Source organism: Falco punctatus (genome assembly GCF_963210335.1).
Source record: "Falco punctatus genome assembly, chromosome: 4".
In the NCBI taxonomy this organism is placed as follows: Eukaryota; Metazoa; Chordata; class Aves; order Falconiformes; family Falconidae; genus Falco; species Falco punctatus.
The window spans coordinates 64,590,280-64,714,508 of NC_137583.1; the positions used below are offsets into that span (position 1 = coordinate 64,590,280).

The window sequence follows — 124,229 nt, forward strand, 5'->3', positions numbered from 1 at the left end:
GGAAAACAAAAGTCATCACACACCCCCCCCCCACATCTTTCAAATGTGTTTCAAATTCACAATAAAACAGACTACCTCGTTGAAAAACAAGATAGGGAAAAAATCAAAATGGATTGTAATGGAGTAAGAGGGAAATATAAAATCCTTATTATAACAACAGATTATTTACTTATATTTATGGACAGGCTACATTTAACTAACTGCTCTTAGAAGAATTGCCTGAGTTAATAGCCCATTGACAGCCTTAAAAATATCTTCAGTATTTAGTTAATAGCAGACTATGGAGTATTTATTATTTATTTTCCTTTAAACTTATTTTCTAATGTACATTAAAAGTAGTCTTGCATTTAAACATTATCACTTTATCTGATAACATGATCAGTACAATGAAAGTCTTAAAACCTAATCTATTTTCAATGACATAATATATTGTTGACATACTGAAATTGCATTCTCTCCAAGAAAACAATGATCTCAACAGAGTTTCAATGGAAATTTCACACTCTGCAGCAGGTGCAATTGCATTTCATGTTAAGGGGTATTAACTGTGTCACTTCATCATTTGTTTTAAATACCCTGTACTAGGTGTTAAGATACATATGCTGGAACATGGTTTATGAAAGATAGAAGAAGATAGGAAAGAGAAGATAGATAATTTTATAGCTTTTAGTTACTCTTTTATTTGAATAAAAAAGATTGTCAAGTGTACTTTTTGCTTTTCTGGAGTAATTAGACACATGTCTTAACTCATTTCTGCTTTATTTCTGACCCATTTGTTTCAGTGTATTACTCAGCCCAGCATTTTTTATTTTTTTGCCCCGTCATTAACAATCTATGCATTGGTCAATAGTTTATTTATAGGAAGTTTTCAGCTTACATATCTGAACTAGCTGGGGGGATGGGGTGGGAGGGTGGGGAGGAGGGGTGGTGGCAGGGGTGGGTGAAAAAATAAAGAAAATAAAAGTTCGCAGATTTCAGAAAATGACTTCACAGACCAACCCCCAAAATTTTACAGACAAGAAGTGAAACTTCCCCTATATCTTTAGTTGTATGTTAATGTTGCCATTCTGGAAAATTTCGCTGCTGGTAAAGAGCAACCAGCACTTGTTAAGGCTCTCAGCTGTATCCCCCTCCTCAGTTCTGGCAAAAACATGCCAAAACTGAGACGCTTTACACAACACGTTTTAGACTTCATAGATCCATTTTGTCAGTAGGTTTCTGGTAACAGCTACTACAGCCCCAAATCAGAGCCCAGTGATAACTGAAAATGTCATCAAGCCCAGATATTTTTTGGAGGGAATAAAAAGAAACTTATTTAACTATTGAAAATGTCTATGGGGTTATTGCATGAAAGCAAGAAATTCATTATATATAGCTGCAGATATATCAACTGAGCATGACTACACGACAAAATTATAACAGATCTGGGTATGGAAAATGGAAGTAAATGAGAATTTGCACTTGCAGCCTTCCCAATGGAAACTGAATATGCCTACACCACCATAGGTACACTTTAAAGAGCTCTGAGATAATGCAAAGTTCCTATCAGTTCTGCGTTTGTGGTTTCTTACAGAACAAGAACCATTTAGTGCAGAAACAGGTTCTTGTGTGTCACATGAAGCCCTTCAAGACTTTTCTGACTGCTATTTCCTTAGACCATGAGATCATCTTTCTCTTTTAAAGTTGAGCTACTATGTCTTAGTTGAGTCCACTCATTGTGATCCAAACACTGAAACTGTTGAAGAGTACGTGGAAAACAAATATAGTGACAAAGTAGCAAATTTTGAATATGGCTGGCACTGATCACTATTTTTACACATTAATATTATTCAAACTTAGAAAGAAATGACATTTTAAGGCTGATATTAAAGTTTTATTTAAAATAATAAAAATGTGGAGTAATTTGTTATGAATTTGAAACAAATACAAAACCAGAGCTTCTTTAATTAAGTTAATTATAGATTCTTGTAACATCTAAAAGATGATATACTGAATTTAAAAGTCAATAATAAAAACTGAAAAAAACCCAACCCTTGCTCTTACAGAGAACATGGTAATAAGGAAAGCAAGTAAACTCATGTTTGAATGTAGCAATAAGTTAATGGAATATTGGACTGGTTTCCATTGGAAATTCATCTCAGATGAAAATGACTGTAGTCCTGCAATGGCAATGAAATCATGGCTGGTAATGACCAGTGGAAATTTGTTCCTGCTGGCTCGGATCCCAAAGCTCAACAGAAAAATGAAACAAGCAAGTCCAGCATTTGGGATTACATTGGAGCAGGGGATCTATTTGAAAACTCTCTGGAGTCTGACCTGCTAATTAACTCCTGTTTTGAGAGTTTAAAAGGAAGATGGGGCTTCCGTGGCTGTGCAGTCTGCTATTCTATACTATTAATGTTCAACATCAAAAAATGAAAATGCCGTACTATAGTAAGCCAGAATATGATACTTACTGATTTCCTTCTGCCTTCACCATAGAAATGAAACTTATCTGAGTGAAACAGCTTATGAAAAAATCCCACACACTCAGATGATTTTGTATATAGCTTTTACTTGAGATCTCATCAAAGAGAAGAAAAGCCTATTTTATATTCAGCTACCTCTTCATAAAATGTTTTCGCATCAGTAAAGCAGAATGCATTTGGAGGTGGTCACACTTCACTTCTTAATGGACTTGATCTGGCATACCAGGGAGAACACTTGGGACCATTCCAGAATAAATTATTTAGGGCAGTTTTATCAGACATAATCTTTGAGTCCTTTAGCAGATAACCAAAATGAAACAAAAAAAGCACAAACAAAAATCTGCCTTTTTATCTTAATTGGAGATAGGAGATTTTTTGTTTTCTTTTGTTTTAAACTTGATTTCCTGAAGTACTCTGTGAAATCTGGTAATTTTAAAATCCTCTTATAGTACGTTACATTCTGATTTAAATTCTGTTGATTCAGGTTTTTTCTTTTAAGACCTTAATCCTGTTTCAGTGGACACAGAGCTCACCTACATGATGGGTTAATTTCCAATATATTCCTTGTTAAATTCTGGATAATATTTATTTAATTAACTAAGATTAAGCATGCAAGTGAGTTGGAACCTGTAAAAAAATCCTCACTGGCTTCCAGTGTAGCAAAGTTTCATTTATTATTTTTTTCCTTCCAAAAGAATTATACTAGTGCAGCCATCTTCAACTGGATTATCTGAACCTGAGTAATGATATACTCTTCATATATATAAAGTCCTAGACATCTACTGCAATTTATCACAATGCCCCTTTAACACTAAAAAGAGCTGAGTATTTAGAGTAGCAATGTGTCACTATATGATTGTCAAGATATTATGTACTGTGTATAACACCCAAGAACAGCAAATCCTGATTCACTTATTTTCTGTTTTGCCTTGGCTCCTGAAGAATCATTTGGTTCCTAAATCCTCCCTGTGACTTTCAAAAGTAGTCTCAAAGCTGGATGAATTTATAGATGTTTTATGCCAAATGAGTTCCTAACATGCATGGCTGCTAGAATTACAGAGACCGAGAAAATGATCCACTCTGTATATTGTCACAACCTAATATTCACGGGGAACTGAACATGTTCAAATCCTCAAACAGCAAATTCTAAAATAAAACATTTGCTCTGCAAATAACAGCATTTTGGAGGGTATGGAAAGGACATTCCAGCTTGTAACTTGGGTACGTTTTGGTTGGTTCATATTAACTGCCTCATTGAAAAGATGAAAGGGTATCACTGGTGTAAACAAAACCTGTGTGAAACAAACAACAGATTCATATTAAGGGAGCTATAAGTAATAGAATGTGCAATGGAACATGCTGTGAAAATTATAAGATTTGCATACTTTTCTGAGAACTTCAGAATTTAACCACAACAGCTCTCCTGATTACATTATAACACTTCAGTAGTAACGTTGGAAATATTATCTTTTTACTGCAAAGGAGGCTTCAGAACCTGTCATTACTCGTGTAATAACTAATCTGAAAGGCAGCCCTTTCAACAGCTGGATCTAAAAGACTTTAGAGGAAGCTGATGTCTGCTGGAGAATACTACAAAACACGAACTCAGAAACCCTGTATCAACAGTTATTTGAGGTCGCAATACTTATTTCCAGTATAAGTTTGTGTATGTATGCCTGCTACATACACGTTTACATACACGTTCATGCTGTGTACTCATGTCTAACGTGAAAGGATTTAAAAGGATAAAAGCTGAGCTATAAAATACCTTCATTACAGCATAAAATTAATTAAATACATTACAGTGCATGCAATGATATGCAACAGGTACCATTTAATGCAACATTTCTTGTTCTTTTGGGGGATTTTACTCTTTCTGAGCAAGATTAAGTAATGGGAACTGTGGCACAATATTCTTAATAATGATAAAAGTAAAAAATACAAAGACTGACCAATGTGATGAATGATGTCTGACTGAAAAAGTAAGGGATTCTGTGGAAAAAGTACACAGCTGAACCTGATGGCAGGGTTACAAAAGCCTCTGGCTGAGTGATGAGCACCATGTATAGAGACTTGTGTTTCCCAATCTGAGCCACTTTTGAACAATACAAGTGATGAATGCACATAGGAGTTAAGGAGGAAAGGAACTGAAGTTGTAGGAGCAACTCCAACGTTTACATGCTGTAATTTTGTTTATTTCTTGGCTTTGTCCAGCTGAGACTTTCCAGTTAGAGGTGGATTTGCTTTTTTTCTTGGTTTTGCCTTTTAAGCTCAAGGTTAGAATGTTTGAGAAATGGCTAAGACAAAAGGAACTTCTGTCATGCAAGCCAAGCATGTGACGTGGTGCTGTTCCTTTACTCATAGGTTCAATCTTAGCTCAAAACTGGAATTTTCCTTTCTTAACTTCTATTGTAAGATATTAAAATCACAGGTTTTTGGAGTAATTTAGTTTGGGAAGGACATCTGCTGGTCATCTGGTCTAACCACCTCCCAGGGCAAAGGTCCAGGTACAGTTCTGCTCAGAGCAGGTGCAGGTTGCTCAGAGCCTTGTGTTCAGTTTTGGATATCTCTAAGAATGAAGACTCAACAACCTCTGTGGGAAACCCTTTTGAACATAGTCTTGGTGAAACAAAATTTTTAAATATCCAGTCAGAATTTCCGTTGTTCCAGCTTGTGCCTATTGTGTCTTATGCTGTTTCTATACATTTCTGCGGTGAGTCTGACAGCCTGCCCTACCCTTACCCAGTAAGCATTTACAAGCAGAAATATGGTCTGCTCCTTCTCTTCAGGCTGAATGGTCCCAGCTCTCCCAGCCTCTCCTCATCTGAGACATGCTCCAAGACTTTCAAGACCTTTGTGGCCCCTCACTGAACTCATTCCAGTATGTCCGTGTCTCTCTTGTGCCAGGGAAGGATCACTTCACTCGATGCTCTGCATAATGCAGCCCAGGAAGCTGCTGGCTTTTGCTGCAAGAGTGCTTTGCTGGCTTATATTTAACTTTGTGTCCACCAGGAACTCCAGGTGCTTTTATTCGCAGGAGCATGAAGCTTTGCCTAATACTCTTTCACAACAGTTGGGGAAAGGAGGTAATTTTATATATGTCAGATGCAACAATAGAAGTGATACTCTTGGGTTATCAAAACCATTTCAATGTGCAACAAGGAAACTCTAAGAAAGATTTCAGTTTGTTAAACTTATATTTCCAGCTTGCTGAGGAACAAACAGTGCAGCTCTTTTTATTTTTATTTTCAGTTGTACAAAATTAATTTCAAATATATAATAGTGAATTTGCAGATTTTAGCATTTTTTCCCTGTTGGGCAATGCAATACCAAATGTTATAAAATTAATTAAGATATATTTATAGCGTAGAAACATCACAGAGATTCATTACAAGGGGAAAATTTTACATTGCAGAATGTCTTAGGTTTTGAGCTATGCACTGTACATAATGTTTGATTTTCTGTGTAGCAATATAGAAGTAGGGAAGAAGAGTGTGTTTCCAAGGGAGTTAAAGGAAGTGTTTCACACTGATGTAGGCTGTTAATAAAAGACCAGTGTGCCTTCCCCCCTTCCCCCAAACAATTATCAAAGTTGGGAGCACAGAGGAAACAGTGTACATGTAATGTCTTCATGTAGAAGAAATAGATGTGGATAACTTTCAGATATTAACAATATAGATATACTTCTAAAATGTCACACCACAACTACATTGAAAAGCTATATTCCTATAATAGTCCACTGGGAAATAGTTTTATAATCCCTCAAAAAGCTTCCAAGTCCCTTGTTGTTATTTTCAAATTAGGCTATCTCTGTCAGTAATATGCTAATACATTAAATAAGACAAATCCAATAAATGTTTCATAAAACTATGCAAATTAATAACTAGGCTAAATCCACCAGGGTCTATGAAATTTTATATAGTAGCTACAGTTACAATTAACAGTACAGGGCCAGCTCTGCAGAAGAACAGGTGAAACTTTCATGAACTGTATTAGAAACATAACATTTAGACTGGTTACAGATAGAATGATAGCATTGTGAGGTATGAAAAACTAATAAATTAAGGTTATACCATCCTCACATTGTTATAGAGTTTTAGGAAGAGTACTTTATGGTGCAGAGGTCTTGAATATCTCCTATACTGGTAGAAAAAATCATGACTTTACTGAAAACAGCCAGTCAAGCACCTACCATAACCCTGAAAATATTTGGAAGGAAAAAGGAAATCTATGCTATGTTTTCTCAAAAAGAAGCATTCTCAAATTACTTGTTGAGATTTGGTTCCACATTCTCCAATGCCAACAATACATTTTTGGAACAGGCACCGATGAAAACAGTTTCACCCACTTAATAATAAAAGAACAGAAAAATATTTGGAGAAGTAGTTAGGAACACCATGTCCTTTGGTCCATGCATTTGGGCTGACTTCCCAAAACAGAGTCTTTTTGATCCTTCTTACTGTAATTACAAGAGTAAAACTGTGATCTCAGTCTCACAGGTATGTCTGTCATGAGCTGTCCTGGAATAAGTTGGGCTTATACGTATTTTGAGATTTGGCTCTTTCTTTATCCAGGACTCTGTGTTCTTTGTTGCAGAAACACAAAGCACTGCAGATCCTGTTTGTTCTCTGGGTCTTTCCTTTTCTTGCAGACACATGGACAAACAAACATTCTCTGTATGCACACAAAAACATAGAACCCTTCAGAGGATTAGTTACACACATTAAAAAGGCAACCAGAGCACACTCTCAGAAAGACATGCAATGCAGACTAGGTGGAAAACTTTACTTACAGGCCAGAAATTAAGCTTTCAGTAGAACAGAACACACACTGACTTCAAAGATAGTTTTTACATAAGGAGAAATTAAAAGCTGGGCCAAAATAAAATATAAATTTATACCCTGATAAAAATTTATTTTAGATGTTGATCTTTGTTGGTAGGGTATTAAAATGCATAATAACGGAAATGGATTTTCTCAGTCATGCTGACAGCATGATGCATCAATTCCTTTACAACATGACATCATTCAGTTATTATGCTTCCTATGTCTATCTGGTACTGACAGAATTTTAGTCTAAAATCAAAGTAGCTTTGATTCTTAACTGCAGTAAATGTAACTAAATGTTTGTATAGAATTAATTATTTTTCTGAAAAAGAACAGGGAACTCCAGCAAATACACCGAGTGTGAGGATTCCTTAGGTAGTTTTCCATGAATGAACCATGTTGTCAGATGACTTAGCTCCTGAGCTTCTTCAGGCTCTGATCTCACAAGCGCACTGCAGAGAATCAGTATGGCAAGTCTGCCTCTGTCTATGCAGAACACCTCCAACATGCCCTACTATGTTCTGTCTTTTTTATGTCTGCACATGCTCTCACACCAAGCCCAGCATTCTCTTACTATTTTGAGCAGGAAAAAAAAGTATGTATGTGCATGTGTCTGTGCATGTTTAGTGTCTCAAGGACACAATAAGTTCACAGAGAAGGTATGAAGTGTATCTGTTGCCCACGTCTAGTCTTTTAAAGAGGGGTGGGCATGAGTCCTCTGGCTTCAAACTAGTGGAAAAGCCAAATACTAAGTCGTGAGGTCACTGCCTTTCAGCATTGTTGTTGATTGAGCAATAATATTTAGCAGCATTTACATGGAACATCATACAAATTCCTTGGAATCAATTTTCAAAGTCTTTTGACCTCAGTAGAGCCAGGTTTTTATTATAGAGGGAATTACATGGAAGACTTGAACAGTCTTCTGTTTAAGAAGTTGCAAAATAGCATTCATGAACAGCTATTAAGACCCTGACTTCTGATGTATACAATCATGTTATCTGATATTATATTCATTCCCACAAAGAGGGATTTCTACATGTGAAAAAGTATTTCCTGCACATCACTCATTACCTCTTTTAAGTTTTTTTTTTTTTAAAAAAAAGGTTAACTACAGAATATTTGTCTATAGTACTGGTATTTGGTGAAAAGTTTCAAACATCTAAGCATAGAAATTGTGAAACTAAAACATAGCCACGCAATATAGGTGGTTATGCACACAGACAATTGGTCAAATCTTTAGAAAAAGACCTATATAAAAAATAAATCTAACAAGTTTGCACTGCTCCACATTCATGATTATAATATTACACAAGTGAAAATAGCCCTTAAAAAAGATCCACCCTGGATGTCAATACACTTTATAGATCTTCACTAGGAGGTTGTTTGGGTTTTTTGTTTTGGTTTTTTTTTTTAAACAACAACAAATGAACAAAAGCACAGGCTCATTTCTGAAGTCAGAATTCATCTTCTAAACACTCAAAGGGACTGGGATCCTAGACTGTAGGTTTTTGACCCCCTATTAATAGCAGTCACAAAGTACTCCAATGTTATAGAATGGGTCACTGTTCTAACCTACACTTACATATCTTAACTGAGTCCTACAGGACACAAAAGTCTTTCCCATTGAATAATTCAGCTCATTGTCTTGACTGTCCGTGAATTTCTCAGATAGGCAATTCGTATTGCTGATCACAAGTGACATTAATACGCTAGCTGTCATGTAATGCATTTAAACTTGCCTTTTACTGTACAATGCAAATGCGTTTTCTCTGAGAATTCTGAGTGCAGCTTAATAGCCAGGCAGGAAATGGGATAATTGGTTAAAGAGATTCACAGTGCATTATTAGTATTTTTATTACTGCTGTAATTTTATAGTGTCTTTGATTTATGAGACAGAGGAAAAATGAAAAGGCATTCTGTATCTTTCCAGTTGCACTAAACTGCTTTGTATCCAGAAATTAAAGTGCTGACTAAGATGCTGTAATGAACCTTAGGAATAATGATTATTTTCCTGATTTAGCATTTGTATTAGTCTCAGCATCTCTACGGTCATATCACTGCTGCTGCAAATGAAAGTAGTCACTAAACAATGGGAAAAATACCGCAGTAGCATGCTTTCCCCAGCACTTCTAGCTATGTTAGGAGTTGACAACATTTGTAGATGTTGCAGTCATTAAAGCCATACTTGGGTAAGGAAGAAGTAAATATTAGAGAACTAAAAAAGAATAATAACTGAAGAAACAACTCTGAATATAGGAATTTTCTATGGCAAATCGCCTTGTTGAACCTGTAAATTGCATTCTCTTTTGCTACTATTTTTATAGCACCTTTCCTCAGTTTCTTTTACTGTGGCAATCTGTGTGGCATATTCTACGTTCTAAGGGATAACTGTTAGTCAGTTCCAAGTGTTTTTTTACCCAGACACCATACCCACAGAAAACAATTAGTTCTGCTGGAGCAAATGGAAAATGGAGGATCAGACATGCTGAGAAAAACATCAAAGGAATGCAAGCAGTGATGAAGAATTGAACATCGAGAAGATGTAAATTAATGATTTTTCACTTATGCGTGTTTTTGTGTTTTCTTCTGACCTTTTTCAGCTGCTTTATACAAATACACAAAATAGCTAACTGACACAAGCTATTTCCATCTCCTTCCCAGCCCTCTGACAGAGTTAAAAGACTTCATTTTACTGGCAATCTAAATGGAGGAAAACTGAAATTAAGTACTGTATGGAAACACACTAATCAGATAAAGAAATAGGCATAAGCAATCTAATGTCACTAGAAAAATATCAAAATTGATTACTATGTGGGTGTAACTTTTTGTGTGAGTCAACAACAGTCTGAATCAGTCATGTGCCCATATTCCTGTGCAGTTACAGGGTGTCCTGCTGTGAAAGGCGATGTTGTCACTGGACAGTCAGATCTGAGACTGCACAGATGTAAGCTAATAAATCTCAGGGTGACAACTGGAATTGAAAATGCGCTTGTGCTCGTTTTGGCTGGGGTAGAGTTAATTTTCTTCATATTAGCTACTATAGGGCTATGTTTTGGATTTGTGCTGGAAACTGTTGATAATACACCGATGTTTTGCTTTTGCTGAGCAGTGCTGAGTCAGGGCCTTTTCTGCCTCTCACCCCTCCCCACCAGCAAGTGGGTTGGGGACGGACGGACAAGGAATTGGGAATGGACACAGCTGGGACAGCTGACCCCAAAAGACCAAAGGGATATTCCATACCATATGGCATCATGCTCAGCATATAAAGTTGAGGGAAGAAGAAGGACAGGAGGGATGTTCAGAGTTATGGCATTTGCCTTCTTCCCAAGTAACTGTTACACATGAAGGAGCCCTGCTCTCCTGGAGATGGCCAAGCACTTGCTTGCCGATGGGAAGGAGTGAATGAATTCCTTATTTTGTTTTGCTTATATGCATGGCTTTTACATTACCTATTAAACTCTCTTTATTTCAACCCACGGGTTTTCTCACTTTTATTTTTCTGATTCTCTCCCCCATCCCAATGCGGAGAGCGAGCGAGCGGCTGCATGGGGCTTAGCTGCCAGCTGGGGTTAAAACACAACAGCACTTTCAGTGGCAGGGAGAAAGATCAAAAATAGCTCTGTTCAAATGACCAGCTTGTGACAGCAGACTGCAAGCCCCACATGACTTTAAAGGGCTAGCAAGAAAGAGTCAGTACTACTCATTTCCAAATCTGAAAAGGGATGCAATGGAGAACTGAAAGGACATTTGCAGTCAGTAAAAATCAGCCAAGTGTTTTCTATTGATATTTTGGGTTTGTTGATTTTTCCATTAAATTCATTCTTTTAATGAAAAAAAAAAAAAATGTCTTCTGAATTGTACATTTTGGACAATGTTGATCTCTAGCAGTCTTTTATCTCTGAGACTTTAGAAAGAAGGAAGTTAGATTATTGCTTTCAGCCTGGGAAAAACTTGCTGGAAAATCACTGATGCTTTAGAAACTAGCAGAAATGATCAGGGAATCAGAAATTTAACTCTCTGTGTTACTTACTATTGTGGCTTACTCACTTCCAAACAGAAGTCACAGATCAAGCCTGAGCCTATCCTACACCAAGAAGTAGCTTTGATTTTCTTTTCCTTAACGTGCTTAGCAAACCTAATGGTTAACTGTGAAGTTATTTTCAAGTTCTAGTTTACAAATGTCAATCTGTCTACCTAAAATACATTCTACAGTGTTAATTGGATATATTATTCTTCTTGTCTTCCTGCCAAAAACTGTTACGCATTTTTGCTTTGTGATTTTTAGTAATAATTAGATTTCAAACCAAAACTAGTGATTCAGAGTCTGGTGAACTAGCTTATGTATTAAGTTTGTAAATTGCTTGATAAAAAAAAGGCTTTACATAAATGCATGTTACTGTTCTCAGTAAGAGTTACCTGGCATGTACATAGGCACAGCTGAATTATTGGTGACCTCATTACATTTTCTTTGTCTTAGATCCTCATGCCAGTCTTTGCTTCTCTTTTCTATAAAAAGAGTTCTAACAGGCTGCTCACAGTTGCTAATTGTCATAATTTGTATTTCATATTAAAATGCTTTCACTTAGTAATGTGGTATTAAATATTTTTTCCTGAGGTAGGGGGTTGAGCATTCTGACACAGACATCCAACTTCTGATTTTGGTTACAAGTCTGTATCACCCTCTTAGCTCCACTTAATTGAAAACAGAGCTTGCCTGTAAAACATCATGATTTAGAGCTGATCATATAAATACCCAACCTTCTGTTCTGCGCCTTTGTGAAAAGTACTGTTTGTACATTCACATTTTCAAGCTATGATGAAGTGTGCCCCTTTCCCTCGCTACATTTCCAGGCATCTGCAAAGCCCATATTTAAATGGTTGAGTGAAAAGATTGTAAAACATATTTTGAAATGTAAAAGTTTCCAATAAAGTGCACTTGCCTGTCTTGTGAACTTTGAATTGAAGGCTATCTCTAAGTGTATTGCATTTGCTGCTTGCTTTTATTATCCCAAACCTGTGGTGACAATTGCTTTCCCTTTCGCTCTGTACTTACTTGTTTTTGTCATTCCTCTCAAGGGTATCATGCCCTGGGTAATAATAAAATAAAAGGTTCATTCTTCGTGCAGTGTTCTGCACACTGACTGAATTGTTCTAGACTCCAGAGGCTGAGAAAGGCAAACCAATGTGAATGATGATAGGTGAAAAGGTCATCGTTTCATTCTTGTATAAAATAATTTTTGGTACCCATTTCACTTCTCCACTTTTTTTTTTTCTTCCTTTCCTGGAGGCCTTTGTTTTAAGTCTCTTTTTAACTCTCTTTAAATGATTTATGATCTGTTTCACACTTTGTTACCTTTCTCTGCATTGTAAATGTCAGTGTGCCACATCTGAGAGATGGGAAGTTAACATGCCGTGGGGTTTTATTGACGAGTCTGTGTCAGTGCAAAAAGAAAATGTTTTTAGTTGGTAAAGCACTGCATTTATTATCCAAAATCTCCTGACAGTAGTAATGATAACACATGAATGAGATGAAATACTGTCAAGACCTTTTCAGTGTGCTGGAGCAGAGGATGAGTGAGACAGGGAGAAAATTCCAAGATTTCAGAAAGTAGTTTCTAAAAAAAATAAATTACACATCACATACTCAGCATATGTGAGTACATGTGTGTACCTGGCAAACATACAGAGTCACGTTTGCATATAGATGAAACAGTAGACATCAGAAGACAGTATTCTTTTATTCTCCCAGCTGAAAGGCAGCATTCCCAGATGCTTGTTGAAACCAACCGGGATCTCAGACCTGCACTCTGCCTCTCTAACAGCCACCAGCATCCAGTTGACCTTGAAAAATTCACTTCAGCTCTCCCAGTCTCTTGATATGTAAAATGAAATTATTGATCTGCCTCTTTTTTTGCAAAATGCATTTGAGATGCACTAATAAGCCATGAAATAGGTAGAAAAAGCTGTGAAACCTCATACACTCATATTTATAACCCCAAAAGATGCATTATGGAAATGAGAGCTGGAAAAACTTTCTAGATCATCTTTCATGGGTATATTCCTTGAGCTAGGAAGCTTGATAATTCTGTGTACTTGAAAGTCAATGAAAGAGCTTCTCCCAAATTCACAGAAGAAGCTAAAGAAAGTTTTCAGAAAGTCTTCATACAACAGTGACAGAAAAAAATTATGAATGAGGAAATTAAATATGGGTTACCAGCAAAAGGTTTCAATCCCATATTCAAATTAGGCATGCAGCCACTGTATGCAGAGTCTTAGGATAGACATAAAATACAGTAATAATTTTAATTGCTCTGTGGTGGCTACATAGTTAGCAAAGCATGCATGCAGCTTTGTATAGGCCCTGGAATTTCTCCAAACAGAAGGAAACATTAAGTACATCCTTTCAGTTTGCATTTTTGTACCATTAATATACCCCATGTCTACTGCTCTACTAGCTGCTGGGTTCAGCAGAACTTAGGTTTTCTTTCTTAGATATATGTAATTTCTATTAGCTTCTTTGTAGCAACTTCAGTTTATCTAATTTCTATTGTGGCCTGTGAGATTTCTAAAAATCATTAACATCTCTTTTGCATCATAAACCTGATTAAGTTCTAAAACCCCAGCTGTTAGAACAATTCTTTTATTATAACACTAAAAAGTTCCCGTGCACACACCCTCCTTTTTTTTCTTTTCTTTTTTTTTTCTTCTTTAGGGAAAATGCCACAGACAAGGCTGGTACAAAAATTGACTTTGAAACATTTTGTAATAGGAAAATGGGGCTTTAGGTGAGCTTTCCTCTAGAATAGAAGTTATCCCTTGTTTAGGTTAATTAACCTGTGTTACAGGTGAGAAAATTTTGTAAGAGCACAGAAATATATAGAGACCTAGTATAGATTTAGGCATACAAAAGAAAGACAAAATTTGGTCCAAGATACTCTGAATGATTGATTTGTGTCTATGGTTGCAGTTAGAGGCAGGTCAAGTAGTTTATAAGATGGAGGCTGATATCTCCCTTGGTCTTAAAACAAATTCATACATGTTGGTGACCTAGGTTTGCAGATGGGACTTTTGAATATTTCCTAAAGTAAACATCTGATGGATTAAGGGTAAGTAATCAGAAGACCCACATACTGAAGAAAATACAGTCAACTGCAGTTTCCTAGTTGATCAAAGTGGTGATAAAAAGGTTATAAGTGTCCTAGAGTACACAATATAATAAAAATATAAGTATGTAGGGAAATGTACTTTAAATAGAAATTTCTGAGACATTGATCTTTAGCTTTTTTATTTATGTCTTCTGTGTTTCACTAAAAAAAAAAAATACAAACAAACAAAAAACACCCATGTAAAATACTGTAAGGAAAGACAAATACCTCTTCTATGGCTAGGAAGCTATCAACATTTGACTCAATCTGACTATATTTCTATCATACTGATGGGAAGCCAGCAACTCTTAGCAGTCTTGCAGTGCTAGCTCTTTTATAACCAGATGTACAAGAATCAAGGCTAGGTTTAAAACAGGCCGTTGACACTGAAACAGCTTTTTGGCTCCTGTATCCTGACACTGAACCCTGTGCTTGTTCTCAGCTTGGCTCTCCTTGTATTGTGCATAGAGACTTGCAGGTCTCTGGAGTGGAGCTTAAATGTTCAGTAAGGCAAGCAGGGCATGGTCTACATGGGTTAAGTGTTTGGTTTCCAGACTTAGGCAGCCTCCTACCATTGGGCACTGAAGTAACTCTTAAACATCTAGCAAGAAAACTGGCTGTACACATTCATGAGTTTTACACCAGAGAGTCACTGGATAAGAAGAGAAGGAAGAGAAGGCAGAGGTAACCGGATAATCAGAGAATACAAAGGTTCAGAGGAATACCAGGGCTGTATCACATGACCAGAGAAATAACTTAGATATTTGTGCAAAGAAATACAAGCACCAAGGTATGTCTGAAGAAAACAGACAAAGAAAACATATTTTGAAGTGTGTAAAAGACACAGAATGTCCTTTGGCACGTTAGGGGATGTACAGAGCGACTCAGTCTAACCAAGGGAGAACAGGTGACAGATTTCTTAGAAGTAAATATTTTAGCAGAAGATTTGAGAAAGCCAGAGATCCTGGGAAACCATGGAGCTTGATCAACTCAGTAGCTCTCCAAGGATATTTAAAAATACCAGCAAGCACTGGGGTAGGCATGCATGCAGAAGCTACAGCAGAGTTAACATTAAATGTGAGAGGTAAAGTATTAATTAAGATGTTTCAGGAATAAATTAAGATATCCATGAGATTAGGTCTAGTGAAGGAGCAGACCAGGTTTAGATCCACACAGCTGCTCAGCTGTTTGTGACAAGACAGATCCTCAGCAAGTTTGCAGAACAGAAATGAACATACAGGCTTTAAATAGACTTTTGATAGTATATGAAAGAAGACAGGTTTTCAAAAAGTATATTATCCTGAGAAATAGATCAGGCTGGTAGATTGCATCTCCAGCAAGCTGAGGAGTACAGCAAGAGCAGACAAGAGATTGACTGTGATGAGATGCATTCAATTTACTGCTAGAAGAAATCATAGTTTTAGTTTTCAGACTTGAAATAGAAATCATGCTGTATAAGGGAGTAGTGAGGAACTGTAGATTCACTGGTGGCATTGAATTCATAGTCCTGAGGAGGCTGATCTATGAAGATTAACTTATGATGGAGACTGAGAAAGCACAAAATACAGAGTGAAGTTTGTTAGGAAAAAAAATAATAAATATGAGGCAGTTGGAAGATATGAGGGAAATACAATATAAAAATTAAGAGACCAAGAACTGCAACAGACAGGAAAAAAACACATTGTGTTTTGAAAGATTATGTATTACTGAAGGGATATAATGGAAGAAGTCTAGTTACTGTTGAATATTTTTGTAAAAATTGAGAAAGTTTGAAAGAAAAATATTTTTTAGAAAGGTAAAACTAACTGAATAAAAGTCATGATTGCGTCATATAAAGCTACTGGCTTACAGGTTGGAATTCACAAAGCAGGACAACAAACAAAAGATAGTGACTTTACGTATGAGTTCCCTGAGGGGAATGCTGCAAAAAACAAAAGTGAAGTGATAATTAAAGGGTTCAAATAGGAAATAATAACTTTACAGATGATCTAAGACAGTTAACTGTGGCTGCTTAGGTTTGTGTTAATTGTAATCCCATAACAAATGTCAGACTTGAAACAAAGTTCAAGCAATGCAACACAGATGATCAATCACTGGCTGAGTTAGATTAATTAGAAAAAAATTTATCAAAGAGAAAGAGGTTTTAAATAATCAGTAAGGGACAGGGGGAGAACCTGTTAAGAGTATTAAACTGAAGGAGAGAAATTATACACATGAATACAAGTCTTGAGATAGTACATAGCAATAAACCTGGGGGACAAAACACATTTCAGTGCTACACTTGCACAGATAAACTCCTTTTTGTGGCTTCTATTTTAATGTAAAGAATTTCAAATTCTTTTGCAAGTAGAAACCCTGCTTCAATAGAAGGTTGCCACCACTCAGTACATGTTTTAGACTGAACATTAGGAATGTGCTTGAACTTACTTACAGCCGAGAATGACTGCATACAAGGTTGGCATTCTATCACTTGAGTTTAATTTGGTTTCTTGGTGTAAGCCAGTGGAGATCCAGCTGATACATAGGTCTAGAGGGCTGTTTGGCTGGTTGAACAATTAAGTGTTTGCAGTAAACTGAAAAGATCTCTACTTCTGTTGTTTCTGTTTGTCTGCATTCACTAGATGTCTGTACTAGATTTCTAGCTTACATTCAGGAGTTGTTGTTTGAGTTAATTTCTATGAGCTAAACCTCACCTCAAAGATCAGGGCAGTCGCAACCTAGTTCAATTGCTCACAGATGCGTACTTAATGCAGTATCTAATGACAGTATCTGAGGCATTATATTGTGATGGCACTTAGGACCTGTGGGAGATCTGTGCCATGTGGCACATGATGCCTCTGGATGGCAGATAGGAGCATCTGAAACACCACTAGCCACCAGCAGGTGGGCAACTGAATCAAGCCTTCAGGATATATTACATTTATCATATGCAGTATAAATGAATAATAGACTGGAGGCCAATTTGATCTTAACATTTCAGTGGCTTTGAAGAGGGTACAGGAAAAAAAAAACCAAACTTCAGAATAGTCTAATAGTTGAAATTGCTTTATGTAATACTTTCCATCATGTGTTCTCTATCACTTGCTTTCTAAAGTGCTTTTTACTCTGTCCAGTTTGAGATAGAGTAAATAATATATACGTTCTTTCTCTTTATTATTCTTAAAGCACAAAGCAGTAAAATGTCCTTCATAGAACATGTGCCCTTAAGTTGACAACGTTGCTTACATTTTAGTGAAAACATGACACTTCTTGACATTTGTAGAAATAGCAATTACCCATGGTCAGAACAAAAAACCTCAACAAATAGAAAGCCATGACATATTTTAAATATGTTCAAAATGTGATTAAAATTGTTTCAGCAAATACAGTTAGTGAAGTGAATATCTGTTAAAGAAATCGACCTGGTCAAAATATCCATCACCTGTGAACTGAACCAAAGCAGAAGCCCTGTGCTAGACCCGTGCTGAACAAGTACAGTAGCTATTAACTCCTTTTCACCAACTTCAGCTTCACTTGTCTTTCACATCTCTATCCAGTTTTTTGCCTACTGAAGTCAAAGGCAAATTTTATAGCAAGCAAACTATAAAACTCAGCTACTGCGTAAATTTTTACTATGTACTTGTATTCTGTTATCGTCAGCACAGAAAAGAAATCAAGTTAAATATGGCGCTTTTTAAATTAGTGGCATTTTTTTCTGGCAATTCCTTTCAGGAGGCTTTGTGGGGGTGTAAACTGATAGTAAAGAAACAAAGCCATTAAAATTCTAGGATTGCCATACATAATAACAGGTTAACCAAAATACTGAGAATACATCAGAGGTTGGAACAGGAAAATACGTTTAAAGTTTTTGCAAGGATTAAATGCTGTATAATGTTTAATTGTGGGAAATCACGTCTGTTACTCAACATTTATAAATTAAGTACAATTAGCTCCCTAGCCTTAAACTATTTCTTTAAATGTTGCTAATGATTGTAAATGTTAATTGATCTTCTAATTAATGGTATTAGAATAAGCACTGGAATTGTTACAAACAGAAACAAATGAAAAGGTGACCTAACTTCACAAAAAGACAGCCAAACATACAAAAGATGCCTTCCAGCAGCAGATGAACATTTAGATGATTCCAAAAGCAACAAAGATGAAAATAACATAAAAAATGTTCAAGAATATTTTGTGGATAGTTTTGTTAATATTAACTCCTCCAAATCATTTTTATGTCTATGCCATTGCAGAGCAAGGACACTGCACTAGTTTTGGGAATAGCCCAAAAAGCTGTTAATGTTTCTGTATTCCCTGTTAATTGTCTTACAAAGTAAATATAAATTATTTTAAATTTAAGACTGCCATGTTAATATGCCATACTGAGTTCCAGTCATGTTCACAACGGAGAAATAGGAAAAAAAATGTCACTATCCACTGTGTCATAATTCTACATGCTCATTTGTTTCTTGTTATTGTTAGCAAATGTTTCTTTTGAATTTTGTGTGCATGGAAGGCAGTCAGTTGCAGTGATCTCAGTTTACCTTTGACTTACAAACCAGCACTGTTTTTCATGGAACAGTTTTGTCAGTTCAAAAGTGCAGGCGCTGAATTGTCATACTTCGGAGATGAAGAGTGGAAAAAATCTTACTTCCCACACAGCAAGAAAATTGACTAACAATAGGCTAAAGGGAACTTGTGTAGAAAACCAATACAAGTGAGTCTCCTTGTAACCAGTTCCCCCTCTTGCAACACTTCATATGGGATCAAGGATGCAAACAAAAAACTTTGGTACTAAGCTGCAACTTTTGAGCGTCAACAATCTAGTATTTTCTTTACAAAGTCCTTGTTTTTCTGTGTTGTACATTGCTTCAAAACATTGGTCTTAAACCAACAACAAAAAAATTCTGTTCTCAGTCAGGAAAAAATGAGGTATAACTCATCACCAGTGTGGTGCCACTCAAAGCTGTTACACTATATAAATGTATGTACCAGTAAAAACAATAAAATTTACTCATGACTATTATTACACCCTACAGCTGCATGTTACTTCCCATGCTCTTGGCTAGTAGAAGTTACCAGAGGAAATGCATGCTTGGTAAGATGCCAGTCTCACAGAGATTTTGAAATATTTAAAGACTCTGACTGATTGTCATCTGTTTGGTTTTCCCATTGATTTGGTCTCCCTCGTGCAGACAGAATGCTGAGCAAAATATGCAAGTGGTATCTGGATTTCAGCTTCCTGTCAGATAGGCTTGCAGCTCGCTTGTCTGTTAACAGCTTTCCATGTCTTCTCAGGACATTTTTTATGAATGTTTTCTTTTTAGCATCCTTATGTTAGGAGTTTTTTCATCTGGATGTGGGTTTGTCTATCTAATCTATCCCTGAGATCTGCTTTGCCTATTATATGGGTCAGCTACTACAGCATTCAAGTGATTTACAGCCGTGAATGAAATTTATCCTCACTTTGCCCCCAAGAGGAGGGGAGGAAAGTACAAGAAGCCAGCTCAGCCCTGCCATGCCAATGTTGGATTCCAGAGAGCATCTGAAACCATGCCATGCACTGCACAGCTGGGCAACAACCTCCAAAAGACTATATTTATTCCCATCATATCACAACAAAATATGGCAGATACCTGAACAGTGAATTAATTTCTTGTACTTTTCATTACTGTTTTGAAAGGTGTCTCCAAGGGGAAAAAAAGTCTCTTTCCATTAATAAATAAATCCTAGATGTCCATTTTAATTGTTACCTTCTTGGTTTTTGCTGGTGACTGCCAGATTTGATCTTACTTGATTTTACTAAGCATGCAAAGGGAATGAAAAAGCATGTTTAGTATGTAAGCACTAGAAGACCAAAGTGTTGAACTCTGCTCTACTCGTATACAGAGCTGTTACTAGGAAGTGTAGTACTTATTAGTTCACTTACAAGCATTTATGCTTATCTAATGTTTTATCTCTAGGGTCCAGTTCGGCTTCCAAAGACACTCTGAAAACATTAATCCTTGTCTGTCTGTGTGTTTGCTGTGAATTTACTAGGAAACAATGTTAGCAAACATGGCAGGAAATTCACTTCAATACAAGGGGTCAGAAAATATAATGACTTCAATGATATGACATCAATGCAAGAGAGTCTCGTTCAAGTATATACCCATAAATGGTGACTATACACATACACACTTGAGTGTACATACGAATGCGTATGGGTGCACATGTGTATTTTGTTAGTAACAGCATGAACATGAGTTTTGATGGTGTCAGAGGAAGGTGCCAGAATGTGACACAGATAAATTGTAGATAAATGTGTCACATACATTTCCAGCATGATGTTTGAAGCTATTTCATTAAGAAACTTGTCCAGTGTAAAGATAGTCAAATTCATGTATGTACAGTACATTTGCATATATGTATATATATTCATGCATACATTCAAAGAATATGCATCCTTTCATTTGGTGTTGGAATTACTTATCACAGAAACCAAGTGAATTATGTGATGTTAACTAATCTTAATAAAAACATATTCCTTCATTGCCTTGTTTGTGATGTTATCATTCTTGTCACTCCAGGCAGAAGACAACAAAAATTGATAAGAAATAAAACATCTAAACCACACTGTATATGGCTCTGCTGCTTACATGATCTCTTGGTAGGTGCAAGTGCTGCTGTTTGGTGGTTTTTACAGCTGCTTGGTAGCAGTGGTGTGGTCCAGAGGAGTCAGATACTTTGCTCTCTCATTTCTTACTTTTTTTCTTCAGTTTCCTTTTTTATATCATGGTCAAGTAAAATCTGTATTTTTAGTAGGAAAGTGAAATAATTCCAAGGAGTTATTCCAAGCTTTGCAATGAAGAAAACAAAAATATTTCTTGATACAGAAAAATGTAAGCTGAGCTGTCAAACAAAAGAAGGGCAAATGGAAGGAAGGAGACAGACACAGCTAATATTTATTCCACTGTCTGCTGTATGAAACAGGTTAGATCATGGAATTTTCTTTTTACCTAATTTCTTCATAGAGAATAGTGCAACTATTTTGATGATGCTTTGGAGACTAGATTTTAAGACTGGGAACACACATCTTTTGCTGTAGCTGTGCCTCATCCACCTCTGAGCTGCTGCTGCTGTGATTTCTCCTCTAACCCTTTTCAGTCAGAATAAATCAGGTGACTGCTAACAGCTTAAATAATAGGCGATACCCCTTAATGTAAAGACCTTTTGTTAGAGACCTTTTGTCAGAGACCTTTTGTTCCTCTGCAAAAAAAAGCCGGTGGCAACAGCATGCCTCCTGCACCCCACCAGCACAGAGAATGAATCTCCCCCTTTTTTTCACTGTCTGGCCAGTAAGCTTGTTTGCCCCTAAAGTGAGACATAAAGGCACCTCCTCCTGTACAAAGCTTATGACAGAACCAGAGTGTGACCTTAAACAGGATGATTTTACATCTTCAGTGAGTCTTTTATTAGAATTTCTTTACCTATTGTGAGCTCCTCTGACGTTTTTTTAGTGACTAAGGTAGAAGACAGCTTCAGATGTTTTCCCATAAATTAATAATTCCTGAATTACAGTATGAGGTATTCCTAAAATTACACTAGATAGAAAAACCTTAGAAATCAGTCATTTTACTTATCTTTTTTGCTAGATGCTGTAATTCAGCTTAATCCAAGTATATAAGATCCATTCTGTTATTTAAAAACACATTTTTCCTACCTTAACTTCATGACCATAGCAACAGTTGGTGCTTGAGTAAAATGACATCCCATTTTCATATTAAACCAAAATTCTGAAAGCATGAATCCTCTTTTGTTAAATGTCCATTAAATTGGAGTGTTTGATGTATAGTTGTTGAAAAAGAGCAATGGCCAAGACTCATTGTATGTAATACTTTTTTGTGTAGATAGTCAAAACAAAACAAAAATAAACAAGGCAAAACAAAATGTAAAGCTCTACAAAATCCTAAAGTGCAAACAGATTCTTTTTGATCAGATCAGTGAACAGATAAAGGGCTTCACTGATTATTTTGTTATTTCACACACACGAACTTGTATACACAAGAAGGGATGTTTTCACAGTAACATACTATGTTTTGTGATTCCTGTAAAATGAATTCAGACTAACTACAGTAATTGTCCATGTGAGTCAGAAGGATTTTCTGAGTCATGCATATTGATCTTTCATTTCATAACAAAAGCCGGCTGCTGCAGGAAAAGGTTCATTTTCTTATTTTGAAAGGTCTGATGCTCTGCCTCCACAATTGTTGTGATCTGAAATTCAGTATAAAATGTAGAAGAAATCTCTTTTTAATTATTACTCTCACAGAAATGAGAAAGGTCATTTGGTCTGATCACTGAGAAAAATTTCTCTCCTCTAGCATTTTTCATAATGAAGAGACATTAGATTAATGTTCACTTAAATAACATGATTAATGGTATGATCAGAAAGTAGCTATGTTGGAACAGTGTGAGTGTAAACCGTCTAATCAAACAAAATGATTAGGTTTTTTTAATTGTTTATAGCAGTATAAGGTCATATGAAGTCCCTTCTACTAACTCATCTTTCTCTTCCTGTATTTTAGTTCTCCCTTTCTGTCTCCAGAATGATCATTAATTATAATTAAAGGAAAGGAAAGCAGTTAGCTTGACAAGCTCAGGATTTGGGAATTATTACAGTCATTAAAGGACCTTCTGATAACCATATTAAACTTCATCATCCACATACCATCAGGCTTCTCTCTGTCATACACAAAGCAAAGTACATCAAGTACAGCAGTGTCTCAAGAAAGGAGCAAATATATCACCTAATTTAACTTCACTGAAGTAAGCGGAGATAAACTCCAGATTAATTTTCTCGTGTGACTTCCCAACATAAAGAAAGTTAAGAATGAAACCAAACTGCCTGATGTACAGGGCTTCTTAGAGTTCTTGCCATTATTAGCATGTGGTAGCATCATATGAGAACCTCAAACGCATCTTTAGATTTGATTCATTGTTCAGTCGCATGTGCTGCTTGGAGTTCCTGAGCAAAAGTAAACAGGGATCAAATCACAAGATCCTGTTTTAATGGTGTCAAAATCCCTGGACTTAATTCCTATTTCTCACACCATTTTAAGGTCACTTCTTAGCCATGATGAAACATAAATAACTTTCTGAAAATTAAACAAACATATTCTTGCATCCATATTCATATGTATTCATATCATATTCATATGATTATATTTGTAACATTTCATATTTTTTTCTCTTAAGATGTGTCCAATGAAAAGGAACCATGGCTAAGGCACAAGAGGTAAGTGACCTACAAAGGAAAGCATCTTAACCTTACAAACATGGGGAGAGACAAAAATTGCCCTTCCTAGTACAGTTCTGAACCTCTGACAGAACAGCATAATGCACTATTTTAGCAGATCAGTCACACATCGCGGTGCAACTTCACACAGAGCACAGTGGTGGGCTTCAGAATTTGCTTACCTGCAAGCCACTCACGGCAGTGGTCAAAGGTTACTGGCAAGCTGATTAAAAATGTGCCTGCTAGACATCTTTCAATATGTCACAACATGTCATTTTGTGCTATGCATTTCAGAATGAAGTAGCTTTCTCCTTTTAAGATGTTGTCATTTGCTCTGTCAGTTTGCTTTAGACTGGAAAAGTACCAGACTCCTTTTGATAGCAGCTACCCAAAACACAGCAATTCTAGAAACACAGAAAAAAATATCTCAATTTTTTGTTTACATGTAAATAATGAAAAGTTATCATTCTGTGAGACTAAAAAAATATTTCTCCCCTTTAAAAAAGATTGTTTAATCAAATGTTAGTGAAAGTGAAGAACAAACATAAACGATAGAATATTTTATTTTTCATACTACACAGTAGTATACTGCACACTTTCTAAGTACATAACAGAAGGAAAATAAGAGAAGGTGATTGCGGCAGTTCAGTCTCAGCTGGAGATGTCAAGCTAAATTTTGCGTCACTTGTTCATTTTATATAAAGCACTTCTTCCAGATCTACTTTATGAGTGTGAATTTTGCAGTGTTATGGAGGAAGTTCTGATTTTTTGGAACTGGATTCCTTTCCTTACAACTTACTTTCAAAACATTTTTTTTTTCCTTGCAATATAGAATATAATTTTTTTCTATTCTTGCATCCCCTTTTTCAAAGACCTGTTGTTAGGAAAACTTTCTAGATAGCATTAAAGATCAAGGTCTTCTCCTGGAGCTAGTTACATCATCTCATGAATGTGCCATGCTTTGATTGCGTAAAAGAATTCCCATCAAATTCAGTAGGACCTGAAGCCCTCAGAAAGAGAATTAGTCTGTAAAAGCCTACTGAAAGGACTTGAAACAAAATGAATACTTCTCTCCACAGAGAAATAGGAGGAAGACAGCCATAGAATCATTAACCCACTGAGGCCTGACATGAAAATTTATATTAGGTGGTGTAATTTACTTTCTTTATACTATGCTGGCAAACAGTAGTTTTCAGGGCTAGGTTTCTGTTTTGTTTGTGTTTGGATGGTTTTTTTAATGACTTGGACCCCTAACTTTTCACAGATGCAATAGCTGTACATATCTACATTAAAAGACCACTGAGGGATACCTGTGTAAATCACATATTGGGGCTACATTCAGGAAGGCACTTAACAGCCATAACAACAAAGGGGCTCTGGTACTCACTGTCTGACTTTCAAAATCCAGCTCAGATGCCATCTAACCTTCATAGCAGAGGTTTCCTATTTCACAGAGGACGTGTTTTGGATGAAGTGGTCAGAGCCAACAGCTTTGATGTAACCATTCATTCCAAATACAAATGAGCACAATGGAATTATTCCTGTAATGGGGTGCAATTCACCAGTACAATTTAGCCAGAAATTAGTTTTGTGTCATTGACATTGGTGTGAAATGGCAGATGACTAATGAAACAAATGACACAAAACTAATGAAAGAGCATGGTAATTAATATGCAGTCCTTTCTATTTCTATAAGCAGCTAAAAAATATCTCTAATGGCTTTCGTTTGTGATTACCTACTGTCAGTATTTTTGATAGAATCATTGATCATATTCAAGGAACTAGGAACTGAACCCCACTACTGCCTACAAAAGTCTGCTGTGCCTCCTACCACTTTGACAAATTGAACATGCCAGCTGCCAATTATGCTAATTTTCAGTGTTGATCTACTGTGCTGTTTATTACTGAACTGTCCAATTTCTTTTATTAATATTCTAACTTCATTCTAGAATGGTAATATTTTCATGTTCTTTGTCTTTGGCCTTATTTATGTCACATGAAATACATTGAAGTTAAACCCTCTATTTTTTTTTTTGTTTCATCTCTTTTCCACTAGTGTATAATGGATGTGTGATATTACTTAATGAAACACCAGTATGATCTTTCTTTCCCTGTATTACTCTTGTATTCAGAAGGGTTGGAGGAATAAAATGGCCTGCACAGGGAATTTTGTTGCGCTCAACCTGACAGCAAATTACTGAACACATATAACAGTGTCAGTAATACAAGACATAACACTAAAAAAAATCTTCATAGAATATAATTTTTACTATCATTTAGAAAATATAATTATCTTATAATGTGTCATCTCTTCATACATTATCCTGTATTTTTTCAGGCAGCTTTTCCACATTTCCTTGAAAACCTTAGTAGATGTCCTTGGAATCCTAGATTTTAGACTATATTAAACTGTCTGACTTGCACTAAATATATTTCACTGAAACATTTGTGACCTTGAAATGATGAGCTTTCTGAAACCTTTCTTATGCTGACTTTATGCAAAAAATGTTAATGGGAAATGGAGAAACAAAGAGAAATTAATCATGAAGGAAACCTTTTGTTTTCAGAGATTTGCAACAAGTACTTTTACATAGACCCTATCCTTAGGCAGAAGGGTAGTTTCTCCTAGAAAGCCCACCTGGAAAGTTCTGTCTTTTTTTCCTTGAATACTGCACAAGTTATTGCATTTGCTGCTGTTTTTGTGGTATTTCAATATTTCCAAATCCAGGCTGCACCAAAAGAAAGAATTAGAGAGAGTTGCAAAATCAAAACAGAATGTCAGATGTATACTTTTTGACATTAAAATGGTAAGGTCTGTGCCTTGGTCAAAGGTTTTGGTGGAAGAATTCAAGAGAGTTTCTTCTTTCAGTTAGCATGGCTAAAACTTCCTGAGACACAATCCTGACATAAGCCTGAAAATAATAATAATATCTTCAGTTCTCTCTTGCCTCTGCTTGCAGCACCATGAGATCCACCAAATGTGCCACTACCAGCTCATTGGACTCTGTTACCTTTTCATAAATCCCTCTGTTTCAGAGTTGTCACTGCTAATCCAGATACTCAGTAATCTAGTTCATGAGATATCTCTAGTAAGATTAGCAGCGTTTAATACTTGGAGGAATGACTATACAGTGAAATGCTGACATCTGCCTACATAATTCAGACAGCCTTATAACAATGTGTAGTGCAGTTAATAGTCAAATGCTGTGAACAAAAGTTGGAATGCATTATATAGTAGTTTCTAAGTGACACAAGAGCAATATCCTTGGAATGAGTTTAAATCTTGTCCAAGTATGTTTCATGAAAATACCCGGGTGAAAATTTCCAAGGTTTCCAGAAAATGATATTCAACAAAATAACTGAGCTTAATTGAAACACTCTGGACCAGAAGTATTTACATGAGCTAAATACAACATGGTAACTTCTCAGCAACCATTGATGTGGGTACCACAAAGCAAAACAATTCATGACATAATTGACAGCAGAGATTTTTCTGATTATTTTTCCCCATTTTTCTGAAAACTTTTTTCTATATTTCTTCTTCTCTTGAGTAATAAAGGTACCCAAAAAGTGAACACTGATTCTTCCTCAGTATATAACCCAGTTTGTACAAACAACTTAATCTTTTTCAATTTATGACAGTGGAAGGGCTGATCTTATGCATACAAGTAAGGTTTCACAGACAAGGGAGAGTACTAAAGATCTGAAAATAGCAAGCCTTGCTTGTGAACCACATTTTTGGACAAAAATCCCATGGAAAAGGCCGGCAAGATGAGCCAGAAAGCACTATGAGCTGTAGTACATGTTGAATAGTTACCAGCAGTAAACACTCGACTTCCTTTAGCTGACCATGAGCTGATAAAAGCAAAGAATAGAGATCCACTGTCCGTGAAGAAACAGAAAACGTCTACCAGGTGAGCTCTGACTTCAGGTTTTCTCTGCAGTACCAAGGACCAGGAATGGAACCGCACAGCTTGTAACTGTGCTCTTACTGAAGGTTTACTGTGGATAACAGTTATGATAATGGTGACAAATGGTTTATTACCTAAAGATCCCTATAAGCCTCTTAATGTAAGAGTGACTGAGAAGATATTCACTTCATTTTTTACGTTCTTTGCACCTTAAGGCTTTGTTCTCTTCCAGGCACCTGGAATTTCACATTTCTTAATAATTTTCCAAAATGTTGGCAGTTCAATATTTCAGTGCTCTGGGCTTTCTTTTCTGTTCTGTTTGTCTCTAACAGACACAACTGTCTCAAGAAGAAATAGCAAAGCTGCATCTCAAATCAAAAGCTAACTTACTCATGTCGGCACAGTGCTCCTTACAAGTTAATTCGTATTCAGGTGTGGATCTTGTTTATGCATTTGTAAATTTGTGGTTCCTTTTGTACTGAAATAATAATAAAATAAAAGCAGCCTGGGAATTTTATGCAGTGTTCTGTCTCTGATTATAAATGAAGTTATTCTATGTCCTCTGCTATCCCTCAAACCAGCAGTAAATCTGTATAATTTTCAGAAATGAAGTGGAATTTCTCAGAAACCATACCAGCTAGACCCCTGTTTCTAAAGATACGGACAAATGATACAGACTTCCAATCACATGTTTAGCAATAAGAGTGGTAGTGATGCTTAAGATTCTATCATCTTCAAAGTTAGATCAGGGCCAGACATGTTTAGACACCCACTTGTTTGAGAGTGTCCCGTGAACTTTTAAAAAAGGGTTAAAGCACATCATATGAGGAAGGGACCTGAATCCTATTAAAGAGAATTTAGGGCAGACCTTACAAATGACTGCAGAAGGATGTAGCTACTATAAAGTTCAGCCTAAACCTTAGATGTTTAGAACCATTAATAATTCCTACTTTATACCTGCAATTCCAATTTTTGACCTAACTTCAAAGCATGCCTTATTTGTGGAAAGGTGTAAACAGTAGCTAGGGACTACCTAGACTGATGTTGGTGGACACTGATATAAAAGAACTGAAGTGACTAATCTAGAAAAGAGATATCATCTTGATCTCTAAATTATTTGGTTTAAATGTGTTTAATTTTGCACTAAAAATAACAATTCTATTTGAACATATACTGTCCTGTCCTGAAACTTACAGGATGAGCTTGAGTATTATTCTAAAACATATTTCCATGAAAAGTAATATCTAACCAGCATATTGCTTGGTTTCCTCTCTGTTGTCACTTACAAACTCTGAAAAGATTTTTTTTTTCTTAATATTAGGTACAACAACAGTGATAACAGAGCCAGGGCTCTGAAAAATTCATGTAAATATATGCACTCACACATGAAAAGCTTCACATTATATTTTAATGGAAATTGGACCAAATATCACATTCTTGGGTAACTGCATAATTTGTCTGAAGGGGAGTAATATAACTGATCGCTATATGTGATCTATAGCAGACCTTGCAGTAGATATATAGATGGTTGAATAGCATTTCACTGGGTTTGGGGGTTTTTTTTGTTCATTTATTTTCTTAAGGGAACTAGTTCAAGTCTGAACAGATCAACACTTTCCTAATCAAAACTAAGCCTTCTACCCTATGGGATTGTGTTCAGAATGATTATAGTTTATGGAGAGGTACTCTTCACTCAGCAAAGAATAGATGGAAGAAAGATAGGCTGGTAAAAAAAACCCAAAACAATAACAACAACTAAATCACATACCCTACGCTGACTGCCAAAAGTTATTTTGTGTGACTTGAATGTATCTGAGAATAGGATGAAGAAGTAAAAATCACTAATTCTATCAGTAATATTTTTAATTTCCTCAGCATCTATCAGAAAAACTGTAAAAATTTGAAAAAATGCTCAAGAGCAGACAAGACAAGAGCTGAGATAACCCTTTAAAAAGCCAGCCTGCAACTGCCCTTCCCCCAGGAACCAAACTGAATCTCAAGAGTAATGCCTTCCAAATGTAATACAGAATCTCACCTGGAAGGATGCCATGTATATACTCTGGCATATTTCAGGGCAAAACACATTTTAAAAGGAGATGCTCAGTGCAATCAGAAAAGGAGAGGTTCTGGCAAAGCAATGTAAATGTACAAATGGATATTCTGGAAAAGATGCTCTATCGAGAGCTCACAGAGGGAATACAGTATCGGTGCCTGATATTTAGCAAGCAGAACAAGTTATCAGCAAGTCAGGAGTTTTGGGTACTGTTGCACTATTACTGAGTGGCTGAGCTAAACACTCATGTTGAACTTCTTTTGTGTAACCATTTCTGTAAGGTGCTTAAGTTTCTGTCAAGGCTAGCTTCAGATAACTTCTATCTAGTTTTCACAAGGGAACATTTGCATGTCTCTTGTCTTTTGATCAGGGCTTTCAGTACTTCTGGACAAAGAAATCTACAATTAGAAATTCCCTCCCATCTATGAAAAACAGGCATAAAGAACATTTTCGTATCTGCGAGGCTGATTAAAGACTTCCTTAATGCTGTAGAGCATTTTGAAATGCCGAATTGAATGGTAGCACAGAAGGGCTGAGTACAGTTAAAGTCAGTGCAAACATCCCTCATGCTGATGTAACGAGTGACAAAAACTAAAACAATGGTCAATAACAGCAGTTTCATTGTGGTAAGATGGGGGGTTTTTCATGATGTAAAACTGACTCATCTTGTACCTTGCCACAATAGCTGTTTCCTGGAAGGAGTACAGATAGCAAAGGTGTTTTTTTACATGCTTTGCCCCAGAGACTTCTTCTAGAAGGAAATAATCATTCACTATACAGTTCTCATCCAGACTCACCATCCTGGCTGTAACACACAACCATTAGATCATCTGAAGTACCATGAGATACAACAGGTCCTTAAAGGCACTCTAAGAAACTTGTCATTTCTACCTGGCAACTAGTCAGCCTTGGAGCAATCTTTTGGGAACTGCCATTTCAGAGTCTGCCTTACACTCAAAGTTTGCCTGCTCTGAATTCCCCTGAAAAAAGAGCATTCAAGTCCTGTAGAGCAGGATGCCAATTTAGTAGCAACATATGGCAATACTATCTAACAGTGACATTTTCAAGGTACAGATACAATATTCCTAACTTGATTGATTTCAGTAATTGTGATATATGCAAATGAGGACAAAAATCAGTATTGGAGTGAACATTTTTATATGAAACACCTAATACAATGTATGTAGAGCTCAGCAAGAGGAGAAATCATGCATTCTTATTCTAGTACTACACCATTAAATGCAACTGTATTTTCTGTTACCAGAGGAAATGTCATTTTGCATTTCATTGCAGAAACAGAATACAGCCAAGGGGGTCACTGTATTCCCACCTTCTAACAGAAATTTCAGATTTGTTCTGTCTTACCTCATTGTTGTTTCTTATTCTGAAATAAGCACTCTTGCTCTTCATGTAATAGATGCATACTATTCAGAGTGTGCTAGTCAAAATGTTGTCACTGGGTAGTGGAAAATTTTTAATGGTACTAGGAGAGCTCTGTGGAAGGGATATAGATGCCTCTATATACACATATGTGGGTAATGTAAGGTGATGTAAGCAAAGCTGGCTGAGAAGCTATGTTTGCAGTGTTCACAACTCAGTAAACTACATAAAATTGTTCTTACACTTACACTTCAAGTCCTTTCTGAGCTTTTAACACTGTAATCTCCATTCAAACAGAAAGCACCACTAGATAACTGTAATGAGGTTAAATAACTGAGATTATTACGGGGAAAAAAACCACCAAACCAACACTAAATGGTATAGTTCCTAAGTATTTTAAGCAGAGACTATTTTGCTAAACTATTAATGTGTACATTCTCTTTGTACAATGGCAATGTCCTCTTTTTCCTTTAAGTAGCAAATATTCCCTTGAAATAGTATGTGTTTTGTAATTGTCTTGTCTGTATCTTGTTGACTTAATTCTTTTTGTCTTACGGCATTTATGTGTAGAAAGTACACATTGGTCTTTGTTACTGGTCAGCCTCTTCATGCATAAACTAGTGAATATATGATACTTATTTCTGCCAGAAATTTTACAGTGTGATTTTACATATTTTGGCTGACCTCCAAAATACCTAAATGCATTAAGACCTGGCAAAGTCCACACGATGTTATTCAAATTCGTGTTGCTCTAAGGATGGGCTAAGGCTACTTGCACCTTCCGGGATAGCAAGTTCTTCTGTTTTAAAGCATCAATAAGAATGCAATCTGATCGATGCCATGAGTAATGATGTGGCCTTTGGTTTGGTTTTTTGTATCAGAAATTGAGGAATCTATGTTTCACTATTTCATTTTAAATGAAAATGAATTTTTAATTAGTAATAAAAGGGAAAATTCCCTATATCACGAAGAAAGACCTCACATTTATGACATTTGACATTACACTAGGAGAAAAAATAACTAGTTATTATAGCATTCCTGGCTTGTGAATGTGTTTGAATTAGTGTACATGTGACTGTGGCACATAACCAGCGAAATAGGGCATATTAGGAATGTCACAGCAAGGAGGAGCCTTGATGATATTTACAGTTAAACAAAGCCAGCCGTATTTTCCACATACAGAAAACAAAAAAGATTTTCAAGTTCGCTTATGTTTCTTAAAAGCTTGCCAAATGTCAAAGGCTTTAGAACAAGTGCTGAAAATTTCAGTGATCCTTAAATAAAAGCTATTTAAGTGGTACTTAAGCAAGGCTGCTGTTTTTTCTGCTCTTTTTTATAAAAATATGGGAAGGGGACACTTCCAGGAGACCAGAAATTGTGCAGCAGATGAATGTTACATCCAAAGTTTTCATTTATCCTAAACATGAAGGGTTTATCTCTGGCTATGTTATAAACCCTCATGGGAAATCTGGAGATGAACCATAATACCAAAATATATGCTTTAGATCCTGGCTTCTTTGTTGCAACAAAAAAAAAGTTAATATTTAAGCAATTCTACAGATTTTCCCCAGCTTGCTGAAAGCTCTCCCTAGACTATGGTGAAAGAAAGAAGGGAAAGAGATTTTTTTTTAGTCCATGGAATCTGATACGTTTTCACAATAGAGGGTCTGGTGGGCAATCAAAGGCAATTTTCTGTTAGTTTATTTAGATTTCCAATCTTTGCAATATTTGAAGCATTTAAAATCACAGCTCTGTAATTTGGCTTCAGAGAAGTGTATTGATCTTGTTTTGATGGTATGAAACTGAGGCACAGAAGAGCTCAGAACCAGGTTTTCAAAGACATTGGGGTTCCCAAAATGCACTGAAGACCTTTGAGATTTTGAAAAGAGTATTCAGACATAAATATTTTTAGGTTTGTGCTGCTTTGGACTCTTGATGCCTATATGCCTTTAACAATCTCACACTGTACCAGATAGTGATTTTGCATTGCGTTCATCATTTCAAGGATTTATTAAGTGCATGGATACAATAGTATCACAGACATGTTAGTTTCCAATGTAGATGTATTTTATCTACTGTGGAAATTTAAGCATAACTTAGTTTAGCTGCTTTTAAGTATTCAGGTTTGTGTATATCCTGCTCAGGTATATATAATTCCATTGACTGGTATATTTCTTGGGTTTTCCTGGTATTTCAATATGTTCCATTTTCCTGAAAGAACATTGAAAATTGTGTAGTTCCTGTAAGACTGTTTATAGTCCCAGGATCAATGAGTATACAAGGTTTTTGTTGTTTTTCTTTTATTTTTTTTTTCCTAAGTGACTGCAAATGAAGATTTATCAGAAGCTGTTTGTTTTTACCAGAATTTTATATAATCCATTTGCAACTTGGGAAATAAAATATTTTCTCACATCTCTAATAATAATTAGCTTGGCACTCAAGACAATAAAACAAAATCATTTAGATAATTGGAAGCAGCTAAGTAACCAATTATTTGAAGATCTCTTTGTGGCTTAAGGAGAACAAATAAGAAAGTACTCCCAAAGTGAATATCCAGTGCACAGTTTCTGCAAATGTTTCACATGCAGACACTGTTCTGGATGCGTCACTTGCAGTTACTTGCAGTACATTAAGTCATTTCACATCTGATGATGATGTGGTGAAATACATCTGTGTGAGTTTTCGATTCTCAAAGTAAGGAGGAGGGTCAGAAGAATCACTACCTTGGACTTTAGGAGGGCCAGCTTTGGCCTGTTCAAGAGCCTGGTCAACAGAGTCCCTTAGGAGATAGTTCTGAAGGGCCAAGGGGTCCAGGAGGGCTGGACACTCTTCAAGAAGGTAGTCTTAAAGGCACAGGAGCAGGCTGTCCCCATGTGCCGAAAGATGAGCTGATGGGGGAGAAGACCAGCCTGGCTGAACAGAGAGCTTTGGCTGGAGCTCAGGGGAAAAAAAAAGAGAGTTTGTCACCTTTGGAAGAAGGGGAAGGCAACTCTGGACAACTATAAGGATGTCATGAGGTTTTACAGGCTGAAGATTGAAGAGGTGAAAGCCCAGGTAGAACTCAGGCTGGTCACTGCCATAAAAGATAACAAAAAATGTTTTTACAGCTGCATTAGAAACAAAAGGAGGGCCAAGGATAATCTTCATCCTTTATTGGAAGCAGGGGGTGGGTGGGGGACAGTCATTGCCATAAAGGATGAGGATAAGGCTGAGGCACTTGAAGTTTTTGTTGCCTCGGTCTTTAGCAGTAAGACCAGTTACCCTCTGGGTACTCAGCCCCCAAAGCTGGAAGACAAGGATGAGAAGGAGAAGAATAAAGTCCCCACAGGCTGGGAAGAGATGGTCAGTGACCTGCTGCTCCACTTAGACGCCAAAAGTCTATGGGGCCAGATGGGACACACCTGAGGGTACTGAGGGAGCTGGTGGAGGAGCTCACCAAGCCACCATCCATCATTTACAAACAGTCCTGGCAAACTGGGGACATCCCAGAAGACTGGAGGTTGGCCAGTGTGACACCCATCTACAAGAAGGGCAGGAAGGAGGATCTGGGAAACTACAGGCCCGTCAGTCTGACCTCAGTGCCAGGGAACATTATGGACCAGATCATCCTGAGCACCATCACGCATCACATGCAGGACAACAGGGGGATGAGGCCCAGCCAGCCTGGGGTTATGAAAGTCAAGTGCTGCTTGACAAACCTGATCTCCTTCTATGACGAGATGACCCACCTAGTGGTTACAACCCCAGGTAACGCTACAGGCTTGGGGAAGGGTGGTTGGAAAGCTGCCTGGAGGAAAAGGACCTGGGAGTGCTGGGTGACAGCTGGCTAAGCATGAGCCAGCAGTGTGCCCAGGTGGTCAAGAAGTCCAACAGCATCGTGGCCTGTATTCAAAACAGCATTCCAAGCAGGACAAAGGAAGTAATCTTCCCCCTGTACTGGGCACTGCTGAGGCCGCACCTTGTGTTCAGTTCTGGGCCCCTCACTGCAGGAGGGACGCAGAGGGGCTGGAGCGTGTCCAGAGACGGGCAGCGGAGCTGGTGATGGGTCTGGGGCACAAGTCTGATGAGGAGCGGCTGAGGGAACTGGGGTTGTTTAGTCTGGAGGAGACTCAGGGGGACCTTATTGCTCTCTATGACTCCCTGACAGGAGGCTGTAGGCAGGTGGGGTCGGTCTCTTCTCCCAGGTAACAAGTGACAGGACAAGAGGCAATGGCCTCAAGTTATGCCATGGGAAGTTTAGATTGGATATTAGGAAAAATTTCTGCACGAAAAGGGTGGCGAAGCATTGGGATAGGCTGCACAGAGAGATGGTGGAATCACCATCCCTGGAAGTGTTTAAAAAACATGTAGATGTGGCACTAAGGGACATGGTTTAGTGATGTAGTTGGCAGTCCTGGGTTAATGGCTGAACTTGATGCTCTCAAAGGTTTTTTCTAGCCTAAACGATTCTATGATTTTATGAAGCATGGTGTGCTCCTGTGCTCCTGTAATGCCATAAGAAGAATACAGAGCAATTACCTGAAACAACTCTGAATGTCTCTTACAGATTTTGATACCTATCTGCTGAATCCTGAATTGCACCACCCCCCAAAATCATAAGGTGATGCAAGACTCCTCCAAATCCCCTGCTTTACTGGCCTCTACTAGCATAACAAAGGTAAACTGTCATTTTTTCTGTGATGCCTTTGTTCAGGTTGACTCAATTTCACTGAATAAGGTTTAAACAGGTAGAAAAACTTGCAGTGACCCTTTACCAAATGGTGTTTGGTAAGGGAGTAATAGGGGTTGTTAACCACTTACACTTACCATGACTTGTAGACTGTGCCTCAACGAAGCCTGTAAATTGTACTTTTCTGAGAACATCCAGTCATAAATTGCACAAATAGTTACTCTTACATGTTCTGCCAACAGTCTAGCACACCGGTCAGTAAAATACTGGAATTTATTTTGTGTAGCTTGGCACTCTTCACAGTGATCAATCTTTATTTCTTCCTTGGCAAAGCTCTCTTCTTGGAATAACAATATTCCAAACCAGCAACAATACCAACAATAACAGCAACAACAACAAAAAAAGGCATTAAAATCTTACTGCAAAGGTAGGGTGTTAGCTCTCTACTGCAGGGTAGTGTCAATTGTCAGCATCTTGTTTGGTTTGTTTAGCTGGCTTTTATTCTTCTCTGACATTTAAAGATTATGTGTTTTCCTTTTCCTCCTCCTCATTGCTGGAGCCATCTGTGGGCCTTTACACAGACACATCCATTAGGAATATTAGATAGACAAAGCTAATGTGCACTGGAGTAAAATGACAAACTCTTTTTCCTAATTAATGCCATCATTGCTGCTCAAGCAAGGATTGCAAGCTTCTGAAGTAGCTTGGAAATTTATTTGTTCTTACATTTCCATGACACATTTTCTAACACATTTAGAATGTTTATTAACTCAAAACGGTGCTCTAGGATCCTGGTGCCCTGAAACTGCATCTCCACTTGTACATTAAGCACTGGCTGGGACCAGTCCTGGGTGTTGGACCTCAGCCTTCTGCATTGTTTGACTTTTAAGAAGCATCCTGCTGTGCTGTCAGTCTGCCCAGTTAGTGCTCTGCCAAACAATCCTGAGATCTTCCCTGCTCAGGGATTTGCACAGGCACCCCATGCGATGAATAAACAGTTTAAATGAGATTCCTCAGTTCTGGAGGCTAAGACAACTTAGTAGTATAACTCTGATCATCCAGTTGAGGGACATGTTAGAGCAACCATTGCTTTACTCACATTATATCTTGGGCTTTCTGTCTGTGCAAGTTATAACCCAAGAGGATTTCAATCCAGACACTGAAAACTGACCCCAATATAAACTCAAGACTCAGCTGGGACATATACCATAGCTGTGACCTGGGAATACTTCACAGCTACAAATGATACAGATGTGACTGAAAGCAGGAGTATGAACTTTGAACACATGGACCGCACACATCATATTGGCACCAAAACCAAAATGTTAAAAAACATTTATGTGAATAGCAGAGATGGGAAAGTGGTTAAACTCTGACCTTATTCCACTTTTATATAGCTGTATTGCCAGCCTGAAGGAACGGAATCACCTAAATCATCTGGCTGCTGCATCTTATAACTTTTACTAACAACTACTGTTTGCATCAGAGAAACTGAGAATATTTTTTTCACATTCAATATTTCTGGAACATTTTCCTTACTCTCACCTGCCACTTCATTACCATTCCAGCCAAGCTAAGTCTTAAAATCTTGTCCTTGTATTGGAAGATTTTGCTTTCTTTGTTTCCTGCATAGGAAGTCTGCTTTTCTCATGTGTATATTATTTTGTCAGATCTTAAAAAAAAAGTTTGGAATGTACGTATGATCAGTGCTCTAGATCACCACTCAGGATCTCTATGTTTACCCTTGTCATAATTTCATTGGCTGTAGACTTTTTCCCTCTTAACTTTTTTCCACATTGGGCTATAAATACTTATGCTGTATTTGTGCTAAATATTTAAAATTATTTTAGAAACCTGAACTCAGGGAGTTCAACCTTCATAGGGTCTGAAAATTTTACTTTAGACAGACATAGCTTTCTGAATCTCTGTTCCCTTGCACAGACTTTCGTAATTTGAATATATACAAATATCAAACTTTAAAGTAATTTGGTCATTGAATTTCACTTTACACTGTGAAGATCTTCTATGCTGTCTTATACTGCATGAGCACATTCATTTATAATATTTAGTTTTAAAATCTCTCTCAAGTCTACTTCTTGCTTATTAGATAAAATTAGAATTAGGTAGTATCTGGGCAAATCTAGAAAAACACATTAAATCAGAACTGGGAAACTATAGTTTGGGTTGCATTTGCTCCTTGAAATTTCAGCCATAAATCAACAATTTTTTTCTAGGCACACAGAATAATGGTACGAAGATAGTAGGATTGTTTTTTATTAGTGGAAGGTATAAATTGTAATGATCTGTTTAGAGCCTGTAAAAAAAGAAAAAAATAATTAAATTTTTGTAGTTGTAATTATATCAAACTTATAACGTGGGTCAGTTCAATATTAATCCCAACCACCTTAAAAATGGCATTAAGGTGTCATATACCCTTAGTAATACCTCTCTGCTGAGATCCCTCACTAACCAGTGTCCTCCATAGCATGTTGTGATCCCTGTCTTGGGTTCAAGTGCTGAAGTGCGCAGTGATTAAAGTGCAGCAGGAAATCCTGGTCCTCATTAAAGACATTAGTGCAAATCATCCAAACTACAAGGCTTTGTAGTGGTTCAGAAGACATAACAGCTATGTCCATGCTAGCAAACTACTGTAGAAAGAAGCTATATGATTGAGAAAACTATCCAATTTGGAATCGCCGTCTGATTGCCATGGAGAGAAAATCAATTACTATGCTCTGAAAGGGGTTTTAAACATTTTCTTAAAAAATAAATATGCACACACACACACACACACACGCCTTTGTGTCATTTAAATCTTTCTAGTTTCAGCTTCCACTATTTGTATCACTACCCACTTGTTCATCAACTGAACAACACTCTGCTGTCAACACTTTGCTCCATAAATATATCTATATATATTCAGAGCTTGTAAACAAAGCACTCAACCTTCTTTTACTAAAATAAAATAAATTAACTTCCTCACATACTTCTATATTGTTTTTAAGACCTTTTATCATCACTGTGGATTTTCTCTGAAGCGCTTCCTATTCATCAACACCTTTCTTAAAGCATGTATAGCAATACTAGGCATGGTATTCCTGAATCACTAATGTTGCCGTCAGTCATAAAGTGCTGCTACTATTAGTACTCTCTCATTTTCATGTGTAAGAAACTCAGTCCTTTTAACCATCACACTGAGTCTGGCAGTCTTAGCAGATGATTGATCACTCATTTCCATCAGACACCTCTCTGTATATTTTTGATATATTCAAATTGGACCACTTCCAAACAATTTTCAGGCACAGTTCAGGTGCTGAGTACGGGCAAGAGGCCATTTTAAATAAGTTTTTCTCATCTGGAAAACATATTTTGAAGACTAGGAGGTTTTCATTATATGGATGAAGACAATTTTCTATTCTGACACTTGAGTCCTTTTCAGAGTAGCTGCTTCTTCAGGACTCTTCCATCATATATTATCTTGTTTCTAGAGGCATGATTTTGTCAACATTAAAACTCATTTTTTTTTTATCTTTGGTGATGGTGTGTATCTATCTAGATTGCCTAGCATCATTAGATGGGTGAGTTGTCTTAATGTTCACTTAACACTCTTCCAGCTTTCTACCACTTGCGAAATTTACTAGAGATCATTTTATGCTTTCCAGATCATTGACAAAATGGGATGAAGAATCAAATTCTGTGATTTTTTTTTCAGAAACATCCACTCACTGATGAATAGTAATTTGCAATTTTATATAAAGATCTCTTAATTAACAGGTTTTAATCCATTTAGTGCGTTGATAGCATATTGTTCAAGTTATTTAATCAAAAGGGCATGTGATGTGAAATCAGAAATCTAATCATATTACATGAACACTATTATCTTTATCAGCCAAATATTTAATCTCATAAAAACAGATATTAAGTTACTTTGACGTGATTCATTTTCCTGAACCCATGTTGATTGGCATCAATTATATTTTCTTTCTTTAATTCTTTGTTAATTAAGTTCCATAAATCAAGTTCTATCTCAGCCATTCTCCTAGCACTGACTAAAAGACTGTTTCTACCCCTTTTAGATGACTGAAACATGAAAGAATGAAGCATAATCAAAGGTAGCAAATGATGTAAGAAATCATAAGAAAACAGTACATGCTTGCTTCTCCACAAATACTGTAACTATGAGCACTCACCTCATTTCCACAGATTTAGATGGCAAAATAATAGCCCCATCATTACCAGAAATAATAACTAAGAATGAATTTGATCAAAATGAAGGGCTTTTTAAACTGTAAGTCAACACCACAAATTGTGGCAATGAGGACAATTCCTACTCAAAGAAACCTCATTCTATTTATATTATTATTCAAGTGACCTTATAATTTATTATCAACCAAGTAGGAAACCACTGATATTTAAGTACAATTTCGGCCAAATATATTTTTATTTTTAGAATAAAATTGCATAGTCTTATTTTTTTCTGAACATCATTAGATGTTTCATATTTAATCACCAAATATTGTTTGTATTAAAATTCAAAAATTGTTTTCTTAATTTTACATTCAGGGAGGCAGATATGCCAATTTAGAAAGAAAATATATTTGCTGGAATTTACCAGCAAATAAGATCTTTTGCAGCAATTCTGTTATTTCAATAGAGACCAGCTGTTTCGTGTCATAATTAAGCTTAGTTTAATTTCACTTTCTTTTTGTGAAAGACTGGAAAAAGGTAAAATTCCATTCCTTTGGGCAAAGAAGTGGATAAAACAAGTATGGATTTCCAAGTCAACTACAACTGCAACTTTACAGATGATCAAATTTTAATGTGGCATGACAAAGTACCATAGAATCGTAGAACAGTTTGGATTGGAAGGGACCGTATAAATCATCCAGTTCCAACCCTGCTGCCATGGGCAGTGACACCTTCTATTAGACCAGGTTGCTCCAAGCTCCATCCAGCCTGGCCTTGAGCACTTCCAGGGATGTCCCTCTCCAGTTTTCTTGCAGGCCCCTCTAGGTAATGGAAGACTGCTGTGAGGTCTCCCTGGAGCCTTCTCTTCTCCAGGCTGAACAACCCCAACTCTCTCAGTCTGTCTTCATAGGAGAAGTGCTCCAGCCCTATGATCATCTTCCTGGCCCTCGGGTCTCACTCCAACAGGTCCATGTCCTTATACTGGTGGCCCCACAGCTGGACAAAGTACTCCAGGTGGGGTCTCATGAGAGCAGAGTAGAGGGGCAGAATCACCTCCCTCAGCTAGCTTGTCACACTTCTTTTGATGAGGCCAAGCATACGGTTGGCTGTCTGGGCCGCAGACACACTCTGCTGGGTCATGTTGAGCTTCTCATCACCCAACACCCCTAAGTCCTTCTCCTCAGAGCTGCTCTCCATCTATTCTCTGCCTAGCCCATATTTTGTTTGAGACTTGGACTTGTTGAACTTCATAAAGTTTGCATGGCTCCACCTCTCAAGCTTGTCAAGGTCCCTCTGGATGGCATCTCTCCCCTCCAGCATATTGACCGCACTACACAGCTTGGTGTCATTGGAAAACTTGCTGAGGGCTCACTCAATCCCACCATCCATGTCACCAAAAAAGGTGTTAAACAGCACTGGTCCCAATGCTGACCCCTGAGGAATGCCACTCATCACCGGTCTCCACTTGGATATTGAGCCATTGACCACAACTCTTTGAGTGCAACCATCCAGCCAATTCCTTATCAGCTGAGTTGTCCATCTGTCAAATCCATGTCACTCCAGTTTGGAGACAAGGATGTCATGTGGGACACTGTCCAATGCTTTACACAAGTCCAGGTAGATGACATCTGTTGCTCTTCCCTGATCCATCAACGCTGTAATCTCTCATAGAAGGCCACCAAATTTGTCAGGTACAATTTGCCCTTAGTAAACCCATGTTGGCTGTCACCAATCACTTCCTTCTTTTCCATGTACCTTAACATAGTTTCCAGGAGGATCTGCTCCATGATCTTGCTGGGCACTGAGGTGAGATGGGCCTATAGTCTCCAAGGTCATTCTTTTTCCCTTTTTAAAAAATGGGAGTTAAAAAATGGAAAAAAAAAATGATAGAAAAATGCTAATTAATGATGGAGAAAATATTAGGGCTGGTAGAAACAACACTGTCAAATGATAAATTCCTTATTTTAAACACTGTGTTCTCATTTATTACTTTTATGAAAAGTATATTTTGATTAATGACAGCCATCTTCCCTTTAAATTTTGACATGTCATTATGCTTCAGGACTTCACATTTGAACTGTAAAATGAGATTCTTTAGACCTGATTCACCAATCGCCCAAGTACGTTAAAACAATAGATATCCTTTCCAAAGACATTCTAGCTTTAAGTAGAAGTTTAGGTTTTGTGTATTAAATAAGACAAAAGAGACATACCTGATTTTTTTTTATTTACTTTTTTTTTTTTTCCTGTTTACATTGTTTCCTAGAAACCCTGCTTCCAAAAATGAAAACAGGACTATATCCTGCTGAAGAATCCAGATATGTACAGTGTCAGTACTGGAATCATGGTGATTCCACTCTCAAAGTTTTATGTTTAAACCCCTTCAAAATATCCACACCTTTAAGTATCGAAGGATTAGAATTTAGTGCATTCAGCTTTGAAAATTCAGAGCAGTAGCTGCCTAATAAAAATCCTCTGCTGTTGCAAATCCTTCCATGCACTTCAAAGGATTTTGGAGTAAGTCCTAACATTACAGATGGTGGATAATTCTTAGTAAATGGCACATCAGACACAAGTGGACACTTTCTCCCTGCAGGAAACAGAAATAAGGCCATTCAAATCTAAAACTGTTAATGCTGTAATGATTTCTGAATACCTGATTGTGATTTTTTTATAACATCAAAAGGAAATCTTGTCAAAATATATTAACTATGGGCTTACTCCTTTTCAAATATATTTGGTAAGAGACACATGCCCCTATTATCCATAGGATAATAGGAAAGGGCTCTATTAGCCCTTTAAATAATATAGGATAGACAATTGGTACCACCTTCCCCTGGTGATCTGGAATAATCACATAAAAGCCATGATGTCACCTTTGAGAATTACTGAACCCCACCAGCAAGCCCTGAACCTGTAAATGATCACTTTCCAGTGACCATCCCCACTTGCATACTCTGAGTAGCCAGTTAATTGATTAGTGATAATCATCTCTTGATTTTGTGAGAAAGCTGTGAATCACTTGACTTCAGCAATATTAATCAGTGAGTTTGATTGTCTGGGGAGATGAAAAAGGGGTGTAACCAAAATTAAAGCAACGTGGAGGTTTTAATATAACAGAGGCAATGTTTTCTAATTTAAGCTTCCCTGAACTTATTTAGTTATCTGTCTCAAAAATAGAGGATGGAGTGTGAGGGAAATGACAAAAGAGCTGATTAACAGTGTTTCTATTAATATATACACTTGAGTCCTTTAATGGGGCTCCTCTGAAAGGGCTCTGAAAAAGAAAGACAAGAATATAACCTACTGTAATTCATTTAAGGTGTTTAGAGACATATTTCCCATGTAGACTGTGAAGATAGAGCTGTCTAGAGACTTACTGCGTGGCCTGAATTTGGACAAAGTGAATTTCCTTGAAAATTATAGGCTGTTATTGATTGACACGTAGTCTGATCTGAAAATCTGAGATTTGATAGTGCTTTTTTTTTTTTTCTTTCTCTTCTAACAGCAGAAATGTGAAAATTAACCAGCTTCAATACATTCCTGCCAAAAAGTACTGGAAGTATACCATAGTTATCACATTAATCTTTTCCAAACAGTTGTATTGCAGAAAGAAAGCAGAATTCTAAAACATGTTTGATCTTTCCAAGTTAGTAAATACTGTTTTAGAACTGCTTTCATTACTCTTTACCCTAAAATGGTATTTTGAAACTTAAAGAGTCTTGCAGACAGAAGATTGCCAGGTTGAGTGCAGAAAGGTATGAAAATGCAGTGTATTTTGCAATCATTCCCAGAAGTAGTTGAAACCTGCTCCATCTTCCCTTCAGTGTCAGGGATCAAAGAACCAGCATTTCAAATGCAATGAACTCTGAGCCATTTCTTCAGGCACGTGACCGATACTTGAATGTGTACTAAATGTTAACATATTCCATTGCTAAGAATAGTGCCAGGAACATAACTTTATTAGGGGTTCTCCAGACTCACACTACATTTAGAAATAGAAAACAATCCTAAAGTGAGATTTATCTCTTTTTAAGTATAACAGAAACTGTAACAGGTGGAGAAATAAACAACTAATTCTCAGGAAAGGTAGTATCCTCAGTCCTGTCTATCAAGTGATGTGCTGTCATATGGCACATTTAAGAGAAAGGAACTGTATGTAAAAGCAACTAGATATCAATTTCTTAGAAGTGATCAGAGATAGGGACAGTATTAAACCAGATATTCACTTACAGAGTGAAAGTTTAGGGCTTTACTTTAAAGATTAATATATTATTAATGTTCTTTACAGGCAGGAACATACATTTAAATTCTTACGAAAGAGTTTTAGGAACGGAATTTTGTAAGTAAAGAGATTTTGGCCTCAGCAACTCTGGAAAAGTTTTTATACAAAAGCTATTAAATAAGCTAGTTCCATTTGTGATACTACACGCTTACGTGCATACTCACTAGTCTTTTTCTATGATTTTTCGTAATAAAAATAATTTAAATGTTTATGAAAAACAAACTGTCACCTAGTGCCAAATCCAATAATCATTTTTTTTCCCCAGTGTTTTCTAGAAAGCAATGGAATTTTTGGTATCTGATGTGTGTTTTTGTCCTGTTTTTACAGAAGGCAGTAGACTGCTTGACAGATTTCTGTGTCATCAAAATTCCTGCTTGGTATGTACTTGATCTAACTAAAACTAACCATGACAGCCATATAAGATATAAATTCTTGATTAGTACTAGAAAATGTATTGAAACACTTTAGTGGATAAATTTCTTATTCTACAGGAATTATTTGAACTTGGATTCCATATCTGAACTTGTAAATGTACACAGAGCTATTATAAATTGTTCAAAACCCTAAAAATATTTAGTAAAGCTTTGCATGGGAGATTACATTAATCTTTGGCTAAGTCAAATTAGCTCCTTTTCATCACTCAACACTTATTTTCCTAGGTTTGAGTCATAGCCTAATGTTGGTGTAAGACCTATTGTCTAATATCTGAGTTTTAAAAGGTTGCATTAATAATTCATTTTGTTTATTTTAATTTTGGAAGGAAAATAATTCACTTTGCCTACTGTAATTTACTGATACAGGATCTATCTTCCATACAACTCACCCTCCTTCTCCTTCTTCTTTACAGTTTCTCTCGTACTGTAACTGATACTGGAGGCCTTTTTTGCCAAAAGTGCATTGGGGGGATTGAATGGCAGTTGATATGCCAGAAAGATGCTGGCATATTCAGCAATGAAAGTCAGAACAGTGGTAACATGTTTTAATTCTTATTGTATTATTCTTTCTTTCCAGAATTTGTATTTCTCATGGTTGTGATGGAAATGATCGCACATACCATATAGCACCGACTGAATTTGCATGGTAAAAAGAATCATTATAGAAAAATTCTGAATGGAAAGAAATTTTTTGCTGATATGCTAAATCTTTAGGTAAACCAATAAATGAGACATCAGCATTGACATTTTTTACAACAGCCTTCATTGTCCTTCAGTCTTGGCTCATATTTTGGAAATCCAGGAAGAGATTCTACTGATACAGTGGACTAACAAACACCTGTGAAAAGTAAACTTAGATCGTGCAAACCACACCTGAAAGTCCACCAAACAACTATACAGTATTTTCCTCTTATTTTAAATTACATTGTTCTGAGTTGTTTAGATTCATGAAAATGTCTGTTATCTTTACATTGAAGCATTGTGTAAAACTAACATACAAGACGAAAGCTCTTTAGTACATTTGTCAGTCAAAAATGAAAAAAAAAATACAGCTCAGATTGCACAGTAAATTGAAATGTATTACCAAATATTAATGTACAAAACAGTGTGGTTATTCTACTGCTTCTTATCTTTTATGATGATCACTGATATGCATTTTCATGTGAGCTGATCCAGTTGCTAAATTCAGAGAAATGAGATAAAATGTAGCTTTGAATAATAGTAATAGACTACTTTACTTTGAGATTCTAACCCAGCATTTGAAAAATGAACAGTGTTCATTTTCTGTAAAAGCAGAGGAAAAGAGCAGCATACTATATTAAAAACTATTGACATCTGTAAGGTAATCAGTTCTCTGACATGCAAATAACATAGCTTCTTACCATAGCATCTGTTTCCATCTCATGAATAACCTTGTTGGCTAAGAAATGTGCCACATGTCAGCAAGATTAAAAAGGAAAAGGTAGTGGGACAAATAAAAGTGCATTAAAAATAAATTTTTAGAAGCTGCACAGGTTTTTAATTTACCTTAACATTTGCTCCTAATTTTCTATTGTAACATTATCCACTTGCATTTATCTTGAGAATGTTTTGCCCAGCCTGTGAGCTGCAAGCCTAATTCATACAAAATAGACTCAAAAAACACTCTAGGCTCAAAATACCCATTTAACTGAAGCCACTCTAGTCATCATCACCATTCTCTAAATCACCATCATCATCATCTTCTAATTCCCTCTAGCTGTATGGATTTCTCCATTAAGAAAGTCTGGTTTGGATGTCATTTGTAATTCTCTCAGTGCTGTTGTAGTCACATTGCAAGCAATCTCCAGCTTGCTCAAAGTCACCTGCTCCAGCTGACTTCTTTTGCCACAGGATCTGGAAGAAAGGTGAGATATTAGCTGTTCCAAGAGAAAAATGTTTTCTTGACGAGTGAGTTTTCTGCAAACCAAGGCATCAGAAAGCTTGTGCAACGACATTTACAATTTGTGTAGGCTGTGCTGCATGGAGAATCCTTTAGATGATGTAATATGGAAAAATGTGAATTTGTAGTGAACTCAAGCCAGAGCCACTGTGACCTAACACTGTGCTGAATAAAGCTGGAAAAAAATATTCTCTTGTCTCTGTTCACACAGTTCTATCTCAAATAACCATCTCCTGCATGTTATCCAGCAAGCTGTTTTCTAGGAACTTGTTCCAGATGTAATAAACCACATGTCTTGCTATTGGGAATTGAAGGAAATTCAAAAGGACAAAGAAGGGGAAAAAAACTCAGAAACTTAGAATTCAAAACTCTTTGCATCTCAGATTTGTGAAGCATAGCCTACTTCAGTTTTTACTCTGTAGTCAAGGCAGCTCTTGCTTCGCTGGACTCTAATTCATTTTCTCCAATGTTTTTCATAGCAGGAACAGTTATTGTAACTTAATGTAAACACAGAAAGTAAAACTCTTCACTCAAAAGGGAAGTTTCCCTCATGCCCAATGCAATAACAATTTGATGTCAATAAAATTACTTAGCTACACCTCCATGTGTGATTTGTTGGAACCTTCCATGCGCCATTTAACTTCCTTTGAGATTAAAATACTGAATGACAAGGGATGAAAAATGCACAGAGACATATCCTTCATTGAATCTGCTTGTTCAAGGCTATGCTAGATTAAAAGTCAATGAATTGTAAGTTTATATTTCTATTCCTAGTAATATAATTTATGTTACTTATATATATTTTTTTAACTTTAATAGCTAAATTCTGCTACTCGGCCCCATCAGGATAAAATCCATCTGGCTTCTATGTACAGCATATGTTTGATTTTGGCTGATGAATATCACACACAGCTGAGAAGATCCACCTAACCAACTGTCTTGTCTCTGGTAGTGGCCATTAGCAGACACTTGAGGAAGGAGAGCAGAATGCTCCTAAAGCATTTTCCATTCTGCATCTTTGAGACCTTATGAGTCAGAGATGGTGCAATTGCACCTAATATGCTCCGCCCCCTATTTTATCTGAATTTTTTTGATTGGTTTTCCAACCTAGAAAAATTTTTGGCATCAAAAAAATCACCTGGAAATAAAGTACACAGTTTAATCACTTGTGTAAAAACTACTGCCTTTTGCTTATTTTAAACCTAATATGTTTGATGCCTTGGTTCTTTCACTGGAAGCACATAAAAATCACCCTGCTCACTTGTAGCTGTCTGTGCACACAGTGAAAAAATCAGTTACCTCATATTAATATCATGTCAGTACCATTACTCCATACTGCTTCAGTATTTTTTTGATTTACTCTAAACCCACATGGTTTTCTTAAATAATACATATTGAATTACTGTGAAGAATTTCTGGGTTTTGTTATCTTCCACTGCACTCCAAACCAAGTCTATGCCAATATTCCAGATTCCTTATTAAATGTATTTTTACATTACACAGGATAAGAAGGGCCCTTAGAGTTTCACATATTGAGCAGGTGGCCTTAATTGACACAGCATGTTGTCTTCTTATTCTACACAGTAAGCTGAATATCTCATGCAGTGTTTTAGAGTTTGCTCTTTTCAGCTATAATGTGTGAAATGTACATTCAGTTAGAGGATGGAAAGCTAACATGTGGAGATGCAAAGGGTAAGGTGCTCCTACAAATGTCTAACTTGGCAAAAGTGCCCTTTCTGCTGTTTTTGCAAGCCCTCTGCCCAACGGCATTCCACATCCCAATCTGTATGAACAGAAGATCCAGCTTTTCCTGTAGAATTAAAACATTCATTCAGAGTTAATTGGAGGGAGTTTGTCTTCTTTGTTTGACAGGTGATTTGGATAAGTAAGCTGCAGGGATTTGAAATAACAACCCAGTCCCTCACACCGCAGCGATTAGGAAGAGTGGCAGCATCGCTGGGGCTCGCAGGTGCTACCGAGTTTGCTCTCACAAATGTTTTTGATATTTGCTCTCTTCTCAGAGTACATTGCAGCCATTTTCTGCTCACTGCAGCCTTCTGAAACAGAAGTGATTTCCTTCCAAGTCTTGAATCCAGTTAGATTTGAATCAAACCTGAAATGTTTACATTAACTCCCTCAAGACCTGCAATACCACAAGTAATTGCTCTGGTTTGACAGCAGCCTGTGCTCACCTCTTCAGCCCTCTTCCTTGGTTCACCTCTCCTGTGAAACAAACAGGCAGTGGAGGTGGTCTACTTGAACAGACATGGCTAGCTTAGCATTTGTCTTCAAATGGACATCCTCATATGAGCACCTTAATCAACAAGTAGCTACAAGGGGAGCTGAGTCAATCCTGCTCATCACTTCACAGTTTTCCTTAGGCCCATGCATGTTCTTAACATGTACCCTTACTCTATAGGCTTATAGTAATCAGAAATACATCTTTTGCAGTGCTCAGTCTAATCCTTTTCTGAAAACTACTGCTGTCTTTGAAGTGCCACCGTTTAAGGCTGTGATGTACACTACACCTTTTCTAATTTAAAGAAAACTGGACAACAGGAGGGAGCCTTTTGCTCACAGCCCTAGCAAATTACCAGGTTTCAAATAAAATAAAAAATAAATTAGTTATTTACTTAACAGAATATACTGTCCCTGAGGTACGTCTAAAAGACATGTTGATTTCATCCTTTTCTTTAGCTATGCCACTTCCTTAGCACTATTGTTGCAGAAACAGCAGGCAAAAACTATAATGACTGGGTCAAACGCTGAAGAGACAGCTTATAGCCTTTTTACTGAAATCTTATGGTGTGCAGGCTCAGCAGGATCAAAACCATTGAATTTTCTCTATGACTAGCTGGCGTTTTCATTACTATACTGCACTTCTATAACAATGCTCTCCATCTTTACCTTCATACATACCAAAATGGGAATACATCCCATTTTCAGGTAGACAATTCTCATTTTGCTTATCTGTTTTTGGCTGTCACATACTTTATCTGTCTTGTCCGTTCTGTTTGCCTGTGCACATTAATGCAGCTGAGGCAGAGGCAGTGAATGGCAATACTTCTTCCACAGGGATGCGACAGGCCTGTGTTAGTGGCGTATGCTACATCTGTAGCAGGCTGAGAGTTAAACTGAGCACTGTTTTAATCTGCTTAATTTGAAGGTGCAGGGTGTGGCTGGCTGTTGAATCTTCTGGCTGTTAGCGCTGCACTAAAGATAGCTTCAAAGCAAAGTAAAACCTCATGTGCACAGCCTTTGTGTAATATAAGCTGAAAAGAGCTATTTATGTATTCATACAATGGTACTTCCTTGTTGGATAAAACATCAGAACCCTTTTTAATATATGCCATTCTGATGCATAAGTCTCAAGCAAATAAATCCCTTAAAGCACAAATGAGTACAATCATTTCAGGTGCCCCTTCTTTCACAAATAAATGCTATATTAAATAGATTTCAGGAACAAAAATAAACGAGATAAGAGGCCTGAAGTACTGATCTCATGAGATACCTCTCAGCTCCATTCTTGATGCCAGCTTTTCAAGCGGCTAAACTAGAGTTCAGTACTTTTATGATCATTGCCTGTTAAACAAATGGCACACTAAGAGAGCTAGGTAATTGCCTCTTTTTGAGCGAGACAGACAAGTCCGGGTTTGGTGGCACAAATAATCTCATTGAGTTTGGTGGCATAAGGTTGTGACCCCCAACACAATGAGATGAGGATTTCTGATCTTGCTTTCTATGTTGTATTTCCTGCCAAGTGGAGAGATCTGACATTGATAACTAGCCTCAAACTGTCCATGTGAATTTCTTGTATGGAATAATAACAACAGTAATAGCAACAAAATAATAATAACACCACCAACAATAATAATACAGAGGACTCTGGTAACAAATAATCTGATAGGGCTTTCAGTGGCAGGCATCATAGCCAGAAGATGATTCACATAGCACACATGAGCGCTTGTCATCCTCAGGGGCAAACTACAGCAAGTCCTATTAATGATTCATAGGGTGGAGTTTTCTGGTGGAGCTGCATGTTCCAGCTAAGCACACTGACATTAACATCATCAGTAGATCAACAGTATTCAAATAAACGCCAAGCTCACCCAGTCCCAGGCAAAAATGCCAGAGAGATACCAGTTAGATACATGGCATAAATGAAAGGAAAGAAGGAATTAAAGCTACTGGAAGCAAAAAGGAGAGACCTAGACTAGTGCATTGGTCATAAGCAGTGTAAACTGGTGGCATATTTGACACGTTATTATAGTTCTAGCCAGTCATGAATATCAGGAATGTACCAGGGCACAATATATTAGGGATATATACATACGTCCAGCAACACAGATATTAGAGCAAAATGGGGCCAACATCACGTTTTATTTTGCACCAATGGTTTTGATGGTTTCCCACCAAAACGCCAGGTGGTTTCCAGTATAACTCTGCCTGCTACCACTGCAGCTTGCTACCCTAGCCTAGCCCTAGCAGGCTGCAGGGACACCATGAACTTAACATTTCCAAATCAGGTCTGCCAAGCAGATTTTCTTAAGGCAAGGAGCCCCTCCTGTCCAAGGGCCTGAGTTACTGGAATAAGCCACAGAACTGATTTCTGGGGGCTGGGGACTGTCTTCTTCCCAGGTTTCTCTCCTGGAGCAGGGAGCCTGGAGGGTAAGGTTGTACCAGGGCACCCCTGTGGGGTCTGGGCAGGACTGATGACACAGCAGCAGTTCGCTCCAGATCTCACCACAAAGCTCCCAGGGCTGCTGCTCACCTGGTCCCCATTAGATTTGAGCTCCAGGAGGCTCTCAGGGCTGTTTCTGGCCACCAGTTTCTCAGACCACTTCTTCCATCTTCTTAGGGAGGTTTACTTTCTGAAGGAGTGAAAGGTGGAATAGGAAAGAGAAACAAACAAATCAAACTGTTCTCAAACAATTTTTTTTTTTTCTCAAACAAAAACTACTTTTCTGTAGAAAATGTCAGGATTTTACCGTTTACATGCCAGCTCAGACTAAAAGTTTTAAGAATATCAAAATATGCCACATATCCCTGAATCCAGTATTTGACCTGCTCTAGTTATAGTCACATGAAATCATCTTAATAAAAAAGGTCTGTTGCAGGGGAATCTATTATTAGTATCTCTTCCATCTGGCTATATTTATTCATAATAGAACATTCATTCATGTTCACATTTTTTTAGTAATAAAACATATCAGCATTCTGTGAATTGGTGGCATTATAGTGAGGGATATTTTTCTTTTAAAAGATTGATAGCTCAGAACACCAGTAGATTAACAGACAGAAGTGCAGAATGCTCCCTGCTCTGAAGTTTACAGAAAAGCATGTAGCTCTACTTGTCTACTTTGAAGCCAAACTTCAAAGTAGTCATGTGTTAAAATGTGCACAATATGACTATTTACCATATTAATGAGAGAATATGGCAATATTCCCTTATTACAAAAAATATTTGTGTCACTTCTTTTCTTTTGAAGTCAGCTGTTGATTTTAAATCAAGCAGTTAACTTAATTTTTGTCTGTCCCATTCTGAATGTATGTGGGTCACTGTGTTTGCATTAAGTGTCAGGATGCGAAAAATGCCTTCATGAAAATTACGCTTTCATGTAGTCATTTTGAAAGATATTCATTCCTCCATTACTCATGTTTCCGCATTCCTTTGGAGAACCACGACATTTGAAAGCAGGTAACCAGACTGACATACAAAGGGAAGCACTTGGAGCCCATCTCTCTTGCTTGGAGAAAAATCGGAGGATTAATTCATTACAGTTCTTTGAAATCCTAAGATGAAGACACCACAGAATTGCAAAGTGTTTTCATTATTAAGGGAGCAGGGAGAAATTTCACCTTTCTTAATTCAAAATAAAACAGTGAAATTCTTCCCCCAGGAAACTGCACTAGTTTAATCTGCTTCATTCATCATCATTTTTAACCCAAATATAAACCTTAACCTCCACTTCCCCTGCCTGTTGCTTTTTCCCTTTCTTCATGTGAAGTTTCTCTGTAGAGTCTTTAGTTTGTCACTCCTTTTCCTCAATGCAGTCACAGAAGAGTGGAAAAACTTCTCTGGAAGATGTTTGTCTAAACCTGCTCTGACAAAATTCCTGAGAAGAGGAATCTGCAGCGTCTCCAGCCAGTTTGTTCGAACAATGTTCATAATAAAAAGCAGAAACAGAGTGTTTTTTCTTATGCCTAACCTGAGCCCCTTTTACTACAAAGAAATTCACTTCCTTATTATTTTTAAATGTATTCAAGAAGAGCAATTTAAAAATTACCTGATCACTGCTTTCTAACTATATCTTTTATCTATTGTCAGAATTGTATAACATCTTCTTCTTCATTTCTTTCTTCCTATGTGAACCATTCCACGAGTTAAGGTTTTGAAAAAACATTTGCTTTTTATTGCTGTATTCTAGACTCTCTCTGGGTTATGTGTCTTGTAAAGCTCCATTTTAATGGGATTACAGGAACTGGACACCATTCCTCAACTGAGATTCACTAGCACGAAGTAGAGTGAAATAGTTTTCCTGACTCCATCCCAAGCTGAAATTTACTTTCTTCACAACAGCAGCTTTTTAATTCATTTTTAGTATAAGAACTACTATGTTCTGTTACTTAGAGCTGTCTGAAAGGTGGATTTAATTCTGCCTTGGAGCTTGATGAACAAGATGACCTATCACAGAAAAAAATACGGTGTAAGGGATGTCTGGAGGTCACCTGGTTTAAAGTGTAACCAGCTTCGGTCATGTTTTCCAGGCATTTCTTACCCAAGTTTCAAATATCTCCAAAGATGGTGAAATTCCCAGCCTTTTTTGGGACCATTCTCCAAAGGGCTACCTTCACTGCAGACTTTTTTCCCAAATATCTAACTGGAGTTTATGTGGTTGTAACTTGTATGCATTGCTTCTTTTTGCACAGTCTTTGCTTGACCTTGGTTCTACCTTACTACTACAAATTTGTCTGGCAACAGCTGTCCTCTCTTTACCATGGGACCCTTGTTGGTGAAGACACTGACAGGCCTGCCTTGATTTTACCCTTGGTTCTATGGTCCCCTTTCCTTACAAAGATGACATTCTGGGACAGGCGTATAAATGGGTCTTGAATTGTTCTGGTTTAGGAGGAAATAGTAATAATGTGATTTTTTGAGCCATTGCTCATCTGGCTTACACTTATTACTTCAGCCTGCTTATGAAAAAAATCACATGGAACTTATTAAAAACTGGATGATAACATTAAGTAATAACACATTATATATATATATATATATATTATATAAATACTATACAGTATGTGCAATATATAGAATGAACCTTCAGTTTTACTGAAGTTTCTTCCTTTTTGACTACAGAAGTCAGAAGTGTTATTCCTGAAAGTACTTGTAACAGATTATATCTAAGGGACAACCACTATAATGTGTAAACATTCTTCAAAAAGATGCTTTTTGTTGCAAAGAAAATATCGTTTCAGACTTGCTTCAGAAATACTTTTTTAGCATATACTTGAAGTCAAGTCCATAATTAAGAACCTGTTGGAATATCACTTATGGAAAGTATAATACTTTCATTCCCTTGGTAATCTAATCTACCCTTTATTTACATTATACATAAGAATGACTGGCTATTGAATTAATTGTGAACACAAGAACTATGCTCAGTATTGATACAGATGTTATAAGAAGAAAACTAATGGTTTTCCACAAGCTGCTTCTTGAAAATAAGATGAGATTTATATGTATACTATCAGTTCCGGAGAGGTGCAAAGAAAAGTTGGAAAGATACTGGACCATAAGAAGAGGAAAGACTTGGGGCTTAAGAGCTAGAGCTTAACAAAATCTTGACCTATCTTAGGTGACTTCTTGGACTATAACAGGAAAGAGATTTGTCCAGGAATGATAGCCTGATACTGCAAATCTTTGTCTTTTGTTAAATAGAATATAATCCATCAAAATTTGTCAGAAAGCCATTGAAAGACTAAAATTTGCACCACATGCAGAACACAAATGCAACCCTCTTCACACGCACTGTGACAAATCACATGTAAATAGATCTTTTGTTTTGTCCGTGTAGCTCAAGCATGCAAATATCTACAGATCCCAAAAACATCACTCTTCAGAAATAACGTCTCCCTGTACTGGGCATAATGCTGTGCCTGTGAAGTCAATGGGAGCTTTGTCAAAGGCCTCAAAGGAAGTAGGATCGGACTCATCCTGCAATGTCAGGTCTAGGTGTCAGCGTCCTTGTTCTGTTCAAAAGCACATTCAAAGACTGTAACCACATATCTGGAAAAATAGCTGTCACTTCAGGTTTAATCTAAATAGCTGAATGCATCCGAGACTTTTGGAATTTCATGTCCTGTCAGTGCCATTCCAGAGAGGGGTTATTATGTTTTTAATTTTCATTTCCCACCACATCACATAGAAGCATTAAATGATCCAATTTAAAATCAGGCCTTATAATTTGCTGCATCTGTTCTGTGCCACTTCAAATAAGTAACAGAAATCACAACCAGCCAACAACAACCTGTGTCTACTCACACAAGTCCAGTTGGCTGAATGTTTGTTTCAGCAATTCTGTTTGCATCCCTTCCTTCACAGTACGGCTACTGGAAAATGGCTGTGATTTGCTGGTGTTGCTGACTTATACTATACATCACAGACATCCAGCTCTTTTATATTGCCTCATGCTGGGCCTCTGTGGGCAAAGCCAGCACATATTTTATTTCCTCCCACTTGAACACACTGTTGTAATTAGGTGCAAGTCACAGGAAACTGTTGCTTTAGTTCCTTATCCTTAAAATCACAGATCAGAGCATGAGCTGCAGAGTAGAGAACTAATTTATTATGTCAATCTTGTTTCTTTTCTCACTATTCTTATTTCTGAAAAGAATAAATAAAGGAATTAAAAATGTTGAAATACTACCAAAAGGATACCCTAAATAAGCACAGTTTTGTTTTGTTTTGGGTTTTTTTGACTCTAACACTGGTTTAGTTGAACAAGAAGACCCAGAAGACCAGGTAGGGAATCTGAAAACTCACTTATGAAAGACAATGCTTCCATTGCTGAGACCAAGGCAGGCAGTTGGAGACTGGCCTTTCCCAATCAGACCATTTTCTGCCATGCCCAGAGACAGGGACACAGGAGAGCATGGCAGGCAGGCATGTAGCCTGCAGCTCTGCACGGACTCCAGTGAGAGCTATTGCACTTTAGAAGCTTTTAAATGCTGTGAAAATGTAGTTGATCCTTAGAAAAGCACAGAGTTTAAAAGGATGCTAAAGCATCCTATGGCCATGTGCATTGCATTTGGAAGTTTGCATTCTGCTTCTTATGTTCCACCCTATTAACAAGTCTAATCATAAATGTTTTGTGCTACCTACCATATCCAGATATTAAATTGGCTGATACCTCCCACACCTTGTATTCCTTTCTGAAGCCCGGCCAGGCTTTCCCGAGCATTCCTAGATAGTCAGTTAACACCAGCTCCCTTGGAGAAAAGAAAGGAAGCTGATGTAAATTATGTATATCTGAAAAAAATTCTTTATGAGTAGCCAGCTAGAGTTTAGTGTTCAAAGAGCTTCAGATCTGACTAAATATCTAATGTGACAGAATAGTAAACTTCAGAAGTTGTAATCCAGCTACTGTCACTGCCCTAGAATTTTTTGAGATTTTTAATCCTTCAAACATAAAATTATTCTTGCAGACCTCACAGTAGAGGATTGCAGAGAAATTCTCCATAGTATTTACTTTTTTAATGCATATTTTTCCATGCAGCATTAACAAAAAAGATGGTGAAAGCACAGCAACAAACCAGCACAGGCTTGATTTTATTTCTTTAGCTAAAGTATCTGGAGTTACGTGATCTGATATCCCATTCAAATGTAACTCTTCCATCACATATCTACAGCTGCAACCTACTAGAGAAAAAGATTAAGTGGAAGGAAATTTAAGCCACAGTAGGCCTAGCCAGTCACCTGCTAAAGACTCTGGATGAGAGTCAAGGGGCTAGCTGAATTCCCAGTTAAGCCATTCTGTATTCTTTTTCTGAAAACATCTGTGCTGAGGAATGGGATGGCAATGCATACATATGGACTTTTTAAATTTCTTGTGCTTAGCTAAACAGATCTGCAGTATGGTGATGTGTTGCAGATTGTACAGACTTGTTTACCTCTTTCTGAGAAGCCTGAGTGTAATTTTTTATCTTTGAGATGCTATCTTATTTACACCACTTACATGTAGTTCTTTGAACATGACCACATCAGGTAAATGAATAATAATGAAAATGCAAAATTCAGCTGTGCTACTACGCAGTCCTATCTTCACTCTGTTTCCTTGATCTGGCACCAAGTTAGACCCTTTCAATCTGTAATGGAACAACTAAGAAAAAGAAAAATCTGTGAAGATGTTGTTTTTTCTTGCATGTCACGTATTGAATTTTTCTCAGCTAATTTACAATTGAAGGCAGAAAGAAAATGAAAATTGCTCTGAAAAGAAAATAATGTATTTTACTAGTTATTAGCGTACTCCATGGAATGAGTGGGCCAGATACTGGCCAGAAACTGGCAAGCATAATAGATTTTAGCCAAATATATGCCTTTTCTAAGAGATAAATTACCAGACCACAGAAGCCCATGTCTGCAAATCATGGCACACAGAATCTACCAATGGCTGTCACTTGTCCTTTGTCTGCCTGTATATTTGGTACCATTTGGATGCTTGACTAAAGCCAACTAGATGTGTTTAGGCAAGCAGAAATCCCACTAAAATATTATGTTGGTTTTAAGTCTTCTTTGTATTAGCAAAGGAGCTATGAGAAGGCTTTAGAAGTTCAATAAACATTACTAATTTTAAGATAAGACTGCAGTGTTCTTTTTTACTTTCCCTTTGCTATGTCCCTGTTAGTGGTCTGAAAATTTTAATCTTTTGGTTTGATTTTTTTCTTCTTCCACAGTGAATCCAGAAGTTATTTTACAGTAAGAATATACGACTGGAAAAGACCATGAGGACCTTTATATTAATTCCCTTGAAATCCCAGGAAATAACATGCTCAATGACTAATTTCAGGGGTTCCAAATAAATTCTGCAGTACATGTCCCTGTACACTATAAGCTAAAAAAAAAATCCTTTCCAGCATCCATTTTAAAATGTAAGACCTGTAATGAAAGATCAAAAAGAAGAAATAGAATTTCCCATGGAAACAGAGCCGGAAAGAATAGTAAGTTAGCTCCCAGGAGCAGCAAAGCTTGGTAAGTAGAAATGATTACCAGTCCAAGCAAAACTGTTAGGATCACTTGTGCTCTAACGGAATGAAAGAAATACCCTCAGTTCCCTGCAATGTGGCCTAGTCTTGTGCTTGGTTTAATTTTGAGTGTGTGAGGAATATGTTACCTGGGTTCTGAGAAATTGAAATTCTCCTAGTTATCTCTGAACACCTGGCCTCATGGCCATGTTAGCTGTGGCACATCTCTTTGCCTTACAGGAAAGCACAGAAGCACAAAAGGAAAGCATAAAAATAAGAGTCACCTCTTCCCTTCCTCCCCCCTTAGTCATTAGAGGCCACTGGAAGCCCCAGAGCATGGGATTAGTGGCATTTAAGTATAGAGCAAACAAACAGTGATCCTGTTACAGCCAGCCACATCCCCTTTCCTTAGGACAGGGGGATCATAGCAAAGCTACAAATATGACTGCCTTTTTTATAACAGACAATGGCAAAAATAAAATACAGAGAGTCATTCCCTCCTTGGGAATGGGACAGTTATAACATCTGTGCGTTTAGAAGCTGCCTCCTATGGAATGACAGCACAAAAGCAAATACAGAGGGAGTCGCTTGTTCCTCCTATCAGAAGTCAGGGCTGAACACACGGTAACCTACTCATTTTAAAAAGAAATGTAGATACCAATTCCACATATCTTCTGCATAACATTCAATTCACCAAAACCTGTTTTCAGCACAAAAAATATACTTTTTCCCATTCTACATATGGTACCCACTGTTCCTGAAGCTGGGATTTCCACTAGAATAGAGTATAAACCACAGTTAGATGGTTAGTGATGGTTAAGATAATCAGAAATTTTTACAAGCAAGACAGGAAGAAATAGTGCTACAATGAGCCTTTCACAGGGAGATGTAAGGGAAGACAATCATCTTTGATTTCACCTTTATACCCATTATTTGTCTTGAATCTACTTTTGTCCAAAGGCCAAATAATCACCAGCTGTAAAATAAAGTAGCTCTACTGAACTCAGCAGAGCTGCATCGAAGGAAGACTGATAAGCATGCCCCTATCATTTAAATACAATCAGATCAGAGGTTAATTGGATAGGTCTTAACACCAGAAGAATTTAATCTTTGAATGCCACGGCATATACATGTTTAGTAATTACTTTATTGATATTATTATTGGGAAAGAAATACTAAGATATACTTCAAAGCATGACATAGCCAATACCAGAATGGCTAAAACAGATCAGGAGGTCCATGCAAAAGTTGCTTTTGTCAGAGTGAAAGGTGTTTATATATACCCCTTTAGCATAGCTTTGGATCACTGAAGAAGGCAAAAACGCAAGGCTGTACTGTAAATATTTGGTCTGCATATATCTTATGAACTGTGATGAAAATAGCTGCTTTGCAAGCTGTTCCATAACGTCTTTATGAAGATGTTAAAGTGCTCTGGTGAAAACGCAGCAAATATCATCAATTTCTGTTCAACTAAAAAGATGCTATTAATTCAAATGCTGACATATATCACTGTAGAGGAAAGGAAGGTTGAAAAGCAGACCAGAAGTGTCACAACAGGGTCAAGTGCTTATGATCTGATAAACATGCAAAGTTCACATCAATTTGATTGAATTGCCTCAACACAGTTGGTACGTTTCTGGTTGTACACAATGTTGGGACAGTAATGCCACCAGTTACTCAGTTACAAAGAAGGCAACTTAACTGTTTCCTGTCTCTTAAACAGGAAGACAGAATCCCTGTGGAACAGATGCAGCGATGCGCTCGTATGTGCAAGTACTATAAAATAACTGGAAATAAAAAAGGGCCAAAAAGTGAAAGCTTCTTAATCTATTTGGAACAAGGTTACAGCAAAACGCTGTTACCAGTTAGGTGAAAATCTGATGTATTAGGATAAAACATCTCTTCAGAACCTGTTCTAAGCAATTAGCCCAAAGTTAGGATGACTCTGTCATGCGCACAGGTAGAGATCCAACAGGCCATAGTATAGGCTACCAAACACAAAAAGATCTTGCCACCTCAGCGAAAGACCTGAATAAGAATCAGAAAATGCTACCCAGCCTAATTATGAACTAATAATTTGTTCTCAGCAAGTAGGAAAAGATAATACAAATTCCTCTTTGTCAACAAGGTACTCAGTACAAGACCAGCAGAAGCAGATGAAGGAAAATTAAAACCCTCAGCAACAGAACCCTCTCGAGGGATCTCAGTGGTTTAAGACTAGGTCTCCTAGTAACATTTCCTTCTTGTCATCGAATAGCACAGAAAGCCCCAGCCAGAAAGTATTCTGGAAAAGAGAAATACCCAGACAGAACCTAGGTCTCCTAAAAGTTCCTCATTGTCTTTTGAGTAGGGCTGGTTTGGACAGTAAATTTATTCTTTAAAAAAAAATATGTTTTGATACATCATGGCAGAAAAAGAGATTAGAAAGAAATGTTACATCATGGTTGCTTTGTAGATAAAAGAATTATTTTCTTTCTAGCATAATCAGTTTGTTCATATGGGGTTTTTTGTTTTGTTTTTCTTTTTCTTCGTTCTGGGACAGAAATAATTTCTCCTTTCTCAGGAGAATGGGGTCCAGTAGCAAGTTTGGTCTTTCGTTGCATTGCTCTAGAAGACTAATTCTCAGGAATATCAAAAGCTCCAATTTATTTTCTCATTTAAACAAGAGAAATAATCAGAAACTATTAGCATGAAATAGAGTTCTTAGATTATTTGTAGCTATGTAATGGAATTGATCAAATAGACTGAAGTGTTTATTTAATTAATTGTTATTTATTAGATCACAATGTTTTCCATTCACATAAAAACATTAATTTCCATAAAGCTGTAAAATCTCTAAATCCTACTGAGTAAAATTCTGTTAATATAATATATTTCTTAAAAGAACAATCTATTAACTTTATTTTCTGATAGTTTTAGCAGTGTAGCAGATTTCCAGTGTTCCTCTAACCCCTTAGGGCATCTAAGGAGCTCCAGGAAACAAAGGTATCTTTCAGTACCTTCTGTTGTTTCTACAAGCATTTAATATTTGATGTGATATACATGCCCCCATAGCACATGAAACACCATAGTCTAGTGTGATCATGGCATATACCACATACATAGTGCACCCTCTTATTTTTTTCCCTATTTTGTTTTGCTGTTTGGTATGCAAATCCGCTCTGTGGTAACCTTATCCATGTGCAGCCTGTTCTGCTCATGCAAATCTTTGTAGATATCCTGGATTCTGATGCCATCTGCATCTGCTTACATTCCTTGCCTTTAACAAAGAATCAGGAGTCAGCTAGACAGATGGTGAAGCAAAACTATTATCAGAGATTATCGGGAAAATATGCTATTTTAAAGACTTTTAAAAATGTAATCACCCTTATTCAGGGTAGCATTAATACAGTAACATATTGTGCAATTACTGTTAGAGTTACATTGCTTCAGTACAGGCAGCACTACAGCAGGGTGGAGGGAAGAGATATTTTACTTTTTATAACACTCTCAATGACCCTATTTTCTAGCAGTCTTCCTGCTGAAGGATTGCAGTGATAGCCCTCTGATTTTGTTTAGTAATAATTCCACCATCTACTTAAAATCTTTTTGAGAGAGAGCAAAATGGTGCTCAGTTGAGAGTTGCTGAGCATTACTTATTGGGTTTTACTTCTGTTAAGAATCAGGCATTGCTGGAAGGGGAGGGCTCGTCCTTGCAAATGCACGAAGCAGTTGACCTGCGGTTAAATGCACTGAATGACCTGAGCAGGTGAACAGGTGAACGGGTACAGCTTACATTTACAGCTGTGAGGCAGCCTTGCAAGACATACAGCAGCATTTCTCTTTCTTAACCTTTGATATCTAAAAGGGTTATTTCAAAGTCTGAGTTAGTCAGCCTTGGACGTCTGAACATTCATTGAAAAGAAATAAGTATTTGAGATTAATGCATCTGATCTATCTCAGATAACTATATTAAAATGAATCTACATGTGGAAGAGTACTCCATCGCTCTCCACTGATAATAAAAGGAACCTCTGTAGACTTAACCTCTAACATTGGACACTTTGGTAAAGATATATTAATGTGCCACCTGAAATATCTAACATCTCACCATCAAGATGCATATTCTTTCTACATTTTATAGAACTCCATGTTGTGAAAGCCAAGAAATATATATTATTTGCTGGGGAAGCTGGAAGGGCTAGCATGAGGTTCCTCACACCTCATAAACTACTGCATGACTTCAGTTTTCATCTCTTTCCTCTCATAGATGACTCAGTTGATGCCTTGGTGCATACACCAGGATAAAGGTGTGCAGCCTTTGCAGTTTGCCTTGTCTTGCAATTATAATTCTGAATATGGAAGATGTAAGGCACATTATTTTACAGCGTTTTCATTTTTAGGCAAAAGGATACTGCAAATTTTGTCAGGAAGTGCTGTGTATCAGGAACTAACTAAATATCTAAACTAATAAAAGTGAAAGAAAAAACACACAGCAATGTCCATTCTCCTGAAGTTTCTAAACCTCAAAGTTGCAACAACAAAATCAAAGATCATTTTTCTTATTGGACTTTCATCTTTTAAAGGATCTTCATCCATTTAACTGTTGGAGTTACATGAAATGCTTAGATGGATAGGATAAATTTAGTTCAGATAAGTACAAGTATTCCCCAAACCTGGTACAGGAGTGAGAAGAGTCAGAACTGCTGTAATGACAGCTGTAGCCAGCTTTCTTTACACAATTACAGAACAAGTCAGATCCTGAAAGTAGACAAGGAAATCACAGAAAGACATATCAAATAATAAGCATTTTATTAAAGTTAGGATATTCAGATAGCTATGTGCAAGTTACCAAGCCCTCAGCTGATGGATATCGGTGTAGTTTTATTGAAGTCAAGGACGTCACACTAATTTATCCTAATTAATAACAACCTAAAGTAAATCTAAATTCAGTAATAAAAATTATTTAAATAGTATATAAAATTGTCCTGATCTCTGTTTCTTTATTATGCTCCTGGTATAGACAAATTAACAGAAAAAAACCCCAACATTATCGCATGTATTTCAGAGTTGTAATTAATTTCATTCCCCAGTGTATTACTAAACCCATTTTCTCTAATACTTCTTTAGTCTTCTCACGTTTCAAAAGCACTTCTCATTGTCTTTATGCTGGCAGTGATGCCCCTCTTTGCTCTTCTTACTGTTTGCTTTCTATCATTTTCTTCTTGGTTTCCCACCCCTTTCTTCTTTGGTCTTCTATCCTGCTTTGCAGAGTAATTATCTTTTGCACATCAGAAGTACATCTGACTTCAAGGAAACTCACCGTTTTTTCTTTCTAGTCGGTTAAAGCCTGTTGAATAAATCCATTTTTTAAAACCCCAGAAAACGGTATCTCTTCTTACATGGAGACTGATCACCCCTCTTACAGGTTGTATTTCAAACCTTGTTGATCCTAGAGAATTTACACTAATTGTATAATACATCCATGTAAGTCAGTGAAACTTTTGCTTAAATAACCTTCACATAACTTGGTGACTTAATTTGGAAAAGGATTCAACTGCTACAGGTGCTCAGTTTGCATAGATTTGACTACATTTATATCAGCTTATTTAAATTAGTACAATTTTTGAATAGAGATGAAGCTAGAAAAAATTCAGAGCATTTTTATATATTTATTGGTCTTCAGTAGTGATTGTCTCTCTGCTTTTAACATTTTTTGTGGCATAAGAAGAATCTCTTGGGACAATTACCAAGGTCCACAAAATTATTAATAATGTCATTAATTCATATTCAGTCTTGTAATTTCTTATTCATAAACAAATACATGGCAGTCCTGCCTCTTCTGAAGGACAAAGTTTCTTGTTAATTACTACATCTGTTCTCCCTACACCTGTGGATAGACATCTATTTTCTTTTTTTAGAAACCAAATGTTTTTAAATATATGCCTCACTTCACTAAATTTGCTATCAGCAAGATAGGGTAGGTTGTTATCTCCTAAGGATCTGTAGTCACAGCACTGAGTGATGGAATCAAACTCAGTGGTGTTAGGTGTTGTTCAAATATAGAACAAAAGTGTTGTCTCCCCAAATCTCAACAGAAGTTAAGGGGCAACACAAGAAGTCAGCAATATATGTTTAGTTTGGTTTATGTCATCTATTTCTAATAAATGAACTTAGCAGACCGTGTTTAGTGTTCTTCAGAATTAATACAGCTTTGGCAGAATGGCATCAATGTATTTTAAATTAAAATCACAATTTTTTTGTAATTATCCTCAAAATGTATTTAATTGCTGCTCCATTTTGTTCTATCATCCTTCAAGTGCTACCTCAAGAGCACTAACTCAAAGCTCTTGAGTTACCCATCGACTAAAATCATATAGCTTTAGAGAACAGAATCATTCTGTTTATCAGAAAGAAGCCTTTGAAAATTTTTCAAGCAGAAAAAAATAATCACAAAAGCAGAGAGGTGAGAGATAGAAGAAGACCTATTAAACATATTCTCACTCTCTGACACAGCAATGTTTTCCCCTACAGTCTTTTATTTTATCTTGTCTAGCTTTAAATCTCTTAAGGCTTCCTGCTCAGTTTTCACCGGGAAACTATTTCAGTGCCAATCTCCACCTCAGGAATTTTTGTCCAATGTTCAGCTTATGTTTATATTACATAAAGTGACAGATATAAAATGCTTTTTGGTAAGCAACTTACATATGTTCTTTTCTTAATCTCATCCAGACATTTCTGGAATAGCTGGTTGAATGGAGGAAAAATACATTCATGAGCACGCTTGCTAACGCTGATTAAATTAGTCCATATTTCTGACTCTTTCTATAAGGGTTTTCAAAAAGATTGGGTTGATGTTTTGTATTTTGATATTTGTGCTTGGAAGCAGGAATATTAGTTGACAGAAAGAATATGTGGAGTGTGAGAATGAGGAAACCAAGGATCTGCAGTGTGGTACAGTGGGTGTCATTTTTGGTGTAAATAGTCATGTGAAGGGATAAACCAGACAGAAGAGGCTGATCTAGGAGGAGGAAGCAAGTCCATATGCATAGCCTGCTACAGCTATAATTCATATACATAAGGAAAAGGGACAAAAGGATAAGGAAAACAAATGAATAAAATTGGGAGGGGAGGGAACATTTTAGAGAAGAAATGTATCCTTTTTTTTTCTCAGAAAACTTGAATATTCAGAAAGTTTCAACAAATAATGTTTTGTCTTATTGGTTCATTTGCCACCAAATTTCTTAACTGAAATCTGGAGTTTTTTGTAAAGCTTAGACAATCAAATCAATTAACAAAAACTGAAGAATGTCTCACATAACAGGTCACAATGAAATAGCTGTAGTTTTTGGTTCACAGGTGAATACTTTTAAGTACATCGAGATGGCATATATGATCTGATGAATTACTAAAAAAATACATTCAGGAAAATGATAACAAAAAAAGGCTGTAATTCAGGTGTCCATTGTTTCTCATGAGTAAACTGCCCAGCTCTCTGTGATAATTTTACTATGCATTTCTAAAGTGATATATGATTTACCATAAATACACAAATTCTACATAGATATAATGTCTAACTGCAAATCCTTATATGTAGGATGCTGATGTAGGTTAATATTCATGCTGTGTGCTGTTATTTCAGCATCATAGATCATGGCTGTTAGAAACAGGTATGCAGCACAGTGCAAGGGAAATCTGATCACAACTTTCTGCAGAAAAGATTTAAACAGCAAAATTCTAAGCTTTGTATTCTGCTTCATGTGCTATTTTTAGTCTTTGCTTAGTTAGAAGGCAAAATGGACACCTGTTTCGGAAAAAGTCTTTGTGTAATTCTAGAGTGCAGGAACGGAACAGCTGTGTTGACTGTACCAAAAAAAAAAGTAGGACATTCAAGAAAATTGCACATAGATTCATCCTTTGCACTCGATTTATATTTTGAAACTCAGGTTTAGGAATTTCAAAGTTCACATAACTTTAGTTCTAAATAAAGCTGCCATACAGTGTAACACTAGCAGTTATAAATGTTCAGGAATGCTGCAATCCTTTGCATCTATTGCAAGTTGAGAAATTCATGCAAAAGGTGCCACATTTCCTATGAACTACATTAAAAGATGTTTGCTTTAAAGGCAGGGAGAGAGTACAAATACGAGTTGTGAGATAACAAATCAGTAAGTCTTGCAGCACCATGTCTAATTGCCCGTGCTGATCTATGACCAATAGGTGAAGCACAGCTGGTGTAAAGTGTAAAACAGATTTGTTAGCAGTGGTCAGTCATTCACATGTTAAGGGTGTTGCAACTGCAGCAATCTTCTGTCCAGACAACACCCTCTAAACCTGACAGAAGTTGTAGGCTATAAAGACTAATATAAGCACAAAGCGCACATAGCTGCTGATCTCTAAAATAATAGCAAATTGAAGCCTGAATTCAGAGCAGTCTTTTGTACATCAAACTTTAACGTACTGTGCCTAGACTGTAATGTATTACTCACTACCCTTGTTGTTGTGCTGAATTTGATCATTTGGCATGACAAATTGGCAGAAATTCCACTGCTTAGCCAAGCACCTAATGTACCATTCAAATTTCCATTCAAATGAGGGGGAGTTGGAAGTGGTAAGGGGTTTTTCCATGGAAAAAAATACCCAGGAAAAAAAAAATGTTCACCCTTAGCACTACAGCTGGCCAGAAACCACAGCTACAGCTGCCTAATGAGAGAACTTTACACAGATTTCAGGGGTGCACCAGCAAAAAATTAGAAATTCTTTCTTTACTTATTGATGAAACAGAGATTGAGCAAAACAGGAGTTACTTTAAATTTCCAGCTATTTCCCTAAAGATGAACACATGCAGTACAAGGCTCACAGGTACAATGAATGTTCTACATTCACATCTTTTCCTATGTCTTTGTTGGTGTCAAGTATTCATAAACAGGTCACCTAGGGAATTCCACATATGCACTAGACATCTGGTTCATCTGAAACTGGAGTGTTCTGAAAGTTGTGTTCACCAGGAATTTTACATCAGTCAATTATCTTGCAACTGCTGTCTTAGTAAACGCTCTTAATAAAAGAGTGTGTGCACATTTTCCATCATTGGCATTTTGGGTTCTTTGGTTTTTGGTTGGGTTTTTTTTTTTTTCCCCCTCTGGGGATTGATGCAGCTTATATAATGAAGTATTCTGTTTATGTGAAAGTAGGTCTGACTGGAATATTTTCCAAGTTTCTCTCTTAAAAGCCAACACTAAAAAACAAAAGCAAAACTTTCAGTTAAAACAGATATATTTTATATCACTTCATAGCTAAATTGCTGATCAGTTTAGGAGAGACATTTGTTCACATTCCTTCCTTTATTAAAATAAAATTTTCATCCTGAATTCTTGCAGGAATACCAAAGGCTGGAAGCTGGACTTCTCACATCACATACTGGTCGTCAAAAATTTTAATTGCAACCAAGTCATACCTAGGCCTGATAAACCTTTGGCATGCATTGAAATAAAACATAACTTGGCTATTTAAAAATAAAATAAAATGGAATATTCAGTTGTGTAATTTGTAGGTAGCTGAATGATAGCATGAGTGGGACACTGTGCTACTTGGTGCCCACACACTTTTGTGTTTCTTTTGCATGAGAAGAGCAGCGACTGAGTGCCCATGCCATACCCACCTTGGCTGCACAGAGCTTTGACTCCAGCCTCAATCTTTCTGCTGCAAGAGCAGAACATTCCCTGAGGAGCAAAAATGAATAGGAGAAAATCTTCTTTGACCTTCAGTGTCTTGGGTTTCAGTAGATAGTGTGCCTGTTTCTGCATTCTTCCTATATTAAGTAGAATCTGAAGATTCAAACTAACTCTAATTATTTAACTGTTATCATCACATAAATTGACAGGATGCATTAACAAAGGTCTGTGTTGCTAATCATTGCTAGTCCTCAGCCTCAGCAGAAGAAGAGTATTCACCTAAGCATTATTCCTACTGGTTATCATCAGTGCAGATTTTTATTTTTGCACTTTTTACCCCTCTGAAAAATTGGGTGAACCAATTCTTTTATTTCAGTTACGTGTATAAATAAGAAAAGAAATATTAATATCAAATTTCCTCTATAAGGATGTGCATTTGGCTGCCTGCTCATAAGCAACTATCCTTCCTGCCCCTTGGAGTAACCCTCTGCGTGTTCCTCACCACCTCTTCCAGAAAAGGAAAAATCTCACTATGCAGAGTGGAAAGCTGGGGCACCAAGTTAGTGAATACCACAAGTTGGCAGTTCAATTCTAGCAGATGCATATATCTTGTCAGATTAGCACTGTTCTCAGTTTCAAACTGTACAGTGTATCTAAAAATGACTAATAAAGCAGCAAATGAAAATCACTTGAAGAATAAAATTCTCTGTAGTGTGCTCTCTATTGCTTCTGAACTATAGCAGGCAGCAGCCTCTCTTCTCTTACTGAACTCTATCTTTCATAATCCCCCTTAGATCAAGTTTTTAAAGGATATTGTGTATTTAGAAGGAAGGCTTCTAAAATTTAATAAATGTTGCTGGGCTTTTGTAAACCTAATATTATCTGTTATCTCTACTTCAAAGGGCAGAAAAGCTGCTGTTACCAGCTGGAATCTCCGACTTTTAAAACGAAAAAGTAACTGAACCCACATTCCTTATACAGGTCAGGGAAACGGGATACTATTGTAACTCTGCTTAAAAAACATCAGAGAGGGAACTGAAGAAGCACCAAGTGAATTTGTCCTCCACTTTTTCGTTAACTGTCAAAGTGATTTATAACAATTCAGACAATGCCAGTCTTCCTCATTAAATCAAGTGGTGGACCTAATAAAAAATACCTTGCCTTTATCTTTATCCTTCATGCCACTGGTCAGTGTTTTCCAAGTCAAAAGGTATAACAAAACAAGGTTTGCAGAAAGAAGTAATGCCTTTTAGGAAGCTAACTGAAAAGTTACAATACCGTCTCTTTCAAACCATTATGATGACTACAGCATTTCTATCACTAGTAGTGAAAGCTGCAACACAAAAGACTTTACCAAATTACATTTATAGTGACAATCCAATGACTGTTTTTGAAACAGCCATTTCAGTCATTTTGTGCATGTTGTCTGACTTTTTGGACTATATTAGAATATGGATATGAAAACCATGATTAAATTATACTATTCTAAGGTTCCTTCCAGATTCCTATTGTATTATTGTCAGTAGATCCATTTCCACGGGTCTTAGTAATGTTTGGATTATAAACCGTCTATAGCTTCCCCATTGAAGTCAGAGCTCCTGTGAGGTGGTCCTGCAATCATCCGTGTTTTCAGAGAGTGAGTGAAGAACAGACATAATGAGGATGGGATACATTTCCACATTAATCATCAAAAAGTTATGTCTCTAGCCTAAGATATTTGTCAACCTTCTCCTAAACACTTTGGTGAGAAACAGGCACACCTGGAAGGCAAGTCCACAGACAGTGTCTAAAAACGCATGTAGCAGATTCTCGCTTTAGAAGTGCTTCTCTCTTGTCCCACCGGTTACTGAGGAGCCTAGAAAACAAGCTCAAATAGGCTCTGATTTGAGAGGTTAACTTAGGTGAGATAAATTCTAACCAAAGCGCAAGTTAATATTGCTCTATCTTTTCTAATTATTTCTTTCTAAATCTACCTTTTAGAATTATTTCTATAGTTTTAAGCTAATTTTCTTTATGCAGACCAGTTTTATATTGAATAGCTTGCCTCACCATTTACCTTGGGAGTCTTTAAAGCAATCTGGTAAAGTATTCAGTCCCTGTCGAGAACTCCTCATTTTCAGCTTTTGGCCTGTTATTCTTTCTTTACACCCTCTCTTACTATAAGAAGTAATTATTTTCCTGCAGTGCACATGAATTTCCACTAGAAAACATGCCTTATGATTTCAACTCTCTGCTCTTCATTTAAGCTACCTAAAGAACAGAGAATATCCAACAGAAGGATATCATCCCTTTGATGCTATTGAACGATTTGTTTGGCCTTTAGTCTAAGAAGTTTGGACCTTGCTGATCCGGATGTTCCCAAGAGGTGGTTGCATCCAAATTTTCACCTCATATAACCTTTCTTAGCTTGTGAATTGACAAGATCATAGTGCATGATTGTATGGTTCCTCTTAATTAATTTGCCATTACATTTCCACAGTCTTGAGAGAGAAGAAAGAGATTTTTAGTGCTGTATTCATTTTCTAATACCTGTCCCTCGGCTGCAGTCCTGAAGTTAATGCTCACTAATAGTGTGTTCTTTGTCTGCCCAGTTAGCAGGGTCATCATTTTTCAAGAGGTCTCCAGAATGTAGAAATGATTCTTCAGTTACTGCTTTTTTTTTTTTTTTTTTTTTTTTTTTTTAACACACACCATTTCTATGTTCCTTTTTCCTTTATAGCCTACAACTGAGATGTTTTGCTGTGCCAGTATTTTATTTTCAACACAAACCAATTCTTCAGTCATCAGAGAGTGAACTTTGCATGTGACTTTTTTTATTAGACAAAGTGACAGTAGGAACTGGTATAAAATTATCCTAAGCAGAGGGTATATTTTGATCTGATTTTAGTATATACACAACTCCTAAAATATTTCTTGTGTTTTTTTCCTTCAGGGTGACATCACTGACACTTGCAAACAGAGTAGGATAACTATGGCTTTTTAATAACAGCAAAAACATTACAATCAAAAACATTATCCAGAATGAGGTGTTCTGATTATTTTGGTGAAGAGGATACATAAATAAATGTTTGTTTTCAATAGAATTTTGGGAGGTTTTATTACTTCTTTTTTAAAAAAAAAAAAATTACAAAAAGTGAAAAATGACTTTGCTATCCAGGAATAGAAATAGTCTGAACTTTGGAAATAGGAGGAAAATTAAAGGAGAGAGAGGAAAAAAAAAAAAAAAAAAAAAAGAAATGGGCCTTTAGACTTCATCGCCAGATTTTGGGCTGTATAATGGGAACTTGTGTCGCTTCCTTCAATGTTATACCATGCTGGAGGAAAAACAACAGCTTGAAGTGGGCTTTGAAATACACTAGTTATGATAAAAAATATATTCATTTCAATAGGCTGAGGAAGGCTGTCATCTATTTATATGTTTGTAAAGGAAATTGTTCCGTTTTCAAATCCAGTGGACACCTCTATTTTTCTAAAGCAGACCTCCTTCATCGCCAAACTATTTTGTTCACCTTTAAAAGAACAATATCCATAATCAGTTGTCTTAATTTCGCAGTTTAGTGGATCAAGACATATAAAACTAATATATTTCCTTGGATATGTGTTGTTTCTGTCATTTTGCTGATGAAAAGTCCACTAGAACTTCACATCTTCAGACACTGATAAAAGGGAAAAGATTTGGGGTTATATAAGTGTTCTGGAGTTTGGAATACAACTTCATAAAGAAAACGGTTTTCCACAGAGCAAGGACCCGCAGTCCTACTCACAGATTTCCTACTAAAGATGTATTTAAAAGCCTTCAGAGTGCTCCAGGAAAGTTAAATTTCAGCTGACCTACATCTTTGCATTATTGCTCTTGATCTTTTAAAAGCTTCCAATTCCCTTTTATAATAAAAACCCACCAAACTTCCTATGTCATAGCTATCCCTTTCAGAAAGCTGCATAATTTAAAATATTCACCAGCAGCCTGATAAATGCAAGAGAAATCAAACATACTTTGCCAAGAATTTAGGTATTTTTCTATAAATAAATGGGAGAAGCTTGTGTTAAACAAACATGAAACTTAATCATGTGTGGTAGGATTGCTTCAGGTGCTTAGGTATTTGGTAAATACCCTGAAATAATTTAAAAAAATAATACTGTTACATTATTGACATATTTTACATTCAGTTCTTAGATAAAAGTATACACAGGTATTCAGCCATTCAAGATCTGATCATCTGTTATTTCAAGTTCAATATGATTTATCTACCTTTCTAAAAGTACTAAGAAAGCCTATTTCTTCACATTCTATATTTTTTAGAGAGTTTACTGTTTATGCAGGCTGGTCACAGTTGAGTATAATGTATCTATGTGTCAGAAATTGGAACAGGCAGTAGACATTATAGATGAATTGCCAGGAAATTACCCCAAGTGTGCTGACTTCCCAAATTCCTTCAAATGACTTAACAGGCTTGACATGGCAGCTCAGTGTTCAGTTTGCTTAGGGGACTTTAGGAGAATCAGCGCTTCCAATCCATTGCTAAGGTTTGGGGTTTTCAAATTTACATAGCAATAAGGAGCTTAGGGAATCTGTAACTGGCAAGGAAAAAACACTTAAGTCAGTATTATTACCAATAACAGTGTTTAAGTTCATTTGTACAATTCAAATTAAAAGTCTTTACTCTTCTAAGAAAAAATTAAACAGGCGTATCGTATTATTATTGCTGAATTGTTGATAAGCAGCATCACCTTTGATCTGAAAGACTTTCAGTTCACGGCAGCACTGGCAGTAGCAGACACGCTCATTCTTGATGAGACAATGAAGTGTGTAAAGGTGACAGGCTTTATGGCAAAAGGCATCGCATACCTTCCACAAATCACTCATTTGTCTAATTCTGGATGGTATAATTCTGTGACCTATGAAATTAAAAGCAGAAACCTTGATTTTCTCTTTATAGCTCCTTGCATCATCCCAGATAGAGAATGGCTGTCATCACTACATGAAATTAAAGGCATTTTTGCAAACCTAGCATTATTCTGCTGAGGTTAAGGAATTCCCCTCAAATGAAACACATGGTGGTCTAGCATCTGTGAATGTACATATACAGCTATGAGGTGAATACAAAGAAACAAATGTTCTTGTTTATTTTTATATTTTATATAAATTTATACATTTACCCTCGCTACATTTTCTGCTATTATTTCACAAAGCCATTAAATTTGCAAAAAAATGAAGCAAATAAGGATTGCCCAGACTTGGTGAGTGACGGAAAAAATGGTCTCCAACCAGATTCTTATAATTTGGAAATAATCGAACTTAAGGTATGTCAAACTGTTTGTCAAACTGTTTGTTACTGTTACAACTAAAATGTTATTCATGCTGTCAGAGCTTGGCTGATTTCCAAAACAATGGTAGTCTAAAAATAGGAAAAAAAATAACAGAAGTGAAAATTACTGAAAAATTGTTCCACATGAGATAGACTGCTGAAGATACCAGGAGGTAATTGGTTTGACTATACCAATGTCCCTTTTTTTACTATGATGTAACTATAGAGCAATTAGGTTATTCTTGTAAATGGCATGGTGGCTACAGCTGTAAAAAGACATCACTGCCATCTTCTGGTAGTAACTCATCTGGCTTACCAGCATGTGGGGTTTTATTTATTTATTTCTCTTTTCATAGAACACTACACAGGCATTCAGGTTTTTGTTTGCAAGATCAGAGAAATGTAAGCATTGTGCTTTAGCATTTGGAATTTGTTTTGATGAATTATTTTATGCTCCTCTAGAATCCCTGAACTGCTATATGACTTCCACTGGTGAAACATTCTGGAAATTGATTTTCCTTTGAGTTCGTAGACAGTATAAGTCCAAAAATGTGAACTTAATAGCAAAATCTTTTGTTATATTTCTGTCTCAAAGTGTAGGCTACCTAATGGGTGAATGTATGGAGACAGAAACAGAAATTTCACGAAGATCAGGTTCAATTGAATGTTGGGCTAGTATAATCACACCCATTTGTATTTGCTGAGGATCTGAATCTCCTAAACTGTTTATAGTTATATATTTGTCTGTGTGACAAAATCTGCTTTCTGCTTCCTCCAGACCCATCAGTGCCTCAGCCTTACCTCTGATAACTTGGCGGATACTGTTTATCACTAATCAGCAAGCAGAAACAGAATAGCAGCAGTCTATCTTGCTCCAGGAGTTGTAGCTTGATTTGTGACATGACCTTTACTCATCTTTACCATCAAACGTCATTGCTGCTTATAACTAATAACACTGATATTAATAATTAGTTCCAATCTTACTTGATGATGTATCAGTAATGTCCTCTCCTAAGGAGCAGGAAATCACCCTGAGTGTAAAGGGGAACTATGGCGTGTAATATTAAATGCAATACCCATTCCCCTAAATGTTTGTTTGGAAATCACTCATCACATCATTGGAATTTCCATAGATACCAATTTAAAAAATAAATGTTGCATTTTTTTCCACTCTCAAAAACCTGGCAGTTAATCCACTTACAGACATTTTTGGGTGGAAATTTAAAGACGGGGAGAAGAATATGGACTGCTTTTGCACAATATTCAAATAGGTGAATCGTTGTGTCCGCACACAGCAACAGTGGAGTATTTCAGGTCATCTGTTCCATACAAACAAACTAAAAGTTTCTGGTGAGATGAGAAGGTTGATGGTCTGGACTGAGGTAGTCAGAGGTTGTGAAGGTTCAGTGGGAGCTCCAGGCAGCACCAAGCACTCCAGTACTTTGGCCTTCCCGAACTAGGCAAACTGGGGGTGAGAACTCGCTGGCCCTGCTGGACATGCAGTAAAGGCATCCAGAGGGTTTCCATTCATTTGGGAAGTTACCATGCCGGCAGGAACAGTGAGTTACCCTGGTGGTTTGGATGGCTCTTCAGTTTCCTGTTTTTTTTTTCCTTGACATTCTGCACCCTGTTAGAAACTGGACAAAAACTGGCCCAAATGTGTCTACATAGGCAAAGGTTACTTTTATGTAAATGCTGCTGTGAATAGCAGTACAATCTCCTGAGGCTGATTACTGCATTAAACCAGCATTTGGTCCAGCTTGATAGGACAGTTCTTGGGGCCTTGCAGGCTGGAGTTCAGATCTGCTGGCCACAGAGCAACCTTTATTTCTGGCCCCTACTCACCACACTGCAAAACAGGGTGAGCCTTACCTTACCTGTGGCACCTCCTTACCTGTGCTGCCTGCTTCCTCACTGAGCTGCAGCCCCAGCACCAGCATCTGTACTTGACTGGGTTTTCAGAAAGGAAAATATATTTCCCTTGTACTTTTTCTGTATTGCAAGCCTAGCCTCAATTTGCAGTCTCTATATTTAAGCATATATCCTCCATTCACGTGCTCACAGCCGCTATAAGAACTAGGATCACTCTTGGAGATATTTCCCTTTCAAGGCAACCAGTCAGTCCTCAGATGAAGAGATCTGAGACAGTAAATTTTTCAGTGGAGCTGTTCTCCATCAATGCAGAAGCCAACAGTCTTTAAACCCAAAGCTGGATAGTAGGTTTTCACTGTCCATTCATGCCAGTGACAGATGCCTGGCAAACAGGAGCTGCTTGTCAGTTCCCAGACAGGAGGCACAGAATGTACACTTCTGGTAAAGGAGCAGAAAGGCTGTTGGTTGACACAAGCTTTTACACAAGCACGCATTTTCATACAACGTCATTCAAAACCTTTTACACTGCAGCACATCCCCCAGCTGCGAGCCAGCTGGTGATTGTCAGGGAGGAAGAACCAAGGTACAGTAAAATACTTCTCGTTGTAAGCAATTTTGCAAAAATGTGTTGCAGTTTTAAAGAGCGCTCCTGAAGCAGACATCTCTTTTCGTTACCTGCTGGTTTTATGGTTGGGATTCTTTTTTCATATTATCAGCCCGCTGCCAATTCAGCAATTTGTGGTTTGTTAGTATACAGTAATGTTCTGAACACTAATCTAAAAGCAAACTGAATAAAGAGATGCAAAGAAAGGGTTGCAGAACGAGCCTCCTTTTGTTGTTCATCCATCCAAGCTAGTTTTATTTTTAATAATCAGTACTTTCCAGGCTTCCAGGAAATCAGGTTAAAAATCATGGGAAACAATTCTTATCATTTAGCCATAAACAGTGTAATACTAAAAGCAAATCCAGTCCCCTCAATTCAGAAGTAACTTGCTGGAAGTAGCAGGTTACTGTGCTCATTTGAGTGCTTTTGAAAATACATCAAAAAGTTAAGGAAACTCAACTGATCTTTTCTTTTCTTTTCAAAATTCAGTGTGATCCTGAAGTTTGCAATAATCTCTCTACCACAAAATGTAGCACACTGTAATAAATAGCAGAGATGTAGAGGGAAGAACCTGTGGCATGGAAAAATCAGTGACAAAACTAATGGGAGAAATACTGGAAGGTCCCAGATTCTTGGACTGTTCCTGGCTTAGCAGTCTGTATTAATGAATATGAAAGGAAAATTATGGAACTGCAGCACATAGCGAACTCTGCAATAGCTATTACACCTTATTTCCATTTAACTTAGTCCTTTCTCCAAACTTTTTATAATCTTTTCTATATCTTTACTCTGCTTAGAAGTTGAACTGGACTGTGGCACGTACCCAGGTGTTCTTAAAGAACTGCACATTTTATTTTTAGCCTATTAATCTTAAAAACTCATTATAAAGTAATCTTCCTCCAGTGATCTTCTCTTCGCAACCAGTCCTAGTAGACTGGCAGCTAAAATAGTGGATAAAAGTTCCAACATTTCTGGTTTTCTGAGTTATTCATCAATGAAAGCAGCACTTGTACCAATACAGTTATTAAAGCCTCAGTGGCTTAGCCTGCAGTTTTTCAGAACTTCAGATAAACTGGCAGTAGTTAAATGACTGTGGGTTTGTAATGGTAGCATTCAGCTTTTGTTTATAAGTTATTTCTGTACTGTGTTGGCTTTACTTCAAAGTTAACTATGAAATGCCAGGTTTTTTACTTGTGTTATTGTTTCTCCTGGTTTTACTCACAATATTCGGGGGGGGGGGGGGGATAAGAATTGGCATATAAATTAATTATGGGAATATTTACATATTAAATGTGCATATTTAAAAGTCATGAAGCAAGCATAATAAATAAATGTAGAGGTCCTGATGGTTCTCCTGGTTCTATATCAACATAATCATTTTAAGATTGTTAGCAACTCTGGAAATAATAAGGACTCTAAACTTTCTTCATGAGCCAGATCATTAGATTATGTGAACCATCCTAACTCCAGTCTAGAATTTCTTGGATTCATTTCAATCTTTTTCCTTTCTTGGTTAATTCATATGTAAGTCAGCGTTATGTGGGGCATGAACTAGAGCCCAGAGTAGCTGTCCCTCTATGTGTCGGTCCAAAAAGGTGTTTATAATCTTACTCATATTGTAGCAGTTGGATTAGTTGTGTGCTTACACTTAAAATATGTTCTAACTCCCTTCTGAGCTGGGTACCAATCCCTCTGAATACTGGGAAGAAGAATATGGAGATGTTAGGGATCTTGTGTGACGATAACTGTTTCATTGGTCTGCAGAGCTCCTTCTTCAGGTGATTGTTTTTTATTCGTTTAGTGTATTTTTAAACCTAACAAAATTTGAGATGTATCTTCTGCTGTATCTACAAACCAGTGGGATAGGAATTCTCAGGAACTGACTGTGGTTCCCTGCTACTGGGAACCATTCTTTGCTGGTACTGGCAAAAACTGGAGGAGTCTAAAAAAAAGAGAATACTGGGGCTTTCATTCTTCCCGTGAAATATTATTCCATGATCAGTAGGATATTTTTCCTTTCAAATAGGTAATGATGCCGGCACCTTTCCAAACATTGTTCAAATCTGGCATGTATGATACAGCAGTGCTCTGCACGTCTGGCTGTAAGAGACATGATGTCAGCTTTAGTAATACCTTCCAATTGCATTATCTTTCTGCTTTTATATTCTGCTTCCAGACTTTTGGAATTCCTCATCAGCTACTAAAACACAATGTTCAAACTAGAGACCCATTGATCATTTTAACTGCTTGAGTGGCCAGAAGTCACCCTTACTAATCACCATTGCCTTTAGTCACTATCACTGAACTAATTACGGGCCGATATTTTTGAACCTCTGAAAAATGCTGAATGGTTGAAAGTAAAAATAATACAATGTAAACAAAATGAATCCTGAAATCGCTTCATTCTTCAGTAAGAATCACAAGGTCTAATGATGTCAATATAATTACACGACTCTAGGAATGTTTGTAAAAAATAGAAATCACAAAGGAAAAAATGTAACCCCCCACTTTTTTCCACCAGTTTTTCTACGATTACAAGCCTTCAGATTTTTCTCAAAATAAAGTATCTGGTAAAACTACATGTTAAAGATCTTTAATTTTAAAATGCATTTTAGTCATTCTGACATTTATATAAAAAAATATAAAGATGCCAAACCCCTTAGTACATATACGTGCATTTTTTTCAACTTTTACAAATATTAAGCAGATTTAGGAAGTGGAAAGTGACTACTGTTTGTTACGAACTGTATTCATAAATCTGCCCTGGATGGACTTAAAGTTGATATGAATAAATGACTAATGGACTTGAATTATTGAACTGTTGCTTGCTGTTCATAAATAACACACTTTTCCTTAAAGCTGACTATATTTTGTATTGCAAGCTTAGCATCTAAAAGCTACTGCATCAAAATGAGTCAGGACTAAGAAGCTTTTTCAGAAACTGCCAGAATAGATGTCATGTATTAAAAAAAAAGCAGTGTTTCTATGGCACAAGTATAGGCACAATCCTTATGACATGTTTATCTGTAAAATATGATTCTTCTGGATTTTACTATGTCTCTTCAAGACTTCTTTCACAAATTCAACAGGCTGGACAAACATTATACTTTCAGAGTAGCTTGATAAGAATTGAAATTAGTATTTCAATATGTGTCCCATCTATTGCAGTGCTTTTCTAGAACTGAGCAAATAAATATTAATCAAACCTTGCAACACTCATTAAAGTCATGTATGGCATACAGAGATCATTTTGTCCGCAACTGAAGTGCAGTATCCTCTCCAGTAAGCACTTTTTTTTTTTTTCTTTTAGAAACCATGCATGAAATATATTTGCAACCTATTTCTTCTTGAATGTCAATAAAATAAATCCAATAACTTAAACCTGCGCTTAAAAGTTATGTAAAAATTGTTGGAAGGCAGCATAGCTGCTTGTATACAGCCATCTCTGTAATCTTTTATCCTGTGTAAGACTGCATAGAGATTTAAACAGCTGTTTGTTTTAGAAAAGCATTTTTCTTCCTGCTCTCTGTTTGTTTCTGAAACCGTTCTCCAAGTTGCAATAAGGGCTATTCCTCTACACTTGTTTTTTGTGCTTTGATTAGTGAAAGAATTATTCTCGATTAGATCTTTTTATAACATGAGAAAACAGTTCTTATAAAGGTGTCACTGATGCTTTTGCTTATTCTTTTTTAACTTCTGTCTAATAATTTCTGCAAGCTCTGAACATTGCTACCTTTCATGTGTGTAAACAACAGCACGCATCTATGAGTACTATTTTCATGAACAAATTTCAGGAAATAACTTTGCAAGGGACAGTTGTGTGAGCTTTATTCAAGAAGCAAGCAGCCACTGGACTCTACAAAAAGCATTTTTGAAAGCAATGTACAAAGCTGACTGAGTCTACAGCCAGTCTCTAGAGCTATTTTCTCCTTTGCTCTTCCATACACATTGATCCATTCCAGATTTATTACCAATGAACTTCCCAAATGTCATTGTCTCCAATTAGAGATGATGAAACTTGATGAACGTTTTCGTACATATACCCCATTCTCTTAATCTGCTACATTTTGTCATTCTGACAGCTAAATAAATCAGATAATTTTGGCATGGCTTGAATTGCCATTTAAAGGCTCATGGTTCTGTTACCTTCTACTGCTCACATCCATTTTTATTAGCAAATAACAAAATCTTTTCCATTTCACTCATCACCATCTCAGACTTTAAGAAACGGAGACTAGCAAATTTGTTCAAATATTATTATTAAAGGTTTATGCCAAGGACATTTCAGTAAAAGGGAGATCCAGCACTGGTGACAGAGTTGTACCATTCCTGAAATGGAGTACTTAAATTTTTCTTTCTTCTGCTTCAATATTCTGATCAGCCCTGGAGAACAGAACTGTTGTTGTAACAGTGCAAGGTTAACAGTTATACTCAACGATCTTAAAGGTCTTTTCCAAGCTAGATTCTAAAGGTATATTCTGCTTCCATTTATCCATGGAGGTTTAGCTGAGGCACCATCTGCTGGTGGTTCTGACAGCAGCTACCAAGTGAAATATCCATCATGGACATGGATAAACATTTCAGGCTCTTTTGGGGTAAGATCTTCTCTGAGTTATGGGTCAAAGTGATATTTGGGCATTTCTTATGACCTTTTTTATGACTGAGCTGATGCAAGTGGCTCTGCAGATGGATAAAAATTTATCTTGGCTGCTCCTTTCAGGATAAGAAAAAAGTACTCTGAATGTTTTATGAGCTACTTAACATGTCTATTGTAGGTGTTGAAAATTTTTACAGATTAATCTTGTTAGAATATTGATTGAAAATTTTCTTTAAAAATTAAAACATTCTGTAATGTGAGTCAATATTGCTGTTGTTTTGTGTCTGAGGAAAAGAGAAATTTACTTGTAACACTCCCTTTCAAACTCCTTTTGAAAAGAGGGTTAAATTATTTTTCTTTCCAAACCTATTGTTATTATATGATATAATTGATTTATTTAAAATATAAAATAACTAAATCTTTAAACTTTGTTAGAAAAATTTTGACTGATCTGAATTTTTTTCCTGTCAGTCACAGTTTTGGAACTTGGCATTCATTTCTCATATTGGAAGAAAAACAAGTATTACAATCTCACAACAGTCTGTGGAAAAAAGTGTCTTTTCTCTTCCCATTTCTTCTACAGCTTGGGAGGGCAGTAAGTTTGGACACAACCACTTTCTAAATAGAAGCATATCTAAATAGTGTAGTTGTACCCAGAATATACTAGTTAGAAAGACTCCTGTTTGCTTACTCTGGTGTCTTAACCTAAATCTGCTTTGCCACCTGTAAAAAGGTCAGGTCTTTTTGCATATGATTCCCCACAAAAGTCTAACCTGGATTTAGCACAGGAATTCAGAAACAAGTGATTAACAGTAACAAATATACAGAATATAGTGCAATGAAAAGACATGAGCAAAAGTGATACTTAATATGTAATGTTTTTAATGGCACTATTCTCTTTAATATTATCTTAAGTATGGTAAACCAGCAGTTTTCTGAATCGGGCTATAGTGAGTCAGAGTTCCAATGAAAACTGGTTTAGCATCATTGTCAAGAAGCAGCAAACTATAACAGTCACTTCTTTACACAGAAACTTATAAAATTCTCATATTGGACAGAACTGCAAACACATAAAAATAGGAGTTATTAACAAATAAAATACTCTGTCAGAATAGCTCAAGTACTGGGATTCAGGATTAGGGAAGAACTAATCTAAGCCAGGGTCTTCGGCACTGCACCAAGTCCCAGTGACTCAGCTAGCAGCTAGGAAAATGAAGGCAGACAGCTGGAAGTGTGTGGAGAAAATCCACCCTCCCAGCCTGCAGAAAATAAAAATAAAACCAGACTATTCTGTGATAATTACTCCAGTATAGTGCCCTGCTTTCCACTCCATGGAGACCCTGGTGCACAGAAACTGTTTATCTGGCCCCATGCTTCTCATCGCCCCTCACTGGCCACATACATGACCAATGAAAATACCTGATAGTGTTGACATGGTTCAGGTTTCCTACCCAGCTACTTTTCCTGGGTGTCTTCCCTTTGCTGTCATCAGTACTCTACCAGATCTGCAGCAAAGGTGGAAGCCAAAGCCTGCTACTCCTCCTTATGGTTTTAAGTGAAAGACAATTAAAAAAGACAGATTATTTTTTCTTAGGAACAAACTATTGCATAAGACATCTGTATTTAATTAAAAAAAGAAAAGACACACAAGGTCAGAAGATCTATTTCCACCATAGTCTTTTTCACAGACTTGGAGATTCCCCAGAGCTGTGGGGTATCTGTCCCGCAGCAATTCACAGCACTGCTGCAGGGGACGGTGGTGTATTTGCAAGGAGTGGATGGCTGAAAATGCCCAAGTCTTACTCACAGAGGTGAAATCTGTGCTTAGAGGATCCCTTCTGATCAAGGAGATCAAATCTAAGCATTTTGGCCAAATGTACCTGTCCACGGTGCAGAGTTTAGCCTGTAAACAGCAGTGTTTACAAACATGGGGCTTTCATGCCTCACTACCTAAACGATGAAGTACTCAGTCTCCTCCTTAAAAGCTTAAACCTATCCCAAACAATTCTCTTTGATTCTGGTCAAAATTCAGAGCAGGACAGTTTGGTCTGTACAGTCTTAGTACTTTATATTGTTAAATTGTCTTCCGATATCTATACTCCCCCCACCTCCTGCCCTCCTTTAATGTTCAAATTGCTTGTCTGTTTTTCTGGAGTGAATAACAAGAAACTCAGTGGGAAGAAAAACAAATTTGTTAGAGCCTTTGTACATGTTTCTTTTTTAAAGCTTCCTGTTGGCTTAGGCACATTGTGTTCCTCTGTATCACATCCTTTTAGAGCCATATGTGGAAGCAATAAAGTATATCCCTGCCTTCAAAGATACAGAGCGTTTGTTTAGCTGACTGACTAAGGAAAATACTATGAACTCATTAAAAATATGGTTATATGTGGTCACTTAATCATAGAGAGCAGGCTGCAGAGCAGAGCACAGGAAATATTAGTCAGCACAGGCAATGGATAACTGTCAGTTACTGATCTCAGGATATCTTGCCGGGGGATGGCAGACAGCAGGTTAGCAATAAAATACATCACGTCTGCCAGCAGTTTCCATTAAGATCAGATTTCCAACCCTAGAAATGTTTGCAGATAAAGGTGATGATTGCTGACTAAATGCAAAAGGAGAGTTTTCTTCCTTAAACACAAGATACTGCCTATTACAGTCACAGCTCATGTAGAAAGAAAAATACACAGGATCAGGAAACCTGTTTTTCCAAATGCCTTTTCCACCAGTTCAGAGACACATACATGTGTACCTGCACTGCACATTGGGGGGTAGTCCCATCTAAAGGAAGAATGAAATTTAAAAATTCCTTTTGAAGTATCTTCCCATTTGCTCTCCGTATTGCATTAGTGTGCATCAATCAAGAATGAAGTGCTTTTCTCACGCTGCATAATGACTATATGCACTGAAAAGAGACTTATTTTGCAGGACTATGAAGTGCACATGCCTTGAACACTTCACAACCAAAACATTTGATGATAGTATCTTTTTTCTTCTTGGTAGTAATGAAAGGATTTATGTTTTCATGACAGATGCCGTCTCACGTAAGTAATGCCTGAGAATAATCAGGCTAACAGATTTGCCTGTCCTGTGGAAAGAGATGAAGTTTACGAGGGAAGTAAGACATGTAATAGCCCAATTATGCTACAGAAGAAAAACTTAAAAAGAAACAGCCTTGTCCAGACTTGGATGAAATACACAGAATCAGTATTTCTTTCTAAACTTCCATTATTTTTACAGGTAGAATTAGAAAGAGTTTCATTAAACATTGAAAAGTATGATTACGTTTTATAAAGTCTGCTTTTTGGGACCTGAGTTGTGCGAGTTTGGAAAGACTTGCAAATATTTGTGACTTTTCCTGTCTTCTCAATCTGTAAATTTTGGCAAAGCTCATATTTTTTTCTGGGTTTTATTAACTTATGTTAGACCGACAATTTTCAATCTCTGACATAAAGCAATAGTTACCTTCGTAGCAAGAATTGTCTGTGTGTCCTGACAGCAGCCCCTTAGTGCCTCTGCCCTGAAACCTGCCTCCTGGCATGGGCGGTGCTGAGGTGCCACATCCCTTCGGGGGGCTGTCAAGCTGTGCAAAACCACTGCCTGCAAAACCTCAGCTTTATCTGCTTCAGAAGCTGGAATGTGTGTTGATGAGTGAGTTCAGGAAGATAACACTAGGTCCCCCAAGCAAATCATAAAAGTGTAACCCCCACAGGCTAGCTACTGTGCTAGTAAATCTCTACATGAAAACATCACCAAGTCTCATCATAAATCTCTACATGCACATCACCAGGTCTCAACATAAAAATGTGATTAGTCAGACTAAACAGAGAGGTCTCTACCGTAGCTTGCCTTCACAGTCAATAGTCAACAGAGTTTAATATAAACAGTGGAGTGCAGGACACAGTTCATGTCATTTTAAATAAGCTGTCTAAAATTTGCTAAAGAAATTAATCCTTAAGTACACATTATATTTTCTTCTTTTGACTATAAAGGCAGACAGCTCAAAAAAGGAAACCAAAGGTTAAAAATAATGACCAGAAAACTTAAAGAGGGACTCAAGCTGGCATCTTGAGGTTTCTTAGTATTGATAATCATTAATAATTAATAGTGCTATTAATAATAGTTACTTGCAGTAATTAATACTTTTGTTTTTAAATTCCCTTTTTTCTCTACCTCAGTGACTATGGACAGTTTTATTGAAGTTTGTGATACAGGTGGCAATTCATTCACTATCCTTCACAGAGGGCTCAAAACTATAACTGAATCCAAAGAAGACCACGAAGAAATGGATTGTTCTGTGTCTGGGGTTGTAGTCACAAGGTTTGGGGTGAATATCAAAAAGGTCACAGAGGTATAGCAACCAAAAGCAGATCATCTTTCTTAAACTGAAACCTTATGAAAACAAGAGCTACATACATGTATATCTTTATGTTTTATATGTCCTAAGATTTATGGTTGACCCAACTTCATCTGAGGATAGTAACCAATGGTCATTTTCATTTATTTTAGCAAAATCTTGATATTTTTCATTATAGATTGCTTTAAGTGTGGCAACACTGTGCTAAGTCTGAGCTATGATGCATATTCCATGACGTATCATTTTTCTTTGGTTGCCCTTGTCTGTTCAGCTGCTCTACTTGCTCAGCTGCTGCTCTGTCATTGAAAAGAACTGTCACCAGTTCCATTATAAAGTGCAGATACCGTGATAGAAATATATACCAGTAACTTTTCTACAAAGATTTTAAAAGATCTCATCTCTAGTGTTATTTTGCACACATTTTACTACAAATGAAATTTTACAGATCATTAGTCCAGAATGTGAGCTAGTTGTTTGACAAAATGAATTAAAAAATCTAGGTTTATTTAATGTAGAAAAGTATGATCTGCACATGTGCTGTAATTATTTTTTATTAGAAATTCATAAGCGCTATTTATCAGCAGACTTGCACTGCATAATTAAAACCTCTGTTATATGGTACTGTACGGACATGAGTACTATGCAGCCTAAAATCTCTAAATTAGCTGTTGAAATATAATGCATGTATATGGACAAATGAAAGAGTTCTGCAAAAATAGAAAGCTGCTCAAACACCTGCTGTCATCAAAATACAGGAAGCTTCTTACCAAGAAATGACAGCTTGTGTTAAACTGTGCGTTGCCCTTGTACTGAATAAAGGAAATAGAGAAATTATCTTTACAGCTATGAAAAACAACCTTGAATTTCAAAATAGTCACAAATATAATTGTGTTTCATTTTATTACACTAAAGGGTTTGTTACATATATTGTATAACTTGTTGTTGTTGTGAGAGAGAGAGAGAGCAAGAGGTCATTTATGGCTTCTAAAATTACATACTATGCTCCACTATGTTGAACTCAGTCCTAAATATATGTAACTTATGGAAGTCAGTACAAATAGTCTGTCTGACATCATGCACAGTTCTGGCTGTTCGTTTACCCACCTTTCCAAAACAAATGAAAGACTTCATTTTTTTCCTCCCTCTTCCTTTAACTACTACACAGACATGAGATAAGTAGGCTTGAGTCGTAAGAACTGCCCTCCCTGTATGCCAATAACAAACATCCTCTTTGTTTTCAAAAGTTTACAAAAGCCAAGTTTCAGTTCAGGATGAGGATGTCAACTTCCCTTTAAGAGGAAAAAAACAAGGAAAAAATAACAGTACCTTTGAGAAAAAAAAAAAAAATCATTAGTTTAAACACCATCTAAAGATAGTGTTGGGTTTCTTCTTTTGCTTTTGCTTTCAATATTTTATTGAGGCTTTCCCTATCAAAGTGCTCAGGCAGTGCCAGAAATATTTTTCTTTAAGGTTTAAAATTCCTGGTATACCATAACAAAGCCTTGAAGAAATAACACATAATTATGCTCTGCTTTCTTTAAACACAAAAACAATGAATCTGCATTCTGGCCATGATTTCTAGGAATGAAGAATATGTGTATGTGTGTGTTTTCTGAATAGGGCACTTATTAAGATTTTAATTTGCTGTCAAGGACAACTTACCATATCAAGATGAAACTATTTTATGATTCATTTACCAAGTGTGACTGAGGCAGCTGAGATTAATTTAATCTGTGGTTGTGAGCATTAGTATTCATAAAGAATCAGAAGCACAAATAGAAGCATTCAGTCTTTCTTTTCTCTGAAGGGATAGGTTTTCTGTTGTCTGTGTAGTGAGGATCACACCGAGTTGTAGATTTTTAAACATCTTTATGTTAAAATAGAAACACTGAACTGAAATAATAACACTTGCAAAGATCTACTGCTGCTCCTTAGAGACAGGCTTGAGTGAAATATCGTCAAAAATATATACAAGTGTAATATTTACACCTAGAAAGGAGTGTTTAACCCCAGCAGTCCCTGTCATTTCTCATTTAGCCCAGGAATGAAATGTTTGGACAGTGTCTAATCTTGATTTGTAATGGATTTAGAATGGATTGGGGAAAGGATGGGAAATAGTTAACTTACAGTAAACTTTCATTTTTATGTGTTCCATATCCTGCAGAACACAAGAGCAAGACCAATTGTAAATTTTGCCAAATCAACAATATATAAGAAAATTTAAGTTTCATAAAAGCAGAACGGTATCATTGCTTAATGCACATGAAACTACAATGTGATTAGTGTTTTATTGGTCACAGGAGCACAGCTGAGTCAGGACTGAAAGTAAAATTTCTATGACCTAGCTAACATTTTTTCCCTAAATGGGAATGCAAAGGCAGGCAGGGCTTTATGAACCAAAAGACCTCCTTCATTATCTATCCACAGCTCTTTGAACTCAAACTGCTTCTGTGACGGCAGAGGCTGAGGGAGGAGGATGCAATTCTCTTCTTGTGCACCTACCCAGCACAAAAACTGACAGCTGCTACGGCTGCATCACTGTGAGCCACAACATGGTCTCAAAAGTGCCAAGGCTAGCCTGTCAAAGAGAACATGAAGGGACAGATGTTCTGGTTGATTATGTGATTTGCACATTGATGTAACTCCTTTGACCTTAAGATTTCTCCTGATACCTACAAGGGTGATGAGAAAAAATGTTGGCAGCAGTACTAGTCAAGAAAACAATATTTTAAAAAGGGAATTGTACAGAGTACCTACTGAGGACTTTTCCCAAAGACGCTGGTCTCTTATAGGTCTTCAAATAAGTAAACTAATGCCTGTTAAATATACCTTCAGATGCCAGCAGAATAAGAGATATAACAACTCAGACTGTGGCAGAATTTATTAAACAAGAAATTACTAGAACCTACAGAAGTTATAGATTTGAACAGGAAATGCATTCAAGAATACAATGATTTAATGACTTCATATTTTATCTAAGGTTTTTCTTTTATTCCAGTGACAATTTTGCATTTCAATCTAGACAACCTTCAGCAACTGCATGTATATTTTAAAGCTCTGGCTCACAGAATACCAGACTGATTTTGAAACAGAGCTCACTGGGAATACAAATATTGAGGGCTGTTGGTTGTGTAAAGCAAGTTAATTAAGTAAAATACTGATTCTTTAACTTCTGTAGACATAGCCATATGACACTAATAATAGCTTGGAGACAGGAGATAGCAGAGGAGACAGTGAAGGAGTTTCTAGGCTGAAAAGTAAAATACATGTACTCATTTAAGAGAAACTCATTTAATTGTCTGGGTGTATTTAAATAACCAAGGACATAATTGTTGTATTGTAGGTCTTCAAAAGGAATAATAAATGAAGTTATACAGTAATAGGTAAGCAGATTAATTCAATAAAATCTAATATTTCACAGCTAAATTGTGTGCCTATTTTTATCCACCTTACATACATTAATCCTAGACTACATGAAAAATTCTACCTTTGACAATTCACAGTATGCAGTGAGACGTCTTTTTTTCCCCATATTCATCCTCATATCCCATACATCTATTACAACTTCAGTTAAAAACAATATCTGAATTCACAACATAGGAAATATCTTCTGTCTTCAAAGAAAATCAACCTGGTTAATTTTTATGTTCTTTCCTTATTTCTATATCTATAACTGTACATTATAACACTGGTGGGAATTACTAGGAACTTCTAGTTCAACCTTTTGTGTAAAATAGGACACAGACCCTTCCTGAATTAATTCCTATTTATAGCAGACCATAGGAGAAGGAAGGAATCGATCTAGATTTTGCAATATTTGTAAGCCATGGTTTTCCCCAAAGACATCACCACCAAAAAAAGGATTTGTGTTATCATTTTGAAGCTAACATTCAACAGCTACAGCAAGATGGACCATCCAGTCTTTTCTTTGCCTTTAGCTTTTCTGTTTCACTCTAGCAAACTTCCATAGGACTTGCATGTATAAAGAGAAAATAAGTAGTGCCTTGCTGTCACACATCAGCAGGATTCATTGGTGAAAGTGTTTGGCTTAAAACCAGAAGTCTTATTCATATATTTAAAGGCTGACATCTCTTTTTAAAAGATCATCATCCAGACTGCATTGAAATTAAGACTCAAATGTTTTCTTGAACTGGGATCAAAGCAGCCTGAGTAGTAAGATAATAAAAATGAATGCAATTGTCCTTTAAGAATACTATCTGCTGTACGCTACCAAGGCACTTCACCACATGATAGTGGTAGATTCCTTAAAAAGAGTGAAGGAAAGCAGTTCCTCAACCAAATGCTGATCTAAATTTTGGGTTGGGTTTGGAGTGGTTTTTTTGTTCCGTTTTGTTTTGAATACTTTTTTACTCAAAGAAATTATCTAGCCACTAACACTGTCAACAGATTGGAAATTCTGGCCCTAGGTTAATCTGTCAGAAATTACAACAATGCCTCTGCTGTGTGAGGAGGGAGTGAAATCTGTCTCACAAACATCTTCAAAAATCTTTCCGTTAATGCCTCTACTATTTCTGATGGAACAGTAATTGAATTTTGAACCACAGAAAGATCCGCCAAGAGTTTTGGTTTTGGAGCGCTGCACTCCAAAATAGGAAAGTGCCACTGGAAAGCTGAAAACAGTTGGATGTTTTAATCTGTAGCTATTTTTCCATCATCCTTATTATAATGTACTCTATAAATGTTATTTGGGGAAAACTGCTTAGTACAGTTAAAAATAATGAAAAGAGCAGCTAAATAAAGTAATTATTTTTTTAACCCCTCCTATAATGTGTACATATATCTTTATTTAAGATATTTGATTTTATGTTTCTTTAATTTAAGTAAAGGCAAGGTGATTTTCCTTAATTTGCACCTGCTTTAGTATGTTTACCAGTTCCCCATTCCAAACCTACTGAACTCAGCAGAAAAAAATGCCCAGGATTTCAAGTGAATTTTGATAAAAACTTATTGAACTTTTCACCTGACTTGGAAGTTTAGTTATTTCCGTGAGAACATAACCATAGAATCATAGACTTATAGAATAGTTTGTGATGGAAGGGACCTTACAGATCACCTAGTTCCAACCCCACTGCCATGGGCAGGGACACCTCCCACTACACCAGGCTGCTCAAAGCTCCATCCAGCCTGGCCTTGAGCACTGCCAGGGATGGGGCACCCACAGCTTCTTTCAGGAACCAATTCCAGTGTCTCACCACCCTCACAGTAAGGAATTTCTTCCTAATATCTAATCTAAATCTACCCCTTTTTAGTTTGAAACCATTACCTCTTGTCCTATCACTACAAGCCCTACGAAAAACTTTGTCCCCACCTTTCTTATAATTACTAGTCACAGTGAAAAGATACATTTGAAATACTGTGCTCCCCTACAGACTGGTAGGGGTTGTTTGCTTGGGTTTTTTTTTTCTATATTGATGCATATGACTAAGAAAGAGAAGCCAAATATTCATGGTGGGAAACTTAATACTTAGAAAGGATGTCTTTAAAAAAAAAGGTATTGGAGTTCACTTACTTAAAGTTAGCAGAACAACAGCTCCCAGTATTATTCTTGAACCATATGAACAGGGTAAATTTTAAATATTTTACTTTTGTGTTCAGTACTATATGGTGTTTAAAAAGGCAACTGCATTTAAAGTAGTTCACAGTAGAAGAAGTAAGTATAATAAACAACACTAGAAAACTATGGCAAGGAAAGAATTTTAAAATATCTGTCTAAAATTTATCCAAGAGAACGTAAAGGGAAGACTAGATCTCAGCAAGTGCTTTTTTTTGGATACAACCTTTAAGTGGTTAAGTCCATGATAATGATCAACAAAAAAACTGTTAAAAATTAGATAGATATCTCAATTTCTGCCAGAAGACTTTCTAAAGACTTTCTGCAGCACAGGGCCAGAATTGCTGTGACCTTGGCTGTGTTCATCATCTTGCCTATGGAACAGAGCCACATTCCTCTTCCTGATCCTGCCCTAGCAACACAGCTACCTATTTATTTAAGAAATTTGAAAATCAAGCATAGTAATAGGTATATAAAGACTGTTATGGATTTATAGCTTGAATTTTCCCATTTCAGGCAGCTTCAGGCTGAATCTCAAGGTGAAAACTGAGGTTTTTTGCACCACAAATCTAAATGTAGGTTCCTCATTTGGCTAAAATTCCATTTTGCAAATGTATGTTGTCTTTAGCTCCTGCCAACAGTACCTTCTCAAGATCTAGAATGGCTTCAGAGGATTCATTAGACAATAAAGACAACATATGAACCAGTGGCTGAAAGCTGAAATTCAGTCTGTTTAGGGAGCAAAGACAGCTCACTTTTTTAACAGCAATTTGTCTCCTAAGGAATTCAGTAGTTGAAAATTTTCTACTTATCTAGTTATAGCTTAAAGCATTGGATAACTGGGCTTAAAAGCATTGGCAGGTAACATGAAGCAGGGCTGAAAGGGGCAGCTGACATCTTTGCAGAGATGTCACAAGAAGTCAGATACACAAAAAGGGGCAAGAAGCAAAGACTGAGCAGGAGTCACCTGTTTTGCTCTGCAACACTTTTTGCTCTGCAAAACTTTTAAGTAGCCAATGTATTTGAATATGTACTTCCACTGTTAAATGTGGCATCTGTAGACAGGCCACATGATGTTTCTCAGGCCTCTCCCTTTTGGAGACATATCAATTTCAAAGACCAACTTTATATTCTTAGCTCTGCTGGCAAATCACATAGTCATTACTCTATGCATGACTTTATCGATAAAATATAAGTAACAATTGGTACAAACCTATCTATTTGTGGATCACTATATATATATGTATAAAATAAAAAGATTCTACAAAACTATAATTTGCTCTTCTTATGACAGTTCCCTTCCAACGGTCTCATTTCATCACTATGTGTACTTCCTTTTCAGCTGTGACCAAATCCTCCTCTATCATTTCCAGTGTGACCTTCCACACTTAACACAAATCTGTGCTAAGCTGTATGCATTAGAATGCAAAGCATGCATTCTAAGGTAAATTTCTTCCAAAAAAAAAATAATCCTAAAGAGCAACAGTAAAAGTATTAACATGGCTAAACCTGATCTCATTAAGTGCAGAGGTTGTGCTACAATACAGGTAATTTCACAAGGATATAGTACTGCTAAATCAATATATTTCCTAATGTTTTTGTTGGTCTAACATATCTGCCAGTGACCAGAAAAATAGGAAAAAATCCATAGGGCTGACACACCAAATTGACAGCATAGTTATCAGAAAATAAAACTTTCTTAAGCATGTAAGCTAACTTGCATTTTCCCTTGCTGACAGTGATGTTGCTGTGCAGTCAGAGGGGAGGGATGAGTTACAATGTAGTGACTTCAGTGATTCCGTTCTAACACTTCAGTGTTCTGACTCACTCAAATATCATACAAAGAAAACAATTTTCCATGTTATTTTTCTTTTCCTCCAGATGTGTCCATAGCCTTTACACAAAGCCTAAGTTTCAAGTAAATGTAATATTCCCCTTGGTCATTTTGCCTTCACATAGTTTTTAGTCTAGACATAGACTATTAATGCCTATTTACTTTGGGCCATGTTTTGATGCTCCAGTTCAATAATACTGTACATCATGAATGACATTTTGACACCATTCTTAGTTTTTTGCAGCTTACTTGCATGACAACAGATTTTAATACTTTCTCAATTAACTCAATGGGGCAATGTGAATATCCTGGTGTGTGAGTGAGTTAGATCTGGACAAGCCTTGAAGCAGCTAAGGGGTCCAGATCCTTACAATCTGGACCCACCAACATAATTTACACCCACGTTATTTATGTGGCGTTTACAGAAAAAAATGCAATCCTCAGAAACCAAAGTCTATGGTATATTATACAAATAAATCTGGTTTCACTCAAGGCAGTTAGCAATTTGGCAGTTAAATATTTCTTTTAGGGACCACTGTAACATTCAAAGAATGAAAGCAAAATCCTCTTGTCCTGATAGAAAAGTCTCAATCCGCACACATTTCCAGCAACACGGAGGCTCTCTTTTCCCTATTTCATCCAGATAATGAAGGTTCTGGATGTTACCAACTGCTAAATCCTGTCATTTCAGGATCATCCTATTGTACCGGAGAATGTTGTTACACATTGCATTGGTCTGCAGCAATTCCAGAAGACAGATTTTGCAACCTGAGTCAGTCCAGCTGAGTCCAGCTGTGTCTGAGCTCACAATTTACCTTGTACACAATAAAAGCCACGATTAGAAAAAAAAAACTCACCTCAGGTCTCAGATCCAAATTTCACTTAGCTCTAGGTGACAGAGAACTATACATTTACATGCATCCTGTTCGCAGACTTTCTGCACCCACCAATTTTTGTTAGCTATGTTTGGATTTTGCTTTGACTTTTAGAACATTATTCATTTTCCTTTCTATTAACTTCCAGGCAACACTGAATTTTTATGATTTTTTCCTGACAGCTTTGATCTTGATATTTAGACCTCTATGTCAGCAGAAGTCTTAAACCCATAGTTTGTATATGCAAATGTTTATAAATTTTTACATCCTCATTTACTAATTTTTACATTAACAACTTTTACATCTATCTAAATGAGAAGTTTGTCCTGGCATGTCATGCATACTCACCTACTTCAAAGGCAATTTATTTGAGTAGTGTATTATCTGTATTGTGCAACTTAGTGGACTTCTCACTAATATTTGGAATTAATTTCCTTAGGTCATGCAATCCAATTTTCTCTTACTGCTAAAAAATTCTTTGAGTAGATTATCACATGTCAAGACTGATACTTCAGACTTTACCTCCAGGGTTCTGTAAGCATCCATACTGAGAAGAGAAATACTACACAGAGTCAAATAGGTTTGTATCTCCTTACAAATATGTATTCTGTAGCCCAACAAGAAGGCTACAAGTGTGCTCTCTTTCAGAGTGGGAAAATGGCCAAGAAACATTTCAGGGTCCTTAAAAATCTACAGAACCTCTTTATTGCACATGGAGAAGTGTCATGTTGGGTGCATAATCATGCATTGGGTAGACTGTCTGCAGCAGAGTATCAAGGCAGAAAAGGCTTTATGGCTGCACTAGAACTGGCATCGAGATTATTATGGGCAGACACTTTGGCAAAAGCAGTACTGGACAGGCAAAGGAACCATGCTGAGCAAGACAGGAGGAAGCATGCCAGACCTGTTTGTAAAGCAAATGAAAATATTATAATGGAATGGCAGAGGTGGACAAAGACACAAACTTCTCAGTAATGAAAAATCAGGAGGAACTGTTAGTAGTGCAAGTTTAAAATACTCAGACTGAAGTTCAAAGATGGAAAGATGAAACTGGAAGTGGAAATAAACTGAAAGAGAGCTCTGAGCTTTTTCCACACAAATAGTAGGGATCGTATGACACAGCATTGAGACATATGGGTATAATAAGGAAATATGATGTAACAGGGATAACTGAAAGTTGACTATATTAGGAAACTGACTGGATTATGTAAATACTCCAAGGCCACTAAGTTTATAGAAAGGATAGTTTATATAATAAGAAATATTTATAGACTTGGACCTCATGGTTATGTAGAAAGAACAAGACAGAAACAATTGCAAATGTCAGTTATACCTAGTTCTTACACAAACAAATGCAAATTTTTTTTATCAGTCAAAAATATCTCCAAGTTCAAGGTACACAAGCCTTACTTCAAAGAATACCAAAAAAATGGTTACCTGATAGTATATTTTATTTTTAACACAACATTTTTATTATGTTTGTCAGTTTATATTTTTATCTGGTTTATTTTCTGGTAAAAATCTTGTAGTTTATTTTTTTTCTGATAAGTGTGAGAATTTTATGATACTATATTACCTGCCTTCCTACTGAGGAGTGTCTGGACCAATTGTCTTGATTTCATAAACACATACAACAGTTTGTCATGCCTCTGTGCTCAGCTGCCTAATGTACAAGTGTTGCTCAGATGTCTATCCAAAGTCTTAATGAAACCTAAAACATCAAATGGAATGAAAACATAAATTTGCCATGATTCAGCAATCCTTCAGATGTATATATAACTTCCATATAGAACTTAGCCTGTCATGTAAGCCTTCATCCAGGCACCTTTCCTATCCAGCAATACACTCTTACATTTTTAAGCCTCACTGAAGTCAGTAGATAGTAACCTTCCTGTTCAAATTGCTAAGAACTTCTTAGACATCAACTAATGTGCTTTACTAATTAACTTTTCAACATGAGTGAATGAGTTTGGTGACACAGAGACAAGAAACAAAACTTTTCACCTCTAAGATCTCTGCCATCTCTAGATGTAGATGACTACTAGCAACTGCTATGATTGTTGTTATTCACAGATAGAAGTAAAACAAATAGCCAGTTTCAACTTCATTCCTACAGAATCTGAACCAGAAAATACTTAAAGTCCTTCTGTTTTCAAAAGAAGCAGCACCGAGAACATCATATTCCAGCGGTAAGTGATTTTCTCCAGCCCATGCCAGTAACGTTACCTCTAAATCTCAAAAAAAGCTCTACATTTGAAAATGCTGGAGATACTCTATTATCTAAGAACAAAAGTGAGTAACAGTTTTTTCGAAGAAACATATGCAAAAGAATTAATTAACCAGCTGTTGGTAATTTCAGTAATCTTATTTATATTGCTACAAGAGTTTATGATATGCAGCTTCTTATTCCTCACTCTAGCACACCAGCTGCAACTCAAATATTTGTTTTTTTTTTCAGCAAGTGCAACTGATGATATGTCCAGTCCTGAGAGTTGAATGCAACTAGACAAACTTTTCAAAATAAAAGATTACCATTGCCACTGAAAAATTTCTGAGTTCAATGTACTTTAGAAAAATATAAGATGGGAGAGAAAAGCTGTCCAGGTGTTAGGGTCACTAGCAAATACGGAAAATAATATCATACACTGACATCAGCCATAAGTTTTCTGAAATATCCTAGCATGGATGAAATTACTAGCATAATGGGTAGGAAAAGTATCTCAAGATTTTCTTGAGAATAATATTTGAAAAATCTGAAAGTATAAAATCGAAAGGAAATATCCTATGAATAAAAATACTAGCTTTCTTAAGTGTCAGAATTCATGTGCTAGATTCTAAAATATAAGGAGTTTACTGAGAGAAAACTTAGAGAGGAAAGGTTTCAAAGGAATCTCGTCAAAAGGAATTGCATACTTTTCTGTTCTTGTTTATAAAGGCTATTACAGCTAGTTTGGTTTGGTTTGGTTTGGGGGGGGGGGAGGGGGGGGGGGATGTGCTGTGCTTAACAAATAATTTCCTGCTGCTATAACTCTACTTGCAAGATATAATCAATCTCAATCACATTTGAGTAGTGTCACCACAGGGCATTTAAGTAGGCCAGCATATGGTTAACATTTGTCTGCATTAATAAAATATCCACAAAACCTTCCAAAATTTCATGGACCGTCAGTCACATCAAACTTAGCTAAAGCTTTCATGACAAATTTATAATGTGGGACAAATGACTTGTAAATTGTACATGTTTTGAGTAGCCCTGTAAAAATGGGAAACAGAAATCAAAGTTTTAGTGATTGCATGCCAAATTCTGAATAAAATTATGAGAACCAAGAGGGCAAATGCCATCCAGGAAGGCCTGTGGTGACATTAGCTAAATGGATGACATTATATTAGAGAAAACTGTGGTTGTTGCAGGTTATAACCAAAGCAAAGATAGGGTGAAGAAATCCTACGTTCCTTGTAGGAAACTGGTCAGTGAATCCAAGGACATCTGCAAACATACAATTCAAGCCTCTCAGATAATGACAGTCTTGCTATCAACATTTGGCTTTAGAGTCAAGAGAACTTGGCCTTCCTGTCAAAATCTTGTCTACATCCACTAGCCATCCTGTCACTCTTGGGGACTTTTGAGACATCAGTACCATGCAAAGAAAACCTCCTCCACTCTTCATAATCAGTACAGACAATTTCTCTGTGCCTGTGCGTTATTTTTGTTAATCTCTCTGCTCTTAGCAAAAAAAAAAGAGAAAAAAAAAGACAAAGAAAATTCAACTGTTCTACCAACACTGTCTGTAACCTGCTAATCAAAAAAGCAAATAGGCAGATTCAGATACTCAAGACAACAGCAACTGAAAACAAGATGTCATACAAAACAAATGTAACTGCTGGGCACCGCAGGGCAAGTAAAGCCCTTAGTTCCCAAAGTAGCTCTTACTCATAAATTGCCATTGCCAAATATCTGTGCACTCCTTAGGTATCTGGCTGTTGTCAGTAGTAGCGTGGGTAATTCAGGGATAAGTCCAGTATTATTTGGCTCAATATTTTGAAACTTACATTTGAGTCCAAAGTACTAAACTGTATCTCCCAAGGCTGAAGTAGTTACATCAGTTCAAATAAGATTTACAGGGTAGGTCAGCTGGAGACAGAATGGGTCAGAAACAGATGCCAAGATTAGTTCATTTTAAGAGTAAAACAGCTGTTACATTCCTTCACCCACATCTTTCCACAAAAAGTGTCAGCCCTCAGTCACAAAATGAAAAGGACAAACCAAAAGAAAATCCACACAAGGGAACAAAATACACTGAGGAGACAAGCAGCAGGAAGGCATAATCAAAAAATACCACTAAGGGCTCATCTGAGGACTTGTAAAGAAGAAATGTATTTCACCTGAAGACTTTTCTTTATAGATTGAATAACAAAATTTTGTATTCAAATAGATCGATGGGGCCAGGATCTAAGAAGGAAGTTCAAGAGACCTTAATATATTTAAGTAACTGTTGCCTCTCATGTCAAAACTGTTTCTTTCTTCTTTTTTTTTTTTTTTTTTTTTGCTTTCTTAAGGTTTTCTCAGTGCAATTGGTTTGAATATATTGTACAGGCAGAATTCAAGCATAAGATGGAAAAGGAACAAGTTAATTGTATTCTTCTGTATCCTCTTTCTCATTTAATACTATTAATAGTTTTAGCCGTCTAAAAGTATTCTTGTGAGGCTAACATAAACCAGTTCAGATTCCAATGGACCCAGTGGTAAAATGTCCAACCTTTAGAACTGTATTTTAAACAATAGTGAGTATGAAAGTGCTGGGAGGGGTGGAAGAAAGGAGAAATTAAAGTGAAAGAGTAATAACCATATGGTGGGGCTTTTTTTAAAAAATGGGTTTCAGAAAAACAACCTTTATTTAAACAAATGCTAGTAGAAGTAGAATGCCCATCAGGGCATTGAGAAAAACTGGACTGAAAATAGTAAACTAAGAGGATGAATCAAACTTCTCACAGGGTTTGGTACAGCTTGTTGTTTCCTTCTGGTCAACCAAAGTTAAATAAAGGAACTTGATAAGGAACCATTTGAGGCATATTTATTTTACACAAGAGCCAATATTTTTAAATAATACTGAGAAGTAACTGTATTAGGCTTGTTAGTATATGCTCTCCTGCTAAACATAGCTGTAGTGGGGAGGGGTGTGTGGGGAAGTCTACAAGTGCTCAGAGATGGTGCTAGCAGCTTGAGAGAGGTTTTTTTTTTAGACATAAACACTGGTGTAAGTAAGTGAGCTTCTTTACTTTTTTTTTTTTGTTACGACCATAACAATTATGGCAACAAGAGGTTTGGGGGGGGTGTGGGGGTGTGTGTGGCGGGGGGGGTTGCGTATTTGCAAAACATTGTTATTGAGCCTTACGGTAAATCTTATTCAATAGTAAATGTTTCATGTGCATGAGTACATGGGGGAGAAGATTTCTAACACAGTAGCAAAATGAAAAATATCTTCTCAATCTAGAGCACCCATCCTAGCCTGAAATTAAGTTTTCTGTGTGTTCAGATGACTGTGAAGAGAAAATAAGTGTTTTTCTTAGTCAAAGACTACAAAGGTGAAACAAGCAGCCAATCTTCACTGCCCTATATTTGCTGGTGGATCTGGTTTTTTTCTCCCTGGTATTCTATAGGCTTTTCTAACTTAATTTCTCAAATTTTCTGTAGCTCTTATTTGCGTGATACAAGAGGAAAGATGTCAGTTTTATATTCCCTGGTTCTTGTCCCTCTTCCCCTGCTTTGCAAGTCCAGCTTTCCTTTTCATTTTTTTCCCCATTTATTAAATATTCATTTTCCCAGCAGCATAAACATCATACACAATAGGATTTTAATAATAAGAACTGAATAAAGAATAAAATCTACTCAGAAGCTGTAGCATTTAGTATCTTCTTTCAGCAATTGGATGCAACAGGCAGCCCTATAAAAACAGTGTGACTATGACATATATTTAGTAAGTATACCTGTGATGAAAAAATGGCAGCATTGTTTGTATAATGGGCACCCAAAAAGTCTTCATGGACATCTTAATAGGGACATGAAGATGGAGACAAAAGGTTCACCCAGCCCTGCAACCTGTCTCTGACCTCAGCCAGTAGAGGGATGCCTAGGGGTGACTGGAGCAGTAGATGCAGGACAGGTGACATTTCTTTGAAGCACGCTCAGCTGCCAGCAATCTCTATCTCAGGGACCTCCTGAGTCAGAAGTGATTACGTGTATATTTAGGAGCTCCAGTGGATTTCCCTTACATAACATTATAGGATTAAATCAAGGCTAATGCAAGACTGGGCTGCTCAGGGCTTTCTCCAGGTGGGTTTTGAGTGTCTCCAAAACCAGGTGGTTGCACAGCCTCTCCCAGCAACCTGTGGCAGTTTGATTGCCCTTGCTGTGAAATATTTTCCCTTGTAACTAACTAACTACGACTTTTCTTGCTGCAACCCGTAACTGCTGGTCTTTATCTTCTGGCTGTCCATACCTTTATGTTTTGGCTCTATTTCCACTCTTTTTTGGCACACAAGTGCACGATGCTTTCCTCTTCTCTAGGCTGAACAAATCCAAGTGGCTCAGCCTGTCCTCACACACCATGTGCTCCAGCCCCACAGCTATCTTGGTGGCCCTTCACTAGATGTTCTCCAGTACACCAGGGTATGTCTTAATGAACTCGCCTAATCCTGTAAACGTTTAGCATCCTTTGCATCTTATGGCAAGAAGTTATACAGTTTAACAGAGCACTGAATAGCCTTCTCCTTTGGTTTTCTTGAATCTGCCAGACAGCAGTAACATCCTGCCTAGTTTTTACATTAGAAGTCAGACTGAGCATTCACACTTCTCACCCTTTCTTACATGTTATAGACTTCAATCATACCTTTCTTCAGGCAACTCTTTTTTGATATTTTGGTCACATGCCACTTAGCGGTGAAAGGCCACAGGGCACAACACTGAATTCCACAGTAGGATGTCATGTAGTCCACTGTGGCTTAAAGTCCAGGCCACTGTGTTTTAAAAGTTGTCCTTAATCTTGTTTTTGCTTTTTTTCACTTTTGGACTGACAGGGGAGTAAAAATCGTTACCACAGATCTAACTGTGCATTTGCTGAGGTTTAAGTGACAGTGTGCTCATTGCAATTTACCACATTTTAAGAGTACATAGGTAGTGTACTCCTTAGTGCATCCTTCCCCCATCACCCTATAGTAGCTGTTGCTATGTCATTATTTTCTAGGCAAACCTATTTAGTTCCTATACACAGCAATGAACAGAAGGAATAAGATACTACAACTTTTCACCCTTACTCCCTGCAGTCATTCTCACTCATGCAAAGCATGTAAGCTAGGAAAAGATGCTCCCATCTCATCCTTTCTGCATTAATCCTAGTTGAATTCCTGTCTCTTGTCTTCAGTGATAACTGAAGTTTCCTACACATGTTAACTGTTAATTTTCTTTAGCTAAAGCAATTCAGAGCAGCCATTGTTTCCCAACGGAATTGTCGTTTCTAAAGAATACTCAAAATTAAAGATAAATCTTGACTGTAATTTGCCTTGTTTCTGCTGTCTAATAAATAACTCAGTGGCTATGCACCTGCCCTGTCAAAAAGTGTATCTAAGAATTCCCTAAGGAAAAATCTTAACTGAATATTTCAGCATCTTGATGTACAACTACCTTTATCTGTCCCACACTGTTCCTCTACTGAATAACCCAAGGGATACTACAGTCTGCCACGCTGGTGGTGTGACTACTCTGAAATGTGCGGGGCTGGGCTGAGAAATGTGTCAGCAGAAGAGCTCTGAAAGGAAAGCTCCACATTAAATAATTTATTACAATAAAGTCAGTTAGTTGGTGTGAGCTTCTACAATAAAATTACTACAAAACCCCACTCCCATCAGACTGAAAAGTGAATGCCAAGTCATATTTTGCAAAGACAAAGAAACACTGTCCTTATGTCCACATGAACATAATCCAGTCCATGCTAGCTGAGTTTCCTCTTCAAAGTCTGAAAAAATTTTAAGACAAATCAGATTGCTTGGATTTGTTTGGGTTTTTTCCCTTTTATAAGGCTCCAAGCAAATTAACTCCACGACTTTATCTCATTCCTTGCTTTCTGTCCTGGGTAGCTAGTCATCACCAAGATATGGACAAGCAAATAGACCTTTGATTCTTGTTCCTTAGTGCATTGTTTACTGCTGGAAATCAGAACTGAGCTTTTTTTATCTCAAAATGAACACTGCCAGGTCCTGGAAGCTCCACAGGCTGGGTAATTCAGCAGGAGCCAGGCTTTATAGACTGCACTGCTGATTCACTTAGACCTTGTAATCTGGCCTGGTTTTCAGCATTGGATTCAAAGAAGTATCTCTGCAGCAGAAGCAGAGAGAAGGAACCTCAGAATTCCAAGTTTACTGACAAGATTGCTTAGAGCAGAGATCTCTCTGCTCTGCTCTTCTCTTCTTAGAGCAGAGATCTTCTCCACAGTTCTTATTTTATGCAGAAAGACAGATCAATTGACTCTTGAGTGTATACTTCTTTCAATTTAAACCAATCCAAGTCTAAATCAGATACCTTCTAATCACTGTTCATCTTTTTTTCTGTTTTTAAAGATATCATGGCCAAGAATCTGAAGCACAAAATAACTACCTTGTGTGTTGCTATCATATATATGGCCATGCCCAGTACATATTTGATTGCAAAATTAAGAACTAGAGAAGAAATCAGGAAAAGGAAAATATTAAGATTCAGCCAAGTGATCTGAATAAAACTGGTTTACAGTAGGTGAAAATTTCTAACAGCTTCATCTGTGGAGACTGCTGGCAAAACAACCTAAAACTCAGAATCACAGTCAGGTAACAGAGGTTTAAAATGGTATCAACAAAGCCAGAGTAACTCCCCATGTGCCCATTCTTAGCTGGTGGCAATTGTGGAAAGGTACAATTTAGGGTAGCCTTCAGTGAAAAAGGCATATTTGCTGCAACTATTAGCATGTATATGTGGAGTTACAGGGGCTCAGCTGTCACCCATACGCTCTGCAAAACCTCTGGCCCTTGGTTCTGTATTTGCACCCTAATTCCTTGAGAAGAGTTCACATAAATAGAAAAAACTAGCATAATCTCATGGAATTAATATGGGAAAAATACAGTTTTAACACTGTTGGAGTTTTTTTTGCCCACTGGGAATGCATTATATAAACTGAAAAGGAGAAATAAAGCTGGAAAGATAATGTCTCCCATCAGAATTCTGCATCTGTGAGAGAAGTGTGCAGTGTGACAGCCAGCAGTAAGGGAACGTGATGACTGATGTGCCACAGGAATAACGAATTCTGTCATTTCCCTCACGGTGCAAGTGCCACAGCTCATTCCTATTCTCTCTGCATTCACGGGGTATATACCCACAGTCAGCACAGACCAGAAAAAAAATAATAAATTTTTGCTTGGTTTGTCCAGGTCAGAGATTGTGTTTGCTGCCTGAAAACTCTATTTATACAAAACAATTCAGTATATTAAAGATGGCTTTGTTCTCATATACTTATATATAAAAAAAAAAAATATTTTGAGGGTAGTTAATATACTCTTGAAAGTTTTTTTTCTAAAAACTACAGTCAAATTTTTATTCATGCTTGCTGTAAAAGTTATGCTGAAATATTTTTCAAGTTACTTTATATTATTGTTTTAATATGAAACAGATGTGTAGATCTATTTCAAAACAAATATATTAGTAATCTACTGTATTTTGGAATGAAATATATTTAATCAACAGGACTCATGACCCATTATTATGACCAATTTATTTTGCATCAAATATATGCCATGAAAAATATAATCCAACTGGATTCCAAGTAGAAGGAACACAATTGCTAAAAGGCCACAAGAGGGAGTAAAGAGTTACTTTAAGAAATTTCAAGTTTGTGAAAATGTAAACCCCTGTATGAGCATGTATCCTGCGTGCAGTGAGCAGCAAAGGTAGCACAGGCAGAACTGGAAGATGGTTCCAGGAACCTTCAGTGCTATGTGGCTTAATAACATCTGTCAGTGCTCTAATGGGACGTTAGAAACTGAGACAAATTAATTATTCAGTTGATTTTTCCTCTCTGTTCTTTTTTTATACATCGAGAGAAGCAGCTTAAATCTATACAGACAGACTTTATTCAAGTTTAGCAATAGCTTGAAAAAACAGCTTTCTTGTCTACCTGTGTAAGGTCACATTTTGTGTGCTGCTGCATTGAAGCTTTTGCTTTGTTTGACTGAAGCATCACCACAATGCAACCTATATAACAACTGTTAGGAAACGTATCATAAATTTCATAAAGTTGACTATTTTTGTGATCCATCTAACCATAGAATCAGCAACTACGGATCCGCTTTCTACAGTAAAGACAGGACCGTCTTCCTACTTTTTCTCTTTATGCAGGTTCTTTAGTGTTCAAAACGGTTTAGTGTAGTCCAGTTCTGTGTTTTGTCTCCCTGTGAGCTGCACGTGTTCAGTACATGTTCAGGCTTGTCAATAGGACAAGTAAAACAAATTTTGTAGTCTCAAAGGCTTTTGGAGCAACACTTTCTGTAGTGATCACCAGGAGCTACATCCAGCTTTGCCAAGTGAAGCTTGGCAGCTTGAAGCATCGGCTCCCTACAGAGACTGCTTCTCAGTGTAGCAGCACTGGAGTGAACCCTGCCAGCCCAGCACCACTGGCACCTTCATGCTGCTTCACTCCAGCCCTGACACAGAGCAGGGATGCACACAAACACCACAGAGGTCAGTGTGTCATGCAGGCTAGCAAGTCCTCAGCTCAGCAAATTGCTGGTGGTGTTCACAAAATGCCATAAGGATACAGCAGTCAGGTTGTTGCCAGAGCAGGTGGAGAGAGAAATGAGGAAGCAACATATGGTCCTTATATGCTGGCTGCACTGCCTCAGACCTACCAGGAGCCTACCTGCAGCTCTTGCCACAGGCTAGGAAAGCACAGGAGCACAGAAGGGGAGACGTCCACCTTACAGTCTCCAAGACACAATTTTTCTCACTCTTTCCCACCCACTGCCTGGGAAGATCTGGCAGAACCAGTGCTGTACTAACCAGCTTGATGGTACCACTTCAAGGGTGAGAAATATGGCAAAACTCTTCATCTCTCCATTTGGCTTTCTTAGATGTGCTATGGTTTCTCTGGGCTTTTTATTTATTTCTATTTTACTGAAGGTCTGAATTTTCCTATAGGTGTTGGAATCGTCTGTGGCTTCTGTTGTGTGGCCATGCAAAGGTGTTCTTTGGTACTGCTGTTCTGAACTCCCTAATTGTCTTCACTTGATGTCCTGTCCTCAGCTAGAGGAGTGGGCAATTTAGGTTCACTTTCCAATGCAAAACCACTTGGGTCAGAATTTGTCTTTTTTATAAGATATGAAAGCAAAAGTGACTGATAAAGTGAAATGTGTATGAAGTGTCTTTTCGGTAATTGTTCTCCATATTAAATGTATTTTTGTTTCATTTATTATTTGGTATGTCATGTAATTCTGATTTAGGGATTGTTTCAGTCTTTGTGCAGTCCTGAATGCAGTTTTGTTTTTCTGTGCGTTTGCTTTAGCATGAAAGTAGCTGTTTCTACCTTCATTCACCATCACATCTGAAATAAGCTTTTCCATGATAGTGAAGAAAACTGGCTGAAGTGTTTCTCTAGTGAAACTGCTAAACCTCTACGGATGACAACAGCTTTTCTTAGAGTAATTGTTACTCCTAGATCAGCACCTCTCAAGTCCTGATGACATTTCTGCAGGCTATATAATATGTTTTTTGCTGACTGTGTCTGGAAGCCCAGCTGTGAACATGTGAGAGAAAGCAATGCTATTGTGTTTCCACTTCCTCCCCATCAGCAAGCAAGGGTTGTGTCAGACCCCACTGGTACGCTGCTGTCTGGGAAGAAAATCAAATTTTCAGCACCAAGGTTTCCTAAGGTGATTATGCAAAGCTTGGCTAAGATTACTCAGGAAAGGGGGGGGGGGGGGGGGGGGGGGGGGGCGGGGCGGGGAAATGTATCACTGCATAGAAGTAGCAGATGATTATCATTAATTGAATGCATGTATTTGGCAACAAGGAAAGATAGTACACACTGTGCTATAACATACCAGATGGCTTCCCAGAGAGACTCTTCTTTACATATCAAGATGTTGGGAACAACACCAGACTAAGCAAACACTGAGATATTTTCTTGAGCCTTAATGAAAGCTAAATATCCCCATATTAAATTTCTCAGCTAAGTCCTAAAATACTTTTTTTAGAATGTGTGTGATAAATGTGTCCTGTATCTACTATGCAGACTACCTGCAAGAGTGCTAGTGAGAAGGAGCTGGAAACCGGTCCAGGAAAGAAGCAGGTAGACCACACTGGTGAGTGCTTGTGAAATTGCTTGGAAAAAATGGCAATTCAGTCTAAAGAGTGTCACCTAAGCAACAGGTTTGTTAGGCATACTTGTTTTTTCCAAGACAAGTAACATGGACCTACCTTGGCAAAAAGGTGAGCAGGATTAGTTTTCTCCAACAGAAAATGTCTTCCTTTGGGAAGTATAAAATAGATCACAGGGTGACAAGGTAGCTTACAGGCAGACTTGAGTGCTGACAAACACCTGTGATTTCTCCTCAGCCTGCAGAGCAGTCTGTTCAGGTGAGTAAATTAGTGAATGATGGAGGAGGCTTCTGGTTTTTCCTGTCCCACAGAGACAGACTTCGCTTACAGCTTTGGGCCATTGTCCTGCAGGTAACTCATCATGTTCACCTTATGTGATGGAAAAGGACTCAGACTGATGAGTCTCAGATGGGAAGCACTCTAATAATGGTGGTCAGTGGAAACACCTGAAGATGCTGTGGTGAGAGTTAAAGGACTCTCTTGGGGCAACTCTTGAAACTGTTAGAGGAACAATTCTCAGGAGAGACCTAATTTCATGTAAGCCTACTTTGATGAAGTCTGAAGGTGGACCTGTCTGGTTTACATGTTACCTCTCACTTACAAAGTGTATAATATTTTTCTTTACCCTAATCGCTGTAATTGGCAGAGGGGAAATAATCTGAAGTGTCAGACTGGATGTTTAATGCTTCCAACCATGGTCATTCCTACTGTTCTTCAGATGTCTATGTTCATATTACTGCTAATGTTTTGGGCTTTATTCTTCTGTGAGTATCTGTGCATTTACAGGGAAGAGCTGGGCTTGCAGAGCCTGTTCCCTTATTCTTTGTGTCTGAAAGAAGTACCGTACCTTTAGAGTACTTAAAATTGTTTATTGAAAAGAGGAGGGCAGTCCAGGGAACAGCTAGAAGAGGTTTTACATCAGCTATCGAAAAGTTATCTAATGTGTGCTAGATATAACAGAAATATCCCTAGATTTAACTGCACCATTATCTCCTTTTGACTCCAGGCAGAACTATAGGCTATACAGCTTCAGCTTTGTTGTTACATAAGAAAGATTTTGGAAATGTAGGATTTCCCCTTCTAAATCCAAGATCAATAGACTTGTAAAAAGTTATCTTCTTACAGATTAGAGAGGACAGGATAAATTATTCATAGGGTCAGATAGAAAACAATGAATTCAAAGAAGTCGTGAAGATCATAAGGAGTTCTAGGGCTCGGCACGTAGGAAATCAGGTTAGAATAAGTAGAAATTTGTGTCTTGCATCATTTTTGCAGATAATCTACTTACATGCTTTTCTGTTGTGCAGTCAGTAATAGCAACTAGGAAAAACTGAATCCATACATATAATGAAAAGATGTTTAGTTCCAAGGCAAGCACTGTAAAAGAGTTACCTCTATTTTTGCTTTTGTTGGTTTCCCTGTTGAAATTTGCTAGTAAACTCAGTGGATATGATTGAAATAATTCTGATGTAGGTTTTTTGTTGTTGTTGTTGTTGTTTTTTTACTCAGTCAGTGCCTGCAGATATAGAGTGCTTGGAGCACTATCTTTTTTAAAAGACACCCTATTTATTTGTAGTTTAGTGCTGTATATATGATCCTAAATCTCAGACTTCTGAGATTTGCCACAAGTTTTTGTTCAGCTTTAATAGTGTGTAAAATGTATGGGGAAGTAGGAGAATTAAAATGAAATTTAAGAAATTTCCTAGGTAGGAGTCTCTAAGTGACATAACCAGGGACTAATACACTCATCATCATAGAGTTCCTCATTTATTTTACCATAGAAGATATGTTAGGCTATAGGTAGCGTTATGAATTTTGGCATTTTTTGCCAGTGTAAGAGATTGCATAGTGTATCAAGCTTTGAGTTATGGTTAATGAGGCCTTCTACTGCTATAAGACTTAAGAGATTGCAAATACAGTAAACGGAAGAATTATTTGAGAGCTTTTAAAGGTAATGATAGGTCGATGTGATTGACTAATACCAAATATTCCTTGGAAACATTTCCATTGGGATTTTTGGTTCTCTGTGAGAGACAGAAAAACTGAAAATGTGCATTTTTATCCAAAAGCAAAGTTATTTTTCACTGGAATTTAAATGAGAAAAACATATCTGGTACACAGGAGAAGGGAATAAATCTTGAAACCTCATAAACTAAGAAAAAAAATCCTGTTGCCAAACTATGCTCAGCCCCCGTCTTCAGCTTCTATAGGATGTGAAGGGTCTTTTTATCACTTACATTGTGTTTGATGAGTATACTAAATTCTTACTTTAATTGTAAGCCAGCCATATGAAGTGAAATAGTCCCACATTTTTACCTTGTCTACTTAGTTATGTGTTGTATGATGTAGGACTACTATATCAAAGTACTTAAAACCCTGTCAAGATAGTTACAACCCACCTGTTACAGGGAATTAACTGCGTTGATCAGGTAACTAATTTTCTCAGCAAACAGCACAGGAAACAACTCTGTAAACTGCTAGTACTGCTCAGTGTTTATTGAAACACTGCAAGCACAATCCCCCTGAATCAGCAGTTGTGACCATGAACAAATGCTGAAAGGAAAAACTGTAATAATCTACTACCGTGAAGGATTGCTCATCTCTGAACCTTTAGGTTTCAAACTTGCTTAATCACAGTAGGCCATAAATATGTGCTTTGTTCCCTACCACTGGCTCCTAGCCATAAGGTTTAATCTTGTCTGCCTCACAGTTTAGGAAGACACAGGCCAGACAGCAAAATCTGCTGTATCCACGTCATTTACTTGCTTGCAGTATAGGTTTTGCTAGATCTTAATAGGAGTGCACCCCAGATATCTGGGGAAGTGTTTGACCTGCTTGAGGGTAGGAAGACTCTGTAGAAGGATCTGGACAGGCTGGATCAATGGGCCAAGGCAAACTCTTTGAGATTCAACAAGGCTCAGTGCCAGGCCCTGCACTTGGGTCACAACAACCCCACGCAGCACTATGGGCTGGGGAAGGGTGGCTGGGAAGCTGCCTGGAGAACAAGGAACTGTGGGTACTGGCTGATGCTGAACATGAGCCATCAGTGTGCCCAGGTGGCCAAGAAGGCCAACAGCATCGTGGCCTGTATTCAAAACAGCATTCCAAGCAGGATAAGGGCAGCGATCGTCCCCCTGCACTGGGCACTGGTGAGGCTGCCCCTCGATCCTGTGTTCAGTTCTGGGCCCCTCACTGCAGGAGGGACGCAGAGGGGCTGGAGCGTGTCCAGAGACGGGCAGCGGAGCTGGTGATGGGTCTGGGGCACAAGTCTGATGAGGAGCGGCTGAGGGAACTGGGGTTGTTTGGTCTGGAGAAAAGGAGGTTCAGGGGGGACCTTATTGCTCCCTACAACTCCCTAACAAGAGGCTGTAGGCAAGTGGGGTCGGTCTTTTCTCACAGCTGACAGGTGACAGGACAAGAGGAAACAGCCTCAAGTTATGCCAGGGGAGGTTTAGATTGATGTTAAGAAAAATTTCTTCACAGGGATGGTCAAGCATTGGAACAAGCTGCCCAGGGAGGTGGTGGGAGCACCATCCATGGAAGTGTTTAAAAACCACATAGATGCAGTGCTTAGGGACATGGTTTAGTGATGGAGTTGGCAGCCCTCGGTTAATGGTTGGACATGATGATCTTAAAGGTCTTTTCCAACCAAAATGATTCTATAATTCTATGATTGTACTGTGCAAGTGCAAATGGACCAACAGATCCTCAGTTACAAAACTTCTTCAGGAGGCAACAACTGTAGGCAGGAGCTGTTCTGCTTCTATTGCAGAAATTGATTGCCTTGGCACAGAAAGAAGGTTTTAACTCAGATGACCTCCACTACAAGTTCCTGTTGCTCTTAATGTCCCCTAGTAGGCTTTCATAAAATTAAGAAATATTTTCAGAGAAGAGCAATCACATTAACAGCGGGAAAAACATATTGTTTAGCCAATATGCCACCTTAACTCAGAATCTGTAGGATAATGGTGACAAACAGAAGCAGAGTTGTTTGGTGTGGATGAAACAGTGATTGACTATATTAGGTGTTGCCAGAAAAAAAAAAAAAAAAAAAAAAAAAAAAAAGCCGAAATTATTTTTATCCTTGATAATTGGTTCAATTACTGGTTAGAAATTCATGTTCTCTTTCATCATTTCTAAAAACAACAGGTTAATTTTTGATCCTATTACTTCACAGTAAATATATAATATATTGTCTGAAATGTACTGTTTTTCAGAGGTTGTGCCAAGTTACATAGCAGGAAAAACGGTTTTCTTAAGTGTCACATTTCAGTGTGTTGATAAGGCAGAATCAAGTGCCATAGTAAAAAAAAAAAAAAAAAAAAGAAAAAAAAAAAGAAAAAAAAAGCGCACTATAAGGAACATGTTTTTGCGATTCTTATCGTAAAGATCCTGTGATACTTTTCCCCTCACATAATAGCCTATAGTAGCTGAACATAAACCGGATACATTCAGAAACTATACATTTAGAAAACCACGAGATGGCGCTAAATACCTGTTAATAGAGCCAGCCGGCCAACGAGCGTCTGTTCAGACTTGTCACATGAAGGAAGGACTGAAGGTGCTTGTGCCATCGGTATGACATAATCTTCTGTAATAGTGATGGTCTCATTCACTCTTTTTTTTTTTTTTTTCCTTTCAGTCTTGCCTGATTCAGAATAATGAAGATCAGCAGTTTCAAAGTAATCAAACTTCAAGATATTATTTGTCAGAACATTTGGTATGCATGATTATATAAATAAATTAGCATATGATACACACAAGGCTAAGGCTCCAGCCTGCATATAAACTAGGGGAAAATACCTATAACTAAAATGCATTTCTTGGAAATAGTTTCTTCCACCCTGGCTAATAAAGAAGAAATTATCTGTGATTACAAGTAACTATCAATCTCTCCAAGTTTTTGTTTGCTGAACCTTCTGATACAGCTTGGTATGATCAGTCCTCAAGGACAACCCTGGTTCTGTCTCTCTTAAAAATGTTCAATCATTTTGGAGGATGATTTAGAAGGAAAAAATCATATGATAGCAAAGAACAATGGTTTAGTTTCTTTCAGGGTCAATAGACGAGCTGTTAAAGAGGACAAACCTGACAAATGTTTTGTGCCAGGTCTATGAGCACGTTCCCATGGTGGATCACAATATGAATGCCATAGTTCCTTTCCTATGACCCTATGCAAGGTGCCAGGAATAGAAAGAGTTCAACATAAAGAAAATAGCTTCACAAGGCAAAACAGATTTACTACACTGACTGTATCACATACATGAGTATGTCATAGTCTGGTATTTATTGATAGACTCAGATAAAGAGGAAGAGAAGTAAGCAGTCTTTCACTCCAGCTTTGCTTGCTTTTGACATAAGCAAATTAGCAATGGGAGATTCAGAAAGATAGTATTTTTTTCCTAACCAGTGGTAATATGAACTTTTAATTCTAAAATTTTTACATGCTGCTGTTTTTCTGAAGAAAAATCTGATTTAGTTCATAAAGGGTAGGTCTTCCTATCAAAAGAATCCAATGAGAATGCTGATTCTTCACTGGGAATTCAGGTATATTTTACTGAACATATAAAATGACAACATAATGACAATTCCAGCTTCCTAAGTCCCCAGTATAAAAGAGGCAGATTAACTGTCTCCAGGACTGGCTGATACTATATACATTTCCCCCCACCTCTCCCCCAGAAGGCATAGTTGAGTGTTCAACTGGTCCTGTTGACTGGAAAAGAATTCCCTCTGATTTTTATTCCTGGGGGCTGTTTGAAGAAAACTCAGAGGAACAACTACCTGACTTTTAAAGCACTTTGTCAAATGGCTGATGTTTATCTTCCCATAAACTGGTTAAAATCAGCAGACTCAAATCTCATAAGCATCTTGTGGGTTAGCAGCAGAAAGCAACACAGCCACAATCAAGTAGAAATTTCAAGCATTCTGTGCACAAAGACTTTTCAAAATGTGTTTTCCAGTTGGTTGAAAACAGTAGATGGAAATAAGAGATATTTTACTCTGTTCTTTTTGAATATTTATATGGCAGGTCTATTGTTTCCTTCATACCTTTTTAATGGGCTGATACCAAATTACTTCAAAGAGGTTGCATTTACGTTGCTGCAACCAGTTCACAGTTCAGCTGGATCTCAGGCTTTACACTGGTGGCAGGAATAGATTACAAAGACAAAACGTTCACGATTTTGCCCCTCTCTCCCTGTCAACAGATCTGTGCTCCCACCCCTCACCAGTTTTGTCCCTGTATTGCTGCTTATCCTAAACATCTTTCTTCTCTATAATAACAACTGGTTCCTCCATTGGTATTTAAACACTGAAATCCAGAGAGAGGGCCAGGAAAGTGTTCTGGAGATATATGAATGACATTTTGAAAAGATAATACAACAAAAGTACAAAGAATTGCCACCTACAACTCAACTGAAACACACATGTAAAAAAATAAACCTTATCTGAGGTATGTGTATTTGGAATTGGAACCTTTGTATTTACTGATACAAAAGCTTAGCAGCAACCAGACCCATTGTGGGACCGCAGGAGGAGCAGCTGTAGATTCTTCACATTGTCTTTTTAATTAATATCTCCGTGCCTTTGGTTTATTTGCACAGCAGCAAAGCTTTAAAAGATGTGTGTTGCCGCTTCAGCTTTAAGTGAACGATTAAATCCATTTTCTGTTTACCTTGACCTTTGCTTGGCTGTACATTTAGCTATACAAAAATTTTAACCTTCTTCTAAAGTAGCTTCTTAAAAATATTTGTATTTCTTTTTTGAGACTCTTGGGTGGAGGGGATGTATAGGGTATGTCTATATTTTTTTCCAGTCCGTTAATCTATTAATGAAACACTTGGGCACACTCAGTCAACATTGTCTTGAGACATTTGGGGACTCACAGCCAGCTGCTTGTTGGCTGGATCAATATCAAAGGCAAATCTGGAGCAAGGCAGACTTTGGAGGGCCAAAGGAGGCTGTATAGAAAGAACAAACCTGGAGAAATGAGGCCGCAGAACTGTGGAGCTTTCTTTCAATTAGTCACGTTGCACCACTTAAGTATATTTTTTCCTAACTCTACATACTTTACTTTTTTGCCTTTCAACAGGACAGTGTAGCCAAATTAAAAAGAAATTACCATACTTACTAAATGGCAATTAGGGTTTGTTTGCTGCATTGCATTTCTTTCAAATTAATTTACTATATTGGTGACGAGTTAAACCATTTGATATGGTTGAATGTGCACATTAATATAATTTGAAGAGCATAATGATTACCCATTTTATTACTTCTGTATTGTAATGCTGAATTAATTTATACCAGTTATAGCTGATTATTACGCTTATTAACATCAGTAAGTGCTCTTTAACAATCAGTTGAGATCTAACACTAACTGCCTTGTTAGAGCTAAATTAAATGCTGGAGACACTCTGCTTGCTCTGTTACCATATCCAGTTTCACTGTAGTTTTCTTCCTTCTACCTAGTAACCACAGAAGCTGGATTAACTGCAGCAATTATATGCCTCATTAGCAATAAACAATACTAGCTGGCTGTTGGTGGTTATTGTGCCACAGGTGCATGTAGCCATTACGGCTGTCTCAGCAGACAGAGGGGGATTCAGCAAAACCTCCTCTCTCTGGAGTGCCTAATCTGCAGTAAATAGAAGGTGTTTCAGCCTGCTAATGACGAGGCATGAGAGACAATGTTGACATACTCCATAAAACTGCAGAACAAGGCAAAATAAAAAAGTATGGTTGCTGCCTCTTTATGACAAACTGAAGATCCTGGACATCTACTTTTTAAAATTTATATATCAACAAACTGCAATGCCCACAGTTAATGTAAAATATGTAGAAACTATGTTTTTAATGTTCTTGACTTTTGCCTATACTGAATAGTGAATGCTGTACCACTTACCTAAAGGATGACGCACCTATGTTTAGTTAAAGTCGGGAAATGTCCAAGGACCCTTATTGCAACATGATGGATGCAGAGACTGCTAAGTCCTTGGGTTGGTTATTTTTAGAAGGGACATTTTGTCTTAGATTCCTGTTGTACATGCAACATGGCAAAGATGGAGACTTTAAACATGGCCGCTAAGGAATGGAGTCTGCGCAGAGACAACTCCTCAAGGACATTGCACAGGCATGAGATAAATAAATGAATTCTCAGAATTGTAATGAATATGTAAACTATTTCCTGGAAAACTAATGAATAGGTATGAGTAGCTTGTATAAGGGGGGGGGGGGGGGGGGCTGAAAAATCCCCTCGGTGTGCATGACTGGTGGAGTGATCCCCCACACACCCAGCGCTGCCGAATAAAGATAACCTCCACTCGCCTGCATACTGCTGACTGATTCTTCGAATCAATACTAGTTTCATGTGAAGAAATATGGCTACTTCCACCTATATCAGAACAATCTAACCACTGATGAAATGCAAGGGGTTTTTAACTAGAAAAGTCAAGGCTGATATCAGAATTTTAAAATCATGCTGGAACTTGCAAAAGTTCTCTCCATTTCAGGAAAGCGTAGACATGTGTTCTGGTCCCTGCTCCAAATCCTTGTTTCCTTCATTTTCCTCACTGAGTTCTTGATGTGAAATAAAAATAAAGCTGAGATGAACTATACTGAGAGACAATATAGATGAAAGATTTTGCCATAAGAGCCTTTGCTGAAGCTGCTGTGATGGGAGATGTTGCAGATACAATAGCAGAGCAAAGGCAACTAAGGTGATCCCACAGGTTCCTGACACCTTGGTAAAGCCAAACCAGTAACCTGCTGTCTACCTGGGACCCTGTAGCAAACACCTCCTGTGCAAATGGAGAAGTCCAATTTCTGCAGAAAGGTACTGGATTATTAGCTAGTCAAAATATTAAATAAAATCTGGTGACTGGAGATGCTGAATAAGGATATAGCACTTGGGGGAACCCTTGTCAATTATTTATAAAATATAAGGTTGTAGAAAATATAACATATATTGTGTTTCATAAAGCCAGAGTAAATGGGGTTTCATCAGGGATTATATGTGGTTGAAACTTCACATGGTATTTGCATGTCCAATTGGTGTACCATGAAGTTTTTAAACAGTCTTTTCACATGCGTATCCCAGTTCTAACAGTCTGCTTTCTCTGTATCTGTATTTTTCTGTGTGTCTGTGTATCTTTAATCAGGTGTACAGACATGTTGCTAGCATGAGATAGTGATAAGATACAAGATGGCAGCAGAAGCAGACAATGGGCAAAGGTGCACAGAGCAATGGAAGAGAAAGCAAATAGTAACTACATTATCATTTCAGTTAGGTCTCATTTTTAAATGATAGATGCAGGCCCTTTCTGAGCCTAGCTCAGCTAAATAAGCCTGTAAATGCATATCCTTCTTTTTTGTCAGTTAAAGAGGAAAAGCTGCAGGTCTCTATGGCAAGGAGTGAATGCTAGTGCAAGGTACTAAAGACAAGAGTATTTTCTCTGGTGATATTACCCATTTCCAGCTTCTCTGTCTAGGATCACGCACCCAAAGCATACCCCTGGGATGGCTGGAGTAAGAATCCGGATACTCTTTTCCACTTCATCCTGAAATCTAATAACTCATGCACCACTGTATTTCCAGAAGGGTAAGACAAAATGCACAAAAAGCAGCTGCAGGAAGGCAGTCACCAGCTCCAAACTAGAGCAGGAGAGTCTAATCTCAGATCCAAAATAAATAAATAAATAAAAATATGAACTGCTGTCAAACACCTAAGTATACTTAAGCCACTCTATAATTGGGTTTGACAATGAGCCACATAGGCCAAAATTAATCGTGATGCTAGTCTGTGTAAAAGAGAATGGCCTAGAAGGGCCAAAGAAATCTTACACTAATTAGAAGCAAGAATATAAATTGAACCCTGCATTTAGTGTGGAAGGCAATTCCTGTGCAGGATAAGTGACCCTCAGAAACCATGCGTAACCTTGCAAGGAGGAAGATGTTAAAGGATTCACTGCTGTTCCTAATAGCAATGGTGTGGAGGGTGCCTGAGCCTTTGGGCAGAAATGCTTGAAAAGCTGGAAATGGGGTTTGCAAAAAGCAAAGTACAAGTTAAATTCTTACAAATAAAAGCATAGAATAAAGTAATCAGGCCATCAAAAAGAAAAAAATAATCATACTTGTGAAATACAGAAGTTAAGTTTAATGAATTCTTTGACGCAGAAGTAGGAAATTGGATAATTAGGAGATCAACTGAGGAATAGGAGAGAAAACATTTATAGAAAACATACTGACACTCTGTTTTCATTACAGGATGTGGAATTGGTTATATTTAAGGTGATAAAGATGATCAAGAGGAAAATCTGTTTTCTGGATTTTGTTAGCAAGAAGTCATGGAAGGTTTGAGACTTAAAGTTTGGATATACCACCATCTGCCACTACAAGCACAGAGGAACCCTTTCAGTCCGTATGCAGCTTCCAGACAGACCTGTCAAAGCTGGCAGGTTCACGGGCAGCAAGTTTCATATGTCTCATTTTTGGACCTATCATACATGCTCAGTAGATCTGCATGTACGTGACAAGCCTGCTGTATCACAGACAAATCCGGACAGTGCAAAGCTTTCCCCTTGGTATGCAGCAGAGCTGCTCTTTATAGACACCATGGTCATTTGTCTGGGATTTTTGAACATCTGGTAGCCCGGGCTGCTAGCCATCCTGAAATCTAGCAGTCTACCATCAAGATCCAGAAAGTTGGCAAGTGTGAAACATTTTTTTCTTTTCTTCTGTAAGCGAGAGTTTTCCTCACAATTCTTTTAAAATACAGCACTCATTGCTGGCCTCTGAACATCTGCTCTCAGCTGGAGCAAAGAGGACACCAGGCTGCTACTACCGGGCATTTAATTGAGGTATATAATTCCCTTTTGGAGAAAGTGTGCTGGCAGCTGTTCCTTGGTAGCTCCCGGCTTATGTGTTTACATGCATCATATTCACAGACTTCTTTATCCTCCAGTATTTGTCTAAGATTCAAAATATGACTTGGACCTGTCCTGGACACAGTGTGATTAGACTCTGCGGTGCCCTTCCTCTGACAAGCTGCCCAGATTTCATTTTTAGCTGGCTAAGTCCTACTGAATATCATGTATTTTCCAGTTGTTATATGAACTCCAGATGTTTCAATGAAGAGGCATATCTTGTTTGACAGACTATTGCCACTGTATCTTGCCTTACTGGTTGATTTTTGTTATGCATCCTATATCCTTAATATGTGATGAAGAGGTATAACTTAGTGGGTCAGATCATCAGATTCATACTTATACCAGTCCACTGATGCCAGGCTGTTTTACCCCTCTTGCGTGTCAGCCTTCTCCTTTCACTCCTTTCTTTTTGTTCCTTGTTTTACAGCAGCAGCTGCAGGCTTCAGCTGAAATGAGGCTCTCAGTGCATTAAGCATAATAGAAATGCATGAAGTAGACTGCCACTCTTCCAGAAAGTTCAGATCCATGTTCAGACTGCCTAAGTCTCACAAAAGTCCTCATGTCCAGTGATTTCAAATGTTTATTTCAAAGTCATAGTTGTCTTTATTTAGATTCAGAAGCAGAAACTGAAACACCCAGCATCCTCTGATAGGTCTGAGGCAGAGCACAGAATACAAATGTTTCCTACTTTGAGATTTAAGTCCCATGCACTGTTATTTGTGTTCCCGCTTTCATCCAAGGATGTTAATATTTCCATATGAAAATTGTATGGTTTTCTTTAATCCTGTGTGGAGCAGTATTTAATGATGTCTCCCTACCAGCTTGCAGGCTTGCTGCATTTCCAATGTCAACTCAAAAAAAAAAAAAAAAAAAAAAGGCCTTTACCAGAGCCTGGCTGTTTAACCATGCTCTCCTCATGCTCTCATATGCACACTGCAGGCCTTCCTGCAAGCTGGTGATTGACAGGTTCCTGCAATCTTTGGAGACAGCCAGAGAAAGAGAATGAGAGACACACGTTCAGAAAGAGTTTCATTTAGTGTGTCAGAAATAAAAACAGCCCTTGAAATCTCTTTGGGAAAGGGGGGGGGGGGGATGGCCAAACTGGTTTGCAAACAGCTGAAACTTCATCCCTTCCTTTTTCTCTCCCTCCATGTAGCACCCTTATATTTCAATGCTAAGTGCTTTTTAAATTCCTCCTGGGGTGACTTTATTTACATATTATAATGTGAAGTAATGAAGGGAAAGGGATGTTATGCAAAGCAATTGCCTCTCATTCCCCTCTCCTGAGTGCAAGGGCCAAGCACATTTCCTGCCATCTGTTTAACTCCATCTCCTGATGCTCATAATGAACCTGGCAGCACCGGGCAGATGGAAATAACTGGCAGGCATAGCTGTTTACTTGTAACGGCAGCCCTAATTTGTTAGACTTGCCAGGCAAGTCCCCAGTGGTCAGATATTTCATAGTGATGGAGGGTTATTAAAAGAGCTCAGGTGAAGAAAGCTCTTCCCAGCATATGGGCCAGAGCTGAAGGCTGAATTTTGCTGCTGTGCCAAAACAGCAGCAGAGCTCGACACTGCTATTAGCTGAATTGGGGCCAGGCTCGCTGACCTTGTCTGGTGACAATTCTCACTTGGTCCCACACTGACCTGGGCTTCGTTAGCTATACCACCATCTGCCACAGATCATACTTATCTCAACTTAAGACCTCACTAAAGAACAAGAGGAGAAAAGTGATTAGGTTTCTGTGTGTTGGCTACAAGGCCATTTGCCTGGTAAAAGGCACACAGGCAGCTATCCCAGTGAAAAAGCCTTTTTTAGAAAATAAAAGGATAACTGAATAATGTGTGGATGTCATGAGAACACTCTAGGGAGTTGCTGGTTTGTTTATCACTCCACAGCAGTCATATCTTTTCTCTTCTCACCACCACCAACCCACCACCTCCCAGAAAATAATAAATATATATTTGGTGTCTAAATATAGTTTATATTTAGAACAACTGAAGTTGGTTCATTAATTAAAAAAATAAAAGCAGAAAGCGAGAGAGGATTAAAGAAATAGGAACCTTAGAGTCATTTAATACACGGGACTTAAAGGAACAATTCTTTTTCTGTTACAGGATTACTTTCCCTTTGTTAATTATATTACACCTGGGGCAAATTTTTGACGGTCTCATCAAATCTGGGGTAGACCATAGCTGAAATAAAAAAGAAGACAATTTTTTACAGAAGTAATTCCTGTTTCATAGAAATGTCTGACTAATCTGTTACATTCCAGCCAACCAAGCATTTCAAAATCATATTTTAAAGTACTTCATACAAGATGCAGATATAGTTTAGAAGTGAAGGCCAAGAGTGTATAGAGATGCCTTCACATTTTTCTGGTTTAAAGACTGTATTTCACTGTGCAGACTATGTAGATGCACAATTACCCATTCTGCCAACACGTCTGGCATTCCCTACAGTGAACTGTGGCCCCTTTGTATGCAAATGCTCCTTGCTGTTCTGGAACTACCAGGTTTTGAGGCTTGCTTGAAAGGTAACGAAAATAAAGTTGCAGCATTCACTTTAAAAAACACAAGTATTTCAAGGGATGTAAACTTTTGAAAATAAAGGTATGTTCATCAGCCACATGGTCATCACCAGCCTAAGTCAGTATCCAGTAAATGCAATAAGCTGTATCAGTAGTGGTTTTTTGGATAAACTAATCAGCAAGTAACTCTGATTCCATGTGGTAAAACATAAGCTTGAAACAATCATTTGATATGGTGATGGAGAGACAGAATTCATCATGGCTTTACTGAGGTGTATTGCCTAAGACATAGCTCTTTCCTTTTCTTCCTTCTTTCTCTTAGTATGTCATATTGTCTCCTGCAATGTCATGTCGCATGTGTAGTGCCAATATACTTCATCCAGGCAGAGCCTGACTAACTTTTTTGTGTAGGAAGGATGAGTTGATCTTGGACAGACATGTTTAACTGTGACTGACTTCAAAACAAGCACCCACCCAGGTAACCAGTATGATTTATTTCTCTTTTTATAGAAAGCTAGTCTCCATATTTTATGGCTGTTTTAAGACATTAATGAAGACATTAGACCTGAAAGTTACAACTCATCTCATTTGAAATGTTCAAGCATGATACAATTGAAATCCCGGTGTCATAGGCTGTGATCCTGCTGGCAGGTTTTTATGCAGTATTTGAGACATACACTGTTTTTTTAACAGCAGTAAGGGACTCCAGTTTCTTACCTGTATATCAAACGAGTTCCCCAATATATCACCTTTAAAACACATGCCAGAATCTTTGCTAGTATATTTAATAAATTTAATAATTTTCTTTAACTTAAATTAATTTTAATAAGGCTAATAATTCCTACTAAATTTAAGAATCACCTCCTCTTAGCTTTCACTGCCTGTCTACTTCAATCTGTGCATTAACTTTTAGCTGTCAGCTTATATTAATAACTTAGATTTCAGAGAGAAATGCAGATAAAAAGAGAAATATCATATGGAAAACATTTTTTCCTCTCTCCGCCCCGCCCCGCCCCCCCCCCCCCCCCCCCAGCCCCCCAGTATCTGGGAAATTATTTATTCTTTTGGGGAAATATAACATCACAGAAAATTCATGCCCATTTCCATAATAAGGGAAAGAACTTTCCATTTAGCAGAAAGACAAGCCAACTGAAACCCACTGTTTCTGCTCTGGTAGACTTGTCATTTTGACAAATCAAAGGAGCTTTTAATCCAGGAATAAAATCTTATGTTTTAATGAATTTATATAATTCTTTTCTATTATTTCTTTTTTTTAGGAGATAAAACAAAACCACCACCACCCCCAAAAAAGAAAAACAACAACAAACCCAAAAATGAAACCCCAACAAACCAAAAGAACACCAAACCCCAAAACCAACGAAAAAAAAAAGAACCTGAAATTTAAGTTATGGGTGTTTTAATCTTGGCATGTCAGAAGCCATATGTTCGCCTAACATCTGATCTTTGCCATGCTGCCCTTTGCTATTTCTGAATATAGCACAGGGGAGAAACTCCTTGTTAATGCTCCATGCTCCTAAGTGTGGGACTACTGCGCAAGTAGAGCTCTGCTGTTGACTTCTTCCCTTTCAATATAAGGGCCTTCATGGTGCAAAGTGATTAAATAATAAGCTTCTTGTTAGCAGATTATCACAGAAATCAGCCCCAGCACACCCATTTTGCAGAAATGCCAGCCTAGCAAGGTTCCTTCGTGAGCTTTCAAAGGAACCAGGAGGTTTGCAAGATATTCCGTGTACTGAAGCACTTGAGCCCTGCTAATCCTGTAACCGGCTGCTCTTCTCCTAAAGCTACAGAAAACTTCTGAGCTTCTTATTCCATGCAATATACTACATCAACTGGAAATTTTAGCTTTCATGCTTACTCAAATAGAGTCATAATTCTTAAAGTGAAATCTCCATGAATTTTAAGTTTTCACTAAGATATCATATATTTTTAAATAGCCATAAGTTAAAAAAAAAAAAGAAAAAAAAAAAAAAGAAAAATCTTCATAGCAGAGAATCTTCATGTTTCCAAAAGAGAAAATAAAAAAGAATATGTATTTGGCATCAAGACTGCTGCAGAATCATATGATTGCGTGCCTTCAAGTTACACAAGTTTTTCTACTATTTTACCTCACAAGTCAGTCAGAGGACATTGCTGTATTAAACTGTCAGGTGTTACTCCAAAGTCAAGAATCTTTCTGTGGCAAATACATAGCTAAGATATAAGCAAGAAATTCTCTGCTCTGAGGGTGGTGAAGCACTGGAGCAGAGAAGCTGTGGATGCTCTATCCCTGGCAGTGCTCAAGGCCAGGCTGGATGGAGCTTTGAGCAGCCTGGTGTAGTGGCAGGTGTCCCTGCCTATGGCAAGGGAGTTGCAACTAGGTGATCTTTAAGGTCCCTTCCAACCCAAACTGTTCTGTGAGTCTATCATTCTGTGTGTTACGGTAACAAGCACAGCAAAAATAGTACAGACAGTTTTGACAAATATGGAAAATATCTCTCACATTCTTAAAGAAATAAACAGTAGAAAAACCTGGCCGCTGCTGAATGTTTGCCCAGACATTAAAGATTTCTGAATATGAATAACTGTCTTATATTATTTTTCATACAATATGTAGTCAATGCTACTTAAAGAGAAATGGATTTTGCGATTAATAATGGCTATTAATATTTTTATTTGATTTCTTGTTTTTCATTAGTTATTCCACCATTTAAAACAGTAGTATTTGGGAAGGACCTAGTTCAAATCATCAAGTTAGCTCTGCATCACTGATGAATAGGTCTAGCTAGTTAAATGCAAACTAAATTATATCCAGTCCTGCAATATGCTTCGTATTTCTCTCTTACCTGTGGAAAATGTCAAAGGGAATGCAAAGTATAGTTGGTCACTGCTAATTATTTTCTTGTGAATGAACTTCCATGAATGTGATACCCTTAAACACATTCAGGACACTGCTAGCAAAATAGCTTGGTGCTTTTAGGACTGCTGAGTTCCACTTTCTGTCTGAACAGGTATTTAGAAATAATAGCCAAAAAAAGATATCTGCAAAAATTAATGGAGATAGGTGCAAACACACAGGGAGGAATTCAGCAGAAAATGTATGAATACTTTGGAAAACTTACTTAAGACCAAGTCGTCCAAAGGAAATGACCTGTCATTCAAGGTAAATAACATACTTCATTAATTTTTTTGCAGGCTGGCCAGATTTATATTCACAACTCTGTGTGTCAATTTTTCTTTAAAAGCAAACATTTGCCTTCATTTTGAATTCAGATTTTTAATCAGTTCTGTCAAATTTCAGGTATTATCACTATATATATGTGTGTGTTTATATGTGTATATGTATGTGTGTATATATATGTCAGCAAAATTATTAGTAACTACTCAGGACACTGAGTTAATAACAGAAAGGTAATTTTCTTCCTGAGGTGGTGTTGGCTTGCACTGTACATATAAATGGTTTCTCATGTAACTCATCACAGTGTTATTAAAGTAACACAGTGTGCTGATTTTGGCTGTGGTAGAGTTAATTTTCCTCACAGTAGCTAGGATAGGGCTATTTTGGATTTGTGCTGGAAACAGTGTTGATAATACAGGGATGTTTTAGTTCCTGCTGAGCAGTGCATACACCAATTCAAGGCTTTTTTGCCTCTCACCCCATCCCACCAGTGCAAAGGCTGGGGGTGCACAAGGAGCTGGGAGGGGACATAGCCAGGACAGCTGGCTCCAACTGACCCAAGGGATATTCCAGGCCATATGGCAGCATGCTTAGCGTATAAAGGTGAGGGAAGAAGAAGAAAAGAGGGAACTTTCAGAGTTATGGCATTTGCCTTCTTCCCAAGTAACTATTATGTGTGATGGAGACCTGTTTTCCTGGAGATGGCTGAACACCTGCCTGCCGATTGGAAGTGGTGAATGAATTCCCTGTTTTCCTTTGCTGGCACGCATGGCTTTTGCTTTACCTATTGAACTGTCTTTATCCCAACCCATGAGTTTTTTCACTTTTACTCTTCTGATTCTCTCACCCATTCCACTGGGGGAAGTGAGCAAGCCACTGTGTAGGGCTTAGTCACTGACTGGGGTTAAACCACGATACACAGTGAAACTGGATTATCAAACAGCAAATGAAAAAAAAAATGCCAAAGCTTGTGAGTGAACTCAGTAAATTAAGGTGTTTATAAAATAAAATACCTTAATAACCTATTCATTTACAAATTTGTAGCATTCTTCAATTATTGTTGGTACTACCATAAAATACGTTGGTCCAGAAAACAAAAGGTGTGTGCATTAAGTATAGAGAAACTATATTAATAACCCAAAAGCTCAAACTCTGTTTCATGCTTTTGGTGATTAAGCAGAGGTATGTACAATGTCACTTACTTATAATACTATAGGCTATGGTGTAATGTAGTTCTAGTCAAGCTCCCATTGAATATTGCTTGAGTATTTGCTTAATATAGATAACAGGGATGTGTACACCACTATTTAAAAATAAGTTGTTTCACATCATCCTCATAAATTGTCTTTTTCTAAAAAGCACAGAAAGTGCCTAGCAATTCTTACTAACTTTAAGACCCCTAAACATTCATTAGCAAACCCACTAATTTAAGAAAATACTTTTCTTTCAGAAAGTAGCAAGAAGAATATTTTAAATAATTCCTGCATGGGTGTTCTTGCTTCTCCACAACTTTTCATTCTTCTTAATAGGTCCACACCATTTGTCACAGCACGGAAGGTGATAGGGCACTTTCCAGACTTTAGTATTGAATGACCAAAGAAAGAGGAAGCCAATATTTAAATATATTTTCTTTTCTTCTCCATGTTTTTGTTCTGTACAGGAATTTGAACAACTGGATAAAGCTTCATGTCTAACCTATAATAGCTTCCTCATTTCATTGGCAGTTGTTTTCCTAAGTATTCCTAAAGGTCAATCAACCTCTGTAGGAACTTTTTCACTCCCACATACTTTGAAAAGGAAGGCAACACTTTCTAAATTATAACTTGAAACCCCAGGGGCGAAGAAGTATATATCCCCCATCATAGGTGGTGAACACTAGAGTTCATGAAAATGGGGAACCAGAGGTCAGAGGAAGAAAAGCAAGGTAAATGCTCCTTGGATAAATCTGACATGGCCAGCCATTTCTCAAAGCTTATTGATAACTCCTGTTGAACTTGCAGTATGAGTACCCATTTGTTGATAGAGGTATCATTACGCATTTCTGGAAAGACATACTCATCTTGCCTTGCAGATGTCCCTTCCCTTACAAGAACTGTAAGAAAACACTATCTTAATTCACCTACAGCACAGTTGGTCTTAAGACCACCATACTGTCAATACATGAGATAGGCTCAGGATTTAACTCATGTATTTGAGGGGGAAAAAATGTTATCCCATTTTTTTAATGGGATTTATAATGATACCTGATTTATATTAATTATACAAATATTAATATAAATTAATATATTAAGATATTAATCATATAAATCATTAATATAAAATTATTTATAATAATACCTGAATATACATTCAGTGTGGTACTTGCACCCTGGAACTGAGAAGTATCTCCACAGTCTATTGGGTAATATTTTGCCTCTTTCCTTAGAGCAGAATACTGCTGTGAACCAGGAGATGTATTTTTGTTGTCACCTTTTCCTGGCTAAGCTAGTCTACAAGTCTCTCAGTGTGCACATAAGATGATCCAAGACCAAAATTCCAGCTTTGATTTTGGTTTTCTTTATTTTCCAGTCACATATCCCAGTGACATATTTGGTGGGGCTGTTTTCCAATATAGTGTCATCAGTACTGGTAATGGAATATGACAAAGTCATGTAACACTGGCAAGCAGGCTCAGGCAAGTAATTCTTTAAAGAAGTAGGCTGATCTTAGAACTCTTTCTTATGATGCAGTCTCATTACTCAACCCTGGAGCTAC

The 124,229-nt window shown here is 37.3% G+C and overlaps 1 long non-coding RNA gene across 1 annotated transcript; it reads right to left on the reverse strand.

Annotated features, from left to right (window-relative positions):
* Positions 1-44,690: 44,690 nt before the first annotated feature.
* LOC308062612 lies at positions 44,691-95,429 on the reverse strand. Its single transcript, XR_013927644.1, has 2 exons — positions 81,620-95,429; positions 44,691-81,354 (listed from the first exon to the last, which is right to left on the reverse strand). It is a non-coding gene; the product is annotated as an uncharacterized lncRNA (long non-coding RNA).
* Between the last annotated feature and the right edge of the window lie 28,800 nt (positions 95,430-124,229).